We start from the raw sequence: 121,896 nt of genomic DNA on the forward strand, positions 1-121,896 counted from the left end.
TAAGGACCCAAGATCCGCGTTTCTCTAACAGGGCTGCAAAAGAGGGGTTTGAGCAGTATGAGGCATGGCTACAATGGGTGGTCTGTTTGGTATTTTGAATTTTTTTTTATATAAACACACATCTGGGGCTATATCTGTATATTGCGTGTTATTTGATTCTGCATACTTTATTCTACACATTACTGGGAACATTTCCTTTACTTCTGCACAACTACCACTTCCAACAACTGCACAGATCTTTTATTTTAATTCAAATGTATGGTTCAAGTATTTTCCTCTTTTTATTGTATTTACTTCTATTCTATATGAATGCTTCCTGTAGATATTCCTATAGTATTTTATTCATACTATTCTTGTATTTTTCTTCCATTCTATATTTATGTTTTCTAATCTCTGCAGTACTTGTTTTTCTTTACTAGGTTTATGTTACGCACCAACACACCAAAGCAATTCCCTATTTGTGAAAACCTACTTGGGAATAAACCTGATTCAGTTTTTCTGCTGAATAAAGAGTGAATGCACGGACACAATGTATACAGGCGATGGAGGAATAGGTACAGCATGTTCGTGAGAGGAAGGGGAAGGCAGGAAAGGGAAAGAAAATGAGAGAGAAGGACAGAGAGGAGCCAACTGGTTGCTCCCTGACTTGTTCGGACGTTGGAGCTGCAGCAGCTGTCATTTTTCCATCAGGGGGGAAGAAAGTCACCTTGGCCTTTGAGAGGACAGGTGACAGGAGGAGTGGGAGGCTGCAGCGCTGGTGCTGGCGCCGGCCCCTGCTGACGAGGGCCGCTGTTAGTAGAGGTGACAGGAGCGAGGAGCTGCTCACCGGGGGCCCCTGACACACACACACAGCACCTGCCCCGGGAGATGCAGCGTCAGCACATCTTTCCACAGGAAGTTGAAATGGAAAAGCAGGCAGGGCGAGAAGTTATCTGCTTCCTTCCTCCCACACTGTTCTGGTAGTTTATTTTGTTATTCCACTAACCCTTATGTGAAAGACAGGCAGGGGCATCAAATATTGATGCTAACTTGTGTATCTGATATTGCATTTTGCTGTAAGGGTGTAAATGCCAAGGAGTTTTTTTATCAATTGCCTTTGGAGAAACACAGGGAGACACCGCCTGGACTTGTAGAGGAGTGCTTTTGATCTCTTGTAGAAAAGTCGTATTGTATAACTCGCCGTCTTATTACTATGTGTGCTCAGTTTAATTCAAATACTACAGCCATCTGCCTCTGCTCTTTTTCAGAATCCTCTCCTCTCTTTTTGTCTTCTTTCTCCTTCTCTTCTTCCTCCCAGGTCGGCATCCATCACTGTGCGGGAGGCCACCTCTCCTCTGACAGCTCTGTCAATGTAAATTACTTCAGTCTGTCTGGAGTGTTCTCGGCCCGGGGAGAGCAGTACCTGCAGGCGGCCCTGCTCAGAAGGACCCGGAATAACAAACCTATAGGTCTGCTCTTCTCGTTCTACCTCATATTCTCCCTCTCAGATGCTCCAGGTTTTCTACCTGCTCCATCTTTTCCCAAGCACACTTAACTCTTTACCTGATCTCTATGTTGTTTTATTGATCCTAATCTTCTCTTTTAACTTTGCGAACAACTGCTGCGATGTGTTTCGGCCCCACGCAGGGAGAGTTGTTGCCTCCCTGTCTGACCAAAAACTGTGAGCAAGCATCCTCTGAGTAAACAAGGTTGTGTGCTGCTTTGATTTCCTCCATTACATGAGTGATTTGGTTACATATTCCCCCTATGGAACTTTGTTCACATGGTGGTGTCTCCACATATAAATATGGCCTATTTCCTGCGTCAAATGAGATCCCTTGGGATTTATTTACTAAATTGCAAAGGACGGAAGATAATTCATATCTCGGTAATTAGGCATAGAAATACATCAGAGAACCCAATACGCCTCGTTATTAAAAAAGGGGAAAAAAGCTACGGTTTGATATTATGTAGATTTAAAAAGCCCTCCCTGAGGGTTTTTAATTCATTAATTATTTCCGAATTTTTTTTAACATTTATTTTGTCTGTGTATGGAACACCATGTGAGCTGGTTTGCATCCACATTGCAAAGCAAATTAAGAACAAAGATGACAGAGAAAAGAGGTGAATCCATTACTCTTCTTATCCATGTTTCTTTTGAAGAAATACAATGCTCAAGGACTCATTTGCACTGTATTAGCACACAACAGGAGGGTGGTTATGTACATCTCAGCGGCCCCGGATGACCTGGTATGATGATGTGATGAAACATTTTTCATGCAGAGGGTTTTATCCGTCCGGATGGCTCAATCTCGCAGACGTCTGGAGATACTGTACCAAAGCAACCTGAATGCAGAGTCACACTGCTGTATGTCAGGAAAGAATGAAAGTCACTGCTGATACTGTTGTTTATGTTTGTGCGTTTGCCTTAGTACACACCCATGCGCACATGCCTATATAAGTGTGTCTGTGATAGCTCAGTGATGCGCAGCTCCATTTGGATGAATACCAAAGGACGGGACAAAAAGTGTCCCTGACATTCTTCAGAATGACTTCCCTGGCAACGGGGTACATTTCCTGCTTTGAAAGTTAAAGCACTATCAATACAAAAACTCTCTTGGATGTGAAACTTCAGGCAAACATTGTACGAGTACACAAAGTCAGTCTCCCATTCGTGGTCAATGAAGCAACTCCAAGCTGTATATCAGCATGTCATCACAGATTAGAGTCTCAGTTCTTTGGTTTTCTAACCAAAGAACAGCTCATGACTGCGCTGTGGAAGACCTTAGACATTACATTATGTACAAGCTTTCCTAAAAGTCAAAAGTTAATCCCTTTAAGCTTAATATGAGAAAGTGCAACTGACAAAACGTCAGAAGCTCCACAGTAACAGACACAATGTGAAATTACCAAGAAATAAACACATAAATAAACATAATGCCCGGAAGTGCAGCATCAGTGTCACTTGTAATTTAAATAAAGAACTGTCTCGAGGTTGCGTGGCCCATATGATTGCATTTTTATGAAATCAGGCTTGCAAATTAGAGTGGTCGAATGCATATGAAACATCTCAAATGTCCAGTGAGATTGAAATATAGCTCCATATCCAGTCATAAATAAGTGATGATGTTGTGAGATGTTTCCTGATCACAGCAGAGTTTGGCACACCAGTGGATGGCAGGAGTCCGGGACCAGATTGAGTAGACCGACTCTCCTTCAGGCTTGGGAGCACAGCCACCTGTCACTCCTCCTCAGCCCCTGCAAGAAATCATCCAATTTCATCCGCACGCTAGCAGAAGGTCACCAAGATGGTGGTCCATACTTTGAGAGAGCAAAGAGAATCGCTCTTACTTATAGCTCCGTCTCCCGAGACCCTTGTTCCTCTCAATCACCTCCCAGACTCCGGACACGCTCAGCCACTTGGCTGAGGCCTGGCCATTACACCATTTTACCCTTAAACTTTCCCTTAAGTGGCTTTGAAGATAAAAATAACTTGTGTGATATTCGGCCTCCATTTTTCTCCCAAAGCTTTAAGTGGATATTGAAACCCTGTCTTTAGTTGCACTATTTGAACTACAGCTTTTATTACACAGGATGCCTCATTGAGCCATACAGCTCAAATCCAGGGACATTGTAATTACTGTATTTAGATATGCTCAGAAGGCAGTCAGCCAGGCGAGCCTTGTGGATGAATAATGTACATTACAACCCCCTTCTGTTGCCTAAAGCCCATGTTGACATTAAGACGCAATGGAGGGTGAGGAACATACTGTAGCACCTGTGATAAAGCCCACTGTGAATGACATGTATACACACAATATAGCTATAAACCAGCACATAAATATTCGATAAAAATGAACTGTTTTTCTACCACTGTGTTCAATTTCTACTTCTGTTGCGTATATATGTGATCAATATCAATTTTGTTGCACTGAACAAAAATAAATATATATATCTTCTGCTGGTGGAATTTGGCAGAAATATTATTATTGCATAACAATAAATCTGCCAGGTTTATCTTTTATCCCAATGCAAACATCAGTCAATCTATTTTTACAACATTTTCTGTAAAGACTGACCGTTATTTGTCAGTGTTAGAGAAAGATGTCTGAAACCTTGTTCCAAAGTATTTTCTCCAACAGATAAAGAAAATGAAAAAAGTATGTTGTGTTCAAAGAGTTATTTTGCAGAGCTGGTGTCATTTAAATCCTCCTGTCTGACTCTCACTCTGATAAAATAGCTTTGTGAGAAAAACCTGCCTTATGGCTTAATTTGCTTGCGTGGAATCCTTCTTCTCTATTGGTCCATTGACTGGCTTCACAAATCAGAGTCTCAGTGTCAACATGAGCGCACCAGTGGGTCCTCTACAGCAGGGGTTCCCAAAGTTGGGGTTGCGAGATGATTACAAAATAAAAAAATAAAAAAATAATATTATTAAAAAAAATTGATTCATTTTTTTAATAATTATTATTATTTTATTATTATTAATACTAACGTTTGCATAGACATTTTCAGGTGCGGACTAGTGAGACAATAATGACACTCCCGCGAGAGTGCGGAAAACTGAAATTAATTCACTAGCCCCCCCAACCCCCCCGTCGACAGGGGGTCGCCAGTCTCTGGCACTGTTATTTTGGGGGTCGCGGGCTGAAAAGTTTGTGGACCCCTGCTCTACAGAGTGACACACAGCATGAAGAGGGCTACTGAATTAATTAATGAAGTCCACGCAGCAGCCTGAATTTTAAGAAGTCATCATTGTTGGAAGTACAACAGAACAAGGCTAATGTGAGTTCTAGGGAGAGTCTGTTCTGAAAACACATGTTGCTGTGTGCTTTGATGTAGGCTGACAGGGGAGCGGCAGAAGACAGGCAAGGCCGCCAGTGATCAAAGTCAACACCAACATACCCCCTGCTTTCAATATTTCATAGAGCAGCACTGGATTACTAAAACATGTCATCATAAAATATCTGACTCCTCATGATGGATATTTGTTGGATAGAAGTCATCCAAATCTCTCATGTGCTTTAAATCTTTGAAATCATATCTATACAAAATGGATTTCTTTTGTGCACTCGTCACAGACAAACTGAGGAGAGGGTGATGAGAAATGATGTTTGCTCTCACTCCAAAGTGATACAATGAACCCCGTGATCAGTACTTTACAGCAGGTGAACTCTCCACCTCGGAGTTTTATTTATCGCTGCCGTTTCACCTGACAGACAAAGCGGCAGTGACAGATGCACGGTAGGAAATGCTGAATACATGAATCAGAGAGAATCTGACACAATGACACAAGGGCAGTAAAGACAAGATGGTTTTTTTTTCCTCGGGAGGCATTTTGTAATGCCTTGTCAGTTCATCATGCATACTAACACTTGGAATATCACGACCTTGGTATGACAAATCTCAATAATATCAAATCTATGACAATAAGCATTAAAAAGAATATATGTAGATATGTTCCCAGGAGGATGAATTCTAATGACTTTGGTTATCAAATGAATTTTCCTAGCCCAACAGAGGTGGATATTTTAAAATTTGAGTTGAAATGTGAAATGTCTTGACAACTATTGGATGGATTTCAATAAAATGGGATCAGACCTTAACCTGTTAAGCCAGGAGCCTGTTTTTCAGGTCTCGAAAATGACATGCCCCGAGCAAATGATATCTTCACTTCTAAAAAGGGGTAAATGAATAATCTTTTTTCTCAAAGCAATGATACACCTGGGAGCTGGCTTTTGAAGTGTCAGAATCAATATAGATGTTTTTATTTTAAAGTCAATTCAGATTGAACATAAAAAATTATAGTTTCCGTCTAAAGAAAAAACATTACTTATAGTGAAAACCACCCTTGAATGATGGGATAGTAGCCAAAAACCTTTAGGAATCCAAACTATAACATATAATAAGTACCATGTATCAAGATTGATGCAAAACAAGTGACAAAACAAGTGACCTTTTTGGAGAGATTTACTACCCAGAAGTAAGTCCAGACGGACTCACTTAAGTAAGTCCAGACGGACTCACTTCTGGGTACATTTGGGTGTATTTGCCATATCTCTGGAACCCATTGATCGATTTGGGTGATTGACACCTCTTTGTAACCGATAGAGCCAATAGAATTGAGGCGAAGTTCCTAAATCCATCCATCCAGCCGTTGGTGATCTGGCAGATGGCGGTTGTGTCGTCAGTAGGGATGGGTATCGTTAGGATTGTATCGATACCGGTACCGGTACCGGTACTGCTTATCGGTATTTTTCGATACTCTTATCGATACTTTTCAATAATTTGGTGCTCAAAATTATAGACATGAATACAAGATGTGAAGATTAAACAGTAATTGTATTGTAATTTTCTTGCAGAAATAACTGTATAACTTATACATTAGCTTCTCAGAAGCAATGAAAGGCCAAATTATTATAGGTGTAGGAGCTCACATTAACACACTGTCAGTGTTAATAAACTAAAAAAAGACAAGGCGATGTGCCTGCAAGACTGCACTCAGGTAAATAAAACATATTACCCTTGCGCAGCAGCTAACCTGCCTGCGAGCCTTCGCTCAGGTCACATTTACACACGGCGCGGCTGAAGCCCGCTAGCACTAGCAGTATCGCTAGCACCGTTTTAGATTCAATGAGTGTCTCGTTTGCAAATGCTTCATTAAGTTGCTTGTGTTACCCCCTTTACACGCAACTAATTGAGTACATAGATTGCACCTTGCACTATCGCCACTACATTTTTTAAAAGTGCACCTTCGATCACTTCGCTCTCTCCGCAATGCCTGCGGGAGTCTCACAACAATAATAAGAGCGCTGTTGAGAGACATGACTAGTGCAGAGCTCTCAAGTCTCACGCATTTCACTCCATTCACACGCTCACACGCCACACCTTGTATTTCTCACGCTGAGATTTCTTTCCAGGGTACCGGCCACCAAGTTGCGCCGCAATTTTGTAAACAAACTAGGCTTGTTTGAGACGCGTGCACTCCACTAGCACCCCCCCATGACATTCGCGATACAAAGGGCTTAATTCTTCACTAGCACTGCATTATTGAAAGTCTTCTTCTCCCCATTGTTAGGCCCCCAAATGTCCAGAAACGTTATGGAAGACGTGACCTCAGTGTCCTCAATAGTAGCTTGAACCTGGTTTTGTGGCTCTGCAGGTCAAGTAATCGCATTGTTGTTTAAAAATGTGTATCTTTCAATGTTTTACTGACACTGAATATCAGAGTCAACAGCTATTTGTACTGCACCACATTGATGATGCTAGTCAGACAAACATACCTACGCAATGTTATTACGTTTTGAATCAACAGTGTACTAGAACTGTAAACTAATTTCATGGTAGGTTGTACTATTACCCATCGCGTTTCCAAGATAGAAAAAGGAATTGAAAAAGGAAAGAAATGTAAGTTGCCAAGTAATTTCCCTCCCCTCGGCCTATCTGTTCACCTGTTACGCTCTGCGGTGCATTTAATGACTATTACTTGTGTTTTTCACATTTCACCTGGTCTGACAGACTCGAGGTTGCATTAGTTTTATAATATTACTGCTTCCCTGACAGCTCGTGTCTTCATCTAAACCTCCCAGTCAAAACAGAAGTAGTTTTACAGCAAAACACTTGTGGCATTTTCTAGTTTTCTGTTGAAATTAAGCCCATGGGGAACACATATAGCTGTTTATGATGCTTTCTTCTGCAATTCTTGTTATTCATGCGTAATGTAGTGTTGGGTTTTGACCTCAGAAGATGTAAGTAAACAGAATGAGGTTGTAAACACCATAGCATCTAATTAACTTGAGTTTCTCCAAGCATGAATATCACTTCTCCAAAAAAGGAGATTTTCATTGCGATTCAATGCACTCCCTTGACTTTGAACAGTTTGTTACTGCAAGAGAATATATGTTTTTCTAACGCCTATGCAAAACGGAAGATAATGATATCCCTCTAAATGAAAAGTAGATGACAAGCAAAAAACAAAATATTTTGCAGTCCGTGTTATACCATTGGGCATTAGTTGTCAAAAGATCCACTAATTAACAGAAAAACAAAAAGGTCATACTTTCCTTTCACAATACAACAGTTGTACTAATTTACTTAAAGTTCATTTAAATTCACATCACAGTTTCCCTAAATTAACTTCCTTCTTTTTATCCATCTGAGATTTGACTTTGCTTCTGTGAAGACAATCAGCGAGGCAGTGAAATCTAATTTTACATCATCCACAACCTGTAATAGATTCGAATATAATACGCCGTTTGAATGTTTTAGATGGAGCCATAAGCAGTTTTATAGGTTTTAAATGCCAATCCGATACTTGATTCACCGTGTCATTTATTAAACGAAAACACACCAACAACGTTTAAAGTGGATTCTGACATAGTAAATTATCCGTCACATCTGTAGAGAGCAGCGACAAGCCATAACAAGCCGCGGCAATAAAAGACAATGGTGCGTCGTTGTCATAATAACCACTCACAGTCTCCCCTCCTTCTTTTACCTTCTATCCTGATTTACAGAGTCACCATGATGCTCACCAAAGGTCAGGTGAGGAACACGGCAGAGTCCACACCGGCAGTTTGTCACATGTACCCGCTATAATCTGCCCATTGTGTTAATGACGCTGTCAGCGGCCCCTAATGACCCGGCTCCGACGTCGCCTGCTGCACTGTATTAATTTGAGCGGGCCCCTTACTGGGAAGGTTATTTTTTATTGTGTCTGTCAGAGTCTGATAAACCCCTGCACGTCATCCATCCTTCAGAGAGAAAAGGGGAGGGAGGACGGAGAGACAGAAGCTTTTTACAATTCTCCTCTTCCCACTCTTGTTTTCTTCTTTCTCTCAGTCTCAATGCCTTTTATTTATTCTCCCTGTCTTTATTCCTTATTTCTCTCCCTTTCTGCCATGAGCTTACCTCCATTTTCACCCACCACTAAGTAACACCCATCATATTCTCTCCCCCCCTCCAACTCTCCACATGAGGCCCTTATATTTTCCCGCGGGGCGCCCACTTCTCTGAAACGGTGATGAATGACTCTGGCTCACATATTGATTTCCAAACTGAAACAATTTAGGGACAAAACAAGTACAGTTTATCATATTGATTTTCTCCTGAATTCAGTTTCTCCCTTTAAGGTGACGCTGTGCATCTGAACGAATACATGAGTGAAAGTGTACATGAATGCGTAACACTTCCTTGCTGAGTAGTGACTGGGATTTAAGGCCAGTTTCACATATGCCCTGCATGACTGAGCTCCCTCAAAGTGCTTTTAAAGCGAGAAGTCGATGTGGCAGCAGGAATATGTATAAAAACAGGGTTGAGAAAAATCAGGGGTGAAGGCTCCCGTGAATGTATGAATGGTCGACTGATTGGAGCATTTGTATTGCTCGATACATAATGGAGGAGTTAGTGTAAGTTGTGTTTTATTCACGTCTAACCGACAGTGGAAGGCATGAATCACCACTTCACACACACTGACTGCACTGTGCAGATCAAAGGACCGCTATGACTCATTCAAAAAGGTTGATTTTAGAGCGCAGGCAGTCCATATTATGTTTTATAAGGTGAGCCGCTGCAGGAAGATCATCGAGGACTCGTCTACAATACCATTACACACACTAACTTCCCCTGTTTTCCTTTGATGGAGTCAAGTGTCAAGATCGTCTTTTAATACCAGATTGGATTTGATTACAATCTGCTGACACCGCAGCCTGCGACACACCTGAAAAAGCATGTAGCTCTGCCCTGAATGCATTAGTGCTGACAGTGGAGTCACAGGCGGGCGGACGTGCCCTTGGCCACGCTGAACTCAGCCTCGCCCCGAACTGTGACCAGCCCCGACAGCACGGCAGAGACCGGGAGAGGGAATCAAAGGCCCATTTGAAAACTCCAAGCAAACAAAACAGCCGAGAAGCAACGGATGACAGTGGGTATTGCGAGCACATTATCTGCTTAACCTTGTGTCCTTTCCTCACGCTGGTTCTTTTACTCCAGCTGGTTAAATTAGCTTGACTCCTAGAATGCCTGAAATAGAAATTGCTTCCATACAAAACATCCAGAATGGCGACAACAGCAGGAAGCATATATGCATTCCGATAAGCATGTCGCTTTGGAAATTATTTTTTTCTCCAGAAACAATGCTAATGGGAAAACACATTAGAGCCCTTATGATAGAAATCACTGTGAAATCAATCAAGGAAACGAAGTGAGGATATTTCTAAAATAGCACCTCTTATAGCGGTATTTTTTTTAATGGAATATGCATTTTATCAACTTACTGCACATATAGATACATTTAAAATGTAGCCACATCCTTCTTATTTTAATATATAATGTAATATACAGTATGAAGGCTCGAAATTATAAAATCAAACGCACTTATAGTACTTTAACCAAATGTTCTACCCCCACCTCATTTCCATTATTACAAATGACTTACTGTGCCAAAATAATGTTTGTATGACCTTTAAATCATGCAGATGAATCCCATGCAGGTGTAATAGCAATACAAATCCAATGCCAGGAGGTAGCACGCCTAATGACTAAAAATAATACGCCCACTACTGTTATCAATAGGTGCATCATTTTCTCAGTGTACCAGAAGTTCAGCAGTGAGTGATGGAACAAGAATGAAACCATTTCACTTACTGACAGCTCTGTATCACAAAAGCCAAAAAACACATGTATATAAACAGGGTATATGCAGGAATCCTGAAGTCAAATGTAATACCTTTTAAGACCTTTTTTAAAGACCCTTTCCATACATTTTAAGACCTCATCACCACTTTGAGTTTTAACCGGTTACATTGACGACACACTTTACCTCACATTGACTATATACAGTATTGATTGTCCTTCCTCCTTATCTTCCAACCATTTGGACGCTAACTTGCATTTCCCCATAACGATGTTGTTTAACAACCGGCGTAAACGGACCTTCGCGCGCTATCAAGCAGTGAGCGTGCGATGTCCTGTTCTGGGGCTTCATTTATAACGCCGTGCGTAGGATTCACGTGGGAAGGTTGCTTACGTAGTAGAAATCCCCAAAATTAGGTACAGAAATTTTCCGATTCACCAAACATTGTGTACCGGCGAGGAAAGTGCGTACAGCACTTCTTACGGTTTCCCTTTATAAATCACAATCGACTCGAAATGCGGTGCAGCTTTTGCGGGCTTCACGTAACGCCCATATTTGCATATAAATAGTCAAGGAAACGCCCATTCATTCATTTATTTTGACTGACTTTATGAAGAAGATAGAAGGAAATGACGACAGAACAGCTAAAAAAGACATCTCACACCGTGTCAGATTTTGGTTATTTTGGGGAGGTCGAGATAAATCATATTGTTTGGTGGATGCAGTTTGAACCAGAGAAGCAGCATGGAAGTCGGATCGTCACCAACATAAATAAATAAGTGGTCCGAAAAAGGTTAATGTGTGGTGACACGTTATTGGACATAATTCACCTCTTGTATGGTGTTGCCACACGGACCCTTTAGTAGGGAACACCTGTAACTTCAGCTGCCATTCCTGCTCGCGCATCAAGCAGAGCAGTCATGTGTTAACCTCTCTGATATTAATGGCTAATAAAGATTGGAACTCCATTCTGAATACACCGCCTCCGACTCCCTTTTCACGGCACTACATTGGTGACCCTGATGTTTCCGAGAAAGTTTCCGGGAAATTAACGAGCATGGCTGAACGCGATCTGTTCGTAAAGCTGCCGGAATTCTGGGAGCACGCCGCGGAGGCATGGTTCGCACGTGTGGAGGCGCACTTCGCCTGCCGACAGGTCCGTGACGGGGACCTGAGATACTACCATGTGGTGGCAGCGCTGGGAAGCTCCGCGTCGTCCAGGTTGGTGGGATTTATCGCAGCCCCCCCGCACCATGGGAAATATGAGGCGATTAAGGCCCTTCTCCTTAAGACATTTAGCTTATCTGCTAAGGAGAGGGCCCGCCAGTTACTTGACATTCAAGGCCTAGGAGACAGCAAGCCATCTCAGCTGATGGAGAAAATGCTAAATCTACTAGGGGGGGAGGATCCCCGGATTTTATTCATGGAGATTGTCCTGCGTCACTTACCTTCCTAGGTCCAGACGGCGCTAGCGAACACACCTGTCACGGAGCCCCGTGCTTTGGCTGAGAAAGCGGATCGTTTTTTTCTGGCTACACAACAGCCAGGTGCAGAGACGTTAGCCGCGACGCTCAGCGGCCCATCTGCAGTCAAGAAAGCATGGCGGAGGCCGGACACGGCTGTGTCGAGCCGGCGTGGAGACACCGGAGAGTGCGTTTACCATGCACGTTTCGGGTCAAGGGCGAAGAGATGCGTCGCTCCGTGCAGCTACAAACCCCCGGGAAACGGAGGGGCCGACGGCTAACGGCGGTCCCATTCGCACGTACGGCGTGAGGCCTATGTGTTTGTGCATCGGAAGACAGCGTTTCAGCTGGGATTTCGTGACAGCGGACATTTCTTTTCCCCTCCTCGGAGCGGATTTTTTGTGTGCTCATGGACTCTTGGTGGACGTTAAGAATAGACGTTTGGTTGATGCCTTAACGTTTTCTTCCCTCGTGTGCACACTTGGCAGCGCAGCGTACGACGGGCTGTCAGGCTCGCTATCGGGGGAAGACACGTTTCTCAGACTGTTGGCCGAGTTTCCGGACCTGTCGCTACCCACCTTCTCTGCGTTTACCACTAAGCATGGCGTGGAACACCACGTCACTACCGAGGGGTCTCCTATCTACGCCAGGGCCCGGCGGTTGAACCCTTCTAAGCTGGCGGTAGCAAGGGCGGAGTTCGCAACCATGGAACGCCTGGGCATTGTCCGCCGCTCCGACAGTCCTTGGGCTTCCCCCCTGCACGTCGTCCCCAAGCCGAACGGCGGGTTCCGCCCGTGCGGGGATTACCGCCGACTCAACGACGCCACTACGCCTGACCGCTATCCGGTGCCGCACATTCAGGACTTTTCGGCGCATCTGGCCGGTACTGGGGTGTTTTCCAAGGTGGACCTGGTGCGTGGATACCACCAGGTGCCCATGCACCCCCTGGACATTCCCAAGACAGCAGTGATAACGCCTTTTGGACTTTTTGAGTTCCTACGGATGCCTTTTGGACTCAAGAATGCCGCTCAGACGTTCCAGCGCCTGATGGATTCGGTGCTGCGGGACCTGCCGTTTGTGTTTGTCCAGCGCTTCAGTACGGGAGCACCTGTTCCACCTCCGAGCCCTTTTCACGTGGCTCAACGAACATGGATTGATCATCAATCCTGCAAAGTGCCAGTTCGGGGTGTCTGACATCGATTTCCTGGGGCACCACGTCACCAAGGGCGGTGCGACTCCTCTGCCAGTGAAGGTGGAGGCTGTTGCGGCTTTTCCTCGCCCGCTCACAGCACGGTCGCTACGTGAGTTTCTGGGGATGGTGACCTTCTACCAACTTTTCATCGCCCGGGCCGCGCACATCATGTGGCCGCTGTATGGAGCGTTGAAAGGCAAGACCGGACAGCAGAGGCGGACGTCGCTTTTGCTGAGGTCAAGACTGCGTTGGCTCAGGCGGCTTTGCTGGCACACCCATCATCTACGGCTCCCATCTTCATCACCACGGATGCGTCGGACTACGCGGTCGGCGCAGTGCACGAGCAGTGGGTGGAGGGCGCTTGGCAGCCGCTCGCCTTTTTCAGCCGCCAGTTAACGCCTAGGGAACGCAAGTACAGCGACTTTGACCGGGAACTCCTCTGGCTTTATCTGGCCGTGCGGCACTTCCGTTTCATGCTGGAAGGCCGTGAATTTACGGCGTTTGTCGACCACAAGCCGCTCACCTTCGCCATGTCAAAAGTGGCGGAGCCTTGCTCGGCACTCCAGCAGCGGCAGCTCTCCTACATATCGGAGTTCACTACGGACGTTAAGCACGTGGCTGGCAAGTCGAACCTGGTTGCTGATTGCCTCTCCAGGGTCGTCATCGGGGCCGTCCAGTTGGGCTTGGACTATGCTCGCATGGCGGCGGACCAGGTCACGGATCCCGGCGTCCAGGCTCTGGAGGTGGAGGGCGCGGGGCTGCGCTTGGAGGACGTGGTGTTCTGCGACGCGGGCATTACTCTCCTTTGTGACGTCTCTACGGGCCTGGCGCGCCCTGTCGTCCCTGCCAGCTGGAGGCGTCCGGTGTTCGAGGCTGTGCAGGGCCTGTCACACCCCGGCGTTAAACCTTCGGTACGTTTGGTAGCGGCGAAGTTCGTTTGGAAAGGGCTGAAAAGGGATGTGAGGACTTGGGCCAGGGAGTGCGTGGCTTGTCAACACGCTAAGGTGCATCGTCACACGAAGGCCCCGTTGGAGCGTTTCCTGGTGCCTGAGAGGAGGTTTGATCACGTCAACATTGACCTAGTTGGTCCATTGCCTTCCTCTCAGGGGTTTTCCGACCTCCTCACCATAGTGGACAGAACGACCCGTTGGCCGGAGGCGGTTCCGCTCGTTTCGACATCGGCCGCAGACGTTGCCCGGGCCTTCATTGCAACGTGGGTGTGTCGTTTTGGCACCTCGTCAGACATTTCCTCAGACAGGGGCTCTCAGTTCACGTCCGAGCTATGGAACGCTGTGGCAGGTGGTTTGGGGGTTAAGCTGCACAGGACTACCGCTTACCACCCTCAGGCTAACGGCCTCTGTGAGCGCTTCCATCGCTCCATGAAGGCGTCCCTCAAGGCCGGCCTTACGGACGGCAACTGGGTCGACAAGCTGCCCTGGGTGATGCTGGGCCTGAGGACAGCACCTAAGGAGGATCTGCAGTGTTCTACAGCGGAGATGGTCTACGGTCAGCCGCTGAGGGTTCCGGGGGATTTCCTCCCAAATGCATCAGCTCCCTGGTCTGCCACGGCTCAGCAAGTTTTTCTGCGAGACGCAGCGGAGGCTTTCGCTCCAGTCCCGACTGCTCAGCACGGTGCGCCGGGGTCTCAAGTTCCCGCGGAGCTACGCTCGGCTGGGCACGTTTTCATACGGCACGACGCACACAGAGGCCCCCTGCAGCCCCCTTACGACGGACCTTTCCGGGTTTTGGAACACGGTGACAAACACCTGGTGGTCGACATGGGCGGCAAAGCTGAGCACGTCTCGGTTGACCGGGTGAAGGCTGCTCACTTGGACGTGGACCGGCCGGTGGTGCTGGCTCGGCCGCCGAGACGGGGCCGACCCCCGGCTTCGATTCCTGTCAGGGTGTGTGGGCCTGTTGTTCCGGTCCCTCATCTGTCGGGGGCCGCACAGGCGGAGGTCGCTGCAGCGACTCCGGTGCGCAGGTCTCGTGGGGGCAGGCGGGTTGTTCCTCCCCGCCATACGGATTTTGTTTACACGTGCATTCTGGGGGGGCTTGTGTGGTGACACGTTATTGGACATAATTCACCTCTTGTATTTTGTTGCCACACGGACCCTTTAGTAGGGAACACCTGTAACTTCAGCTGCGTGTTTGTACCGGGGACAGGAGACACCCAATTGATGAGAAACTGTAAGAAATGATCGGGGAATCCCTCCGGAGTGGAGTCATGGCGACTGGATCTGAATTATGTTTTCGTATTTGGTGGTTTGTGTCCCAGCTGTCGATCAGCTGTGCGCAGCGTCTCCACTGCAGCAACTCTATATCCACCAGTTAAAGGAAATACAACTAATGTGTTGTGTTATATTAGCTGTACGATTTACCACACAGTGTTCTTAGTTTCCATGCCTCCTGTGTTTTATGAGCGACTTATCAAGTCTTAGCAAACGGCATAAAACACGATTAATCATGATAGTATATAAAACCATGCTCGTATCTACAACCTATAGAAATGCAAAACGGCGTCAGTTTAGACGTAATTCTGTCCTCCTGCTTACCGCATCATTTATGAGAAAACATTTCATAACATTAACACAACATATTCGAGGTGGTTTTAAATAACATTTCCGTATTTATTTATTTCTCCCAGTTATGTTTTTGTGTGCACTGAGGAGTCGCAAACAGGCGTTTGTTAAATCATTTTAAGATTGGCTTTAAATCAATGTTTGAAAATGAATTCTTCACATATGATAAATGAGAGGTAACATTTTATTTATGGTATTATTTCCACATATTTCTTTCCATTCTTCCTTCTGCCAACGGTGTCGCAGTTTCTCGTCTCTCCCGTTTTTGTACTTAGTGCGTACGCATGGGTTAGAGTTTGCGTGGAGGATCGCACCTTTTCCCGTCAAGTTAGTATTTTATAAATCGCAAACATTGCGTAGAAACTGGCGTACGCCATTTTTTGAGCCTATATCCCTTTATAAATGAGGCCCCAGATGACGTCAAATCCAACGGGATGCCATAAATAAACTACACAGAATCAAACTACACACCTACGCAATGATTACATTCAGGCAGACTGTAGAATACAACCTCTTTGGACAATTTATATACTTATTGAAAACAAGCTACAAAATGTAATACCTTGGAAAATACCGTTTAATACTTTTTAAAAGCCTTAATTTTCGCTAAATGGATTTATCAACTTTTAATACTTTTTAAGACCCCGCGGACACCCTGATAAAGAGTAAGGAGTTCATTCTCACAATGAAAGGAACAACAGGCCCCACCCCCGAAGGACTCTGCTGTCTGCCAGATTCAATATATTCAAGGTCCCCTAAGAATGATTTCTGTTCATACGAAATGCTATACAATAAGTCAAAACCTATCCTTGACAAATACTCTGGTACATTATAAAGCAACTTGAAATAAGTGAATATCTATTGAATTAATGGATTGACATGATACATAATGAATTCAGGGCTTAGCCTCTGTGATGACACCCATTGGGTTTGAGGACAAGCGCTTCAAGACCTTGAGTTGAACTGAAGAGTTTCACGTTAGAATCATTGCATCTCTACTGTATAGCAACAAAATGACAATACGTTTTCAGTTTAGTTTTTTCTGTTATAACGTATTTCAGATATGCATAGTTCATACATAAAATAAGATGAGAAAAATATACTTTGTACATTTTTGATTGAGTTCTCCTTCCATCTTTAATCTCTCTTTAAAAACACCTGAGTGATAGCATAGTGATAGTTTCATGTATTGAGTTGTGAGTGAATAATTTACTTTACAGTCTGACTTATTTTTGCAACAAGTTGCGTTGCTCTCTGCTGGCCATTATGAAAAATGTAGGTTTGGGCACTTCTGGCTTCACTTCTCATACTCGGAGGTTGCAATTGGTGAGAAACACATTTGAGCTCTGTATAGGATAAAGTTGTGAATGTTGCGTTTAGCTGGTTGGTTTTCCAATCTGGGTACTTTTTTTCTTGGCTTTTTCAATGCCATCCAGTCTTCCAAAATCTGTCATTTTTCCCAACTATGGGACTATTGGTGCTAATAATATAATTTGTAACATCAAACGTCTGCATCTAATGGAGGGTCATGTACTTTAGGTCTTATTAATAGAGAACAATACCAGAAGAGAAAACTAGTCTGCCTTCCATTACAGTGACTGTTCATCTGAGACTATGATCTTGAGACATGGGACAGCCAGATCCGTCAATTACATTGTTTTTGCAAAAATAGGCGCTCTCTGTTGAATTTACGACTAGGGCTGCAACGATTAGTCGACATAATCGACGACGTCGATCATAAAAATTCGTCGACGCGGAATTTTAGTGTCGACGCGTCGTATAAAAACAATCAGAGAGCCGGTAACGTTAATTCAAAACTGCGCAAATGTTCATTTGTAACTGCAATGCATTACAGGAAGTGCTGGGGGCAGTATACTCTCCATTGTCTGCCATGACTGTATTCTGTAGTAACAACAAAGAAGAAAGAATACGAACGATGGCGGAAAGGAGAGAGAATGAGGGTGATGAAGAGCTCAAAAAAGCGAGACCGAGAGTTTCGAAAGTGTGGGAGTATTTCACAGACGAGAAGCCAAAGAAGTCAGTGAAATGCAGAATTTGTAAAGGGGAATTGGCATTCCACGGCAGCACTACAGTGATGCACGAGCATTTAAAACGCAAGCACCCTGGAACCGTGAGGACTGCTACTTTGGATCATGGGTAAGTTTGAGCAAGTTAGCCATAGTCATGTTTACGTTAGCTTACATGTTGGAAAACAGAACGTCTCATGGTTAATGCTTGCTAAGCAAACGCTATTTCAGTTATGTTGAGGCTGCGTGTCCACCAACGAGCTGCTAAACAGCGCCAAGCTTACAACGTAGTAGAGCACACTAGAGCTTTATGGACGCTGTAATTAATTCCAAACTTAAAATAATAATTAACAAGGGTCTGCGAAATGACAAGAATAAAATGCGATTGAATTGATCCTGGGACTGGACAACAGGGTGACATTCACAGGTGTGCAGACTTGAGGTAAAACATGCACTGGAGCCCGGAAAAGGAGCCGTGCCCACAGGAAGCAGAGATGGAGGGTGTGACAGAAATAATCGTTAGATTAGTCGACTAATCGAAAAAATAATCGACCGATTAGTCGACTACCAAAATAATCGTTAGTTGCAGCCCTATTTACGACTATTTGGTTTGTTGTGCATCATCAGCACTAAATCAACCATACAGACAGAGAGTGAAGCCTCATTTCCTCAGAAGTTCTGCATACCTTGTGGTCATGCTAGCCTTACTGCTACAGTGTGTCATAGCGATGAGTCCTATAGTTGGAAAGCTAATCTATAGAGGACCCAGTGTTCCCTACACACCATAGGACATTATTAATCTGAAATGTGTTCTGCTCTCTGTAGTCATTTAGTGTTGTTTTGCTTTCCCTTTGAGCCCTTTTCCGCCATCATCTGCAGGTACTTTTAACTACTTGTGTTCCCAAAATGCTTTTTGACAACGCTCAGGGAGCAGCTGAAAGAGGAATAGAAATAGCTTGGTTTATAACAGTAATTTGTCCACTCAAGAAAAGTGTGTGGAGGAAGAATAAAGCTCTGATGCTGTGCTCTGTTGTACAAATAGCATAGGCCACAGATGGAAGTGCGGACGGTGCTAGATGTGGAAGTGTTTTGAAGAAAACACGAGACAAATGAAAGCATTTCATGGTTAGAGATAACAGCTATAGAGGTTGATTTAAAGCAACATCACAAGTGAGTTTGTGGGAGAAGTCTTCAGTGATGGTGGTCAGGCCAGGATGACCTTTAGAGGAGTGCCTACAGCTGTGCCCACAGGCTGTTGTCAGGCTACTGTTGGCCCAGCCTGACCTCTGAGTGCTCTGCGCCACCTTCCCACACCAATATCTCCAGGCTGTCACACCTTTTTGTAGTTTTAGACCCAAATAGACATTACTGTCGCCAAGAAATCGAACTGCACAGCATGCATGAGGCATGTAAGTGAAGTAAAATGGAACAGCGTGTGCTCTTTGACGGTGAAAGGATAGAGTGACACATAGTGGGTAGACTTCCTGTTTTAGCTGCGTTTTTTTAGCATAACACTAAAGAGAAAAAGATGCAAAAATGTATTGGGGGCAAAAGGACACATTAAGCCTTTCCAAATGAAATTACGCCTGCTGATTGATTGACCAAAGACTGTTATTATGTTCAAATTTGGCAAGCAGATGAAGAACCAGCATGCAAATCAGACCAGAGAGGCTCCCTACTGCTTGCAGAGTGAAATTGCTGTGGGTAGGTGGGCTGAAATGTGGTAGAGCCCACCTGCTGAAAACGCACAACATGTTTTGTTTGTGATCAACTCGTTGTATTTAATGAATCCACTTGACTCTGCCATTTCTCTGTTTTTGTTAAAAGGTAGATTATGCTTACTAAAAGCAACCTTAGAGTTTGAGATACAAAACAAATAAATAGATATCATGGCCGCCATCAGACAAAGAAAATGTGTAGTATGTGTTCATCCACAGTACAGTATGGTGTAATGATCTCAGGCTTAGCCCTGGTGGCTAACTAGCTGCTTCACTGGTCTACTTGATGTCAGTCCATTGACCAGTTGGGATCGATCCGTAGTCCCACAGTAACTCAGCTGAAAACAACTCTGCTACTTTATTTTTAAAAACATTTATTGGCTTTTATTCACCTCTCTTTTCACGGTTTGCTACAGAGTGCTTGGGTTTAAAACTAAACAAACTTTCTGATGAACACAGGGTAGTGATGGTTGAAATGTATTATGCCTGATTAGATGGATTGCCTTTTAACACAAGTCCCATCTGTAAAGGTTTTCACACAATGTTATACTTGAAACATTAGTAAAAACTTTTCCAGTTAGCAGATATTCCTTTGAACTCAGAAGTATGAAATTGGTCTACAACAAGCTGTGTTCAGTTTTAAATTACTAGAAGATGATTCTGTGTTTATGGCACATGAGTTTCATTTCCAGTCCCAAAGAACCTTTTGATAAAACTAAATTGGACAAAAATGATAATCCAACCAAACAGACACCTCGGGGAGTATTCAAAAGCTTGAAACGTGAACAATTAAAAGTGCAGCGAAAAAAAGAAATGATGCATTTAAAGGTTTCTGTCAAACAGTTTTCAATTTAGAACCATGCTCCCAAAACATCTGAAAGCACAGTGGAGTGGAGAATCCCTTTTCATCTAATGCAATGTATTTATCAGAGGATTTACTCTCTGAATTTCTCTCTCTCCTGTTTGTTATAATCCATTCAGACACTATAAATCCAGGTATTTTAGGCAGCTTAAGTTCAGCAGCATATTGATGATACAGTGTGTATACCCCTCACAAAGACAAGGATGGATTCCCTATGTTGCTGAGTTCGACCCTTATGTGTCAGCCACTGCTCCTTCCCCTCCCCCTTCCTCCCTGCAGGCAGCACATACATCCGGCTGTGCGTGGCCATGGGTCTGAGGCGCAGCACCCAGCTCTAAACTGAAACAATAGATTATTGTCACCTCGGCCATGTAAGCCAACAGTGAAGAGAGCCTTCTCAAAAGGACAATAGGGTATGACTTGATTTATGACGGTTCAGGGGGCCATAATGTGCAGTAGTAACAAGGAATCAATGGGCTAGAAAAATGCTAACAGCAGCCCTTTATGTCCTAAGCCTTTGTCTCATCCAGAATTTAATTAATTTCACTCCTTTTTGGGAGCAGAGAGGGTGATTGAGAGGTGCATCAGTCTTCCCTCGTGCTGCTGCTTATAAACCAGCTCAAGCTCGCCCTCATGAAAAGTGAATTTGAGGGATATAAAGCATTCTTTTGAAAATAGCTCATCCCTTAAGGGCCGCATAGATTTCTTTTTAACTATAAGAAAAAGTATAAAAGTGAGAAGAACTTCTTCTACATTTGTTAACATGAGTCGAGGGACTAAGAAAGACAATCCCTTCAGATAACACCTTAAGCTTATTTACTGATTCTTTACCTAAAACGGTGATTCACATAGTCTTTTATTTTTAATGTAGGTCACTACATCAATGCGTCAATATGATGAGCCCTGTTTAATGTTTCATCAGATACTGGGGAAAGAAAAAGGCATTTTAACCACAATGGTATATGCAACAGTTTATCTCTGACAACATACTAACAGCCTTTTGACAGCCAAGATTCAAAACTATCATATAACTGCTACATTTCTCAAAGAATGATTTTCCTTTCGGTCAATAACAACCAGAGGAAATACAAAACACAATTATTTATTGTCATGATCACATTATAGAATTTGGCTACCATTTATCCATGAGGCATAAACTTTGGCAGCAGATCATATTTTTTAACCCAAAAGCCTAAAGCAAGACTCCTGTATAAATCATCATAGAGCTGGTGCTTTGTTTCTGGAGTAAAGAGTTGTTGTGGTAGCACACCGTTACAACTGTAACTGCAGTGCTCTTACCTGCTTCAATGTTACAGCAGTTGGTAAGATCATGTAACATGAGAAGATGAAGCACTACATGGTTTTACAACCAACTGACATCTATTTTATATAGCATATCTCTTTTTGGTGCAGTGTGTTTAGCTTGATTAGCATGTATGCTTTGTGAGAACTACAGCTACATTTGGTCAGATAAATGTCTCTCCTTGTGCCTAACACAAAAGTGTGGCTGATGTATTGACTTTCCGTCTGGGAGTGTTAGAGTGAGGATGATGTGCTGTACATTAGATGATGTGCAGTATATTGAATTAGTCTCTGAGCTGTCTCGGAATATTACATTCAAACACATTAAAGTTCAGCCCCTGGGAAGCCGTGTGATTTTGTGACTAAAGGCTCTGGATCTGACATCTATATACAGTAAGTGTTGGTGGCATGACAATTAATGACTTGTGAGTTGGACCCGCCGTCATTACGACTTCACAAAACACTCCCAGTGCATGCAGATCAAATACTCCCCCGACCCGCATTCAGATAGATCATTAAACCATTAGGGATTACAAAATAGATTTTACTTTGACGTAGTTGAACTTTCTGTATAGTAAAACTCAAAAGACAGAAAGATTTACTAATTACTGGTCAACAATCGAATTAATTGCCATCGCTTTTTATAATTACTTGATTCATTTAAGTCAATCTTTAAGAAAAACTCAAAATTCTCTGATTCCAGCTTTTCAAACTTGAATATCGTCTAGTTTTTTTACTCCTCAGAAAACTAAATATCTTTGTTATCTGTACATTGGGAAAATGTACTATTTCTGCCATTGTATAGACTAAACAACTAATACATGAATATATTCAAAGATATTTGATATGGCTCCTACTGCCTGTGCCATTATCTAGCCTCACTGAAAACATCTGCTATGCTACACCACATGAAATACATGAGCAATGTTACCCGCCGTGTCCCAATGCAATAGTACTGTAAATGCTCATTTGAGGTAGATTTGGATATGGTAGTGTGTCAAAACTGGAAAAACAACACAATTATGTAACGAAATATTAGCATACATACTAAAAATGTTTGATGTCCTGTAGATGTACACATTTGAGCTCAAATGCAAATTGCAAAACAAATTGAGCAGCTGCTTGAATATTAAAGACGTTTGATATATTATATTACGAATGGTGGTGAGAATGCTCAAGGAAGGAAACCAAAAGGAAAGTGCTAAATCTTTTGAAAGCAATTTGGCTTTCTTCTATTGTACCGACACACTAAGTATATTAAAATGCCCTGGTAATGCTAGTCCTGGGTTGATTCATAGTTTTATAATGGCAAAAACGTGCTTTCATTTCCTGTATACAGACTGCAAAAACAGTGTTTTATAAAAACTGTAGGACATAGTGTATTCTATTTTCTCCATTTCAGAAAACAGAACTCCACCCTCTGCACATTACCTGAAACAGAAAACAGTGCCCTCCTGCTGTACCGCTGTTGTGTGTGTGTTGTAAGTTGCTTTGAAAGAAAAAAGTCAGCTAAACTAAATGTAATGTAAATGACCAACTCAGTGCTGATGTGGGCATGCCTTACAAATATTCCCTCGCAGAGAAAAGAGTCAGTGAGTAAGGGTCTTTTATCTTTGTTTCCATTTTTGGCAGTTCTTCCAGAAATCATTACAGTCTTCTGGCTCATCTGCTATAATCAACTACAATGCTCAATTATTAGGTGATATGACACATTTGAAGCACAACATATTTTCCAAAATTAAAAAAAATAATAACTTGAGCTATTACCGCTCCAACATGTGGAAGAGAAAATATGTGAGAGTATGAATGTATTTTTAGTTTAGTTGCCAAGGACTCTGTACCGTAGTTACAGATACTGCAAGAACCCAGCTTGTGGAGAGTGCACCTGGCATAGCTATTCAATTGAATAAGAAAGCCAATGATTATTTGAGGACACATGCATGCTTTACTTTTGTTCAGGGGAAACTGACATTACTGCCCGAGTGATTGACATCATCAAATATAATTTCCCATCTACAAAAAAAGCCTCTGTAGAACAGCAACCCCATTCAAAAATGGATATTTTTGACATTTTAATTGTTTTCCATTACAGCAAGCACAGTTCCCATGGAAATATATTATAGAGCATTCTTTTATTCAAATGCTATAAAAAGGAGGCATAAAGAAAGCATCCTCTAAGATCATACCCTTAATATATGAGGTCACATTTGCATTTAATGCTCTCAGGTTTTAAATCAGCAATACATGCTGAGAAAATACTTGTCATGTTACATTTTGATCCAACTCATGGAGACCAGTAAAAACATTAAATAAACAAATGATGAAGTGTTACTGTTTTTCATTTTATCTCTTTGGATATGCCTGCATCACTCATATCTCACCATGTGTTATTTATATGATCACTGCCTGCCAACACTTTGTCACACACAAGCTGAGGTGACGGATGATGTGGCAGCTGCATTGTAAAAAGTATACGAGCGGTTAAAGAAAGTAAATAAATATAAACAGTAACTTACAGTCTCTCTATGTGTATCCCTCCCTTTCTTCTTGTTTTAACTCAAGCTTCTCTGTAATTGAACATCGGCCGTCCTGGGACATTCTCTCTATGGCTCTCCTATCTGTGCCTCATATTGGGCCATGACCTTCATCCTCTCCTCCTCCTCAGATTCTCAGGGTAAATTATCATATTCTTACTGAACTTACTTTTTTGTATATTCTGTAGATAATTTTTTTATTTCTTGTAAACAATTTTTTTTATAAACACATTTTTAAATAGCTGCTTAGTTCTTCTTATTGAGTTTGTTTATGCAGCATTTTACACCAGCAAATTCCTTGTATGTGCAAACCTATAGGCAAATACCCTTGTTCTGATTCTCTTGTCTCTCCCTCTTCCTATGTGTACATTTCATTCTTCTATCTGTGATAATAAGGTGCTTAGTTTGCTTTGTGTGTGTTTTAGTGTAGCCTGTCCTCGCATGGTGGATTTTGTGTGGCAGTGACTCTAGTCGTTTGGAAGCACCTGAAAGCTGCTCAACATCCTCCTGGATCCATCTTTCTCATTTTATGTTCACAATCTACGCATCATTTTGCCATATGGATTGACCGGATTGTATTATTTTTTTATGTTGGTCTATTCGGTACAGGCTCATTCTTTTCCCATTGTTTTCAAACCTTAAAAGGTTTTTGTTTCTTTGTGCGAATAAAGGGTCGAGCAAGACAGAGGGTGTCTCATGCTGTACTGATTGCAAAGCCTGAGGCAAATGTATGATTTGTGATATTGGGCTATATAAATAAAATTGACTTGCTGTTATCAAGAAGTCCCTCAATGTGACTCAAGTGTATGTGTTGTAGAGAGTGATTCTCTCAAGAGTGCAATAAACTGATGTAGGCATACTATGAATCATTTGACACATAACTGAGTGATGTGAATTGAAAATATATTGACTACTTGCTGTCTGATAGCAGGTATGTCAGTGTGTCTATCCATGTTATATGAACATTGATTGCCTGGTTTTTTGTGTGTGTGCTGATGCGCACCACCTGGCCTCAGTGTTGCCAGGGGCGTTACCCCAAACAGTTTTTAGATATTACTGAAAGACTGTCTGTGACCGTCAGAATAACTACTGTACTGGGAAGCCATTATTGCTCTGGCTAACAAAATGATAGCTGTACTTTAATGAGGCAAATGGCTGGATAGGGACCCATGGTATAATAAAATGCACTAATTCAATTAGTTTGCTGATATAAATGAGTTTAAAAACTGTAATCTGTTCCAACAATCAGTTCTGGGCAACATTTTAGTTTCCTTCCACTGAACTGAATGACTGAAACATTGCTTTTCAAACAAGAATTGATGACATGTGATGAAGTGGAACAACTACAGCACAAAGTAGTGGCGCTGAAAATATCAAATCGAGAGCTGAGGATGAATACAAATAAATAACAACTATGCTATAACTAAGCTAAACAGATAGAAAAGCAAGAGTGCAGAGCTTCTAAACTTCCAGGGTTTGTTGTGGTGGTTCAGCAGAGAGGCAAAGTGTGTGCCGCTGACTTTCCCTTCAGCTCCCCTGCGCTCACCCTGCCTCGGGGAAATCCCAGTAGGTGCCTCGAATCAAAACATGTGTAGGTAAACAACACAACCACACCTTGCTGTAAGACGTGACTGAGATGTGCCCCAATTTAATTCTCGCAAACACACACAGCGGCTCACACACAGCGGCACACACACAGCTACGTAAACCCTGCGCTCTAGGTACCAGGTAACTCTGTGCCAGGAAGCCAGCTGAATCAGCCAGGCGTGTGGAGAGGGAAGTGGTGCAGTGAGACTGGAGATATTTCTCCTCTATTTTAGGCAGCTTCCTAACAAGCGTCCTCAGACAGGGCTGTAGGGGAGCGGGCTAACTGCTGAGCCTGGCACCACTCAAAGCCCAGAACAGAGCAGCCAGCAGGGCTAACAACCATCAGCAGCCCAACCAGCTGCTGCTGAGTGCCCCAGCCCAGGCACAAACACTCCGGGGAGGACAGCGATCAATAAAATCCACAGCTCTGGAAGATATGCGGGAAGAAATGTGTTGAGGCAAAACAGGCTCATTTAAAGCTAAACTGTCCTATCAGTGTGGTCGGAGGAGCATGCTGAATATCCCTCCAGAGAGCACGGAAGGAGGGGATGTTACATTCGCAGTAAGAGGCTTTTGGATGGTCTCTGCAATTTGGAAGGTCAGATTAATTGGCCGAATGAGAGTTCAGGCTAAACCCCGAGTGTTTCTGCTTTTCTCTGAGTGAGCGCACATGTGTCTGTATCAGAGAGAGACAGAGAGGCAGAGAGGGTAAAGCGATGAAGAATTGAAGTGGGTGCAAACATCTGTTCAGTCACACGGGTTGTTTGACAGCAAGAATGATAAGATTCACTCCCTGATGCAAAACATGTTGGGGGGTTTTAAATGTTTTAACATGAATTGGTAATTTAATGAGCAGACTTTAATGTTTAACACCAATTTAGGCATTTATTCATCATGTGCTTTTTTTGTTTTGGAAATTATACCTATTGTTTGCAACATTAGTTTTCCCCGCTCAGTTAATCTCCTCTGCACCAAAAAGTGTTATAGTAGTACAATTTTGCAAATAATTAGCTAATTTATATATATATCATAGCCAATGTGATTTATTCTTAAAGGGTACAATCACCTCAACTTAAAGGAGCATCATTTAAAACTGGTGCCTACCATACAGATACTTTGGATTATGTAAAACAATTTAAGGAATACATCTCTAAAGTTTATGCAATATTATGAAGGAGAATACAATTGTATTTGTTGTGTTTACAGCATTAAAATATTGTTATTTGTAAAATTCCAATGCAACAGGTCTTTCTTCAAAAAGGTTCCCATTTTCCAGATAATACAACAATCTCACACAGGGTGATTTTGTTTTCCAATAATGTATACTAAAAACTGTGGACGGTGTGTTCTGTGGAACATACATTTAAGAGTAATGGGAAAAAAGAATTCTAGAAATAGATCCTGCTATCATTTTTCAATCACATCAAGAAGCAGGGCTATCAATATTATATGATTCCAGGTGACCACAGACCAGGCTGAATTCGATTTGTTTACACCCTATTGCCAAAAATGGCATAAATGTGCACTCTTTATATGGCACCTACAGTATGTTTAGAGCTAAAGGAGATATCATGGCTTTGGAAGATATAAACACAAAAGTGAATTTTGATCTTGTGCATGAAAGTCAGTTATTGTCTCTCCTTTGCAACATGAAGGGGACACTACTTCCTGTATTGGCACACAACATTGGCTCTAGATGTATATTTTGAGGTGCGGAATCATCCAACATGTCGAATAATTTTCTTGGGATAATTGAGCTGAACCATCGCAATCGCAATCGTATGGTTGGTTGGGGGCAGAATTATCATGACAAATATCCTAAAATCTGAAACTAAATCAAATGTGCATCACAAGAGTGCTAAGTGAACAGATCCTTTGTTTCTATACAATCCTTTTATTTTTGACACATAGCTTATCCTTAATAACGATGAAGAAAAGCTGAGCAGTCTGCTGGAACAAAGCCAAAAGGAGACAAGCATCCCATGTGTTGCGAGCGGAATAAGAGGACACATACAGTATGGTTCACTTTGGGTAAAATTATTTTTGTTTGCGAGTGTGTCGAGGGACCCAGAGTGTGTGTGTGTGAGAGATGCAACACACTCATGGCCCGTCTGGCATACCACAGGCCTTGTGCTGTCACCCTCTGTCGAAGAGGCGTGACTGAGGTGACATTCACGTCCCCGGTAATTATCAGGACTATGATGTGGGAACATTAATGATGTATGAGGGCCCAGTGAGGGGTGAGAGCAGTGGCTTCACAGGGCCTCATTACTAAGAGATACCACCAGCGAGAGAGACTGCACCGCCACGCCCAGCCCAGACTCCACTGAGCATTTAAACTCCAACACTTCACTCTCACTTTGTTTTTTTCCGATTTTTCCGATTTGACACTTTCACACAATAAATAAGCTTCCACTTACAGCCTTTCAATTATTCGGTAAAAACATCCCGTTCTTCCTGTCCAAGGGTAATCATGTATCGTTTTTCGATACTGATTAATCTGCTCCGCACATGGAAAAAATCTCGGATTAACAATGTTGTCAAATGAACGAAATTGGAGTCAGAATGTCAAATTGAGAACTTTGATCCCAGCAGTCCTCGATTTTGCCCTCTTGTAACAAGAATGGACAAGATGTCTGATTATCTCTAATTAAAAATGATTAAGCACCTACTTGCAGCAGTCAATGACCATTGATTGAGGGGAATGCTGATGTGGTGAGTGTGGCCCCCTTTTGGGCTAATTCCAATTGGCCTTCACATTTCTCATTTCAAATCAGAGAAGGTGCTCATTGACAAGATTTAAATCATTAAAGCCATCCACTCCTCTCCTGTAGGGGATTATGGATCTCTGGGCTCCCTGTGCTGTCCGCTTCATGCATGCTGAGCAGAGGGAATAGGGAATGGAGCCAGTGAATGTGAAAAACGAATAAAGGATTTAAATAGAGAATAAAGAAAAAGGGGGTAAAAGTCGATTACATCTCTAGATTGTCAAACATTTGGTCATGAACCGAAGTGGGATATCAGAAGGAAAGTCAACATCTTCCTGCATCACTGGGTGGTTTGGAGGATTAAAAGGATAAAAAGGAGATTACATGTTTGCAGGCTGGCAAACAGCACCATTGTGTTGGTTTCCGTCCTCCTGTTGTTTTGTTGTGAGTGGTTCAGGTTCTTGGGGATATGTCATCCGGCTCGTCTTGCTGTCACAATCCAGAGGGCACGTGCATGACTTCATGTCTAATCAGGTGTGGTATCCATGGAAACTGAGGTAGCGGAATGTCATGCACAGCATCTCGTCTCAGATCGCTCTTGGCACACAGCGAGGCTGCGGGGCTCGTGGCCCACATAATGCATGTTAGCTGTGTTCAGAAGTACACATCCCGTCACAAACACACCAGAAACCCTGCTTCTCAAACCCTTGAGGCTTCCACATCACAATTTGGCTGCATCTGTTCTTTTTGGTGTCTGTCTATGCCGGGATCCTGAGCCATGGCTGAACCTGTGACTGTGGTCCTGCCTGACTCTCACCCTACTACTTCTCCGATGGCTCCAACAGGATTGTTGCCATCCACCTGGATTGATCTCCTTATTATAGACATATGCATTACCAAACATTTGGACTAACAATGTTGTTAGGGTTGGGTACGGTTCTGAAATGTCTCTCGCCGCTCTCCGTAGCCTACTGTATGACTGCGGCGGGGCGGAAAATGTAGCGTTGTACCTACACTTCCTACAGCGTAACCTGGGACCAGGGCCGGCCCATCGCACTGGCGTTATAGATGTTCGTCTAGGGCGCCAGTTCTGTGGAGGCGCTGCGCTGACAGCTCTGGGAGGGAAAAAAACTTTTTTGACCGTTGGTGCTCATCCTAATTTTCGGCCTTGATGTAACAACATTCATAATTAAGTAAATGTAACACCCTTTTCACCCCGGTTACACTTTTCATTTGCCCTGTACGATGGGCGCTGTAAGTGATGAAAATGGGGGATGTTGGCTTATCTGGCATCCGCAGCTCACAGCCAAAGTGAGAGCGTGGGAGCGAGCGTGGGAGCGAGGGAGAGAGAGAGGGAGAGAGAGAGAGGGCGCACCGGTACCAGCGCTGTTGTTATTAGACTCTGGTGCTAGCTGCTCTAACGGATATAAGAAGAAGATGTTTCTACAATAATGTGGAGGGAGAGTCCTCTCCAGTCAGACTGAGAGGCTGATAACTACAGCTCAGTGAGGTAAAGGACTCTGAGTGTTTAGATAGTTCACTTTAGTCTAAGTTATCTCAGTGGGTCTCAAACGTTTTGATCACAATTTATGCTTCCAAGGCACTCCTTTATAATTATTGGGATAAAACAGGTTTGAAATCATTCCAATGTATACTATAGGACAGTAAACCAGACATATCGTTTTAAACTGGAGAGATAAAAAAATATGCATAAATAAAAAAGTAAAATAAGATATGAATGAACAACAAAAATGAAATACGTTACATGTATTTGTTATTGGCTATGGTAGGTTATTGGTTATGTTCACATACTTATTTGATTATTAAAATGTAAACCGATCTTTTTCATAATGGGTGTTTAGAGTTGTACCCCCTAGATCTAGTCTCTAGTAATTATGCTTAAAGTGCACCAGATTGAAGCATTTTACTTTAAAATGTTCAGACATTTCTTCCCAGGCAGGCATACCCCCCCGGGTATGTCTGTCCGTCCTGGGGGAGGGATCCCTCCTCGGTTTCTCCCATTTTCCCCTTTAAACTGTGGGTTTTCTCTGGAAGTTTTTCCTTGTACGATGTGAGGCATACCCCCCCGGGTATGGCTGAGAAGGCAGATATGCTTGTTTTTTTCTCAACAAGAACTGTTTTTAAATGGGGGGGGGTTTCCTTTATAAGTTGAACTGTTGCACTGTTATAGCTTCAGTGGTTCTCAGGTTACAGTTACATAGCAGTGAATATAAACAGACTGATTAATGTGAATATTACTGCAAACTAACCTGTGTAAAGGTTTTTCGAATATATGTAATTTTTTGGGTGGAAGAAGCATGTATCATTTTTTTACCCTGCCCCTCAAAGAATCGGAATTGAGAACCGTTAAGAACCGGAATCGAAAAGTAGAATCGGAATTGTGGAAATTCAAATGATACCCAATCATAGTTGTAAATGTATAATCTTTTCAATTTACACACGGCATCTATTGCACGTCTGTCCGTCCTGGGAGAGGGATCCCTCCTCGGTTTCTCCCATTTTCCCCTTTAAACTGTGGGTTTTCTCTGGAAGTTTTTCCTTGTACGATGTGAGGGTCTAAGGACACAGGGTGTTATACTGATATTCTGTACAAACTGTGAAGTCCACTGAGACTACAGCCAGGCGTGTGGAGAGGGGAAGTGGTGCAGTGATATCGGGCTATATTTGTGATATCGGGCTATATAAATAAACATTGATTGATTGATTAACATTGATCTGTCTGTTTGTCTGAATATTATTTAAAATGTGATAAAAAACATATAGAGGCAATAACTAAGTGGAAGGTTAAATAATTCAGAACTTAAATAACCTTTTAGGCAATGGTGTCCCCTCGGTCTGCCACTTTTAACATTTTATTTTCAATAAAGGCACTCTTACAACAAAAAACACATCTTAATAACACTAAAAAAGATAATATTTGCTCAATAGCATAATACACCAAGTACAGTTGACTGATGATGGAAATATCATGAGTTTTGTAGATATAGTATTTTTTCATAAACTAAACTATTAGACTATTAGATAAGAGAAATAAAAGTAAGGGGATCAGTCAAATTGATCCTCTGGGGACCATGACCATTGTTATTTCAGTTTGGGACAAACTTGTTGACTGACTGTCTGATTATATGACTATTTAATTATATATTTTACTCACATTGGCTAATGCATGCAAATGATACGTAGACAAGTGCCAGCTAATCCCCACAGGAGTTATGAAATAGATAACATGGATGAAATGGATTATAGAGTTAATACGTTTTCAAACTTGTTCGCCTTTGCTTCCATCTCCAAATGACTTCCTCTAAAAGCTCGATAAGGAATAAACTGTTTAAAAGCTTTAAGGGTCATACTTTCTTGACAATATTATTATATATCCATTTCCACTAGAGTGCTTGTGGCCACAAACTTCACAATGACAATTAGGTAGGTGTAGCATTCAGGATTGGCCGAAACTTTGTTAATTCTAAAAAAAGGGTTATTTGCATATTCATAGCAAGAAAACACTTGTGAGGAATTGGCCATTGTGCAATAAACATGTTATATACTCTAAGTGGTAAGAATCTGTCGAAATAGCTCCAATCTGAATGTGAACAATACCCACACCAAATTCTCGAAGCATGGTCCAATTGTTTGTTCCACAGCGGAGTACGATTGCTTTCTCATTGTTCTTATGTGCCCAAATGAGCCAGGCGGAAACCACTGCAGGGCGTCTTCCGAACGCTGACTAATTCACTCCAAACACAAAAAGCACTTCACAGTTTTTCCAGACGTAGCTAACAGAGATCCACTGAGCGACGCAAAGACTGCAATAACAAAAGAGAAAACTTTGTAATCAAGGTTATAGCCATTTCACTCTCTGACACACGAAAACACCAACTTCACACTGAGAAAAACGTTACACTTTACAATGGAGAGCAGAGGAGTTTTTAGTTTAGAGAATGTAATAAAGGTTTTTAATGTCAGCTGCCAACGTAAAAGGACAGAAGTGTCGACACATTTTCATCATAATTACAATTTGCATCAGTAATGGATCTTTGCTTTACTCTGCAAACATACAGAATACTTTTTCATCCGATGACGCATGGCACACTATGATAAGTAAACAATTCTGGAGAGTTAATTCAAATGCACTGCATGCTGGGAAGTACGCCTGCAAAAATAATTAAGATGTTCTTTTAACTTATGAGATGAACTCACAGGAGTTGTGAAGCTGATAACTAGCAAGGTGAAAAGGACAAAAGCATGAATAAGAATCGAGTTCCTGATTAAGCAGTAATCAGTTTCTATAGTGGCTTTTAGTAACAAATTAGTAGTTGTAAGAGATTAAACATATACATTCAGTAGTTGAATACCAGTAATTGTTAGTTCAATTGGAGAAGTTTGTTGAATTCTGTTGTGTATTTCTTGCTTTTGTTCTTTATTTTATAAAAAAAAGATGGAAAGAAACAGCTTGACTGTGTTTCTCATATTGCTTCGTGCATGACGCATATCATCTCCTTTATGTTTCAGTGTGTGGAAATGGCATACAGTATCTATGAGTGTCATAAGACTTTATCAATCAATCACATGCTATTTGTAGCACCTTTTGTACAGGTTAGTGTAATTTAAAAATCCCTATGCAGAGTGACTATCGATAGAAAGAGTCAAACATTTTTTCTACTGTTTTTTTTTGGAATGTATAAATGTTTGTGCTCTGTATATGTTGTTGTTATTATTGTTGTTACACCTTGACCTCAGAGAAAAAGCTACTCTTTCTGCCAAGCGAAAAGCTGTAGCGATCCCTTCTTATTCTATCTAAACTTTTCCCTAGACAGACGGCATTGGATGCACACTAACAAAGCAAAGCTGCTATAAATTAAAATGTTCATAATCATTTCCTGCAGTTATTATTTTTAATTATTTATGATGCTCACAGTTTCTTCCACTCTTTCCCCTGCTCACTGCTAGCAGGCTAACAGCCTCTCCTCCTCTCTCTGCAGGTAAAGATGTTGTGGTTAAATGCCCTGCGCTGGAGCTTCTGAATATTAAACCAAATCACAGAGGCAAAACCGTGGAGGGGAAGGAAGATTTAACTAAATGAGTCTTAGCCCACAGCTTCTCTTAATTGTATCTGTGTGGACAGTATGAAAGGCCTAAGGCTGGTAATGTGCCAAGGCTAATATCAATTAGCATGCAATATCAATTAGCTACCAATCTCACAGCACATTAGTAGGGATAATGGGTTGACCCCTGATATGACCCTTCCACTGCACTTCAGTGGGTCCTTCCAGACCATTCTCTATAAACACTGTATGCTTGAAAAGCTAAGACTGCATGAAAAAAACAATGCGTTAAAGGAATTTAAATATTGAAATCGTCTTCACCTGAGGTGAGAATTTAAAGATTCTGTACCACAATGAGTAGTGTTGGTTTCTATTATCCGCTGCTTACTGCAGGAGCAGGTCTTAGCCAGTATAGCGACTGAAGGGTCTATAAATGTTCAATACTCTGCGTCCCGTGAGTTACAATGCTCAGGGCAGCCAATAACTCACACCATTAAACATAACGAGGGCTTAGACAGGGCTTAGGCATCGGCAACAACGAAAAATAATGTCTAATCCTGTGATGATGTGCTATAACATTCCTTTCCTTAGTGTTGTTAACCATGACAAATCCAGACAAACCAATAAGATGGTTCTGACATGCACATTCCGACAGGCACTCTGTGAGGAAGATCCTTCTTGCAAAGTCAATGCATCGGATTTGTATTGACAGCAAATAATATTACCCTAATCGATCTGCATTAGTTAGGGACAATATGGTGCCTATTGTGTAAAGTGAGTTCTCGAAAAATGTAAATATGCATCACTGACGTAAAACAATAAAACCTGCTAATTAGATTTTATTTTGATATGCCTTAGACAGAAGCAAACCTCATAAACCAGAGAGTGAACCCGATCGACCGTCGTGATGGAGACTAATAAAGACTAAGACTTCAGCAAATTATAACAGAAAAAGTTTAAATTTGATTTGAAGGGGAAGCCATACGACACATTTCTTCTTCCTAAAGCACAAATTCTTTGATTTTGTTGCATACAGTATGACTGAGGTTTTAATCTCGAGTCATATTTCAGAGTGGGCGCTTTAAATCCAACCAGCTGCGGGATATGAGAGCTGGTTTAAATTTAACATAATGAGACGAGCATGATGCACTTCATTGACAGAAACAGTACATGCAGAGTATTTGTTCAGCTGGAAGGAGTTCATCTATTCTTTTCACTCACCCATGATATGTAGATGTCTGTCATTACATACCTCTGTGATTAAAAAGTCTTCACTCCGACGCTGTTATGCTACAGCAGACTGCTGAGAGCGAGATATAGCAATCTGTTATCTGTCTGTTAACGCCATACTTTCTCCTCCACATTCATCTGTTACAGCATGACAATCAAAATGCAGCAATTAACCTGCTCCGTCACCCCACACTGAGAGGGACTGCTGGACTGGAGCTGAACTTCAGAGGTGGCAAATGAATTTAAAAGAGACGAGGGGGTGGCGGTAAGATGGTGAATGAAAGCAGACATGCTGTGCTCAACAGACACAGCAAATATTTTATCAGTAAGTGAACGATATTTCAAAGATGCCGTGAACTAACAAACGGCACTTTTGTTTCTTATGCAAAACAATCCCCATGTGTCAACATTTTACATAATCTGAATTATCATGTGCAAACAAGGCATTTGTTGATTAGCAACTAATTAAATGGGGTATTTATTAATTTGATCAGTAATTAAAGTTGGTTAGTGTTATTAATCACAAAGTAGGACAGATTTTAGATCACTGCTTTTATCTAATTGTGTTAATACAATACAAAATATGGATACATTTAAGCATTGCAATGTTATGTGAAACTGTATTGATTCTCAAGAACATACTGCTTTTATATTAATAGTTTACATGCACAGATGTGTGAAAGAAAGTAGGTCAGATTGCACAAAAAGTAGTGCCATGATGTTGGATGTTACAGGGACTGTGATGAATGCAGAAGAAGATCTCACTGTTTTTGATTGAAAATATAAAGTACACTTTTGTTTATTCAAAGATTGTATGCAAATGGTTTCCTTAATGACAGCTCACAGTTATTTTAGTAATATAAAGTAGCATTTACTACGAAGAAGGTAGAAACATAACATACTAAAAGCCCTTAATTGTAAGTCTCCACCTCATATGAAAAAATGGTAAGTATTGAGTTCAAGGACCACTGTTTCAAAGAAGAAGGGCTACTGTGTCCTGCTTGATTGAAATTAACGACTTTAGAATACAACCTGTTGAGTTTGTGTTACGTTCGATTCGAGTATGAATGAAGATTAAGCCCGCTGTTAGTGGCTGTCAGTGCGTTTCTGTCCAGTTGAAAAGGGGCTACAGTCATTTTATCTAGTGTTATTATAAAATATCGATTAGTGTGTTGCATAATGTATTTATAGTAGTGCATTTAACTTTATTTTTAAAGGTTTAATGTTATAATTAAAGCTCTCATCAGTCCTGATTGTTATTAGCAGCAGAGGTTATTGCAGACATTGTCGCCATGGTGTTGAAGCAGCTTCGGTTTCTGGCACAGCAGGGTTTTGTTTGGCCTCCTCATGATGCCGGGTGGAGCGAAGTCAAGGAGGAACCTGAGACTCTGGTTCTCCAAGCAGCAATTGAATTACATAATGTGGGTGAAATCCAATTGTCTCCAATCATCTTAGGCTCCCATGTTATCCATCATTTTTATTAGTGCGGCAGTGAGATAAGACTTTGTTATGTTTCTCTGGGAATCTATTTTCACATGACAAAGAGTGACGATTAATATGTTTTAGCTTTGAGGTTACTGAATCACAGAGCTAGTGTACAACTGTTCAGGTTGGGTCTTCCAAAGCAGAACATTTACAGGGAAGAATAAGATGCTGATTGTGTTTTCAAGTAACAAATCCCGCTGCAGAAGAGGAATTGGGATGACATAAAGTGTAGAGCAGGCCTGGCAAAGGGGCTGTTGTACAGCACAGGGATTCATGAAATTGAATTTCAATGGCACATTGAGCAGTTCATTGTGAGCGTGCCAAAAGTGAGAATCCTATGACGGATTGAGACAAATCACTGCCCAAATGAGCTGACAACAAGATGCCTGAGGCATTGCATTACTATTCAATTAGCATTTAAGAAGGCTTTGGGGAGGATTGTTTTGTTCTATTTTGCAGATAAAATATGAGCATCTCCCACAGATCTCTCATTAGGGCCACTTTGAGGGTAACTTTCACCCCATTTATCTTCTCCATCGTGGACCCCTGGTGTATTGCAAGCTTCAAATAGAAAAGAGAGGAGACACACCATCGAGTTATCCTCATTTAACTGCCGTGTGATGAGTAGTTAACTACTTTGCCTTCAGTTCCTATTAGCTGATGCTGAATGTGTTGTGGACTTCTGTAAACATGATAGTGATAAAAACATTCCATAGTAAATTAGTTTAGGTTTTGACGAGTAATCACTCTGGTGTCTGTTTCTCCTCTGGATCCCTCTCTTTGACAGCCCAGGTTCCACAGCACCATCACTTTTAATTCTAAATGCTGTCCATCTTTTGTAATTTAATAGTGTTTTACAGTGCTGCTTGAAAATAGAAACTCCAACCACAAAAATACCCACTTTTACATGTTAAGTCCTGTCTTATCACAGTCGTCAGCTCATGCAACTTTCATTTTGTTTTTCATAAAGCCATTGCAGAGACTAATATGCATGAGAAACCTTTCCCTCGTGGTGCATTAATCACTGGGCCTATAATACACTTTTGTTCTGATTATGGCAATGTTCAGCCCAAAGCTGATAAACACTTGTGATGTCAAGTAAGTGGGCTTCTGTGTGACCATGAAAGACAAATAACAAAAGAAAATCAACACAGAAAAGGCCAGGTAAAGCCCACGACAAAAAACAAGGCAACAAAGAACACACACCTCTATTCAATCTCTACCTGCAAGCACCGTATTCTTCCCACAATCAATTTGATTTTCTCTTTTTAATTATGGCAGGATGATGATGTATGCTCCACTAATAAGACATGAATGGGAAATGAAAGGTCGGTGAGACCTAGATAAATGACTCCCATTATTTCACCAATCGGATAGAAGCCCCTCTATATGTTCTAATTTGAATGATAATAAAATTCTGAATTGCTTTGTCCTAGCAGGCCACTTTGTCCATGATAAGCAGCCTGGCAAGGTAACCTTGTCCTGTAACCCAGACTCCCCTCGCCTTCGCACAGTGTAATTGCTTTAAATTAAGGCACCGAGTTTAAGGCGGCATCTGATCAAGAGATGATGCAACTTAACCCTTTCTTGATTTCAAATGTGTGTGTCCATTGGTAGCCAGTTTTATGCAAACATGTGCATTTTACTGCATGTATCGAAAGAGGAATAGATCAACAGTACTCAAAGTCAATATAGAATATTCGGTTTGGTTTATTATTTAATTATAATATACAAGTACACTACAATGCACTTTATGTCAAAGATGACAATGTCAGACTGCATAAAGCACTAAGCATCCGTTATATGTGCTTAGAAGTCCTAAATGAATTGTTTATTTTTAGCCTGCCCATTGGCAGAGGAGGATAAGGTGGCTTTGGGAGTATAAATAATAAATCACATTGTCCTTGTCTTGGAATACGTTTGAAAAGCAATGAAACATGATAAAGTGTCTCATCCGGATTGTCTGATATTTGTGGCAGTCACTTGTGATCTGACATGCGCTGCTGTATAGGTTACTTATGGCGCAGCAGAGCAAGTATCAGCGGGTCTATAGCACAGGAAAGGCAAAGGCAAAACAAGTCGATCTCAGTCTGTGACTGTGGAGCAGAGCTGCAGCTGTCTGCATTTAGCACATCAATCACCAAGAGCACACTTCATCGTCTGAACAAACAGCATTAGAATAAGGGTAGACTAAGACTGTATAATTAACAGCATTGTGGATAGAACGATTGGACTTTGCACTCGATGTATTGGACAGCTATACTTACAGTTACGGACTGTAGGAAAGTTATTGGGGTAATATTTTGTTTTCCTTGCTTATGTATTTAAAAGGAAAGCCCTCAAGAGCATTATTTACTTGTGATTTATGACCCTTCCTTTTTTTTTTTAAACATCTGCATCACCCTACCCCAAATATAAACAAAACAAATTCCAACATTTGAGTTTGTTCCACTCAGTCATCATAAGCATACAAGTTTAGGGTTTTGTACCAAAGGCTAAACAATCTTATTTTATAATAATGAATATGAATGATATCAGACGGTTATTTAGCCTGATAAGTATATACATAAGACATAAGATATCTGGCTTTTCTCTATGTTAAGAGTATGCTCACATTAAATATAGTGATAATCACCCTCCCTTATCAAAAACAAGGGAGGGCTGCCTTTATTTCATTAATAATAATAATCTATTTTACAGTTGCTTATGTCCTGTGCAAATACAAATTTGAACTCCAAAACATGATGCATTGTTAAAAAATGTGTTGACGTTGTTGTTTTTCCTTCCTATCCTGTGATACTTGTATCAGTCTGTAACGTCCTTTTGCGATCTTTTTTTGATAAGACCCATAAACCGCAGGTAAGTGAACTGAAACATAACTGAGTCAGCATGACCTTCTACTATATGGAGGCTGAAGTAAGGCATAAGTGCAGCCAGTCTTGAGTCATGCCTATTTAACTTCCTGTAGGAGCTGCTTTGGCTGCAATATGTCTTTTAATTACAGGGAAGAACAGGTCAGCCCCTGGATATTGGAAAGCAACGTATCGAAATGGAGAATTGCGTTTTTGTAATAAATAGCAATGTGTGGATTCATTTATTTTAATTAGGCCCCTATTGTTCCATTTTATGAAATTAATTGAATTTATCAAGCACTTTAGTAAATGGACAAACAAATTAATCAAGAACTGGCAAATGGGTCTCTATTAAGCAGTGTAAGGTATTCAGCCACCATGCGTGTTTGTGCAATTGCGTACAGTAATGCCTCTTGTTAGCGTGTGTGCGTGTGTTAGCGTGTGTGTTAGCGTGTGTGTGTGTGTGTGTGTGTGTGTGTGTGTGTGTGTGTGTGTGTGTGTGTGTGTGTGTGTGTGTGTGTGTGTGTGTGTGTTTTGTCAATGTTCAGAGCATGTTGGTTCTATAATGATGTGGCTGAATGCATCTGATATCTTGAAGAGCTGAAATGAGTTCACTGACCGTAACATCAGAGAGATTATCACACAGCACAATATTTTGTTTCACACATACCATATGTTCAACGCTTTGCTATCAGCTCGCTATCCGCAGACTGTTAATTGCTGACAATAAACAGTAATTGACTTGTTTTATATAACCCCTACCATTTCAATTACAGCCATATTTAGTAATAATTATTTTTGAACAGCAGTTGGCAACTTGTTTACAATAAAATACAAGTACAACAATACAATACAACAAGTAAAGTATATTAACCATGATGAACCTTTTTTTCTTAGGGTTTGTGTAACACCGCTGAGCACGGTGGCCCTGAGAATTCAACAAACTCAAACTAAAGAAAAACACGTGAAAAAGAAATATACACAGGAAACTAAAGAAAACAACCTCGCATATTTTTTGAGAAAAATGTATCTTAACACAATGTGCTGTCGGCAGCTAGAAAACCTGAACCACAATGAGAAAAAAAACAAGAAAAGAAGAAAATTACCTAATTTAGAAAAACAACTAAAGAAAAATACTGCAAATGCAAATCAAACAAACCAATTAAAAAAGAACTGAAGAAACTGTTTTCGTTTTAGTAAAATTATCTAGAAATAATGAGGTTATACCTTTCTTCTTTTTAATTGTGTGTTTTTAAAGAGCAATGATCACACTCTCAAAATGAATTATTAGATGAAATATAACTAGTATTTGTTAAGCGTTAAAGTTGCATAACATCTAACCCAAACTCAGTGGATTGTTGAACTTGCAGAATCTGAACTAAAACAAGCTGATTTAACATTCACAGAGCACCAAACACTGTCATTACAGGGGAAGGAGAAATGGGGAAAGTGCTGTCAGAGACATCAATGGATTTTTTAGAACATATCAAAGCACAGTTACTCTGAGGACATGATAGGGTGGTATACCTGTTTTCTCTTATCTCTGAATGCTGCCCTGATGTTTTCTGAAGCCTGCCTACGACTGACACAGCCTTCAAACTATTATCTCTGCACTTCCTTCCCCCTCCTCCTTCTCCACTCCACGGAACATTAAAAACACTCTCCGCAAGTTCCTGTCTCAGCAGAAAATATTGTGAGATGTAATGATGATGCGACACAGGGAGTAGAAACTGGTGTTAAAAGAAAACACTTCGTACTTCACTGCGTGCAATCTCTTTTAAAAGAAGCGATTTGAAGAAAAACAGTTGTTTCTCAAAAACACATGAGACAATACAACCATCTCTGTCAAAGTGAAGAGGAAGGGAGGTACGTTTTAATGGAGGCAAATTTAATCGAAGTAAAATAGCGATTATGTAAATTCCTCCACACAACAATGGGATCATCAATAAGGGCGGGATGTTCATTAGGCTCAGCCAGCTTTAATATATGGATGTGTTAGTGAATACACAGAGCAGATTGGTTAGGAAGCTCACTCATGCATGATTTCTCTGCTAATCGCTCGACTCTGTATTCAAATGTCTCTGAGATGTTACCATTTCTGCTCTTTTTACAAATCATATTGGCAGCCAAGCAAAGTTTTATACAAAGCTTCTTGTTGCCCCTTTAACTCCAGAAGTGATTAAGATTGATTTTTGTATACATGATCTCAAGGACAAAAATAAGAAAACCTACCTACGGAGAAAAACAAAGCACCTGCTAAGCACTGTGGAATTCAAGAAGTAATAAATCCTAAATATTTTTTATTGGTGACTACGTGATGAGACAAAAGCTACTTAGAGGTCAAAGAACATTCAAATTACGGAAAAGTATTCAAACAGGTTTGGTTCAGGTTTTTCGCCCCGAGATAAATGAGCAGACAGGCATTCTGTTGAAATAGATGTAATACATTTTTTTTTTAAATCAGAGCAAGTTGAAGGTTTGACTAAAAGGAAGCAAAGGACATAATGAATAGGTTCTTCAAACTTAAAAAGTTATATATTTATTTAGTTGGTTCAATGGAAAAGTGCTGCTTTATTTGAAATAATGTTGTATTTCCATCTGTACTGCAGAGATTCCCATTCTTCATCTTTGTTTGGTGTTCAATCATTTCAATTCAGAGTAATATTGGTAAGTAAAATAATTATTTCAACATGTACAAAATCCAGAAGACATTAACTCAGCCCCGAGTACTGTCTGCAGGCACTTTACAGAATGACCCTCGACCTACATGCAGGCTAGATTAAATGTAGCCTGAGAAGTGAAACCAGGGGCCAAAAAGTTCACAGCACTGCTCATCTCCAATGTTTAATGTCTGACTTTGTCTTTTTTGATAAATATAAATATAGTAGTTGTGTTTTTTATGTTAAATAACAGGTGCATCCCTGTCAGACTTTAAGGGTAGTAAATAAATAAAAAGGCTTATGACAGTGTGTTTTATCTGTGTATATTTTCAAAGTGACATGACTTATGGTTATATCGTCTTATCTCACCAACTTGCAGCTTAATAAAAAAAGAAGTCCTCGTACAAGCAGAGCAAATGAGGAACGCTCAAGAGAAGTGGGTACACCACAAAGGAAACTACAACACTTTCAAACTGTAGCAGTGAGAGTGTCTGCAGTGGACTTCTTCTCTATTGTATTGGCTTCACTTACTAAGTCGATAATGTTTTTTAGTTGTGTGAAGTTTAAGCTTTCATATATATATATATACTGCAATTATCGGGTGTGCTTTGAAAACACAATAAGCCATTAAATCAGGGACGTGCAGAGGTACGGGCTAATGTTGCCCGGGCAACAGCACGTTTGCCATTTTTGTCTGCCCTGCCCCTCTGGAGAGAGGGGCAGGATCAACATGATAAGCCCACAATTAGTATTGTAGCGTCTCGCTGCGGGAAACACACCTTGTCAGCGCTGTCATCTGCCCCCAGTCACATGACTTTGTTTACAATCTGGCAGCTGGAAGCAAAGGAAAGCCCTCCGGCCTCATATGGCTATGGTGATCACACCAAATGCCTGCCTGGCGTTAGAGTATAGGGGACAAACCAGGGGACTTTACTTCCTCTTGACATCGTCGGTTATTTACAAAAAAAACACTTACATATACTTGTTATTGTGATTCTGTCTTTCTGTGTCTTTTACTCTGCTCCGTAAACTCCCTCAACGGGGCTGCTCACTCTCTTCTCTTGATCGCCTTCTCACAGGAGAACACTTCACTGTCCCGCTTCATTGTAGGATTTCTGTCATGTCTCTGCTTTAGTTTGACCATCTCTGTTATGAAGTTATGAAATACTAAATAAATAAGTAATTAGATACCTTACCGTTACTACGCTCAAAAAGAATGATAAGAATAAGAATAATGTGTATTGAACTGGTTTAATTAATTAGTGATTTTATTTAAGGTCATTAGTTAGAAGCCCTATTTTATCAGTAGCCTATGTCTGCACAGCAGTTACAATGGGCAAGCTACATTAAAAAAGGATTGTCCCCATTTTTTCTTTAATAGTTATAATATAAGATATTTTAATGAGATATGTACCAGACAACAAAAAATGTGCCTGAATAACAAATGTAGCAGTGGACATAAAAGTCAACTGAGTGTCACTTGCAATGACAGTGTTGTGTTTCTATTTTATGAACCTTTTACATTAAAAACAAGTTAGAATTTTCAAAAGGTGTTATGGTTTTTTTCGGGGGGAGGGGGGGGTTTCCAGTTTAGAGCAATAGCCCCTCCAAATGTCTGTGCACGTCCCTGCATTAAATCATGTTGAAAGTGTGAAATACTACTGAAAGAGAGATTATGTGGACTATCTATAAATCTTCTGATATTTTATAGATTAACTGGTGTAAAGAATGACCGAAAATATTGAAAAATCCATCCAAAACCCAAGGATATTCAATTTCATATGATAAAAGCCAGAGAAGAATGATCTGTAGTAGACTCAGAATAACCACTGTCAATAATAACTTATCAGAAGTCATCTACACTGAGTCTGTCGATACACGTCAGCCCCATCTCACTAACTGCGGTCTAACGAGACAGGGCCCCCGCCCGCTGAGGCAGTCCACTCAGCAGAGCACACAGTTATTCAGAACTGAGACAGTAATCGGTTAATGGAAGAAAAAAAATCAATATGGACAATTTAGAACGCTTAAAGAAACAAGAGTATGAAGGAAACATATTTCTCCTTCTTGAGTCCCTCCTCTGGGTTTGATAGCTGTGGGGGCAGTTTTATTTTTTCACTGGTGGATTGATCAGCAGTGTCATTGCAAAATGACCCCTGTGCATTGTCTCACACCCTGCAGCGTCTGACCTCGCTTTCTATTCTCAAAGCACGTCATTTACGTATTTATTGTCACAAACTGCAACAGATCCCTCTCCAGGAACATTTTAGATGCATATCTGAAGGAAAAAAGGGATAAGAAAGACAAGTGAATTCAACCAAAGGCCTGCAGCATCCGACAGCATCACTGCTGCCGTCTCATTTCTGACCGGAGTCTGACGCCCGTGAGTGCAATAGGCACTGAGGCAAAGACGGGTACAGCGCAAGGTTGTGAGCTTTCCCTCTCCATTTTTGAGTGGCAGAATGTTCCCCCTCCCATGAATAACAAGGGCAGTCTGCCTACATTATTCATAACCCAGCTGTTCTAAGGTGCCCATATTTACACTTATATTGCAGAACCAGCAAGTGGTTTTCCCTCTTTAATATTGTGGCTGCCAGCCCTCTCCGACTCCTGCATCTGTAGGACCAGCCAGAGCTGCTCCGAGGCAAAAAGTGCTCACTGATGGGTGGCAGGCTGGGGGATTTATAAACAAGGCCTGGTAATATCATATTTACTCTTTGAATTATTGAGCAGAGTTTTATGATGCTTTTTAAACTCTGAAAGAATTTGATTATAATTTGATTATAAGCCAGCAATAGTTCTGCAGGATGTCTGCTTGATTAGGTTATTCATATGGTTTAAACCGCAGCTCGATGCCTCGCTCACGCTCAGGGGTGTCGGAGGAATAATGAACAGCAGAGTTTAACAGGGCCAAAATCTCAATCCAGTACACAACTGCACTGATCAACAGTCATTACATGGCCACCAGCAAGCCGCCCGGGCAAATGAATAACACATGAATCCCTGTTGATGAAACATTGGAGAGTAGTTACTAGAACCCAGCTGTCTCATTGAGATAGTATCTATCGCCAAGTGGAGCATATCTGCTTTGGAGCACAAGCCAAGCAGGTGTTAAGCAAGCCTCATGACACCGCGGGGGCGACTGCTAACAGGTTCGAAAACGACCTGGTCCGGCAACCGCAGGCAGATGTTGCAGTGTCTCCATTTCCCTAATAATCCCTCACAAGGACAGAGGCAGTTTGCTGGTGTCTCTTACACAGATATGAGTCAGATATGTACTCACTGGACGGCTCTAGTAGATACTGTTGCAGAGCTGTCCCTGGTGGCTAAAAAGAAAAATCCATGGCCAGCTTCTGCAGTTTGAGCTAGTTTATCCTCTGCACCGGTCAGCTTGCCGCTGACTTGGGTTATACGCCTCATCCTGTTCACTCCCTGCCTACAAACCCCCGGGATTAAAGATGAGAGCACGGAGGAGAGCGGTGACCGGATAGAGTTATAGAACGAGACTCATATCTTATTTATTGTATGTGGTCAGACTGCACGGGAGGTTTGGGCTGAGCTGGAAATAGCCATTTGTTGCTGTTGTTTTTCATCATTTTCCACCAGGAACACCTTCAGCTGACACCATGTGAGACACTGTAAACACATTTTGAATTGAATTATACACCTTCAACACAAAGGGTGTCAGAGCATGTAGTGCTCCTCATTACAGTCGATCTATAGGTAATGTGGAAATGATATTTTCAGCACAAAGTGCAACGTGACAATGTCTAGTGAGCAGCATGCAGGTACACATTTCCAATTAAGCCTCCTTTAATGGTTTGTATAGTGAGGTGTACCTAATGAATGCATATACAGTTAATAAATAATTTAATGATATTTTTGTTAATTTATATATCACTAATAACAAATCATCTGGAATGTGAAAACTCATTTTGACTGGTTAGTTAAAGAACTATTTTGGCTCAAAATCTATTTATTAGCCTCAGACTTAATCAGTTTTTATCAAAGATATATATATATATTTTTAAATGAGTCATATAAATGAATGCAGTATGGGGATTTTCTTAAACTTAGAAGGAAAACTTAATCCTTTAGTTAACTAAAACATTTAAAATCACTACATGGTTTTCATTCAAAGTGCTGATTTATAACTGCATCATTGCAATATATAACCCAAATCTTTCCTTATTACATTCTCAAAAAAGCAGTAATTATAACTATTTAATGAAGCCATTCATTAAAAGCCATAATAGAAGGGAGCCTTGTTATTAAGTTGTGCCATAATATAAAGGTTATATTAAATACTCCAAGTCAGTTCCCTTACATACCATGATGCCAAGCATCTATTACTTATATAAAAAGAAGAGACTTCAGTGCTAATGGAGTTGCAATGTGAGACTGAGGAAAATATGGTTGTGCACCAACATGTCTGCTCAGGTAAAACCAAGACGCGGATACATCAGAGATAAATGGGTCATGACTGCTCGCGGGGGGACGGAGATGCAGACAAAGCTGCAGAGGTGGGGGTGAAGTCAAAGGGGGTGGGGGCGTTGCAGACAGGTGCAGTGCATCATTTGCATGGCTGTGGCTGAGGTTATGTTGTTGTAATTGTTGTTGTCAGTGCTGTTGAGTCACAGGAGGGCAGCGGGGGTGATGATGTCACAGAGACTGTCTGGCATGTAGGGCAGCAGCTGCCTCATTTCTGAGCCGTTCCACATTTTTGCGCATCGTTGTGAAGGAGATGTCATCTGAGCAGAAACCTATCCGACAGCTGAGAGTGAAATGAGGTGAGAAATCAAAGTCACATTCTATTTGGGAACGTCTCCGCGGTGCCTATCTGTAGGCTGAGATCACCCCCCGTTCCCTCCCCCTCTCTCCGCCTCTTTCCCTGTGGTTCCAGCAGCATGGGCCCCAGGCCCTGCTCTTTGAAACATAGTGATATTATTGAGTGCACAGGAGCCCATGTTAACCAACATCATTCACACATACATAGACGCTTATATCGGATGGAAATACATATACATTATCCAATTCCTGAAATGTTGTGGTTACTGTGCAGAAATCGCATGAAAAAAAATTACATCTGGATAGAAAATCAGTGCAGGACATGTACAGTTAGACATTACAATTTCCTGATCCTGAGGCATATTTGCAACAATATGTCATATAGATAGTAAGCCCCAATGTGCACATTTCCCTGTTCTGAGACGCCCCTGGGCAGTTCATAGACAAAAATCTAACGGACCCAAAGGACCGTGCAGCACAATAGACCGATTCCTCTAAGCCTTGGAGGAATCCGTCTGTAGTGACTTAGAGTCTAAGGGCTAAGTGAAGCTCTAAACAGGTTGTTGGTGAATCATAGTAGTTAAAAAAAAATCTTTACCGTTTGTTAATTGGATGTGTATGTATACTGGATAAAGAGCTTAATGTAAACATCTGCCTTTACTCGTGTGGCACACTAATGTATTATAAATGATTGATGCAGACGTTTAGACAGAAGACTTAAGGCAGGCTTGAGTAGGCCAGCATTTCAATGTATATTTCCCACCCATTTTGAACACATGCTGTGATGTGTATCTATCTTTAAGTTACATTAATAGTTAACGAATCCTCGTTTTGAGCTTGTTTACTTTCAACATGACTTCCCCCCCCGGAGAAACTTGTGTGTAAACACTTAGTTTTAGTTCAGCGCCAACAGGAGAGTAACCCGTTATTGGGCAGTAAAGTAGCAGGATGGATGAATCCTTTCATAGTGTGTCTATTAGTTATTGGAGATTTATAGGGGGCATTTACTTTAAATTCAGCCCTGCAGGGTTTCACCCGATTGCTGCATGGGCCAGACAATGATCAGCTCCCATCTGTCTCAACACTCCACCCCCATTTCCATAAATTCTAACTGTCTGTGGAAGAACAGGAGCCTGTCATAGTCTACAATGTCACAGCCGAGACATCCACCCCGGCTGGACTTCTACTTGCTCCAATCCCCAGCTTATTCTGCCAGGGCTTAGCGCGGCTCACTGCTGACAGATCCGCACCTCGAGTAGTTGCGTCTGAGGACATGTCAATCACGACCGCTCAGGGACACTTCCTCATGAAACAAAAATCACTTTCTTTTCTCCCTCCTTTAGTTAGAGATGATATCCGGGAGATTTTATATCATAAATGTTGCAAGCCATTGATTATCTGGCTGACCCAGCAGAGCCGGCAGGTCAATCAAAGATGTTTGTCAGGGAGAGCGAAAAGGATAATTTTCTCAGAATGAAAATAATCAAGCCACTCACTGCATTCACGGGAACATATTATTCCAGCCGCCATTGACGCAGTTCGGTCGCTACTCACCGGAAAAATTGTGGGATGAAACTTTTGTAACTATTTGATTTAATGTCTCTTTGAAATGACCGGCTAACATATTTTCATCTCTTTCTGCAGCACTTGTTTTCTGACAATGAGTGATCGTTCTCTGATCGTTATTCCAAACTTCTCTCAGAAAGGGTGTGATCGCTTCCATTATGCAAAGCAATGCCATACAGCTCGTCCAATGATTCATCTGAACTGGCATGGTGATATAGGATTTCCTCCTCACAGCGGGATCGATAGCCTCTTCCTTAGCGGGGTAAAGTCTGAGATTTCATTAACCCATTTAGAAAGACTTGACCATCTTTTGTGAGTTATTATAAAAAGGGTAAGAAGGCCAAATGCATTCTTTAGCCGAGAAGAAGTCCTCTCGGGTTGGCGTTTTTACCATATTGGCTCTTAGCCTACAGAAAATAAATGATGATGATGATGATTTATATGCATTTCATTCAATGGCAGATAAATCTCTGTGTTTAACCGATCAATAATGCTGTGATCCATCAATTGTATTTCACTATACCTGTCAGAGCCGCTCTCCTCCTTCAAACAATATTTTGCATTCACCGTGCTGGTCATGAATAAATGTTTTGCTTAGAAATTCCAAACCTCCCATTTGGTTGGCAGCCATGTTACTTCAGACCCAATGTTTTATTCATTTTCTTCCGTCCGGGCGGCCCAACTTAAAAGCAGCAGACCTGACTATATTTCATCCCTCTGATGTTTTCATGAGATCACTCACATGTTTTCCACGTCTCTGTCTACTGTTTCATTCAACCCTGATGACTGAGCTCCATCTGTTTCCACAACATTAGGCTACAACACATTAGCGTCCGAGGAGTCAATCCGCTTGAGCCCAGCAGCCTGGTGTGGTTGTGAGAGAGACAGGCAGCAGCAGCCATCGTGATGTGTGTCTGAATGCCCTGTCTGTGAGTCATTCTGCCCAGTGAGCTGCTCCTTACCGCCTGTTCTGGGTTGAGCAGCTCTTCTTCGTCTGATTTTTGCTCCCGCGGAGCTGAACCGCCTGCTGTTCCCAGGCCTGAGGGACAGCCTGCCTTGTTCACACACAAAAAAAAAAAAAAGGAGCGGGGCTAAAAAATCTATTCCTCATTAAACACATTTGTAAAGGCTGCATCAAAAGGTGTTCAACATTTGCTTTGGCAGAGCTGTCGGTTTGATGCGACCTTGAGGAATGCGATGCGTCGCCTGACAAATAGCGTGCACGCCTTTTGAGGATGAAGGTGTTGCTTTCGTCTTCCTCTTGATTGATAGTTGGGTCATCGCTCCCTTCACTTTCTAACAGGGGGAAACAATGGCTCGGCGGCACACAAATCAGTAGTGCCAATCAATAGGAAGGTGCGTGACCGTGTGTGTATCTGTCTGACTGGCTGGTTGTCTAGGGCTAATTCCTGGATACTTCGGGAACATGATTGAAACGGAGTCCCTTAATCTTGATATTTCCCCCCCAGAGTACATTTTTGTTGTTTGACATTACAAAAAGTCTGTTTAGATGTCTAAATATATCACACTATGTAATTAGAACAAATTTTCCAGTATAGCAAAACAATATTTATTATCACTAAGGTAAATCTGCAGGGAAGTAAAGAAGAGAAAAAAATTACGTATTCAAATCAAATTTCACAAAAAAATATAATAAATGGTTTCTGTTTAAAGTTGCAACTAGGCACCAGGTTATTCTAGGTCATCCAAAAAGTGACGACATATTGCCAACCCATGAGTTCATAGGCACACTACAAAAGAATGCAGATAATTAGGCACTACCCACAGATTAAACACTAAATGAAATACCTTGTGCATAAAAAATAGAGCAAATAAGAAGTGGGAGGGAAAGAAAGAGATTGGAAGTCTCAAAAAGGCGGAGTAAGACTAGGAAAAACTCTGAAGACCCGTCACAGACCAGAGGAGAGAATGTCATCTTGTCCATGTCCTCTCTTGGCAGAGGAGTGGAATTACCCATCCTTATGGGCTCGTACATCTTTTCTTTTACAGATGACCAGCTTTCCTCTTTGGAATTGACACCAACAATTTATACTCATTTCACTTCTCTCCAAAGGCCACACAAGGGCTCCATGCTGAGGTCGGTGTACCTGCGACAGCTATCAATAGAGTGAGTCGTCATGGGCTAGCTAAGGCAGCCCACTCTCACTGAGGTAATCCTTCAGAGGCGTCCCGCGGCCTGAGAGAAATGTCAGAGCGCTGCTGCGAGGATCAGTCTATCCAGGATACGGAGATGGAGATGGAGATATATCTTATTTAAGCCTGATTTAATTTAGGCTGCTTGGCACTGGTTAGAGGAAGTGTTGTGTTTAGAACAGAGGGTGGGAGCTGGGGATGCAGAAAGTCTGTCTTTATTTAGAGGAACTGGCTTCGGTACAACACAGGCCAGATGCAGAGCAAACTGAACTGACAGATGTAACGGTCACAGATATTTCTCTGCTCAGATTACCACCTGCACGGCCATATGAATATTTACTGCATGCTCGAGAGCCTGCTCCAATGCGGATCCACGATGGACCATATTCTGCCATGTTGTATATCGGGAATGCTGGCAGTGTTTGAAAGCGTAACATAGATAATTCATTTGGCTCAGGGGGGGATTGGCTCAAAACTTATGAATAAAACTTTGTGAAACATCTAGTTTCACCAGGTTTTCACCTGCGCTTTTGGTTCCCTGCAGTGAAAGGGTTCCACTGGGATCTAATGGTAATTCACATTAGTCTTCTCTTGGTTGAACAGGCTCACAAACTCCCGGTAGAACAAACGCCAATCAGTTTTAAAGGACACCAAAGATTTACATGCTTTACCTCATTAAAAAAAAATTGTAAAAGCACTTTATTATTGATGGTGTTATTATCACTGACCATTCCAAAGCAAGAATACGCTTGATTTATTTCAACCTGCCCTTATGTTTTGCTCGCTTCTCCCATGACCCGTTTCAAGTTAAAATTATATAATAACTACGCACTAGTTTTTTTTATCGGAACAAGGCCTCATGATACCCTCCACAACAGCAAAAAAGTATTTAGTCAGCCACCAATAGTGCAAGTTCTCCCACTTAAAAAGATGAGAGAGGCCTGTAATTTTCATCCTAGGTATAACTCAACTATGAGAGGCAAAATGAGAAGAAAAAAAAATCCAGAAAATCGCATTGTCCGATTTTTAAAGAATTTATTTGCAAATTATGGTGGAAAATAAGTATTTGGTCACCTACAAACAAACAAGATTTCTGGCTCTCACAGACCTGTAACTTCTTCTTTAAGAGCCTCCTCTGTCCTCCACTTGTTAACTGTATTAATGGCACCTGTTTGAACTCGTTATCAGTATAAAAGACACCTGTCCACAACCTCAAACAGTCACACTCCAAACTCCACTATGGCCAAGACCAAAGAGCTGTCAAAGGACACCAGAAACAAAATTGCAGACCTGCACCAGGCTGGGAAGACTGAATCTGCAATAGGTAAGCAGCTTGGTGTGAAGAAATCAACTGTGGGAGCAACTATTAGAAAATGGAAGACATACAAGCCCACTGATAATCTCCCTCGATCTGGGGCTCCACGCAAGATCTCACCCCGTGGGGTCAAAATGATCACAAGAACGGTGAGCAAAAATCCCAGAACCACACAAGGGGACCTAGTCAATGACCTGCAGAGAGCTGGGACCAAAGTAACAAAGGCTACCATCAGTAACACACTACGCCGCCAGGGACTCAAATCCTGCAGTGCCAGACGTGTCCCCCTGCTTAAGCCAGTACATGTCCAGGCCCGTCTGAAGTTTGCTAGAGAGCATTTAGATGATCCAGAAGAGGATTGAGAGAATGTCATATGGTCAGATGAAACCAAAATAGAACTTTTTGATAAAAACTTAACTAGACGTGTTTGGAGGAGAAAGAATGCTGAGTTGCATCCAAAGAACATCATACCTACTGTGAAACATGGGGGTGGAAACATCATGCTTTGGGGCTGTTTTTCTGCAAAGGGACCAGGACGACTGATCCGTGTAAAGGAAAGAATGAATGGGGCCATGTATCGTGAGATTTTGAGTGACAACCTCCTTCCATCAGCAAGGGCATTGAAGATGAAACGTGGCTGGGTCTTTCAGCATGACAATGATCCCAAACACACCGCCTGGGCAACGAAGGAGTGGCTTCGTAAGAAGCATTTCAAGGTCCTGGAGTGGCCTAGCCAGTCTCCAGATCTCAACCCCATAGAAAATCTTTGGAGGGAGTTGAAAGTCCGTGTTGCCCAGCGACAGCCCCAAAACATCACTGCTCTAGAGGAGATCTGCATGGAGGAATGGGCCAAAATACCAGCAACAGTGTGTGAAAACCTTGTGAAGACTTACAGAAAACGTTTGACCTCTGTCATTGCCAACAAAGGGTATATAACAAAGTATTGAGATGAACTTATTATTGACCAAATACTTATTTTCCACCATAATTTGCAAATAAATTCTTTAAAAATCAGACAATGTGATTTTCTGGATTTTTTTTTCTCATTTTGTCTCTCGTAGTTGAGGTATACCTAGGACGAAAATTACAGGCCTCTCATCTTTTTAAGTGGGAGAACTTGCACAATTGGTGGCTGACTAAATACTTTTTTGCCCCACTGTATATAAACACTACAAAACTGATTTTGACAATTTTGACAATTTTAGCCAAGTCTGAAGGTCTCTAAAAAACAAAGTGTATAATTTGGTGTTCGGGTCTGGGAAGACCCAGCAGAATTGTTGTGGGTGACTCAGGTTCAAATGTGGCCGAATCAAGATTCATCTTTTATTTTAGACACCCCACCCCCACCGTCCACTGTAACAATAATTTTTCGCAATATGCACCTGGTCTCCCATCCCTCTGGCCCCCTCCCCCCACGGGAACCCAACCTTTCACAAAGAATATGTACACTAACACTTGAACCTGAACACACAAAGGCATGTGTGCAATATGTGGTGTAATGTTTTTTGGGGCCATATAATTAAATTACAACAGAATTATATGGTTATAAATTAATTATAAGTTAGTTATGATGTAGTTAAAACAATATTGGATGATAGTCATTATTTTTGAGTGTTTTGGACTGAGATTAATCATGGGTCAAAATTGACCCATGAACACCATGAACGGTAACAGCTTTCGAACACAACACAAGGGTTAAGCAGCCATACGGTTTATATTTATTTACATTTTGCAAATGTACCTGCCGAAATTTGAAACCTGTTGTCATTAAAAAAATATATCACCTTTTTTTTCACAGTTATCTTAAAGTGGTCAGAAATTGTGAGCTGGCGCCATTTTGACAATTCTATCTGGCAATGCATTCAAAGAAGAAAAATCAATGATTGGCTGTCAAAAACTACAAAGTAGCTATAGCATTTGATATGTTGAATCAAATCAATACGAGAAAACACGTAAACATAGACATAGTCAATAAGATCATGTGTATTTGGTTATTTTCACTGAAGAGCACTGCTGCTCAGCAGCTGACTCAATATATCAGATGCAGCTGAATCTTCACAGTAAATGCACCAACAGGGGGTTTAGCAGTCGAAGTCGCTGCTTATAACAACATGTCACAATGACTATGACAAATTTGAGCTTGAGGGGTAAAACACCTTTTTTTCTATTTAGCAAGGGGAAAACATTTTATCATTCATTATTACTCAGACGTTTAAAAATGTTTTCATATAACCAGGGCAGGAATTTCACGAGGGCCACGAGGGCCATGGCCCTCCCACTTTGGCCTTGTGCCCTTAAAAATGATATCTGCCATAAGGCCACAGTGGCCTTGATGCCCTCTCTGACTAAGTTTTGTGGTTTAGCAGTCTGCCTCTTTTCTGACACGGCTTCAACACCAGCATATTTTGAAGGAGGAAAAAAAAATCAGCGGTGCGCTTGATTTGAGCCTGGAATGCACCGCTCGGACGGTCTATGATGACAGTTGACATCAGTCTAGGACCTATCTCCGCCCACCCCCTCACGCGTCCGTGTGCGTAGGACGGTCTAGGACCTATCTAGCTGATTCTCCGCTCAAGAAAAGGCTGAGGTGAGCTATGGTTTTGTGATGATCCTGTTTGCCGTTAAGTTTTTCATTTGTCCAGCTTTAAGTGTAATTTTATGGATAACATTACTATTTCTTGCTCGTATGGTAATGCATAATTATAATATTTTGAAGTGTTTTTGTTACTACTTGGATAAGTTATGTTGCAGTTGTGTTCTTTTTTTATTATTATCTAGTGCTAGGCAGTTAGCGCTGTGTTGTTAGCTGTCAAAGACCTCTGTGCAGACTTATTTGACCACCGGCGATCGCAGACGGAAGTTCAAAGTTTGCTGCTCGTTTATATCGCCCAATTTTCAAAACGGTAATGAAGAGAATGCAGGGCGATTGGCGTTCAAGCCTGCACACTTCAACAATTGAAGATCTACTCCTCATCAAATCCCAGGGTTGTGCTCCTGCTGAATATCAAAGTGATGAAGCTGTGGCAAGATGGTGGGCAGCTGGCATCAACAAAAGGAGACCCAATATTCATCCCTATGGTCAAAGGAACCCCAAAAGTCCAAATCTCCCTGACTCCTCATCATCTCCATCTTCAAGTGACTCAGAATAAGGACGCACCTTGACGTAGGCCCACTACCACAGTCTCACAGTGAGTCAAACATGTCTGTGCTATAAGAATCCTTTGTAGTTTTAATAAATAATTTGTTTAATTGCAATTTGGTGTCCATTGAATGCTTAATAAATAAATATAAAAGTATTGTAAATGCATATACAATCGTAGTCACTTCATATCGTATGTTAAATCATTGTTTTAACTTATGGCCTTGGTGCCCTGGCTTTTGGCCTTTGTGCCCTTAAAAAATTGACAACTCAAAAGGCCAAGTGGCCTTGCCCCTAAAATGACGAAATTCCAGCCCTGCATATAACATACATTTGCTTTAGAATTCATTATTTAGTTTAGCACTGTATTGTTCACCATATGGCAGATTGACAGGGTGAAAACCTAACCCAGTCAGAAAAATACTTTGCTCCTAAACAGCATAAAAAACACACCTAAACTGTAATTAAAGGACAACTGGATAAATCATGAATACGAGATGGGTGCAAGTTTTCCTTTTGTATCAAGCAGCAAACAGTAGTAGCATGAAATGTTTGAGTTAGTATGCTAACACCGGGGACGGATTTATTTGCACACACCGCAATGTCAATACTGAAATGATATATCATGCAGTCCTTACAAATCAACAGCTTCACTCTGTGTTCATATGCACACAACAAGTATTTGACTTCTTACTTATTACAATTAAAAAAGATGTGTCATGGTCATGTACTCCAATTAAGTCAAATGGAGATCTTTAAAAACAGTGTGCCTCCGAATGCACACCTTGGCCATCATTAAATATGTATACCAATATCGAAAATAACCCTCTATCTTTTATATGCATGGCTGCACACATTTCATGAGTTTGGGGCGGCATCTGGAGGTGTTGTTATGTTTCTGAAGTTTTCCAGCTCGCTACTCTCTAATCCATACTGACAGAGGAAGCTCTACAGGAAGGAAGTACAACCGAGGCTCAGCTTCCACGGGTATGTACTCTGCTGGGAGAGCAAGGTTCTTCCTTTGTACCTGGAATGTATTTATTATGCCTCAATAAAGAATGCAGTTATGTCTCTCTGAATGAATAAATCAATAAAATACATTCTGTTGACAAAGGGAGCGCTTTCCTCAATAATACCAAGATCCGCACTGATTCGATTATCTCCATCCGTTTCTTTTGTTACATTTTGATGCTGTGGTAGATTAAGTGTTAATGCTCCCACCATCTTAATGAAAGTGCAAAGGCATGCACCCTCTGTATTGACCTCTCTGTCTGGCAGATGGCTTCATAGCCTCACATTCGAGTCTGTTGATTACTGCCTCAATGCAAACAACGCTAACAATCAGCCCTCTAATAGCTTTTCTTCCACCGACACAGCCATAGTAACAATCCCTTGTAATAACTACTGATACAGTAGAGTGGGCAGGGGGAGATGAAGAAATCTCAGGCAAAACAACTACTGATGCAGCCATCTACAGGAGTGAGTACGGGTCAATAACATACCGAGGGATGAATTTTCGGCCCCGTTAGCAGTGAGTGGATCTGAGATGGGGAGAGTATTCTCGGTGAGGGCTGCATAATCCAGTTTATATCTAGCAAAAATACTATTTGTTTTCCAAAGCGTATTGCGTTTGGGGGAAAAAAAGGGTCTTGCTGGCATGCTTTGGCATTTTCCTCTACTTGGAAATGGTCAAGGCTAACAGTTCACAGTAAGGCCTTCTCTAAACAGTAATCCTATTATTCTATTACATCTCCATCATTGCAGAGTTTTTGTACGGTGACTAGATCAATCAACACATGAGTCTGCTGGAAAACGCAACTGGAATAACATGCCATGCACACAACACAACAATCCTTTCCTCCTTTTCTCTCACATCCTTTGTCACACACACTCACACATACACACACTGAGATATTTGCGATATTTTTCAGACCTGTTGTCTGGGAGACCATTCCTTGTTTAGACGTGTTGTCAAGGAAACAAAGATGGGAGGTAAAGCTGTTTGCTGAAATGTTTAGAAACTCCATCTGCTAGTTTGGAACAAGGGAAAAAGTAACGCTGGAGCCTGGTTGGATGAGTGCTTCCAATAAAATATATCTTCCAAAGGGAAAAGGGGTTCTATTGATTTTGCTACTCTGTTATTTATATAAAAATGGAGCTTGGTTGTTGTAATAAGCCCAGTGATTTATTTTTATTGCAGTCCAGCAGAACCTTTTACCTATCGAGCTGACCATTATGTGGGACAAAACTCTACCATATAAGTCAGGCAACCCTCTGCAGTATAATAACTGCCTATCTGGCCACCCCCCGTCATAATTCTGAACAACAGGACGTCCAAAGGCTCATAATCACCTATGATTACTGGTGAAAGGTTAAACCGATCTAATCCTTCAGACCAATTTGCAACAAAGCCCAGGAAAATATTACAACAACTTGGGGATTTGTGAGCTGCTCGTTAGGGACGCTGAATGATCAGATTGTTTCTTTGGGAGAATAATAACATGTTCTGCATAAGGAGTCACAGCAGCCTTTTATTGTAGATGCGTCACCCAGGAGAACAGAAGCAGCTGGACCTATGAGGAAGCAAACAAGCCGCATATTGTGCAAGCGATTAAAAAAGCCCAGTGTGGCCTCAATATCTTCCCACAGCCTGGTTCCCTCCCTTTTCACACATCCCCTGATTCTGTCACATCTGTACTGTTTTACTCCGCTGCATCCCCCTTACCTTGCTTCATATCTCCACCCTTTCATTGTATGTTCCGAAATGTAGTCATTCAATAATCATATCCTCCCGTTACACACATGCTGATAAACCTAGCAAACACAATTTCCCCCGTCTTGCTATGACAATCACACGTTTTTACAGAGGATGAATCTTTCATTCAGCATGGGAATTGCCTCTGATGTGCCCTGGCTGCACGTTTGGGATTTGGGGCTCTGACTTGTCCACCTGGTGTGACAACCTGCAACTGAGGATGCTGCGACACAAACACATCACAGCTCATCAACGCGGCAACAATAATTGTTCAGGAATTCTTTGGGCAGCCGCCATGCCCTTTTTATTTGTTCCCCTCTTCCACTTCCAGCACTCCTGTGGATTCTGTTAAGAGCAGAGGCTGAGGTGCCATCACATGCCGTGATGCTTCTGCGCGGCCGGGGACACATCAGCTTCCCTCTGGTTGCATCCGAGTGCGAAAGCCCTGTCAACACGCCCAACACAAGGGGCTCGTCTTAAGGAGTAAAAGGGAGACAGAGGAGAGAGGTGGAGGATGACAGAGGAAAGGAGGAGGCGCTATATGGGGAGCTAGGAAGCAGGAGACATAGAGGTCATTGAGGGATCTGACAACGGAGGGCAATGCCAAGCCTCATTTAGAATTCACTCCCTGAGAAGCAGCTGTTACATCTTTTATTGGAGGAACAAAAGAATGGCGTGCCATTTTCATACGAGAGCAATTTTCTTAGTAGTAGCATCTAAAAAAGGGACAAGAGGAAAACAGCAGTGTGTGAGAAAAAACTAAATTCCTCCATCAGGAATAGAAAGACAGCAAACATGCAGCTCATTACTGGCTGCTCTGTGCTTGTTTCTTTGCAGTGCAGGTTCTCACCCTGTCGTTGTTCGGGTCAAAAGCCATCACAGACGGATAGCCAGGAGTGTTGTCTCCAACACTTCCAGACAAATCAATACCTGAGATCCTGTTTTATTTTCTGCAGAAGCCTTGTTCCCATGAAAATACACTTTTGCTCCGTTTGAATTTCATTTAATTAAAACAAGGAATCGCTCAAGCATAAAGTCTAATTACTGTAAAACAATATCTTAGATGCGCACCGAAAGGAAAAAAAATTCACATTGCATATTAGCACATAGCAGAGAAGGCATTTCTCTGTCAGAAAATGAAAATGGAAATTGCAGTTGCAGCATCCCATTTTTGGTCAGCAACCGTGATTCAAAAACTCATTATGATTTCCTTGCTTGGCATTTTAATACTGTGGGGGTAAATAACAGGCTGGTCCACCGATGTTTGGAAGGCTGGTGGGCAAATTCATGTTGTTAACGTTGGACAGATGCACAGAGACGGAAGTTTTCAAATGACAAGAGAGCAGAAGAAAGCAAATGAAGGGGCTGCGTGTTTTTAAATCTGGCAACAAGCTGTAATATATTACTATGTTGATTTCAGTAATAATACAGATACAAACATTTAAAAGTCCCTTCATTCAGAGATAATTCAAGTCAACTAGAAACTGGCCAGTCTTGTGGCCTACTTCTTTGGCTGGATGCAGGCCAGCAGCTGAAGCATGTCCGTTAGATGTTATATTGTTCTGTGCCTGAGCCATCTAATACGGGATTTTTAATCTTGTCGCTTTGTCTTGGCGAGACACTTTCCTTGGCTCACATCTCTCGGTTAACTGTGATTGTTTCATCCCATCACCAAAGAGCACTTGTGTGATTACACACCACCATGCTTGCCACATATGTTTCAATTATTTTAAAACTGTTTTAATATGTAGCCTATTCTACCCAGAGTATGAGGGAGATATATTTAATGAGTGCTGTGCCGATAAAGCATTACACTCTTTAAACATTGTCAGACAGTAGATAGTTTCAGAAAAATAAACAAAATCAATGCGGTAATACTGGAACAAGTCATATTAATTATATTCCTCCTTGTCAAAACCTGACGACTATATTACCCACAATGCTACTTCACCACCAACAGTTTTGGTCAGAGATTGGAGAGTGTCATATCAGTTGTGTTTAATGTAGAAAAGGCCCTTCCATGGGCCCTTCAGGACCGCACAGAGTGAATATCAGCATTCAGCAGGTATCTGTTAATAAAGATTAATACAAAGCTAAATCATTCAAATATTTTATGAGGCCAATGCGTTCCACCTGTTTTGTTCACCCAACAAACCTTTGACATGATTAGTCAATACTACAATAGAAACCAGGAAAAAAGAAATGTTACAGTTGCCAAAATCTGCAGATATCCGTTTAGAGATGATTTTTCTCTCAAAGTCATATTACGACTGGTACTGTGAGAAGTGTAACTGACTCCAGTGACATCACTTGAGGCAGTTTATCAGACTTTTGATAGTTCCCTCTGGGGGGTATATTTTCAATAATACTAGAATACTTTACTCAAGTAAAAGTACTGTTGGCTACTCATGGAAACATGTACTTTAAAAAATAGGTCGAGTGGAATCAACAGTTGATCAAAACTAGCAAAAACACAAAGGCCATAAAGTAAAATCATATGTAGGCCTAGCCATACATGATACTTTTACAAAATCCACACATTAACATGTCATGATGCACTCCAGCGTCCTCATGTCCAAACCAAACCAACAATACTGTCATTTTTAAACTATGGCCCTTTTATCAGCATGTACACAACTGATTATTAATTATACAACATCCTCTTTTTAGTTAGCCCCATTAGAACTGACCAGAAAACAGAACAAAAAAAAGACAATTAAACACAAATGACCACGCCGGGTGTAACGAAGAAGTAACCCGCCTGTCATTTCTAATCAACAGCAGGATACAAACAACCATGGAGCTGTACAAACAGTATAAAGACCGCAGCAGTTGTAGTCATAAGCACACATTAAAGCAAACAGAACACTCAGAGGAACGCCGAGAACCATTGAGGGTTTGCTCTGGAGATTTGGAACATCCCAATGTGTGTGTTTTTGAACTCACCTGTCTGAACGCGAGGTCCTGCTCCAGGTTCAACTTCTCTGCTGTTAAAGTCCACAACGCGTCTCTGTCCTGCTGCACTCCTCAAAGTTTTCAGATACTCCAAAAGTCTCTCCTGTGACAGGTATTCAGTCACAACAAGCAAAAAGTGCTGACCACACCGCAATGTAAAAATCCTGAGTTTACGCAGAAGCCACCTATAGCATGTTAGCTAACGTCAGACCCAGCATGCACCAGCAGTGGTGCGTTTGAGTTGGTGCATTACGCCATTGATTAATTAAGATGGACGCAGTACAAAAGGCATATTCTAATCTATATAAATGTAAAATGGCACAATAAAAACGATTTTGTTAAAGTAAACAACAAATATAATCCCTTACTTCCACTCCTGCTATCAGGTTAATCTTCCCCTTTAAGAATGAGTTTCTCAGCCACTATGGCCATTAATGGTTTGTGGATTGTATAAAGAGCCATTTCATTGAACAAATACATTTCCTTTATGTCAAAGATGCAAATGTTTTGTTTTTGGAAGAGGTATTTTTGATTAATCATGGCTGTCTATAACCTTGGTGTTGATTCATTGGCAACATTTTAACTGATGCTGTAAAAACGTTGTCTTCCAGATTGAACACTTTGAATGTGAAATATAATTATTTTTTCCTTGGGTGCTTGGAACATAGTGCTAAGCTTTAACCCTTTAACTACCAGACCAAGAAAAAAGCTATGGAAAAATTATTTGTTTACATTTTTTATCAAATGGGACACAAATAACCACAAACTATTTTTCTTTTTTTTTGACTGACACAGACACATGTCTGACACATTGCCAAACTGGCACAGTTTTGTTTTTATGAGCCTCTACCAACTGGTCGAGCTGGCCTTTTATGGTAAATGTGCATTTTCAACAATCATCATATACAGTATTTGTATGCCTCAAACTCAAATAAAACACAAAAAACAAAACAAAACAAAAAATCTGAATGTGCCTGAAACGTGGTGATGCTAATGAGCATGCGCAGATACAATAAACGGTCCGTACTCCAGGCCAAACTCTGAGCGATGTGGTCGTGTGTTTTTTCTGTCCGTTAGCATACTTACAAACTACTTTGGTTGAAAGCAAACGTGGAGACTTCTGCTGAATATAATGTCTCACGCAACAATTACCTGATTTCGTCAGCAGTGATTTTTAGCATGCCAACTTTCTCAGTGGAAGCTAGCTGAAGGGCATTCTGTTTGAACCCCAGTGAAATCTATAGGTTGTTTTGTACATAACATGTCAACCAAATGGTAGAGCTGGCTGAATCAGATGGAGTTAAACTTTTTTTTTTTCAACAAGATATCAAGACACAAAATGTGCTCTACCAAATGGTTGTGCTGGCTGTTAAAGGGTGCAAAGGCATATCACTTTAGTCTTAATGATGGCCAGGTGTCACTCTATGTGTACAGTGTGTTTTAGGCGTAAAGTGGTCCACTCTTCCTCAGCAGCGTTCATATGGCATTGTCACAGTTAGCTACATAATAATGCTTGTGGAATACCATAAAATACATTGTATTTTCGTACATGAATCATGATATAGATCTAACATTTTGTGTATGTTTAAGTCTTTATTTTGAGGTATAAAATATGTAATAATGTGTATAAATTAATAGTACAAATATTCTGTTCTATCTGCCAGTATGCAAATAGCGTGAAGTCTTGAGCTTTCTAGATTTGTCAGAGGTTTATTAATATAATACACCTCTGATACAGCTGTAGTTAAGTGAGGCTGAAAATGGTTATGCCAGATTACAAACAGAATAATTTCCCGTGAATCCCTTGTGCATAGGCAGGTTATTAAAATGATCAATGATGCTATATAAATGATATAATGAACACTACATAGACAAATAGGAATGTAAATGCAGAAAGAATACCAACCAGGGTCAACGATGGGGTTTGATTTCATTTAAATGTAAAGGCTGACTTTAAAGTCAGAATAATTTTACTCTTCAGCATTGATTAGGACTATTGTTTTGAATCTGTCTCTGTTAGAAACTTTTCATATCCAATCTTGAAAGGGTATCAGAAGAGTAAAATGCACCCATGGAGCAATGAACTGTATTGACACAAGCAATAAGTGTTTCATAACTGTTTTGAGATTAAAACAAATAGCGCCTATGTCTGGCATGCTATATCGCACATCAAACACACAGTTAATGAGTTGTTTTCTTGTCAGCTTGTTCTTTGCTGAAAGGCAAAGCCTGTGGATGTCCACAGGTTCAAAGGCAAAGTCTTTCTCAGTTGCCGCTCACAGTAGGATGGGCAAGATCAATCAGAAGTAATCTAAGAAATGTCAACCTTCCATTTTAGATGTGCCTCAATAAATGCTGAGGAGAGCGGAGAGGAATCATCACTTTTAATTATGAAGCCAATTAAGTTTAGATTTTTTGGAAGTCACGTCAATAAAAAGGTGCTTTCATCACCCGCCACCAATAGCCTGTTTTCCTGGAATTAATTCATTGTTGTCCGTTGTTAAATATCACAAAACCATGTGAATAACAACAACAAGGATTTTCACAATGAAGGGTTATCGCAGCACATATTGCAGAAAAACATTAATAAATATATTCAGCGGACACTTTGGACAGTTGTCATTGTTTATGTTGTGGCTGATAGTATAATAGAAATAGCTGCTTGTCATTCTGTGTGATTACAATGGGCTTTCGGTGAGAACATTTCCACAGGGCATATTTTAGACATGTTTCATGTTTCAATTCAACACTAAATCATAATTTAGTGGTAAGCAGCATCACTGATATGATATAGTTTGCTTCAGTTGTGCTGAACGATGAAATATGTTCCTGAAAACGGAACAGAAAAGAAATTATTCATGGGAAAATGGAAATCTACTGTTAATGTGATAATATTTCTCTGCCTCTCACAACTAAAAGACTTAGCGATGCATCATCTTCATCCGCACAGCACCTTGAATCTTCTGCTGGGTCAGAAAGAAAAAAAAAGAGACTGATTATTTTCTTTGTTTGTGAGGCCCGTTAGAAGGATTTACATCTGTCACCTACCAGGATAACAAGATTATGTTTCATGATTAGATTTTCATCAATAGGTGTCAACCGCTTCCATGATCATGATGAGGAATAAGTGGATTTGTAAGCTGGGACTCCGGAGAGGTGGTGAGTTGGCAGAGAGGTAAAGAGGCCACCCAATTACCAGTGTTGTCGGTTTGATCCCTGCCACTCGGAGCTGCGTGTGCTCCAGCTGCCAGTTACTGGAGGTTCGCTGGAGTCACATCTGTTGCTACAGTTCACTCTCAACATCACAATGTGCAGAAAGGCCCTTTAGCAAATGTAGCTTGGTTACTATAAATGCATTAAATGTGGTAAGAGAGAGGTAAACAAGCCTGGAACTCAAATGACCTGTGTGAGCTGTTACTTAGCCAACAAGATTACTTAAATAATGTAGTTTGTATTTGTGTGACAAACAGGTTGATGTACAGTATGTCTTAAAGACAGCCTGCATCCTGGAAAGACCAAGTCCCTGAGATGCAGATGTTTGTTTTGCATTTTAAGTTGTTAACATACAGCTAGGTTACTCTAGGATGTCATCATCGTTCAGACCGACATCGTTCAAACACTTTGGTTCAGACTGAAATATCTAAATGATTGGATAGGTTGCTAAGACATTTTGTAGAGTAATCCTATTCTCCTCAGAGAGCAGTGTTTTCATTGTATTTTTACCTGCAAAGCTAATGATGTTCAGCCTCAGTCTTACTAAACAAGCCACTTAACAAGTAGCTGCTGAAATTTGCTTTTAAAATTGTGTTGCACAATGGCTTAAACTTTACCCCAAAATAAACAAACAAGAGAATTTTCCAAATATTTACGCAAAAGGTCAAAAAGTAAAACAATGATGGTCAAAAAGTTAGATGGTTTAAGATGCTGCTTTTGGGTTAAATAAGCACATCAATAAGATGAGTCATGCACTGAAATATATACTCTCTTCAAAGATATAAGAAACTCCCCGACTACAGAAGCATTCTCAAATACTCTACATTTCAAGCTGGTCTACATGACAACATTAAAACTAATATCATCACTTTACAAACAAGCCTTGAATATTTTGAAAATGATTAACATTGCAACATATTTAATACATATAACATGTGGAACTCTGAGTTATATAATGTTATATTCAGATAATGTTTGTTTTTTACAGTAATGCACCTCTACTACTGCTAAAAAGCTATGCGCACCTGCGACCTTGCTCAGGGCAAACGATCACAAATAGAGGTCAGCTAATAGTGCAAAGTGTAAGAACCCTCAACGAAGCTCTGCCTTTTCTAAAGATCTTTAAGAATTGAAATAACTCCCTGAACGTTTTTACTGTAAAGTCAAAAAGTATTTAGAAAGAAACCACCTTTAACACAATTTGCAAATTGTGTGTATTTTATAAGAAGTTGATGTCTGTACTCCATCTTGTGCAGGTAGGGGAGCGGGGCTGGGGGATTTACAAAATAGTGCATAGTGTTTATTAAATGATAGATATTTTGAGGATTTTGGCCCATGACTGATTTCAGTATTTATAATGTTTTTGCAACTTGTATTTTAATAAATTGCATGTGTTTTTATCTTCCTATTGAGGCACTGCAGATACAAATGCCGTGTGAAACTTTATTATAAATGCCTCATTGTTTCCAGCATGTCTTATTTGTCAGCATGGGGAAACTTTTTTCTTTCGGGATTGTTCATCTTGGTTACACACACCTGTTTTATCATCTTGTGTGTTGTCCAGCCATTGATTTACAACTGTAACGGTAATTTAAAAGGTCATCTGAGTAAATTATTAATTAAAATAAGATAAGTATTTTAAGTAGCCAGTAAACATAATTCAGCCCTTTTCCCCATCATATACAGGCTGATTCTTAAGCTTCTGCAGCCTCGTCAGGCAGGAAAGGAGCATTGCTGATTGTGGAAGGCCTTGTCATAACTTTGCAGATAATTACATGCCTTTAGTTGAAAATGTGTAAACTCATGGGCATGTAACCAAGCTTTATTTTTGTTCCAATCGGGTTGTCGAGGGCCTCGCTCACACCTGACTGCTCAGTCTCCCAAATGAGCAGACGGTAACATCTGGAGTCTCACGGAAAGGAAAAGCTCTGAGGACAGAGAGAAAGGCAGAACAAACCCTCCTACGCAGATGTGCCCTTGCCTACATGAGTAAAACATGTGTGAGGTAATTAAAAGGTAAAGACTTCTCTGTCTGATATAATGCACAGATCACTTCACATCTCTGTCGCTGTCTGATGGAAAAATTATTTGTGCCGCCTCCATCTTAAACCGACGATCAGTGCTCAAAATAAAAGTGAAATGCTTTAAAAATAATCACTTTGTGTCAGAGAGACAGGATATTATGCTGCATGACTACTCAGACAGTATTATGCAAAGGCAGAGGGTCGGAATGACACTCCATTATTCTTTCAGTCTGGGCAAACTGTTGAAAACACAAACGTTGTTTATGGTTCAAAGCACAGGCAAATAGAAAAGGAGGCAGAGCTCTTTGTCTTTTAAGTGCATTACAATTGGAATGCAAAGCTGTTCAAATGACAGGGTCTTTAAAAGGTTATCTGTTCATTGTGCAGTATTCAAAAAAAGGTTGACAATGTTTATCATAGCATCTATATCTGTCTCAACTGCATTCCACGAGGCATCAGGTAAAATGTGTTTAGGATGATTCTAATGTCATGTGGTTTTGTCGTCTAATTTGTGAACAAGTCATTAGGAAAAGTTGAAGGAATAATTCAACATTTTGAGAGTTGTTATATAAGTATCAGGAATTTCCTGACTCCCACAATTCACTCTGATAAACTTCCATGTACGAATGGTATGAAAGTAAGATCTAAATATAATCTCATTTGGAAAAAACTAAATTAATTCAGCTTATTTTTAAGTGAATTTATTGGGTTTGACTGTTTGTCTATCTGTTAGCGGCTGATCACACTGAGCACATCAGCCTAATATTTTTGTTGTGCTCATTTGTGACTGTATGCTGAAGAACCTCTTGTTACTGTGGTGATTCATAGTTTTTCAAAAGACTATTGTTTTGACATTTATTTTACCGTCATTGACTCCTGACTCCACACTCCACTTAACAAACTAGTTTTGGCTGCAAGCGATCAACAGCTGCTTCAATAGCAAAAAGCATTTCCAGCAATTCACTCCTTTAACTAGTCTGTTGCTCATCATTTACAGAATGATATGCAGTTCATAGTCATGTTTGACCACTCAACCTGGGTAAGAGGTCCGCTTGAATAATTCAGTGGTAACTATCAAAAATTCTAAACCAGAAGCCAGTTTACTTTATTAAGATTCAAGGAAAACAGACATCATTTTCTAATTTTAACCAAAGTACATTCTGTTACCCTGCATCTTGTGACCTAACCCTTGCACACATTACCAAAAATGATGCAATCCCTAGACTGGAAACAACATTGCGGCTGAATAAAATCCAGGAAGCAATTACATTCCCTTAAAATTCAGGAAACCTTCAGGCAAAACACATCAGTAGTATATATAGTGATAGAAACTTGTGAGATGGAGAGCGGTATTGATTGCCTCATCCAACCTTTGCTTAGAAAGCATATTCCCCCAAAATGTCAAATGATTCCTGCTGCACTAGCACTTGATGGTTGTGCTAATGTGCATTTCATGGACGGGACCCATATGTTTGATGGGAGTCCCAAAGTAAGAGCCTGCCATTGAATGTTGCACAAAGTGTTTATGGTTGCCTGTCACTTAAATGCCATCTTGACTCGGTTTATTTATATCTTGATCATTCCATGTGTGTGTGTGAGAGTGAGCGTGGCCGTGATGACAGCCAATTAATTCAGCTTTCGGGGACTCGGCGAGGAGAAACAGTGACTCGCGGGCTGCATTAGTCATGCAGTATGGCAGAAATGGCATCAGGGAGCTCTCATACACTTTAAAGGTGACTCTGTATATGTGTGTGTGTGTGTGTGTGTGTGTGTGTGTGTGTGTGTGTGTGTGTGTGTGTGTGTGTGTGTGTGTGTGTGTGTGTGTGTGTGTGTGTGTGTGTGTGTGTGTGTGTGTGTGTGTGTGTGTGTGTATGTGCCCATATTTGTTGTTTGCTTCTTCTGCTATGCTGTCATTCCTCCCTCACCCATGGGGGCCCAGCATGAAACAGCCTCATGACTTAAGGATACCGTCGGCAGCGTTGAGTGCAGCCTGAGAAGCTGAGTGTCAAACTTCCAACAAAGCATTTAACAAGCACAACAGTGCACAGTGCTAACAGCTCGTTGGAAGACATAGCAGAGTTTACCCCCTGCAAGCACACAAACAAAACAACTTTATTATGGTTGATGTAATGCTGGGTCGAAGGGATGCGACGGAAGTTTTTAGTTTTATTTAAAGTAGCATTGTGGTGATAATATGATGAACGCGAAGTGGGTCACAGGGCTGTTTATAAAAAGTGAAATGCTCAACTGTAGGCCTGCTGTTATGGAATGTGACTATGCAGAATGGCAAGGAGGTTCAATAAAGGAATTTGCACAAGAAGTGTAAATGTGAAGGACACACACAAACTCATATTACTCTGTTCATTGAATACATCTTTTATTCATTTACCATCAGTGCTGACCATGAACAGCCTGTGCAATGTCTTAAAGAGTATTACTTTATTTCAATGCCACAACCATTGGCAGGTTTTATGTATTAGCCATTCGGTTATTTCTTGGAACCTCAGTGTGTGATAGTCATCAAACTGCGAGCGTCTGCTTTCATTTCAAATGTCAAGACGGAGGACATGCTGTAGATGTCTTTCTTTTTTAACCACTTCTGCAGATGAACAGTTACACAGAATAAGTGAGACATATTTTGCTAAGTTAATACTTTCTTGAGGGTTAAGATGGAGACTGTATTTCATCAATGTTGCTGAAATGCTGTAGTTGTTAGGTTAAGTTTGACATATTAATTTATGTTGTGTATTTAAGTATACTATATTAAATATTAATCAAAATATATTGGGCTGTTGCAGACTTAAAGGTGGGGTAGGTAATTTTGGAGAAACCAGCTTGAGTGCCACTTCCTTATAGAGCCCCTCCTCCAACACACACGAACGCGCACATGACCAATGAGGGCACGAGATAAGTTTGTGCACAGATGGAAGGCTGACAGGCAGGTCGACCATCCAGTTATTTTAGCTGGACCGGATTGGTCTTACTTTTTAAAGTACTACGGCTTCCACAGATGAATTTTTTTTATGTATTTATTGTCAAAGCACTTAAGATATTTATTGCTATCGGGATGTTAAGAGCATTCCATGGAATATAACAAAAAGTGCATCTCGAACCGGTTTCTCAAACGTACCTACCCCACCTTTAAGTTGTGTCATCATTACTCAAGAAGTTATTAATAAATTATCATATTAGTATGATATATGTCAATGATATCAATAATATGGTTAAAATGACATCCTTGCTAAACAATTTGATCATGTTGTTTTACAGGGGACAGTTGTGAATGTAAAAAATGCAACAAATGTTTGTTTTACTTAAATATGAAGTCTTGGAGCAACTGCAGTCTGTTTATAAGCCAGAGAGGCAGAATGCTATCCATCAAGAATTCAGGGATTTATAAGTAAGGCCAACTGAATGAATGGTTGTGATTTTGTTATTCATCGATACAGTTTTTACTCATGTTTTTACTGTTTAATCAGCAAAAATACATTTGGCTGCTTATCCTCATCTTGTGAAACTTGCTTTGTCTTATTACAGTATGTAAGCCGCTTAATTGGATAGTTTGACGACTTCTGGAAAAGATTTGGAGAGCATCTGGACCAAAATAATTAAAGACTTTTGCAATATCCACAGCTGCAGACAGCTTAAGAGAGCAACAAGCTACTAACCCTTTAAATATGATTTATTAACATAACTGCAGATGAGATACCTTATTAGAAAGTAGGTCGATAATAAAGAGTCATGGGTTTTTCATAAGATATCAGGTCCGAAAAAATAAATGTTTTTTTTAAAGAAAATAAAAAAGAGTTCCTCCACCATGATAATCCATCAAGTTTAGTGTTGCTTTGCTAATAAATTAGATAAATTAGATCGGGATAAAGATGATTTGCTATCTTACTTAACTGATTTAAAAAAAACAAGATAGGTCATGCTAGAGGAGGATATGCACCTCCCAAAGTGATTGAACTGGCAACCCAAATGTTATTCTCATCAATGTCTTATTACAGAGCTACAGTGTGAACCATTATTAAATGATGTATTAGCCATTCATAAAGCCAACATCTTATAATGTATGCCTCACTAACACATGGTGCTCAGCAAAGTAAAGATATGGATTTTAAGGATGATCATTTTGGATGTGTAAAACTGCTGTCTTCTTGCTTGCGGCTTGATGATCCCCCACTATGCTGTTGGAGGCGGGATGTCTTCATGAGAAAGAAATGATGAGGAGGACCGGTAGGTGGCTGGTGTGTTGCCTCAGCCAATACTCTGCTTACAAAGGGCCATTAGCCAAGGTCTGAGGCTGACAGATGAAGCCCCCCTAATGGTACAGGATCATGCTGTGATTTACAATCTTTATATTTAACCAGAGAGAGATTAATTATTGCAGGCAAATTGACAGGTCCAAGGAGGTGAGGGAGGGTTCTGACTGACATTGCCATTCCTCACAGCACTTCCTGCCAGAGGGCACTGCTCCTGACCTTGGTTGTCAGGCATATTTGGCACCCCGCCTCCTCTCAGCAACACCTCCCTGGTCTTTCTCTTTAATAACCGTCCTTTATTCTTTGCAGGGATGCCGATCAGTACCTATTTGAGCTCTCACAATGGCTGTCAAAGTCAAGCGAAAATTCACTGTCAAGCAGAATTCACTTATGTTCTGACCGTAGACGCTTATTGTAGACTTGTGTTCAAGCATGTGTGTGAGAGAGTGAATGAGTGTGAGGGAAAACAAGTCTCGCCCAAAGCTAGAAAATAAAAGAGCCATGATTTTTTTATTTCCACCCTCCTGGTTTACTGATGCCCTGCAGATGTCCTCGGCCACGTTTTTATATCTGGAGTATTTTCTTGTTGTGTTCTGTACTGTGTTTGGCTTGCTATCTTTTAAAAGATCCATCATGTGGCTGACAGGCTTGGTCAGGTCTTTTCTTTGTAGTGTACATTTAACAAAAGGATGCTAAATCAATCCTCTGTGAGGACAATACAAAGCCATGATATCATGAGCTTAGATTGTAAAGTCACAAAAGCCTATCATGGGGTCCGCCAACTGGGACAAATTCTGATAAAGGAATAGTACGACATTTGGGTGAAGTACAATCATCATCAACAATCATTCTTGCGAAGAGTTAATGAACAGATCAATACCACTATCAGGGTATAGTTGGTTTTGCCTAACTTAGCATAAAGACTGTAAACAGGGGTTAAACAGCTAGCCTGGTTTATGTTCAATGATTAACATGCATATAGCTTAGCTCATTTGTTTAATACCTTATTATTCATATGTTTTACCTTCAGACAAAGTCAGGCTAGCTGAATCCCCTGTTTTCCCTTCTCGTGTTCAGCAAACCAGCTGCTGCCTCAAGCTACATACTTAGCATACAAACATGTAGTGGTTTAATATTCTTATGTATCTCTTGGCAAGAAAGCTACAATTAGGGTGGTCCTTAAAATTGAAAGTCCTGGTGAATTTTTTTCTCAATCTGACAGGGAGGGGTAAAAGTTGTCAGATTGAGAACAAAAATTCACCAGGAGAGTTTTCTTGACTAATAGAATTAATTATGGGGGTTGGAGCTTAGACTTTCCGACTTTCAATTTTAAGGACCACCCTACTGAGGCTAAACTTCAAGGTTGATCAGGGAGGGGTAAATGTTGTTGGAATTTGAATAAAATTCACCAGGAGAGTTTTCTTGACTATCATAACAAATTCCGGTGGTTGGAGCTTAAAATAAATGAATTCGAAAATGTACATGGCACTACGGACCACCCTAAAAAAGCATATTTCCCCCAACTGATAAAGTGTTTTATAGAGCAACGCCAACATATTTATTCTATGGAATGGTAACTGGAAGAAGAAGAAATGTAACATAAGTCAGGACAATTCAAATATTCTCACAATATGTAAAGCTTGTATGTGCAATTATTCTGCATTTTTTTCCACATCTGGTTGGTTTTTAAACTATTCAGAAAGGAAGTTTGATTACATTCAACTCACAGGCATGTGAGTCAGAACTTGACACTGGCGTTACCTGTCTGTCAGTTTACCCTCTGTCTCCCCGAATGCATCACACAAACACAATTTGGTCTATTATGTCCAAACATTTAAATAAAGCAGTACTGACACAGAAACTCTCTGTGTGAATAAAAAATAAGCGTTGTGGTCTCTCTGCGGCTACGGCAGAATGAAAGCACAGGAAACTGATCTGATTCACCACTGCTGTCGGGCTGTCATTCCAACTGGAGAGTTGTTCAAATGATTGAGCTGTCTCAGAGAGTACACACACTTTAAACCTCTCATCCTATACAACAGCTTCTACCTCCCTTTACACACTCCAGCTCCTACCTGTCTCTCCCTCTTTCTTCCTTTTTAACCCCTCACCTTGGCCTCACTGGTCTCATCCATCTCTGTTCCCTGTTCCCGTAGCCAAGAAGCTCACCGGGCCTTTTCCCCGGCACCTTCACTTGCTCTTTGCTATCTGAGAATAACAATAAAGGACAAGGCGCTCATAATTTCCATTCAGTTCAGCCTCAGGGTTTGCGAATTTGCGTCCTAGATGAAGATTTATGACATCAACATTTTATCTTCTTCTGTGTGCCGGATGACCGCGAAGAGGAAAGTGGGGATGGACAGGGAGTGTCATGCCGGAACCATGACTACCTTCACTAATCCTCCGGCACACATTACAGATGGAAATCACTGAAGGATTATAACAGAGAATCAGCTCCGCTCAGTTTAAGATGCCGTTCACCACCAGCAGTCTCACCCTCTACACTTCTCTCTCCTTCTTACCACCCCTATATTACCCCCACCCCCTGTCTCTCTGTCTGTCTGTCTGAAGTTAGTGCCTTAAAAGGAGCGATCACACCAATTCAAAGTGTCAGCATGAGAACATTTAGCAGGCAGGTGCAGAAAATTGATCTTTTCACAATAAGGGTTATTTATACATGCCCACTTATTGAAACGGACTTACTGCATTATTGTCACGTAAAAGCCCTTTCTCTTTCTTTATTTCTCGCGTTTTCTTCCTACACACACAAATGCTCATATTAAGCTCATAACTCTAAGCAACAGTATGAAGACAAAGCCTGTTGCTGCAAAATATGACATCAGCTCAGATGTCAGATCAGACTGAGACATCAGTGATTCTCAATCCAATTACATTAATCGACCATACAAAATCCATACTGAAGGTTGATGAACAATCTTTAGTGCCGAATTACAGGGATGGCACCATTATAATTGAAGTTGGTTGTGGCTGTCACTATCTGTCTAATGAAATAATCTTGTTGAGCTAACCCTTGTGACCGCGATCATCACAGACATAATTATAAATCTAAACACATTTTCTTTCAATCTTGTGCCTTGCTCCTAGCATCAACCCAATATCGGTAGGGAAATGGTTAAACTTCCTTAGGTTCAAAATGTGAGTAGGAAAGGGTAGGAGTCATGAAGTCAAACAAGATGACAAGAGGAATATGTGAGTTGTCCACAATCACATCCAAGGCAGTTCACCAACTTTACCGCCACTGAAGACATTGAAGGTCGTGCACTTTCAAGGGATCAGTTACTGAAAACAGCCCTGCGTGATTCGGCCATGCCCACATGACTTCATAACAGCCCTCACTTTGGGAAGCACGTTTAATTCAGTCTGCAAGGTCACAGAGGTCAGTGGACAAAGTGTTGCTCATCTTACTAACAGCCGCATGCTGCTCTGGGCCTCTAAACACAGAGCGCTACTGCTCTCTACTGACAGCTGCGTGACACTTGCTGGCTGAAATGTGCTCTTTTATCAAGGTTTATATTATTAACGATAATGAGAATGACCTTCCTTGTGTTTGGCTAGGGAAAGCTTTTGGAGGATGTTCTCCTTTTTTTGCAACGAAGGGCAGTTTGAGTTGCAGCTGCTGTGCTGAGGATGCGATCACATCTTGTCACGGCCCGTATCATGAGGGATGTAATTCCCGGTGAACTGAGCAAGGCCTTATTATGATAAGATATACATCTTAATCCTCACAATAAATAGCTTTCTGATTGTTGACCATCGCTGAAGCCTCCTGAGAGATCCCCTTCTCAGACGGTTGTCCACCTCCTGCAGGATTTCTGTCTGATACACAGTTGGTAAATAACCTTGCCAGCCCTTAAACGCTTGATAAGTTGTTGGAGTGTGTTATTATATTTTTATAATCATTATGAAGGATTTCCTTTTTTGATTGAAGAATAAACCAGCTTTTGGTACTTATTTGAACCCCATGACTTTCTGTAAAAAAGTATGCTGTGTTGTCTCCACCTAGTGGTTTATGGTAGAATTACATAATTTAATTTATGTGGCCTTTTTATGACGTCTCAACTAGTTACTCACTCATAAATAGTGTATATTATATTCACATTTAATGTTTGCTACTACCTGTTTGTTAACCTTATGTTCTAAGTTGTTGAAGAGCATTATGTTCATGTTTCCAACGAAAGAGTGAATACATTCATACATTTGTTTTACTCAACTTCCATAAAATAAACATTATAAGCATTAGAGGGGCTATTACCTTATAAACTGCACATTAAAATAAATGAATTTAAAATGTTATATTGAACAATTAAAGTTCATGGGGCCAAAGATCGCTCATTAAGAATGAGACTTTTTTGATAGAATTACTAATTTTGTTGTTTGTTTGTGGAATCAGTTTGGTGGTACATTTTAAAGGTTTTTCTTGTAAGAGTTTATACTTGATGTAGCTGTATTGTTTATATAATTAAATGAGATACAGCAAAACCACACTCTACACCTTCAATCCCCAAATGTAATCATCACCACTTTGACGCATTGTAAACAACATTTAGAAACTTACATTTTTACCATGGCCTTATAGTGTTGTTATACAATGTGTACATGGATCTTCTCTCTGGTTCTTCCGTGTATATATGATCTGATCTTGATTATATTTGAAATTGTTTTAAGTCAAATCAACCACTTCCATAAGGACCATATATCTGTGCGTTTTTGACAACAATCGTCCCTTATGGTAAAGATGATGGGACTGTAGATATTTTTTGTTTTATTATATCCTTGTCTCTGCATCACAAGATAATGTAAAGATGTTATTATGTGCACAAAAGCCAGAGCATCCATTACACATTGTAAGTGTTTATCCACCGCTGACAGCCCCCAGAGTCCCCGACGCTCAAGTGCCTGGAAGCCTTTCTTTTCTTTTGATGGACTGGGTCTTTAGAGCCTACTCCATGCTTGCCTATCTGCCATATGGTGTGCTGGTACAAGAAAAGAGCTCACTTCAAACTGCATTTTCAGCATGCCATACATGAAGTTAAATTAAATGCAACCTTCTTCTCTTTCAAGATTGATTAAGCGCTTTGAAAGATGAGCGATACATTTATCTCAAGGTGACAAAAATAGAAAATAGTGCATTATGCATTTATGTTTGTGCCTGTTTGTTTATATTTATAAATGTATTTGATGATAAGAAAGAAAATACACATTTAATTGGACATATTGCTACTTTATTTACTGTAGGGAATTATTCTGTTTGCATAATATCAATATAATTTGTCTTTCATCATATTTAGAGGGCATTATCTTTTTTATATGATTTCATGCATGGTTATGACTGTTGCTTTAAGTTGGATGCAGTATAGTCAAGAGAATATAACATTTTAGTGAGGTATACGAAGTTGTTTAGAGTAACTGTACTGCAAAATTGTACTCCAGTACAGTCATTGAGTAAATAGTGGTCTTCTCCACTATCAGGAAATGTAAGAATTGCAATACTGAAAATACACTTTTAGTTGGCTATTTAGAGTGCTTACGTTTGAACAAACAGGCCTTGATGTCTACCAATATAAGAAAGATATCCAATATTTTGGGGGGTTAAATTCAGTTGAACTATAGATGTATTCATCAAAGCACAGTTTGAAATAGCATGCTAAGTTAACATAACTTAAATAGTGGTTATTGTAAGACACGTGTCGTATAGTACAGAAGGGATCTGTTAACACCTGTGATCATTGGTGCAGGTCTGCCTTTGAAGACGGTCTTTGTTGTCGGTCATGCTGGTGCACCGCTGACCCCGCGGGGCCCGTCTATCCTCTGCAACACTTGCAAGAAGAGGGCACCCCGCAGAGAGGCTTGATTCGGGAATCGCGACATTTCCTCCAGTGCAGCCGTCCACTGTGACAGTATATTCGCGATGAAACAAGCGCTGTGTTTACAACAAAAAGTGTGAATTAACCTGCCCCAAACTGCAGTCATTTCAGGCCTGAAGACTCCACAAAGTCCGTCAGAGTATCACTTATTGTCCTTCACTCAAGAGTTCATCAATTAGCCTCCTACCATAGATAACTTAACGAAGCGTTACTTTAACAAGAATATTACTTCCCTTCTCCCGAATTAATGAGGCTGCTAATTGTCCTAAATTGCGTTTTACACCCGGGCATTAAGATTTGTCTCTTTGCTCAGTGGAGCCACCTCCGTAGCTTCGGGTGTGTGTGTGTGTGTGTGTGTGTGTGTGTGTGTGTGTGTGTGTGTGTGTGTGTGTGTGTGTGTGTGTGTGTGTGTGTGTGTGTGTGTGTGTGTGTGTGTGTGTGTGTGTGTGTGTGAAATTAAGCAGTCTTTAATTAAAACATTAAAGACATAGGGCAAAACGGAGGCTAAGGTCAACTGTATGGACCAGTAAGACCCAGTGAGAGGGAGGAAACTCAGTGAGTCACTGTAGATAAACAGATAAACTCATGTTGACCTGCGTGTGCGTCATTATATAATTATCCATCATTAAAAGTAAGTACAACTTTAGAAGTCAGGTGATGGTTGGACAAGGAAATAATATAAATATATATGAAAGTAAAGATATATTTGAAATTATTACAGGTAAAAGCCTATGCTAAATTATAATAAATTAACACTTTTATTAAATTAGTATTATTATTTAATACTTTAAATGCCTTTGAGAGTACCATTTATCCTAATCTTCACATTATAATTTTTTGAATGGAATTGTATGATCCAACATTGGCAATCATGATGCATGGTTTATGTGTCGATCTTTCGCCAAATTATATATAAGCAATGAAATGCTGCTGTGACATAACTGAAGACAGTGTTCAATTGGTAAACTTCAAACTTGTTCAAATGTTCAGTGAAGATTTAAACAGATCAGCATGCGATTCAACATATTAATTATCAATGAATAACATTATCAATGTAGGATTATTGAGTTTGAATTGAGAAATGAGTTGGATACATTTCCCTTATAATTAGAACCAAATTACAATAATTGTTATCCCCTGCAAATGATTACAAAATGCCATTTGCATTACCTTAACTCCTGAACCCTATATGGTTATCTGGATGTATTATACTGTGTTGTAATGTCTTGAACACGTGGACTAAGAAACAGAGACACTTCAAACGGAATCCAGAGACTGCTCGGGGCCAAGGTTCCCCCACGGTGGTTCCCAGGGGAGAATTGAGGAGCTTTTAAAGCCTGCAATGAAATTAGAACTGTTTCAATTTCACTATCAGACCTGCTCCATTTACTAGAAATTAAAACAATGAGACAATGTATTATGATAGAAACTATACACTTTCTCCATGATCAGATTGAGTCATTTTTACTCACCAGTTACAACCACCATATGTGTGTGCTGTAATCACTTTAGATGGTTATTAATGACAGTTAAACAGCAGCCATAGAGTGTGTGTTGACACAAGAGGGTGCTGCTGTGGTTGTGTTTAGGGTCTGAATAGTTATAGTTGAGTGTAAACTGTTGGGACTGCTGCCAGGCTCTGTCATCAACGTCACACAGCAGCAGGTGTCCTGGATGCCAAGTTGTATTGTGAAACCATTATTGTCTATACACTGAGTTGTGAGGTTTTTATGGGCAAGTTGGGCAATGCGTGATGTTATATCAGGCAATATTGGGCACCTAAAAGTGTTTCAAAGACTTTTCAAGGAGCACCTAAGGTCAAAGAACACACAGGATGCCACTGTAAACAAATTGATTCAACTTGTTTACATTCTGCTACAGTCAGCAGTATTGTATCATCCTGAGACAAAGAGTGCACAAGCTATATATTAATTTTGAGAGTGTAATATTGTATTTATGGCTCGATAACCTGCCTCCTCAACAGAGCAGTTACTTCAATGTTTACTCCTGGTTTGATTTTAGAGCCAATAGTTCAAGTTACTTTGCAAATGAAACATACAGTTAGTGGAATATGACACAATGTTACAAATAAAAGGCCTCATACACATTAGGTCCAAATCAAGCAAACATAACATTAAAAAGATGTTTGAATAAAAATAATAATCTTTATTGGTTGCTTAATCTTTTTTTCAAACTCATTTTAACAGTGTGCAAACCAATCTGTGATGCTCAACATGCCCTTAAATTACATTTTTATCTTTCTGCACATTTAAACATATGTAGGCTTACCTTTAATATGCTGCAGGTTAGAATACTCTACAGAGATACCCCTACAACTTTTAATAATTATGGAAATCCTTCAAAGTGTAACTCTTTCAGTTGTTAGGGAAGTGGACGTTTTGCATATATGGCCCACCATCTAAAACCAGCTCTGGAAGTTGCCATAGCTCCCCAGTTGACAGTCATGTTGTCTACAGCCCCCCTCCCTGGCTGGTGGGACCCATCAGTCTCTTTCTTACAGGAGGTCGGTTTAAAGTTGACCTTAGAAATGTTCCTCACGCCTCCTCGGCCTCCGCTGCCACTCCCCCGCTCACGCCCCGCAGCAGATGGGAAGTGTAGCCGCATTTTTAAACCAGCACGCAGGGTTGCAGGCTGTTGCGCTGGCAGTGTGGCTGAAGGAATGAAATATTCATGTTGCCCAAAAAATGAATGGACACCCCAGGACGGAGAGCGTGCCGATTTATTCAACTAAGACCAGGCCTCATTAAACTGCTGGCGGCGAGGCAGGTCACGGTGATTTTCTTTAGCAGTGCTCGACCCCGACTGTCACACATACACAAACAGAGAAGAAGAAGAAGCAGAAGAAGAAGTAGAGAGGGGCGATGAATGCTAAATGTGTCCAAGTTGCCATCATCACAACATCTTAGACGCGATGCTGAGGTGGTTTCTTGTGTAATTGATGACATAATGAGTGATTAGCTCCTGTGTCAGTACTGGTGTCAGTGGGTAGGAAGAGTTGTCGCTGTGCGCGGCATATGGGAGACGTGGGGGGACTCTGGTTGTCACAGAGGTGTGTAGCTTGTGCGAGGTGCCAGGGGACACCAGCTGATAGGCACAGGGGCCACGTGACCGATCCAAATGAATGCATCTGACTTGATTTGGTCTTATTAAGAAAAATAAAACTCCAATCTTAATGCTAATGCAAATTGTATTAATCATAATAATCAGAGGGGGGAGAAGTAGGCTACTCAGATCTTGAGAAAAAGTAGAAGTAGCCTACCAGAGTGTAGGAATAGGCTACTCTGTTACAAGTCAAAGTTAATGTAATCAAAATGTTACTCGAGTAAAGGTACAACAGTATAAGTATCAAAACATACTTAAAGTACCAAAAGTAAAGTAATCACTATGCAGAATAATAAATATTATAGATTTTGATAATAGTTATTGTGCATTCATGAGTTTATCAAAACTGGTTAAGGTGCAGCAAATGTAATTACGTTGTATACAGGTCAAACTAAAGTCTTATTTAAGTGTTTATTATATATTCACATCATAAATCCAAATGAACAAAGTAACTAAAGATATTAAATAAATGTAAAAAAAAGTACACATTTTAGCTCTGAATTTTAGTGAGGCAGAAATAGGCCTACAAAGTAGCAAACATTTGAAATACTCAAGTAAAGAACACGTCTCTTAAACTTGTACTTAGCTAATTGAGTCAATCTACTTTACACCCCTTATAATAATAATAATAATAATAATAATAATAATAATAACTGCGCTTTTTGCTTCATGACGTGTGCATGTTTTGATGCTGGCATCCTGCTAAATGATTCATAAATCGCCTTTAGACAACTTATCGGTTATCATGGTCCTGCTAACAGGTGTGTCTCATGTCTTGCCTTCCACCTGTTCGTTTTATTATTCTTCTGCAAATAATCCGCGAAAGATTGTTCAGCTTTTACTGCTTGTTTGAGAACAAACCTCAACACTGCAGGTCCATCAAGGGACATAACTAAAATAAAGAAGTACGTTTTTAGTTTTAGTAGAAACTGCGCAACACACTGAATGGGGCTGCTCAATATCTGATGCCATTTAAAATAGCCTCGGTGGTGTAATTATAAACAGTACATAAACGTGTTATTTATTTTAACAACACCTAAAAGCCAACAGACATGCAGCGCAGACTTCACTACTATACACAAACGTAATTAGATCACCTTTAACCGAGCTTTTGAAACATATAAACCACGCTCTTAAATGATTAATACTTTTGGCTCCCCTCTGTGTGAGGATAATAACAAGGTCGTGATTGAGTTACAATGCACAATAGGAGAGAAAAAGTAGAGCTTTGTCTAATTGTTCGTTGACAGGGTCAGGGGGGATTGCGATTGGCTGCAGCCTCCTGAGGCTACAGGGCTGTCGGAGGGCCGGGACTGACACAAGGTGACTGAGGGGAGGCAGTATAAAATGCTGGCGCAGTGCAGACTCATTCAGAGCCCAAAGCATCAGCCAGAGTCTTCTGTGTGACCTTTCACTGCAGTGTGCGACCACAGGCCAGAGAAGGGATGACTGCAAAATCAGAACTATCAAGCTGGCCGGAGTTCCCAGAGGATTTCAGCATGGCTCACATCAACTCCAAAACGTGGATTTCTTCTAACTCACTTCATGCGTTCTCCAGGAGGGACGGTTCTGCAGCCGCGGGCCTCTCGCTGGAAGACCGTGTGCCAATGGGCCTCACAGAGACTGACTCTGACCGAGCAGATGAGGGGGGGCAGGTGAGCCACTTTGGCCCGCAGAAACACAGGCGCGTCGCAGCCAACGCCAGGGAGAGGAGGAGGATGAACGGCCTGAACCAAGCGTTTGACGAGCTGAGGAGCGTCATCCCCTCAATGGAGAACGAGAGAAAGTTGTCCAAGTATGATACCCTCCAATTGGCGCAGATTTACATCAATGAGTTGTCGGAGCTGCTGACCGGTGTGGTTAACCCTGAGTGCAGGAGTCCTGCGGAAAAGAGGATGAGTCTGATCCACTCTCTCACTGCGCAAAGCCAGAGCCCTCTGAGCGGGGAACAGAGGGACCCCTCAGTAGGCCACATTATTATATTTGGATCTGACTCTAATCAATCAATGACTTCTTCCAACGGCAGTGATGGGGAATCTTTGCACCTCAGTGACATGGAGGAAAGTCTGAGTGGAAGACAGTGACAGAAAGCTTCTTACTGTTTATTCTGCAGTGTGTTATTGGACCAAATATTACAGTTTGTAGAAATGTTGGTCATATCAGATGGACTAATATTCTCCTGTCATCTTAGTGTAGATGATGCACTGCCAATGAAGAAACACTGACTGATTGTTGTACTTCCTAAGGCCATGGTGAGCTCCCAGAGGCCTTCTTGCACTTTATGGCCTGAACCATCACCATTTGTCTAAATTATAAAATAATTATTTTGATATTTATGTATAGCTATGGGGTATTTTATGAGAGTTGTTTTGATACAATAAAGATATACTGAAAACATGACTGTGCATTTTAAGTTGTATTTTTGATGTTTCATTGTCAGTAGGACATTTTACTCAGTGTCAATATTTCTACCAGTCCAAAGCAGACTGATTCATCCATATGCAAAATGTAGTAGTGCTGCCAAAATGTTGATTAATATGTGAGAAAACTATCATTCCCTAAGAAATGGAATTTTTTTTTAATTGAAACTCTGAATATAACAATGAAACATATTTTCTTTAAAGCTATTTCCTTAATGAAACAGTTCAAGGGTTCATTAAGCTAATCAGCTATAATGGCAATGTCACATTAAAATACAGCAGAACATATAGCTTCAGTGAAGCGCAACACTAGATCCTCTTTTTGCAAAACAATCCACAGAATGAAATGTGTTCCAGAGGCGTTTTCATACAGGCTACAGATAAATATAGATTTGTAAGCCAAAGTCTGATGCCAAATGTTCCCAGCAGAGAGGATTGCAAAGAAATAAGGAAACTAATACTGCTTCATGACAGTCTATCATATTAAATGCTCTCCTCCTGGTCTTTCTCTTAATAGCCTAATGAGAAAACGTGGGGCTGCCTGCTCCAGAGGGAATAGGTGGCTGGAACTTTGCCAGGTCCTTAGAAAGGATTTCTGCCAGCCTGTGTTTAAAACTGCCACGGGCCTCTGTGGGGGTAACAAGGGTGGAGGAGCTCATGTCCTCCTCCGTCTCCTTCATGTCATCCACCGCCTGTGCCTGTGCATTGTGCCCCGGCTGGAAGAAGTCATTTGCAGAGGGCTGATGCTGGTATTGATAATGGGCTGGGGCGTAGGGGACAGACTGGGGAAAGGTGCAGGGAGGAGGCTGTGGGTAGGGTGACGACAAGAGCTGCAGCTGGGGCTCTGAAGGAAGATCCACTTTTTTCACATGGGCATAGATGCACTCTGGGGTTTGTCTGATCATTGGAAGTGTGGCTCTCCTTACGTTGTAATAAATGTCGTCCTCCATGACATTACCTTGGTTTACAGCATCCAGGGATTGACAACGTTCCTCCTCACCTTCCTCTCCAAACATCTCATTGCTATGAGGTTCAACAAGAGATAGCGGCCTTACATTTAATACAGGGTTGTAATTAATAGTAGAGTATTGGGTGGCAGACTCGTCCTCCGTGTCAACATCTGCATGGTTGTAGACTGGAGGAGCAGGGCACCAGTTGGTTGTGGTTGGGAGGAAACCAGTAGACAGCTCACACATCGATGATCTGTGTGGCTTGCTAGATGACCTCCTCTCCATGGAGCACTGATCTGATATAGCCTGGAATATCTGGGAACCATGTTCGGACAGGAAGGTGAACACGCCTTCTCCTGACTCACAGCGGCGGCCTGCTTCAATGCTGAATCCGTCCTGAAATCACATGCATTAACACACATTTTTAAGGAATAGTTTGACATTTTGGGAAGTATGCTCAATCATGTTCACGCTGAGAGTTAGATGAGAAGATCAGGACCACTCTCATGTTAGTAGGGTACGTATGAAGCTACTATAAGCAGCCAATTAGCTTTACTTAGCATGAAAAATGGAAACTGGGAAACCGCGAAAACTAGCTTTTATTTTAAGTTAAACAAAGGTGTTTAACTAACATGTTACATGTCTGTATGGTGGCCGAACTATGTACCTGGAAACACCTGCATCTAAGCCTAGCTTAGCGTAACGACTGCAAACAGGGGAAATAGCTAGGATTTCTCTGTTTGAAAGTAAAACAAAAAAAAACACACTACGTTTTGAGAGATAATGGAGAAGTCGCATCTTAATAAGTGAGCTTTAGATGTGCTGTTAGGTAGGTTTTGGACAAGGCCATGCTAGTTGTAGCTCTCTGTTTCAAGATGTTATCTTAAAGGTGGAGTATGTAATTTTGGAGAAACCAGCTAGAGTGCGCCAGAATTTGAAAGTACACAACCGGAAAAAATCTGCCCCTTCCTTCAGACTTCCTTGCAGAGCCCCTCCTTCAACACACACAAACGCACACATGACCAATGAGGGCACGAGATAAGTTTGTGCACAGAGAAGGCTGACAGGCAGGTAGGCCATCCAGTTATTTTAGCCGGGCCGACTAAAATGATTGGTCGTGCTTTTTAGAGCGCCACGGCTTCCACAGATTAAATTGTTTTATGTATTTATTCTTGTCAAAGCATTTCATATATTCATTGCTATCGGGATGTTAAGAGCATTCCATGGAATATAACAAAAAGTGTTTCTGAAATAAATGACATACCCCACCTTTAAAATAGACTATCCAGCTGATAGCTGACGTGTCATATTATCGAACAGATATGAAAAGGGAATCCATTATCTCGTACTCTCTGCAAGAAAGCCAATTTGTTTGTTTTCCAAAATGTTGAATTAGTCCTTTAAAGACATGGGTGTTCTCTGAGCTGAACGTCTGGTTTATAATGACTATGGAATTCATAAGTAAGTATACTTTACCTCAACATGTCCAAATTTGCGCAAAAAATTGTATGGCCAGCGGTAGATTATGTGATCAGTATTGATCTTCCGAAGTATCAGAGCCTCTTTCTGTGGGGAGGCCAGATACTTCCCAGCCAACCGGCACCTCCTCGATGCCTCAGTGCTCTGGACAATCACTTGGTAATGGTTTGGAGGAAGGGTCACATCTAAACATGAGAGACATGAAAACATTTACTAAAACATTACAACACAGTGAGGTTAGCAAAGTGCATATAAAGTAAATAGACTTTTCAGGAAGTCTGAGCAAAAATAAATCAGCAAAAGGGAATTAATGTATAATATATTCTGATACAGAAACAGACTGATTTAAAACTGCTATAGCTAATCTCTGCCTGTGACTGGGCTCCATGGATTTTTCAGGACAAGTGTAATCCATTAGGAAATAAAAAAAGAAATAAATGTGTGTAAACCAGGGCTTGCTGGCGCTAATACATTTTGGCGTTCATGTTTGAATAAATTAGTGGCTTTAGTTGCTCATACTCACACATATTCTAGGTTTTGTCTGGTGTCCTGAATTTATGATGCGGTGAAGACAAAAACAAGCTAGCTTCTTCCTTCTTAAAATACTCTCAGCAGTTTACTAATATTACCCTATCAAAGGATGATTTGAGTTATTTATATTAGATCAAATTTTGTATTACTGATATGGGGTAAAAAAAAAGAATTCAAAATAACATTTATTTATTTGTATTTATTTTATCTATTTAGTCAGATATTCTTTTTGGAGGTAACATTTGAGCACCATGTCATATTGGGAATGACGTCTCTGCAAAAACCTTTAGCCCAAAAATATCACCATACCCTTCCTCTATTTGACCCTATAATATATTTTGTACAGTCCCTTTGCAAAGATAGCGTAATTCGGACCTCAACAACTACCTTGGTCAGTAGGCTACCATGTTTAATTTCATATAGGAAAAATGTGGAAAACTATGGATATAATCCTTTACATTCACCACCAGGTAGAGGATATGTTTTTGCTGGTTTCTGATGAGAAACAATTCAGCTGGCACTTACTAATCTGGCCCTCACTAATGATTATTTTTGATTCCTTGTTTTCTACAGTATGCAGAACAACAAGCATTACCGGTCTTCCAAGATGAGTAAATGTCATTGTCCTCCATGGTCAAACCATTTCCTCTTTCAAAAGTCCCTTCGTGTGATTCCCCTGGATCCTTCTGTAAACACAGTGGCATGGTAAACATTACATGGAGTGTACAGCACCCTCTTATCATTTTATGACTTTAAAGATGTAAGATGTAAGAAAGAACATAGCTTGTGTAAGCACAAGAATTAGAGAAGTGCAGAGACAGATGTAACAGATACTTTAGTAACTTCCTCATTGTGCTATCTAGCTCCAATTGTGAGTAAAGTTTATTCTCACCTTGACCAAATAATGAAATGACTGCTTCTTATTTAGAAAGAAGAGGGGAAAGTGATTTAATGGATATTTGTACCTGGAAGGCCAGAAGTGAGAGGGCACTAAGCCAGTCCTGGCTTGTGGTGGAGGCCAGGGTGAAGGAGCATTGAGCGGTGTGTAAGTAGAAGGCGGTGCAACCCGAAGGGCAGGACACCTTTGGAGCAGGGATGAAACTGAGGCAGTCCTGGAGACGCACCACTTTTCTTTCAGGTGTTTTCTGCCGACAGACCTTCCTCTGGTCAGCAGCGTCATTTTTGTCAAGTACAGAGAGCTCAAACCGACCGACCCCCGAGGAGCTGGGCTTAAAAAGCACCATCCATACTTTCCGCCATGATTTCTGTAGTAGATTACAGAGGGGGAAATAAAAAAGTAACTGTTAATCGATGTTAGTAATATAGAGTTAGCAGGCACAGTTTATGATTGGCTTAGATTGTTCACAACACACAGCTCTAGATTTCTGCCCCGCATGACGATCTACACCCTGCTGGGATTGTTGAAAGTTTCAACAGTCAATGCACCACACAGAGATCAGGGTTAATGGGGGTAAGGAGGTCAAAAGAGTGAAACCTTACTTTACGGAAAGTGTGTTGCAACAATACTGCCTGTAACTTACAGAATTGAATTAAAGATCATTCTAATTTGTTTAAGATGACCTATGAATGACCTTAGTCCTTGCCCCTCAGCCTCTTAAACAGCCACCCTGTAGAGTTAAACTACATTACACTAAACAGCTTTAATAAGTAGTGAAAATGTTTATGTTAACTTTATTTGTCTAACTTGCTTTTACCTATGGTCATTTACTGTATGTTTTGTAAATCATTTTTTTTTAATTATGTCTCTTGTAATGTTCCCGTCTTATTCTTCTATCTTTCTTTATCTGAAATGTAGTACTAAGATAATATGCTACTCTGCGCATAAAAATTGTCACACATTAGGTTTCTACATCAGCCGAGGTCCGCACTTTTTAAACCGCAGTAGCATCTTAGTGGAGTTTTTACATTGAATTCCCTAAATGTCACATATTGCTAAACTAGGTATTTAATGAAAAAAAAGAGCTAGAAATGCACTTCTGAACTTGAAACACATTTTAGAAAGATATATGCATTACGATAGTGGCTTATTTCAAATTTGGTCAAGCAGACCTACGTCCACATAGACCTGAACAATAGAATCAATATACATCAGTAAAGGATTGCATCTGCGATTGAAGTCAAAGAAAGTATACAGATTGTTTAGTTGCATGTGGTTACAGAGTTGCAAACCACATAGAACTTCCTAAGACACATCAGAAAAGACATTCTCATAACTCAGCAAAACCTGCTCTATTCTGCGCCATCTGATTGTAGGATAACTTAAGACTTTTAGTTAATAATGTAAACTTTTTTTGAAGTGAAACGTTTCAAATAATGCAACATTGTTTGAGAAGTATCACCTTACTAAACATTTGCATTCATTTACCCTCAATTATGTGTAAATGACTGAAAATGATGTGCCAATAACACAAAAACATTTTCATCGCCAACTGAGCCTTTGATCATTTTTAATACACACTTCATGAAAGCAGTCACATATTTTTGAACCGAGTTCAATTACCACAATGACTTCAGTCCTAAATGAGGAACCAATGTTCAGTATGCAAAATTCTTATAAAACTTACTTTTCCAAACTTGACGCTCTGAAGGTACAGCTTTCCTTCCTTGAAGACGACCTCCATGCTTTTAAGCTCCGTCTGTAAATCTTTCACTCTAGCTCTTGATGCTCTGTGGTCAAGATGTTACAAACCAGGAGGTTAAAATTAGGTTACAAAGCCACTAGAGTAAATGTTTCCACTACGTCAGCAGCAGCTTTCATTCTGTTGATAACTTGCATAAGTCTGCTAGTGCAGATATCTCTGATCTGCAACTTCACCGTTGCAAAAGAAAGTACCCACAAGTTGTGTGTTCCAGTTTTCTTGAGTCTACTTCCCTTTGCATAAATGTGCTAGTTTTGGCAACTTCCTCACGATACAAAACTGGTACCTCACCTTTAATTTTTTTTTAAATAAGAACATGAAAAATCATCAAAGGATAAAGTGGTTTTATTTACAGTTGGAGTATCAAAATGTATATTACAAATTCTACACATCCAGCAAAAAAATGTCAGATTTTAGGGCAACAAAGAAAATTCACTTGCAAACTATGTCAAGTGAAGATTAAAAATACACTTCCTTAGTTCAATGACACGACACAAAGGTGTAGTTTCCTCAAAAATGTTTTTCAGGTCCATTTCGCATTGGAGACTCTTCCCACGAATATGAAACTTTTAGAAGTCCATTGAGCTATGAGCCAGGTAGTCTTTGCGCCCGATGTTGGTGACCTGCTTGGTCTGCATGGCCTCCAGCTTGGGACAGTCTGTGATACGATGACCCAGACCACCGCAGAATGTGCAGCCTCTCTCTCCTGTGGAAACATGAGAATCAGATTGGTCAGAATGGGTTTGCAAACACTGCACACTTCGGTGGATTTCAAATAATCATATTAGGTTGATTCTTAAAAGGAGTATCCTGTTAGTGAAGAGCATGTAGTAGGCCTGTAGAAAGAGAAAAACTAGATTTAGTGTGAAAGACTTACCTCCGATGTCCAGCATGGTCTCGTCTCCTGTCTGGAGCACCTGCAACACTGGAGGAACTTTCTGCTTGGCTTCAACCAGCAGGGCTTTGAGATCCATCAACACCGACTCATCTATAGAGAAAGACACAAGTTAATGTCATTTAAAACCAAATTAAGATGACTACATTCACTTTAATCAATTGCACATATTCAGAAATCTATGCTCCTGTACAGTCTTTATTGGTCATCTTTCTTACCACAGCCCTTATTGATGAACGTAGTGGCAACACCAGTCTGGCCTGATCGTCCAGTTCTACCAATTCTGTGGACTGAAACAAGAAGATTCCAAAATGTAAGAAATGATGGAGAACTGATGATTACCATTTGAGGCCAGGGCTTATAAAAATATACACACATCCTCTTATCCTCTCTTACCATAGTTTTCTATCTCCTCAGGCATGTCATAATTCACTACATGCTGTATAGCTGGGAAATCCAGACCCTTGGAGGCAACGTCTGTGGCAACTAAGACATCCTTCTTTCCTTCTTTAAACGCCTCTATGGCTTTTGTTCTTTCCTCTTGATCTGGAAAATTAACACAAACATAACAAATATTGCATAAAGTGTATTTTGCAAGACAATGACAAATGGAAACTGTTAGAGAAGCTTCTGCAATAACTTCTCTTCTTTGGAAATGTCAAAAAAAAGTTAGCAGAAATTGTGACGTTTGCAGGCAGGCTGGCATCTGGTGGTGATGACGAGCAACTGCGAGAACATTGATGAGGAAAGCCGTGTACATATTGCTCTAAAGCTTGCTGCTGGGTTGGATATTCATTCAAGTACTTCCATTCTGTACAGGCTCTACAACTCTGTATTTATTGCTATGAATTAGATAAGTGCTGTGCAGACCTTTTCCTCCATGGATGGCCACTGCTTCCACTCCTTTGAGCAGCAGATACTCATGGATGGCATCTACATCGGCTTTCTTCTCAGCAAATATCAGCACCTGTTGATATGAACAGAGAGTTAGTGACTTTTCTCATGTGTCAGTTATACACTTTGCTTTGTCAATTGTGACAGTACTGACAGGAGGTGGTGTTTTCTGGAGACACTCGAGCAGGTACACCATCTTGGCCTCCTCCTTGACGTATTCCACTTCCTGCACACACACAAAGTATTTATTATTTAGTTTACACCAATTTGATATGAGTGGATTTAAAAAAGGCAATGAATTCCCCAACTTAGATGGAAAACATCTTTAAGAAACAAATAAACACACCTGGATGACATCCAAGCTGGCAGCTCCAGCTCTGCCCACGTTGATGGTGATGGGTTTCACCAGCGCGCTCTTGGCAAAGTTCTGGATCTTCTTGGGCATAGTGGCGCTGAAAAGAAGTGTTTGTCTTTGCCCCTGGGAAGAGAAATAATACATTATACAACTTTTCATATCTGGCTTTAAGGCTCAGTTTTCAGTCTTAAAAAGAGTCAACGGTCAATTTTTAAAGGGGCCCTATTATGCTTTTTGATATATTCCCCTTCCTTTATTGTATTATTTCGATTTATTTTGCATGTTAATGGTCTGAAAATCCCAAATGTACACCCCCACTCTCGCTTCAACACATTGTACGTGATTTGCTAAGGGGCGGGACATTCTGACACATCACTAAGCTATTGACAAATCACAAGAAAATCGGCCAGCTAACCAATCAGAGCAGACTGGGCTCTGGTTTCAGACAGAGGGTGAAAAGAGGTGCTGCAGCACAGTCAGTATGAGCAAATAAATTACTTTTTGAAAATTAAAGCGTGGTAACATGACACAGTAAAAGTGTGTAAAAGTAAGTAAAAATATGAACTCTGGAAATGGGAATAATAGGGCCCCTTTAACTGATTGAGCACAACAGCTGCCAGATGGACTAATCTTAGGAGGGCTTAGGAGGTGACGAAATGTGCTGCCTCTTAAAGCATCAGGAATGTGTGAATAACAATTTCAACTGGTGTTACAGATAGTTTTACAGTATCAGTAACAACATTTTCTTCTTTGTTCTAAAAGTATTGAGTACTCGATTTTATGGACACATTTTGTAGATTTGATTTATTAATGACAACTAACATCTAACCGAGATCTGAATTTGACCAAATAACAACCAACACAGGACAAATATCTTAACATAATCAATGTTATGGTGGCTGTCATTTGGCGCACACTGAAGCAGAAGATGACCTCACCTTGAAGTAAGAGAAGATGGTTCGGATGTCTTCCTCAAAACCCATGTCAATCATCCTATCAGCCTCATCCAGGATCAGGTAGCGGCAGATGTCCAGACTCACCATCTTCTTCTGCAGCAAGTCCATCAGTCGTCCAGGGGTAGCCACCATCATGTGGACACCACTACAATCAGTGGAATGGTAAATTCATTGGGCTTGTATTTTTGAAATGCAGTACTTTTGCTGCCTAGATCAGTGGTTCCCAACTGGGGATACAGGGCCCCCTAGGGGTACTGGAGGGGATTGCAGGGGTTCTGAGAAAGATTAGGGATTGCAATATATTTCCACACAAAAAAGCATTTTTAAATAAATGTTTATAAGCCTGGTTTCCTGCCTCCAGAACTATCAAAACGTATGAAAGATATGTAGGCTCAAGTGTCTCATTTAAAGCTTTAGTCTTAACATCAGATTTTGAAACTTGTTGTTTTTATTATTATTTTTCACTCACAATAAGGGTAAATGTCAAGTTTAAATGCATTTGTATTAAGGGGGAGTTATATACAAGTGATTTTCATCCAAGCAGCAGATGGGTGAAATACGAAAATAAAGGGTTTAACACAAGAAAAATGTAGACGAATCATCATTTGTAAAATGGCGACCAGCTCAAGGGGTACACAACAAAAAAAGGTTGGCAACCACTAACCTAGGTTAGGATATGATCATGTGATTGCATTATATCTGGAACATTTGGCTATTTTCATCCTCTCTGAATGATTTAATGTAGCGTTGAAATCCTGGATGACATACAGAAAGCCATTTTCCCCCCACACATTCCACTGTTACTTACTGGTTAACTACTTCCATCTGATCCTTGACAGACATTCCTCCGATGCAGAGAGCAGTTCGCAGCTGAGGAGCTCCTTCGTCCTCCAGCAGCTTGCAGTAGTACTCCAGGATGCCGTGAGTCTGCCTCGCCAACTCTCGCTGGATTGAAGGAGAAAGTATTCAAATCAGATACGCTCAGCTGATGCTCACAGTAACGGCAGGGGCGCGCGCAAGGGATTTTGGGCCCCATGAAAAGATAATCACATTGGTTACTTAAACATTTTTTTCTTAATGTTCTGAAATAGTTTGGGCCCCTGTCAGTCACGGGCCCTTAGAGTCGTCCTAACTTTTCACCCCCTTACGGCGCCCCTGAGTAAAGGCCATCTGTCTAAAGTGCAAGGAAATGCTGCATTTTTATTGTAAACATCAATCAGGGTTAATGCTGCAGTTCAAGCTGCAACGTCAATCAAGTAGGATGGTCTGGTGTTTCTTACAGAAGGACAGATGACAAGTCCATAAGGTCCTTCTCTCTTGACGAAAGGCAGCCTTTTCTCCTGCTCCAGGGCAAACATGATGATGGGCAGAGTGAAGACCAAAGTCTTTCCGGATCCAGTGAAGGCTATTCCAATCATGTCTCGACCTGCGAGACTACAGACGCACACCGTCAATACATGAACAGTTTATGGTTTCAACATTTCTTCCATATTTCACAGTCTGGTTGTTTTTGCACTTACACTGTAGGGATTCCTTGGATTTGAATTGGTGTGGGATGCACAATTCCCTTCTTTTTCAAACCTTTAAGAATTGCTGTAAAACAACACACAGATTTGTTGTCAGGTGGCTATCAGGTGGGCGCGCTAAATGCCTTGCACAGAAAGACAATTATTTTGTTCATGTGTGGAAGAAGGAGCGTGTTTGCACCTGGTGGAAGCTTCATCTCCCTGAAGCTTTTGATTGGAGGAGGGATGCCGTCTCCATCAGAAAGGATGTGAAACTTCTTCCTGACGCGTTCATTTCGAGTGTTTGGCATGTTCAGGATGTACCGTGGTGCCTTCCAGCTATAGAGAACATTCACGATTAATAATTCCTAAACTGTCAAACAATATTACTTTATAGAATTAACGTATCAAGAGCGTACCTTGTTTTTATGGGATCATCATATATGATACCTTTGGCCATTTCCTTCACAGACATCAAAGCTGATAAAGGAGGAATTAAAAAAGGACCCAGATTTAGTTTTCAAGTTAGAACAATTTTCACAAACTGTTGTTCAAAGTAAATGTGATTTTTATTGTAATATTTTAACTAGAAAGCAATTTTACCTCTGCCTTCTGCGACACTCTCAAGAATCTTTTCTTCCTCTTTCAGCTGCTTCTCCTTGGCTGATTCCTTACGGGCTGTAAATACAAAAACACACTGCTAGTGAGAATACAATCAGGTTATGTTTAATGAGCACTATGTTAATAACAGCAATATCCCATATCCAGTGGGTTGTGTATAAACTGAATACCTTCTGCTTTTTCTTTGAGGTGCTGATGCTGGTCGAGGAGACTGACATTAGAGCGCGGACCGAGACCCTCGTCCTCGTCCCTCTGCTCCTCCCCACTGTCCTTATGCTCCTCGTCCACCGCCTTTCCTCGCAGACGTAACATCTTCTGTAGCTGTGAGGTACGCGTTTATAATATATATTGTTTAAGTTGAATATGTGGCAATGGGATGTGATGTTGGTATACATCTGTAACATCTATATACAATTGTCTTTCAATGATACAACTTTTATAGAAATGTTAAGTTCCTTAAGAAAATTCTATCTAATCTGACCATGTAGGCTGCTACCGCTAATAAGGGATGAACCAACAACACTTTTTCTATCCTGATACTAGAACTAAGGGTATGAGCCAAGGCAGATTCCTAGAGCTATTTTTCTATAAAAAGGTTATATGTATTTAGTTCACTTTATGAGAATCAAGTTTTAGTTTGGCCAACATCACTGATCTGACAAATGAGATCTGTGCCCTGATACCGGGCCGGTGGATCAGATTAGGGTATCCTTTTTTTTTTTCAAGAGTCAAAACAGGACAATGCACAATAACTTACCATTTGATGTTTCCTAATTTTGACAGGAACATACGGAACATAGTCGTCCGCCTCCGCTTCCTCTAAGACAGACCTTTCCTCCTCCACATTGGGTCTCTGTACAAACACATCAACATTATCATCGATAGTATTATCTCTTCCTGTAGAAAGAGATGTTAAAGCCAGAATGATTAAATGGCTTTAGTACCACGATGTTATTAATGAATGAAAAACGCAATCAAGTAATATCACTCTTATACTTAGATAAGGGTTAAACAAAAGGTAAAGTATTTGTAGCAGACTTCAGAAAACTGAACGTCACCATCACGTATTGTTGTGGCGCTACATTATGGCTACCGTTAGCGGTAGTTTACCGAACACCGTTTACACACATACGACATCTAATAGAAAACTGCATATTGTTTAAACATGTTTGTGTAACGTTGTTTATTGACCAGTTATACTTGTTTGAACTGCTTAATGGATACATCGCCTATAAACAGAGGTGAGGATTAGCTAGCTAACTCAAGCTAGTGTTAGCTTGCCAGTGTAAACTCATACTATGCATGCTGAATGAATAAACGTACCTTTTTGGATCGATTTTCAGTCTCCATGTTGTTATTAATATAGTTACGTTCTCTATGAAGTTAAATTAATTAGTTGTTGAAAAAATAGTCGGCACCCTATTCAATAAAGAGTCCCAATCCAAATGTTTACACAACACAGGAAGCTAGGATGCTGCTGTACGGGACACAGGAAGGGTCTTCTTCTTCTCTGTTTTAATGGCGGATCGCAAACAGCTTTTAGTTGCATAGCTCCACCTACTGTACATGCGTGTGTATCATCATGTCATTCCATTTCAGCTCATGGACGTATCTATGATGTAATCAAAAATAAAATAAAAACATGAAATAAATAAAACTAAAATCCATGATCTATTCTAACCTAATGTTAGATTATTTTACATACCCCAGTTTCACTCAGAAAGGTAAACAGTGCCTTTCTGGTAGCTCTTGCTCCTTCTCCTTCTGTTCCCAGAATACCAAACAGTCCATTCCCTCTCTGCCTCCATAACTTTATCCTTTAGTTTTTCTCTTTCAGCTTTATAGAGGTCACAATGTGATAAGACACTCTGCCTTTCTGGTCTTTCTCCCACCTTTTCTGCCAGATCTCCTTTTTTCTTAATTACCGCTTTTCCTTCTCCTTTTCCAAGTTGAACTGGTCGCAGGAAGGGTCAAACCTCAGGGAACATTTTAAATCGCCTCAGTCAGCTCGTGCAAATGGTTTATCTTTTACACAGTTTATGGGCATTTATATCCATCATTGAAACCAAACTTCATAGATAAACTAAGAAAACAAAGGCCACACTTTATTTTTTGTCAAAACTGTATTGTTTTTAATCTTTCTGAACGAAAGATTTTTCACAGTATCAAAAGTGAATTAAAAAAAAAGAAACAAGCCAACATACACTTGGCTATTATTGATATAGTATAAATCTACATTCGAAACATTAAGATAATCTTCTCTAATTGAATATAACCTGGAAAGCATCAATGTTGTTATATGAAAACAAAATCTCAGCACAGATTCAGGAAATAACTTATCCGCCTCAATGAAAGCCGTCACCTAAAAACATGGGTTAATGGTGAAAATCTCAAGGCCCTTGTCTCAAAGGTATCAACTCTTCAGTGACGTTTATCATCAAAAGATTATCGAGACTTCAACTTAAGATAGGCTAGCTGAGGTACAGGATGCCACCAAGGTCACAGTAAAGGGAAAGAGTAGGATGGTTGAATATATGTCAAGCACAACCCCCAGAAACGCATGACAAAGGCTCAAAAGGGCCCAAAATAATCACTCAATATTTACAAGCATTGAAATTGACTGTGTCATACAATGTGTGATGGTTCCAACGTTAACATGAACATTACACACTGGTGTACCTGTCACTGAAGGGATAAAGGGGTTAAAATAACAGTTTAAGAGTTAGAAAACCGTGGAAAAGGACTTTCTTCTACAGATGGAGGAGTGTATAATGAAAATCACTATAAAATATGCAATTGTTCAAGATTAAAACCAGGGGAAGATTGACATTGAAGCAACAGACATTTGAACTTTGCCAAATACAGAAGTGTGGACCATTATTCAGATGTTTCTGTTGCACATGTCCCATGGGTTCTTCATTGGGTTTGTGTTAAATAAGATGCCTTCTGCGAGCCAAGTGTTACACACAGTACGTTCTCCAATAGGTTCTTTTAGCACTGTTGATCAACTAAACTCGCACACAATTCATGTCTTAAACATAGTTTCATGGGTAATCAAGCGTTTATCATTTTCAACCACTGATTATTAAATCATTTAATGATCATAATTAAATATTGAGAAAAGCAGTCGAATTGAAAATCATCAACAACCAAGGTCAAACTGTTGTCTTGTGCTCCTTATACAGTTACATTACTAGACAAATGGTCTGCAGTGTCTACTGAGACTGCTGAAGTGAGCGGGAAACTAGCTGTGCAGAAGGACATGTATAATGAGCACCAAATTGGAATTCAGAAGTTTAACAACGTTAAAATGTCTCAGATTTGTGATAAAAACATTTATTTCACGTAAGGTAATTGTTTACATACTACATACGTAAGCACATGGATGCAGTGGATTCAACAGACTTTTTTTTACCAATTTTGCATCTCGTTTAGTGAACATTGCAATAATAGCATCGGGTAAAGTTGGCCTGGAGAATGATCCCTGGCCTGTCAGCCACACGTTATGTTTCAGTCCTCTGAATGGAGTAGGATTTTGAACCAGGGTTCCTTGGCTTAAGAAGAAAGAGAAGAGACAGGGAATGAGAGAAGGCCTCAGGCCAAGTGGGCTCTACTGAAAGAGTTTGTGGTGTGGAGTTTTTCTGGCACTCGTCCAAGTTATTGAGCTGCATTGGAAGGAACCTTTTTGAGGGTGAAGTTGGACCAATTCACTGCTACCTTCTGGCGAGTTTGTTTTGCAGAATCAAGGCAAAACCTAAAAAACAAGCAAAGACAGACAAACAATAATAAGAAATGTTGCCCAGTTTTAGTAAAGTTAAAATCAATAAGCATAGTTTAGCTAATACATTTCTTTTTTTTAAAGCACCCTAAACTCTGCCACGTTAAGCCTACCTTTTGAAATATTCCACTTCGCGATCAATTTCATCCATTTCGGTTGGATCGCCTTCTTTAGGGAGAAAGACATCTTCTAAGGAAAAACAAAAACGATAAAACATTGGTTAGACGCATTACAAGCTGAGAAACAATTCAGATAGTGAGCACAGTCTCAAAGATAGTTTATTGTACCAGTAGCATTGCTGGATTTTTCACCCTTGTTCTTGTTCTTCTTGTTCTTCCCCTTGGCCTGCTGCTGCTGCTGCTGCTGCCCACTCGCTGGAATGCTGGGGTGCGTCTTGCTTTCTGAATCCAGCTCGGATCGACCTCCTCGTGTGTCCGGGTCGCCTTTCCCTCTGTGTGCATTCGAGACGCCACCGTTTGCTGCGTGTTTAGACGATCTGCCCTCCTCGGCTTTCTTTGGCCCGTTCCTCTGGTTCTCCGCAGAGTGCTGGGGCTGTCTGTTCCCACCTTTTGTGCCGTTAGAAGCCGATTCTTTGCACTCATTGCTTTTCTGTGTGTCATTCCCAGAGGCAGCTTTGGTTGGTTTGTTGGTGTTTTGCTCGGACACAGATTGCTCCTGTCTTTGCTGCTGCTGCTGCTGCTGCTGCTGCTGCTGCTTTTTATTCTTCTTTGACTTTGCACTCCCGTTCCCAACCGTCGTGTTCTTGGGATCGGGGGCGTCCTCATTCGATTTAGCTGTGGTTTGGGCTGGCACCTGCAGCAAACTGTCAGGTCCAGTGGAAGTGCATCTTTCTGGGGAGCGAACCCTTATGAGCTTCGAAAGACTGGGGGTAGTGTGCAACCGCTGGATGTCCTTGGACCCAGGAGGGACCCCTGAGGCCGTGGTGGTGTTGGGGGCTGTACTAGCGGATGAGACCGTAGTCGTGTCCTCCCATCCATTAACCAGGTCCAGGTGGCTCTTAAAGTTTCCCAGTGAGAGAGGTGCCAAGTCCAGGTCTATCTGCTGCAGGTCAGAGGAACCATTGAGATGGGACAGTAAATGGTTGCCCTCCAGCGTGGCGGCCTTCTTTGGGAAGTCATTAACATCCAGATTGAGGTCGTACATGCTAAATGAGGCCCGGATTGAGTCTTTGATGGTGTTCTTAATCTCCTCCAGCCGACTGGTGAGGAAACTGTTGACACGCTCGAGCTCCAGCTGAGGCCAATCCAGCAGCCGACTGGCTTCTGAGCCGTCAGCGAGGGGCTCGTCGTCGGCAGGATCAGAGGGGTCGGAGTTGGGGTCACTGCCTGCAGCACCCGTTCCCTGCTGAGCCTTTTCCTGAAACAGAAATAGATTACACGTCAGTAAGTATGAAGCATCGATGGTTTCTTTGCTGCAGACCAAAATGCATCTGCAGCACTTTGACATCAAACGGTCCGATTTGTTTCTTGTAGGGGTGTAACGGTTCACAAACATTTCGGTTCGGTACGTACCTCGGTTTTTAGGTCACGGTTCGGTTCGTTTTCGGTACAGCAGAACAAATTATCACAAAACATAAAATATATATATATATTTTTTTATTATTATTAAACTGTGAATAATGTATTCACTCAAATAAATACAAAATATAATAAAATAAACATTAAGGTGCAGCATTTCGATGAACTGAAATAATCTGTATTTGAACTTTACTACTTGAACTCACAAAACATAAACCATTAGTTTTGGGTTTTTAATTATTATTAAACTGTGAATATTCGCTCAAATAAATACAAAATATAATAAAATAAACATTAAGGTGCAGCATTTTGATGAACTGAAATAATCTGTATTTGAACTGTACTATTACCTAAGCAGCCAGTTTGACATCATGACTTGCTTGTCATTGTATTTTCATGTTTCTTTAAAGAAAAATGAACTTGTCCACATTGCTTGCCGAAAGGGCAGATGTGCTGGCACTAACAATGTCTCCTGCTGTGGAGAACACCCTTTCTAGGGACAGAGGTAGCAGATACAGCCAGGTAGCGCTTTGCTAACATGGCAACATAAGGATATTTGGCATTTGTAATAGCTTTGGCTCGGTCTGAACTTTTTGCGAGTGGTGGAGGCTTATTTGCTAGAGGGAGTTGGGTTTGCACTTCAGTCTTTTTTCTTTTGGTACCAGTGATATTCACGTTCGGGTGATGCCTTTTCAAATGAGTGTGCAAGTTTGATGTATTGCCAGCCGTGTAACCAATGTTAGATGAACAATGCCGACAAACAGCTTTGTTTCGGTCCACCTGTCTTTGTCCGTCATCCTTGTACGTAACTGCGAAACCAAAATGTTCCCAACCGGAGCCTTCAATGATGCTGGAGGATTTTCGAGCTCAACTTTATCTGCGTTCGCCATTTAGACAGTTCCTCAAATTACTGACTACATTTGAACGCATCCCTGTGACCAGCTCTCATAGTATGCCTCTCGTCCAATGAAATGACTTGCTCTATGACGCGTTGAACCCAATGTGAGCAAATTACTCTGAATGCTGCGACGCAGCACCTGAGATTACTTCCAAGAAGTTGTTCACGTTCTCAATTTTGTACGTTTAACGTTATATTCTTTCGTGTACCAAACCGGGGTACGTGTACCGTTACACCCCTAGTTTCTTGATTATTAGTTATCATTCAAAATATTTTTTATTAAATCAAAGCAACAGCCATTTACTTAATTTAAATCATGCAATACACGTTCTATAGAGCTGTTTTTATTAGTGATATGTGTGTTAAAATTAAAGTATGCCTCTTGTAATCGAACGCTACTGTTTGTCATTTTATCTCATTGATGTCACTCTCTCTTTAATCTCCTAGTGCCATATCAGAGCTGTATTCATTTAATTTGATAGTAACTCATTAATTTGAAATGTGTTGCTTGGAGTCATTGAAAGGATTATACTTTAAGTCTAATTTTAGCTTATAACTATTCTAGAGGTGTTTGTGTTTTGAAAAATGTATTATTAGTATTCCTTGTTTTAAAGAATATATATGACTTGGTAGCATTTGGAATACAGTAGTGTTCTTTATCAGTATGAGTATCCACATCTCAAAAACAATGCCCCATATTAGAGGATACAATTTAAAATAAAAATGAAAAAAGAATGTATCACATTTCTAAGTGACTCTACCTTCTTCTTTTGTTTGTGTCGGGCCCTTTTGGCAGCCTTGGCACTGTTGACAGGTTTGGGTTCAGAACTGTTTATGAAGTCCAGCAGCTCGTCTACATCCCGGTTGTCGATGGCGCCGGCCACTGTCAGCTCTGCATCCTGACGCTGAGGCGGCTCCTCTTTACGCCGGGTCAGACGTGAGCGGAGCTTCTCCCGGATCTCAGCGTAGTTACGGCTGGTTGGTGCAGCTGGAGGCTGTGACCAAACGATATATAGCAAAAATAATTTCATGTTAGATTCTTTTAAATGTTAAACAAGCAGGAAAAAGCAAGGGAAACTCTCATTTATTACTCGAGAGCAACAAAAAAACGTTTAAAGTACCGCATTGTGCCCAAAGAACTCGCAGTAGCAGCAGTCGCAGTACTTCCCGTCCTTCTGATTGGTGGAAGAGGAGGCACAAGAGCTCCTCTCAGAGCTGCTGTCTTCATCCTCGCCCTCCTCCAGCTCCGACGAAGGGTGGCATAACGTCCCATTAGTCATTTTGTGCCCCTTACACGCCTGGTCCCTACACAAATAGACATAATTGACATTGACCATCAAAAGGCATTTGTATTTTTTAAGCGGTTTTGTGGTGTCCCCTAAAGCTTGATGAAACACTTGAAAAACTACTGGAAGTCTGTAAAATATAAAATATAAATAACTACTCCTTAGATATTCCTATAATTTAACACTGCAGATGGATTAAAATATTTCAAAAAAGCAATGTTGATGAAGGAATCCCTACCTGCAGGCCCCGGCTGTCAGATGGCCCGCATTTGAAGGGGCCACGGTCCCCGCACTGTGTCCATTGCAAGGGTGGTTACAGCCCATGATGGACGTGCCCAGTTTGCTGTGCTGAGTGTTCACGGCAGGAATGTGGGAGTTTTTGCAGGGGCTGGGCTTATGGACAGGTGTGGGACTGTCTGGACTGGGAGAGTTGAGTTTGGCTGAGGGGCCGTGGAGGTTTGGTACCAGTGGGGAGAAGGGAGCGTGGGCTGCGACGCCAGCGCCGGACGAGGAGGTGACGTGGCCGTGCTGCCCAGAGTTCGGCTTTGGAGGCAGGAGGGAGGAATGCTGGGAGGACAGGCCGGTGGGACTGTTGGGGGGTACCGACAAGTCTGTGTGCTGATGGTGTTCACTGGGGTGGAAGGCTTCACCTGGACAACAGAAAACAAGAATATAAATGACTCAAAATCATAAATGCTGTATCAGTTTTTTTTCTGGTCTGCACAGTTTATTTTGAGGGGTTTATTACTACCTGAATAAGTTACGGGTACAGACAGAAATGTAACTTGGGAGGGGGGTCAAGTTTGCACAACTTGTCCCGTAAAGAACTCTTATGCTTTGGCTAATATTAATGCATTTACCACTCATATCTAAGGTGTACATCAAATATGTCCCCTTTGCGTATAAATTATCTAAGTTTACTTTGACAGTAAGTTTAAAATAAAATAGGCAAGCCATTTATTTTTAAGATCTTTGACTGTGCGATATAAAAATATTGTTTAAATAATGGTGTCTATTACAGGAAGTCATCATTAAATATGAATAACTAGTCCTTACATTTTCCTAAGGTTTAACATTGCGGGTTGATTAAGATATTTCAAATATTTAGTTAGATTTAGATTTTGTAAATGCTGTTAAACCTTTAAAGCAGTAGGCGATTTGGTATTTTTAAACCCTCTCTATTGCTACTGGAGGGACAAGGGGGATGGCAGGTTTGCTAACAAGGGGGATGGCCTCTAGCCTCAAATGGGCAAGTGCCTAAGAGTCACAGGAAGTGTTACCTGGCGGTGTTGGTCGACGGCACATGGTCTTGAAGTGCTTGGGCGTTGTCTTAAAAAGATCTGCTGAGGTAGACAGGGGGCTCCCAGCAGAAGATCCACTGGAGGTCTGGGATGACGGGTGACTGTAGGGACAGACTTTGGCCCCCGACGTTTTAGCAGATTTCCCCGGTGCTTCATGGAGTCCTCTTTTCTCATGACAAGCTGAACCTGCTGTTAAACCTGGAGATTAAAAATGTTCCATTAATTTGATGATGGGTTTAAAAGGAAATGTCCCTTTAAGACAATCTGACAAAAAGTTCCAACCAAAAATAATGGTATTTTGATTTGAGTACCATAACTTCCTGGATTGTTTGAGTGCTTCAATCAATGTCCTTGAATAATCCTGAAAAAATTACCTGGTGCTGAGATTTCAGTCATTCAACAGTCTTGTTTTAGACTGCGGTTTATGTCTCGTACAAATAATTTCCTTCTCTATGAAGGCATGTTTAAACATGTTCATCTGTCCAATGGTGATCATTTCTCAGTGCTATGATAAAGAAACCAGCATTGACAGACATTCTTAAGCTCTAAAAGGGGAGAGCCCCTTTCTGATAATCAAAACAAAAACAAGGAAGTAGTACTACAATGTATTAGCTATAGAATAAGGAGACTATCTGCATTTAAATTGGTTCCCTATCAGCCAGCCTTTCACTTTGCAATTCTGCCTGACACCGGCTATCAGTGCAGAAATTTCCCCTTTGATACCAGCTTAAACATCTGCAATGGCATCTAGAAGTACTATAGTTAGCTCGATTCTAATTCAACTTATAAAACAGGGATATTATTTCTAGTTGAAAACATTATTGTTATTATTGCAAACTTTTAAATGGAATAAAGTTAAACAAAGGCAGGCCTCTGGGATTAAATTGAGTCCATGCAGAAAGTGTACCGTTGCACTCACTGAGCACAAATGCCATCAAGAATGACTAATTTCCTTTACAAGAGTTAAATGCAATTTGGCAAGATGACCCATTTGAGAATAAGCTAAACTAGAGATAGAACCATAACTATGCATCCGGTAAACTCTACAGGTGGTCTGAATAAAGCCAAGAAACAGGAAGCAAACAGACAAAAGCTAAAATCATAGCTGTCTGAAATGTAATGCTTCCCGTATAAAACAACTGCCCGTCTCAGGCCCAGGACAAACCTGCCACACTTTCACATTCCATTCTCCTCTCGAGGCACTTCTCTCAGGTATCGCTGCAATGGCTAGACAATGTTATAGCGAAGTGATGCACCCGAGTAAATGTGTTATACAGTCCTATTGAACCAAGAAATGCTCAAATGATAAAATGATATATCTGTCCAATGATTTAGCTAGGATACAACATCATTCAACTATATCTTAAAATGCTTTGATGCATCTTGACCCAGGCACTTCGATGTCCACCATCATTCACTTCATTATACTAAACAATCCTTACTGGGAAAGCCATCATATCCATCACCAAACACAATTCCCTATTAGATCTAAGGAAGTTAAATATTTCAAGAAATAAATCACACTTTATGTAAGAGATGATCACTTTTCAACCACAGCCCTATAAAAGAGGGTTTTAAGGGTCCATTTTAAAGTATATTTATATTAAAAAGCTGAATTCAATAAGTGCTCAATAATTCTGAAGTTTATCTCAGAAGATATTCAAACAGATTGTGACCTTAATGTAATCCCTGAAATTTGACAAAGACTTAAATGTGGATTTTTAATCCAGTGTATTCTTTTAGCTTTTTTAGTCACAAGTCATATTCTCTGATTTAGTAAAATCATCTTCGATGGAAAGTGTGTTATTTTTAAAAGCATCTACCTCACCGAGTAAGCTTTTACAAGATGCCTCTTTATACTTCTAAGACCTAATAAACTAACACCTGAACAAAGTGGCCAAAAATAAATCACACATTTATTGGGAACTAAGAAGGCTAACAAGCCATCCTTAGAGACTGATTCTAACCACATTTGTGTATATTTTACAAAACTGTAACTTGCAACACAGCCTGAAATGTAGGTCTTTGATGTTTTCAGCAATTACTGTCAATGTCACTAGATGTTTTTTCTGGAGCTGTGTTTTACCCTGCAAAGACAGACCTGGTTGTGAGTGTGAAGAAGTGTTGTGGTTGCAGTGTTCCCCTCCGTTGGTGTGGGCAGAGTTCCAGAGCCCTGACAGTTTGTGGGCTGACAGGAAGGAACTTGGGTCCCAATCCACAGTACTTTGCTCCGGGTAACCGTTCCCACAGCTCTGGGACTTACAGGAGGAAGAGTGTGACAATGGTACCTGCATAATAATAAAAAAAACAAAGCCCACACTGGTTAATCACAGAGCTGTTTAAATACAGTAGGCTAACCTATTGGCACCAAGTAACAAACTAAATGTGCTTGTAATACATTGAAAGTAGATTGACAAGCGAAAAATCCATAAATCCATATTAAGTAAAAAAACAAACAAAACATAAAATAAATCACTGCAGGTAGCCGTCTCTCATTCTGTTCCTTATTCCTCACATTTGCATGTTTGAACCAAATATCAACAAAACCTCTGGGACACCAAGTTCATCTCAAGTGAAGCTTAAGTAAGATGAAAGAGAAGTCTGACATTTGCATTTCATGCAAAAAATTTGTGTTAAAAAAACCCTAAGAAAGCAGAGTTGATAGCTGCTGCCTTAGATATGCCAGAGACATAAATACAAAATAAGGTACTACTAAATATGCAGAAAGACTATACGTTTAAACTTACGACTACGATTTATTTAGTGAGTAAGCACATGCCTTGTATGATGAATAAAGAAGAGATTGCCTCCGTCGACAGAAACCAACACAGTTAAACTAAAACGTAATACAAAGAAGTTGTAAAAAAGGATCCAGACATATGACCCAAATTAGTCCTTTTTTATTTACCGGCGCTGGTTGCTCCTGGGTGCTTCGCCTCTCTTCCTCTTCCACACTCTTGCAGCAGCTCTGACATATCCACAGAGGCACCTCTCCCAGCAGGGACTGAGACAGCGAGGGCACGGCATCAGCAAGCTTACGCCCTGGTGCCTCCCGCAATAAGGCCTGGGAGAGCGCAGGCACGGCATCAGCCAGCTTGGTCCCATGGCCCCCAGGGAGTCCGTTCACAGAGTTTGCTCCCCAGTCCTTAAATTCTCGGTGGCACAGGAGGCAGCAGGTGTGCATAGGCTAGGTAGAGAGAGAGAGAGAGAGAGAGAGAGAGAGAGAGAGAGAAGAGAGAGAGAGGATAAAGAGGTTGAGTACACGCCTGTGATTGAAAAGAAAAATATGGTCTACTACGTCAGATGTCTGTCAGGATAGTTTCTGCATTATGACATTGTCACCAAAACATAGTAGGCAGTCCACAGACCTTTTAAAATATGGATTATGTGTGCATTTTACAGTCAGTTAGTTTGTTATTCAGTGCATCCAGCAAAAACGAATAATACAAAGGTGATTCAAAACTTAAAAGGTTAAATCAACAACTCTCTAAACAGTTATGGATATAGGAGATGTTTTCCAGTATTTTCTGGATATAATTGTATAGTTGCATAATACTATAAAAGCTTAGTGAATGTTGATAATTACAATAGCATAACACAATTCTGCCTAAAAATAAAATATGTTATCAGTAGCATTGGGACGCGTCGAAACTGGCCTCATACCGTTGTGGTGGTTTAACATGTGAAAACGTAAGGGTCTGAGGTCAGATGGTTGCCGAGGCAACAGTGGTCAAAACCTGCAGTAGCATCTTCTCTTTTTAAGGCTAAGGTTAGTGTTTACCCTCAACTTAGCTAACACACTGACTTCGACTTAGCTAGCCTACTAAGCCTAGGCATCACTGTCCGATAGCTTCATGCATTAAACTTTTTTTAACATGAGCTCCTGTCACACTCCGGTATTGCTACACAGCAAAAGAGGTAAACAGTATGATAGAGTCGAATACAAAAACTCGAACTAGTTAGCTAGCTTTATTGTGAACTCGTTATCTAGTACAGCTAACCAGATAATTAGCTTGCTAGCAGCTGTTTAGCTACTGCTGGCTGTGTGGTTCCTGTGTATTGGGTTCAACTGCAGGCACTAAGCACGTTTGCAACGCGCTAGCTGGAGATGATAGCCCAGCTAGCCTTCGGGCTAATGTAAGCTGTGCGGATGAATAGTTGTAAATGCTGGAAATGGTACGACCTGTCCGAGGCACAATGTCACCTGTCCGTCAGAGGAGCTGGGCTGCAAAGCTAGCCTCAACGCCGCCTGCTAGGGACGAGTCTGTTAGCTAAGTTGAGCCTATTATTTATTTATTAACATATCAATCGATGTGAGAGTATAACATCTACGACTACTACATAACGATACAAATAGCTTTCAACCAGACAGCGGATGCATATAACTTCGCATCTGCACAATCTAGCTAGAAGAAAATAGCACAATGAAAGATGCTTGGATTAGCAGAGTGATGCTAGCTCATATGCTAGCTAGCCTGTATTAAAAGCAGCAATTGGCTTGTTGCTAGCTACCTGGTTCGCCCTGGTATTGGCCAGCCTATCCAGCCCAGCATCTCCGCCGCCGCCACCGTCAGCTGCATCGCCGGGAGAGACTGGGCTCTTCGGTGCGGTCTGCTGTCCGGGCGCAAGCTCCTTCTGGGCGACTCCTGGCTGCTTGCTTTTCTTCCTTGCCATTACGGTGTTGTTTATAATACGCTTTGGCCAAGTTTGCACCAGTTTCGAGGATTTGGAGAGCACACTTTCGTTTCTTCTCGGACCTCAAAATGTTCTCTATCTCCTCCAGTCAAGACAACAGTCAATATGGCGGAGGACTGGCACACTCAGGAGTTCATAGGTTAAAGATACTGCTGGCAATCCGGCTTCACTCCTATAGGGAGACTACAACTGAAACCTAATGCAAGCACTGAAGCCAGACACCGCCATCTTTGGTAAGGGCAATCCTCCCCTCCCACTTTCTTATGTGAATGAAAATACAATTTGACATATCCTCCCGCCTACATTAACTACGCAAACGATTGTTTTGGCGTTTTCAACATAATAAGACCATGTTATTCTATGTTACTAAAAGTATGCAAGTTAAATGTACACCGTCTGGTAAATGAAAAATATTTGAATAGTAAGATAATCAGATGGATTTAGGCAAATACACATTTGTTTTTTATACATCGGAAGAGGGGGAGAGTACAATTATACTAAGTGTAACAAAAGCATATGTAGCTAACAATGCAACTTTACAAAACTACGTTAGCTCTCAGACGGCCATCTTATATCATGTTTTTCTTTAGGTTTTAATATAATAGTGGAAAGAAAGTATAAGTTCATGCAAATATCAGTCAAGCACAAGTCAATATAGTCCGCCAAAATAATGAATGTTTGAAAAATAAAGGTGTTGTCAAACAGGAGGGGAGGGAGCTTTGACATGACGTTTTACGTTGACTGTAGATGCCTTCAATTGCTTTCGGACATATTATAATTGTAACCTTAAAACTTTATACAATGAAAAAGTAAATAAAAAGTCACCAATAATAAACTTTTTTCTCTTTTCTAACGAAAATGAGGCACCAGATGCCAATACTTTAGTTAAATGTTCCTCCTTGTCTCTATTATAGATCAACGTTGTGCCCTCCGGATATTTTTTTGACGTCAGTTTTACATGTCTGAGTTTACGCCGAACACGTGAACGCAGCACCAGTGTTTAGGCTCTATGGTCTCAACTGAGGACGTAGCACAGACACAGCTTCATCTCCTGACTGCCGACGCTTACGCCACAGTTGCTTGTTTACCAGAGATTTTGTTCTTTTAACAACAATTATAATGGAAGGAACCATTTGCAACATCCAGGTGCTTCTCCGGGCTGCTGAGTTTCTTGAGAGAAGAGAGCGAGGTAAGGTTTTTATGATAACTGTCAGTCTACAGGGGAGGAAGTTGGTTATTGTTAACCCAACGAAATGCATTTGAAGCTAAATGAACTATGCATGTAATGCAACACACAATATAGATAAAGAACAGAATGTTAGTGTTGCATAGCGTATATTTTTTCTGCAACAGGGGTAACATTAGGCGATCCATCCCATTACTCAGTGACCTACATATCGGTCTCATCATTGTACTCAAAGGCGCCAATCTGCTCCAGTTTGAAAAGGAATTAGAGCGGCGGTGAACGCTCTCTACTGTCAATGAAAGTGAGAAAGGGACCACGCTAAACTCAACGTTTCATTTCCTATTAAAACAATGTAAAATCTTATTTTGCATTTCTGCCTGTGAGGCTACAAAGAGTCGTTTTATAAAAGTGAAAGAGCGGTGTGATGGCGCCAAAAACAAAACGCCCAGCTGATGATGCTGTTGACAGCAGCTTTTGTCCTCCTTTTCTGACGATTTAGGAAGAGATTAGATATTATATGATCATTTATAGCACTAGGTTTCATTACCGATGATAATGGGATCACTTTAAGTATTTATACTTAACATCGTTACTATTTAATTTCAGACAGTTTTCTTACACCGTTGTGATGTTTTTTTTCCTGCACAGAGGCAGAACATGGATATGCTTCACTCCTTCCTCTCAGTCCAGATGACTCTGACAAGAGGAGCAAACAGAAGAACAGAAAGATATCTGCTGCTGGTGGAGGCAATAGGTGAATACCTTGCATAACAGACAACTGACAAAAAAGGGTGTGGTTATGCATTTGTAAACATGAACATATTTCATAGCTTAACAAAACTGTATTTTTCTGTACCTGCAGGTCAGTTCACAACGAGCTGGAAAAAAACAGGTATGGACTATTTTGTCATGAACAATAGATTATATCACAAGTGTATCAAAAAACAAACATTTATATTTAGGCCAAATGCAGAGGACAATCTTGAAAGGCCTGTTTTCACTTCCATGAAATAACATCTGTTGTGCTTTTTAGACGGGCTCAGCTGAGGCACCACCTAGAGGAGCTGAAGAAGCAAGTCCCCCTGTCATCTGACTCGATGAGGAACACCACACTCAACCTGCTGAGACGAGCCCAGCTGCACATAAAGGTACACAACACCATGACTCATAGAAGTCCTAGTTAAGAACATGATAATGGGACAGTTATTGTCCTGATATCATGGTGCATTTGCTAACAGTATTTGATAGATGTTTATACCTTCTAAAGTTGGGTCTACATATTTAGTCCCCTGCTCACTTTTCCGTCTCTTCTTTTTCAATTTCAGAAGCTGCAGGAGCAGGATGAGCGTGCGGAGCAGATGAAGGGCCGTCTGCGCTGGGAGCAGAGAGAGCTGCGGGTGCGGCTGGAGCAGCTGCAGAGAGGCTCCGAGAGGATGAGGAACGACAGTCATGGGTCAACTATGTCGTCTGAGAGGTCGGACTCTGACAGAGGTACGTACCAAGCCTCTCAACCAGGCGTAGTCACAGTAATGTGTAGCCTTTTATAGCTTGAAGTACAATTAAAAGTTTGGTTATATTGGATCATTATTCTGTCACATTCAAACCCCTGTGATTCTGCTCTAATGGGAATTAGAAATTCCAGCAGAGGATTTATAAAAAAAAAAGACGAAGAGAAACCTTTAAAAAAATAATATGTCCACAAATAATTTGCTGTCAAAACGTATTTGTTAATCATACATTAGTGTAGTCTACTCATTAATAAGTGTTTAGGATTTGGACATTTTGCATATTATGAATGAAACTAAATCAAAGGTAATCAATATTACAGGTTATCAACCTCAAGGAAAAGTATTGTGACGTTATTATTTGTATTTTGTTATTAACTTACATAAATCTTTCATCCAAATGATTGAAGCAAGAACCACAAAAACACAAGTTAACAAAATATTTTTGCATGTTCTTTTCCCACATTTCCATCGTGTTTTTTCTCTTTCACTAATGGAGTTGATGTTTTGTCGGTCCCTTTACAGAGGACGTGGAGGTGGACGTGGAAGGCATAGTGTTCGACTGTGTGGACTCTGACGGACTGAGCATTACGCACACTGATGCAGACCACTGTTACTCCAGCATGGACAAAGCCTGGCTATGACAGTAGTAACTCGTTTGACGTCAAGAAGAGGAGAAAAACATTCCAAAAACAAGCCAACGGAGGAAAATGTTACTGTACAACTGAACACTTTTTTTAAATGGAGTAACTTGTGACATTGTCTTTTTAAAATATGTCAGACTACAAGCTAAACAATAATGGTGTGAATGAGCTGTGTCCATTTTGCACTGAAAAGCATTTAAAATCACTGGGCAGGGATGGATGTAACCTTGCGCATATATATTTTCTGGCATTTCTTACCTTAGCCAAGCTGTGTCTGTAACTTAATGAATCAAAAAGCTCATTCATCTCTTAAGGGCGTATTCCTTAGCCTGTAAGGGCTTTTTAAAATCCAAATGAGGGCTTTTTATTCTAATCTCTTAACTTATTCTTTACTACAGTATGTCAACTGAATTCTGCCTTAAATCAGATTTGATGTCGTATACCATACAGCTTTCCTTTAGCACTAAGTTCCTTTTCTGTTATGTCGTGTGTAGCCCGCACTTAAGCATTAACTGTGCTATGATTTGTATTATCGTCTTATTATATAAATTCAGTCATGTCTTTTTTCCGTTGCACAAAACGTACACATTGCACTTGTTTTCAAAAGATTATGGGTATATTAAAATGAAAACAGTAATCTGAAATAAACTGGTCATATTTGCAGTTATATCTGGCAACTGGGGCACATATAAATGTGTTGTATTTGTACACAATCCAGTCTGATCAAGTGCAAGAATGTTGTTGCCCGTGTGAAGATGCATTGTGAGAGAGGCATTACGACAGTTTGTTATATTCACTGCTAAGATGAGCTGGAAGTGATCACGACTGTGATTGTGCATTTGTCGAAATAAAATACAAATTCGCCAGGCAGGTAATGTCAACTTGTAGTAATTATGCAATTGATGCTGTACAAATATGTATCATATTCTTTGCTATATATTTAATAACTGAAGGGGCTTGTTCACATCACTTTTGTATATGCAAGATGCCTTATTACCTTTTGTAATAGTATGTATGAATTCATCTATCTCTCCGCCCAGTAATATAATGTAGCATTTTTGAACTGGTGTAAGCTTTTTTTAATGAATAAATATTTTTCTTATTTATGTGACGTTTCATTTTTTACCTGGACTGATTGGTTTACAGTTATGAAACTCAACAGTTTGTAACATTGTACTTATGACCCTATAAGACAGTAATGCTGTTTGAAATGATGCAAACAGGCATTATGACGAGTTTCCGGACCTATTTGTTTACAGTGATTCTCAGAAATGATTTCTAATTATGACAGAGCAGCAAACTGAGTTTCAATGGATGTTTCCTTCTGCACGTTCTTTCTTGAGACAACAGGGCATGTTTGGTTTTTTCTTTGAGGGGAGTTTTTTTGAAGCTGTTAGCCTGTGGAAAAATGTAATCATAAAAATGACTCCGGAAAAGCTGCAGATAGTGCCATGAGAAATGAATGCAACTGATTATTTAATGTTGTTTTTATATGCAATAATTTAAGCTTTGTTAGTTCCAGGTTTAATATGTGCAATAAGTTAATTTCAATAAACATTGAACCAGTCCGGCCCTCGACTAGTACCAATGTTTTTATTTTGGCCCACTGTGTATTTGAGTTTGACACCCCTGCTTTATAACAAAGTAATGGTCGTTGTCACCTTTTTGCATTCGTTAAGCCTTTTGAGTACAATCTGAGTGATTTTCCTTGTTCTCTATAAAAAATATGTATATATAGTAATTGACAAGAAGTAATATTACAGGAAAATAAACATGATCTTAGTTGGATATTGCAACCCGATTGTATATGTCAGTATATCGAGGCACCACTTATTCAAAGACATCACAGCATGATGGTTACAAAGGAACAGTCCATTTATTGACAAGCTGATATTGAATCAACACAGTAAGAGTAAGTAAGAGCACAGTGTTGCACGGGTTGTATCATCACACCTAAACTGAATGCACAAAACAAGGTAACATGTTTGCCTTTGTACACGCATTTGAAATTCAGGCGAAGACACTGATGTCCCCTGCAACCACATATTCCCACAAGGGAGTATTTCTTATCAAGCTATGAATGCAAGCAATAAGGACCTTTCTCCAGTTAATGCACTTCAACTTGAAGTAATCAGGTTTAAGATGATTAAGGTGTGGTTAGGTGAACTAAACTAAATGAATAGATAACATGATTGTGGAGAAACATAAAACGTAAATTATACACATGAATTAGATCTTGTGGTATGCTATCTTAGCATGAGAACAAAAGCTGTTAATAATAAAAAGCTCTTAGAAAACAACATGACGTACTAACAGGAACAGAACAAAAAAGTAAACGTTGATGAAGGGCACAGAGGTTGAGCAAAGGTCTGATGAACGGCATCAAGGTTGGCGAAGTGCTATTATTGTTTTATGGCACCTGGAGCCATATTCAGCCGTTCCTCTGAGATCTCTATCTACGGTAAATACTGAGATGATCTGGTATCAAAAGTACAATATATTTTAGAAGGCTGGAACAGGCTCTTGAACCCAGCTCAGGCCCTTTTATGGTCCAACCACCATTCACGATGCTTCCTCATAGAGGTCAGGTGTCTACCCAATGACCCGGGATCAGTTTGTCTTACCCCAATGCTCAACTAAACAAAAGGGTATAGATAAATCTGTCCTAGTATCAGTGGAAAAGAACCGGTGATCGACACATCACACATACTGTTTCTTCTGAGCCTGGGAGGCCAGATCTTTGGCTTTCTCCTTAGCTGCCAGGGCCGTCTCTCTCGCTCGCTCCGTAGCCGTCTCTGTTAAGGTTCTTGATGGAGTTTCACCTAAAAAATAGGACATATAATATAATAAGGCTAAGGTATAGATATTCATGTAGCGCAGGAAAACCTACGATAACACTTCATTGTTCTGAATTGTGTAATAAAGAACCTTAATTACTAATGTGCACCGACTTTTAGATTTGTTGTGTGTCAATCACAGGGTTTTTGTCAACAATACTCCACGAATGCCGATACATTTTAAATATCAAACTATAATGTAATCCTCATGTATTCAAGCCCTTAACTTTGGAATGACTAAACTGTCGCAGTAGAGACTGATATTGTGCATTTTTGTTATTTTAACACATAAAACTGTCTTCTTACAAATTGATCTTGACAAATATCCAATGAGTGAATAGCCTTGATTTGTTAACAGTTTTTAAATGAACAATTAGTTTGACAAGTATGGCCCCATTACATCCAAACTAAATATATACACTTTTTAATAAAAAGTTCTATGACATGGATTTAAAGAGCAGGAAAGCTATACCCAAATGGCCAGTTCTTAGACTTGACTGATAAGATTGCTTAAAGAGCATAATCCAGTTTTTATTTTACTCAAAGTTTCCATCTTTTACTTTACATCTGTTAAACTGAATCTTAACAAAATACCTAGCATCAGAGCACTTGTACCTCTTAATTATTCCTTTTCATTGCAGATATTGTGAATTGTCGTTGCAGGAAAATAACAGGTGTTTCCAAAAATAATTAGCGATGCTTTTATTCATGCGGCTAATGCATTGTATTATAACTGACAACTTACCATGCATTTTGGCCAACACGTATTCAAAGCCCTTCATGGTCTTTGTTACACTGTTCTTGAACCTTCTAAGACCAAATTCCTGGAAAGAGAACACAGTCAGCCAACACTTAAAAAGCACTTTGACATAAGTCTTGTGTCAACAACCTACACCTCATACCGGCACACGTACTACCATGTCTGAAAATAATTAAAGGTCCCATGTCATGGCCATTTCTACTGATCATAATTCCATTGTTGAGGTATACTAGAATAGATTTAATAATTAATTTAAAAAAAATGCAATTTTCCAAACTCACATTGGTTTCTCATATAGCATCTCTGTATAGTATGTGTATTCACTCTCTGTCCTACACGGCTTGTTGGAGCTCCTGCCCCCCCCCTCCCTCCCTGTGAGCCCACTGTGCTCTGATTGGTCAGCTCGCCCACTCCGTTCTGATGAGTCCACCACCGTTACAGCGGAACATCAGTGATTATGTGTTACAATGGCATTAGCAACCAGAAAGGGACACCAGTAAGGACAAACAGATGAGAATGCTGCGTGGGGTCTGGGTGCCGTGTTGGCGGGACGTTGCGCGGCTCGCTGCTGCGAGGAGCGGACAGTGTGAGCTGGGTTCATTTCCTGCTTGCTGCGTGGGGTCTGCGAGACAGCGAGACATCGCGAATGGGCGCGGGAAGGGGGGGATGCTGAGGGGGCTGCAGAACCCCCATCTGCGAGGCTCCACTACTTAACTCTGTGATAAATCAATCAGGAACCTAAGTAGTTTCAGACAGCTTCAGCTGCTCAACTTGTACATCTGAACACTATGTGTTATGTTACCTAATGAAAAGTTAGATGGGTTAGTCTTCCTTTCAGACCCCCTCAGCACTTTCCCTGATCTGTTTACTCTACTGACCTGAACAGCTCTTGAGAGCCCATAGATGGTGGTAGAGATCCAAGCTTCTCTCTTTATCTCAGTGCAGCTGCCATTTTCAGGGTTAATATAGTACTTGCACCGCTCTTCAACCGACTGTAACAGAGAGAAAAACAAAAACAAATGATCACGAGGCTGTTGTTACTTTGTGCCATGCTGAGTGAAAGCAAACATTGTGGTACCATGAGTCGAGCGTGGCTGATGTTCCATGTGAGGGTGGTCATGGTCCTTTTCTGAGGGTCCACAATAGAGTCCTCGATGATATATGCCGAGCTGGACATTTGCTTTGGAAGGTAGGGCTCCATCCAGCGAGGTGCTCGGCTTGTTTTGGTCAAGAGACGTCTGGAAACGAGGCAGTTTGTTGGAGTAACCTCTCGGAAAATAATGTCTTCAGTCAAAACATGGTTACTGTGGGAGAGAAGGAGAAGATAAGGATCACAACAATACAAAACCTCTGTGGGCTTATAATAAAGTATATTTTTCTTCAATTAAATAATATTGTTTAATCTATGCAAGCACATATATGAAAATAAGTAACCTAAAGGAATGCAAATATCATACACCAATCACTCAGTATTTTACTCACTGTAAAATAGCAACATCCTAATATAGAAATGCTCCATTACAGGTCAAAGTCTAAAATTAATCATCTTACTTTAGCAGAAGTTCTGAATTATGTGCATACAGAAGGACTTAACGTGTTAAAGATGACATTTCTCATCAGGTGACAGAATTATGTTATATCACATCACAGAATTACATATTTTATCTAATAATCAATGTGCAAAAACATAAGAAACAAGCATCTGAACTGTAGTGGATTCAAAGTGTTAAGTAATCTAAAATACTAGTGAAGTACCTAAATCCTATACCTAAGAACACTGCTAGATTAAATACACTTCAGTTACTTTTCACCACTTTGAGTATAGAAATGTAGACACATAATCCCAACCCTTCATGCTTTGCAATTTGGAGAGATCAGAGTATGCAAGGAGCAGAGGAAACACTGAATTCAGACTCTTATCACTCACCTGTAAGGGTTGGGATATCTTTGCCAGAAAGCAACACAGACTTGGTCCCAGCTGCTTTTGAGCATACCTGCGCAGCAGTAATACTTCACCATGGTGCCGTGTGTTTACTGTGGCCCCGCTGTGGAGACACAGAATACAGCCTGTGAGTTTCATACGTTTATGTAACTAGCTTTCCAACAACAGTGCAGGACGCAGCTCAGGTAAATACAACGGGAGGCCGGAATTCACTGGACAGCAGATTCGAAGATTCGGGAACATTTGTGTTTGTTTTAACCAATTGACCATTAATGTAGACAAGGTCATATTAAACTAAATAAAAAAGTGTTATTGTATTACATAGGTTTGTTTAAATGTTTTACATCTGTTATACATCCCACCGTTAGCAGAGACACACGTTTTCCAGAACTTTTCAGACTACATGACAGCTGTCTTTCAAATAATACTTCTTAAATACCACACTGAAACTGCTCAAAATAAGCCTTGGGCGACCATCATGAGCACAAACAAATGAATATGAAAACAGTGAGTAGCTAAAATCAGATATAAAGTATGTCACATTTGTCACGTCCGCACTGCAAAGCTTCCTAGTTAGCATGAGCTAGCCTAGCATGAAGCAGTCTCTATGAATGAATGGCAAAGACATTGATTTCATTAATCGACATTCAAAAAGTAAATTGTTGCTTTCATTCCTATAGTCAAAGGTGGGTTACCTGTAAGGCGACAACATTCAAAAGTTGGGTATTTTCATGTTATACTCCTGTCGGCATGGATTTCACCGTGCAGCCACCGACAAATCATGTGAAACTGGAGAGAAGGTCAAACGAAGACGACATATCCGGTAGGTGGTGACGATGCAATATCCAGTTTGAACACTAGAGGGAAGCAGGTAACCGTGCAAAATGCACTACAGCGTGAGAAAGGATTTGTTACCTGAAATGTAGATTTTGATCGGAATCTTGGGGTCAAATATCATGTAATTTTTCCCCAAAACTTAAAAGTGGCATCCGTACAATCTCCCTTCAACTCAAATATTTAATGCTATGGTTAAAAGGACAGTTCTCCCTTCAAACAAAAAAATGCATAGCTACATTAAAACAATCTAGATTGATAAATAACTCTACAGGGAAACGGAAACTGTGTATTTTGGGTGAACTATCTTTTTAATATGAACATGTCTTGCTATTTCTGGAGATATATGCTCTTCAGCATGCTATACTTTAGGACAGATGCATAATCTCTTACGCATATTAAAACCACCCCTGAATACATCTCCAGACTGCAGCCAAATCTTCACAACGGTTCTTCAACGGTTTGATGCCAAGGGTGTAAGCTCAGTATTTGTATTTGCAAGTAGTCTCGATTAAGGCTAAGAATTTCTATAATTATCTACAGTACATAAATAAAAAACATAGGCTAAACTAGGGCATTAGTAATGTGGGTGTCAAGAACCAGCAGTACAAAATCAATACATGTTTTCTTTAATGAAATGAATCACACTGCAGCTGGGTGTTAAATACTACAACAAATACTTTATTTGATGTTATTTGGACCCACTAATTCTTTTTATTTTTCAAAAGGAAGTCTGAATGTTTTGTGCAGGACTTTGATTCATTTAAATTATTTCTGCAAATGCTTATTTTTTCCCTCTCTGTGTGGACTGTCTTCCCACCTATATATGGATTTTCTTTGCTGTCGTTCATGGAAAGTTGATCCCTCCTATATTACCGTATGGAGGGTGTATACCCCACGGCACAGAACCCGAGAGTAATCCATGTATGGTAGCTGTGTTGAAAACATTTCAGAATATGCCACTATTTTGAGTTTTATATTCGACTTTCTTAACTTAATCCTCTCATCCAAACTTTTCTTAATTTAAACCCATATCATTTCTTCTCCTGATGAGTCATGTATACAGCGGGTGTTCATATCAGAGGCAGTGTGGTTGATTAATGTTCTTGTGTTTATTATTAACAGACCACCACAAAGGTCACTTGAGCAGCGTGTAGAATGTATAATTGCATGATTTTTCTTCATCCAAATCCCTTTTTCTACATATCCTCAAAGCAGCTGCACACATGTGACGAAAATACCAAAAAGTCCCACTTCACGCAGTTCAGTGGTTTTCGATCTTATTCCTTTGGAGACAGCTGGTTCGTCTAATCGAGAACAGCTGGTTGCCAGGTGAACACAATTAACTTCCTGGTTGGACAGATCAACACTTCCTCTGGATGGACATGGGCGGAAATTGAATGTTACTCTACAAGGACTTTTGAGTGAATCCATAATGCAGCATATGTGAAACTCAACAAATAGAAGAACGAGTGAGAAAAACAAACTTGTTCACAATATTAACCTTTTTCCCTTCAGTAGGTATGGACACAATAATAGCTTCAGGCAATGTTTGCAATGGAATGCATTATTAATTGGACATAACTTATCAACAACAGCTCTGCAGTTACAGGAGACACATATTATATTGTACGTAGTTTTCTAACAGCCTAGTAAACATCCGAATCACGTATTTGAACAGGTTAGACAGATGTGTTTGAACTAGTACCATTCACAAAGGAAAGAAAGGCCTTACATAAAGCAATTTGCATGCAAAGCTCCGAGCCCTCTCTAGTCCCAGATATACTCATAATCAATTCAAGTCAAAAGGCTGCTTTTCAACCACAAGCACCACAAACCGGAGGTGCGTTAAATGTGCTCAGTCACATCCTACAGGCATTTTAAATTGTGCTAATCTCAAACAGCAGTTGGAGGATGTCCACCATTACGGCCATTCAGAGTCAGCCTTCTTAAGGAGCGTGTCCTGAAGGAGCCTTCGGGGTGGAAAGCATCTGGCTTATCCTCACAACGAAACACCATTAGGAAGCCATTCCTGTAGTTTTTATTCATCCACCCGTACAGGACAGGATTGGCAAAAGTTGAACCCATAGCAATGATATGGAACACTGTGTATATGAGTTTGTACTCCTTAAACCTGAGCACCAGGTCTAGATCACTGGCCAGCTGAAACACGTGGAATGGCAGCCAGCAAATAGCAAACACCACCACCACCAGCGCCAACATCTTGGTGGTCTTTTTGCGGCGGTTGATGCTGTCACTACGGGTGGACGGGCTGATATGGTTCTTCAGTTTGACCCAGATGCAGATGTAAGCATAGCTGATGATGGCTAAGGGAAGGATGTACTGCAGGAGCAGCATTGAGAGGCTGTAGATGACCCCGTCCCTGCTGGTCCCGTGGGGCCACTTCTCAGAGCAGACGGAGATACGCAGGTTGATGGAAGGGATCTCTTCATGGCGGTACTCTCTGAAGATGGCCAGGGGCGCTGCCAGGATTGCTGACATAGTCCAGGTGAGTGTCATGATGAGAAAGCTGGAATGCCATGTAAGGCGCCGGCCAAGGTGGAAGACGATGCAGCGGTATCGCTCGAGAGCGATGACAGTGAGGGTCAGGATGGATACATGCACACTCAGGGCCTGGGCAAACGGCACCATGTGGCACAACACAGCCCCAAACTTCCACTCATCCAGCAGAGTGTAAACCAGAGTGAAGGGCAGGCAGAGGGTGTCCACCAGGAGGTCTGCTAGGGCCAGGTTTGCTATGAAGAAGTTGGTCACTGTTCGCATGTTTCTGTAGCGAATGATCATGTAGATGACAAGAGCATTTCCCATAAGCCCTAGCATAATGATTAGGGAATATGCTGCGATCAGGGTGATCTGGACTCCAATGTGCTTGGTGATGTCTGTGTGGAAACCTGGTGTGTGTAAACCCATGCTGTTGTTGAGAAGAAACCAGGGATCTGTTTCACCAGCCTCCCCTTCGCTCGTGCTGTTGGATGTGTCTGGAGGGCTCATTCTGTCGTCAGATGATAGATTTAGGCTGTGCAGACACCTGAGGAGAGGAAAACCCATTAAATGTAATTATTGACACAATCTAGCCTTTAATAATAAGCCTTTGAAAATAATATGTCAAATGTAAAAAAAGGCCTGAGCTATGAGGTAATTATTTTATTTCCAACATTTGCTCTCCAATTTAGAATTCCAAATGTTTTTTGTCACTGCAAATATCGCTTTAGGATACACATGTCTTCCTATGTGCCCCCCTCTGTGCAGATGTCCCAAACAACAAGTATGACTTTCTGAAGCAGTAACATGATCCCTCATTGGCTGCCACTTACCAAAAGACTAAGAGTTCCTCTCATTTTTGCCTGAAAAAGCCGGATGTACCTTGCTGTGAAATGCTCCCAGGGTTTCTACGGTGCTGCCGTGCTGTTTTTGTTATCTACTTAATGACTCCTCGAATATTCTCTTCTTCTCTTTATGTTGTACGATACTTCCAGTCATTCAAATGTATTTTCAGGGTCTACATCTCACCTGCTAGAGCTTTGACAAACCCCAACCTCTAATGTTGATAAGTATGTAAATGTAGCTTGTAAATATGTTGTATGATGTCCTTTATTGTTTTATGTTTCATGTGGAACCTAATTGCTGCAGGTCTCCCTTGAAAAAGAGATCTATGATCTCAAGGGACAATCTGGATAAATAAAGGTTTGAAATGAAATGAAATGCAACCTGACAAAAAGATCACATACCGAACCGTTTCATTATTATTTTCATATTACCTGGAAAGGGTATGCATTGTAAATGTCTCACGGTTATTAAAACCGTTTTGTAATTAAATAAAAAACAATTAAATGCCAAAATAGGAGATATGATAATTCTCTAATGCATGCAGCCTAATAGAACAATTAAACAGCTTTTCATTAGGAAGTGGACATTCTGAATAAGCTAAGAAAAATAGAAGGAAATGGCTCTCTTTGTACACATGTGTGCCTCCCATAATAATGCTAACTAGATCTATTGCATCCACCATGGCCTGGGTACAAGTATTGTTTTTTTTACAGCTCACTGTTTCTCCAAGGGAGAGACACCTGTGCCATGATAAAGGCTAAAGGAAGATGATGAAGGAAGCAATGTGATCAGAAGATGTCAGTCAAAGCTACATCATTAGAGCTGCCGACTGCCTTCAGACTCAGTCGGCAGCTCATAAAGGGAATACTGTGTGGTAATTACTTGCATAGAGGTCCTTGCTGACCCATGTTAGACAGCCGTATTTTAGTATAAAAGATATTCTTTCTCTTCAGTACTTTCTATAGTTGATTATGTTGTCATTACTGTCCATTTACCTGCAAGAGACTTGAGAGCTCCATGCTGAATACAGACAGAACATTTTGTGATGGCATGTGTTAAAACTAGTCTCAATTTTGACTCTTGACTGCTAAATTGCTGCATCCTCATTAACCAAATAAAGGCTTTTTACATTTAGTGACATTAGAATTGGCCAGAGGCTTTCAACAAATCTAAATGACTTTGATATAACTGTTCAAAACGGAACACTTTTTAAGATTGTGAGTGCTCATATGCCTAATTCAACACATTTAGAAGCTAACAGTTTTCAAGTTATTTCTAATGGAAACACAGAGACAAACAGAACAACAGTGAGAGGTTTCTTTGGTGACAGACATTTTTTTGTTGCTCTGGAGATTTTGTAGCATATTGTTTGACACACTTTTAGACACATTTTGCCTTTTCAGTATTGTATTCACAAATAAGAATTTCATCAAGGACAATAGAGAGTAAATCCTTTTTGGCTGTATTGTTGGGTTAATCTATTGTCATATTTGAGGTAAAGCACTTGATAAATACAATGTATTATTATTATTATTATTATTATTTTAGAAGCTACATTAATCAAATGGTCCTCTCTGCAATTGTCTTCAAGGTGAATATACACACACACACACACACACACACACACACACACACACACACACACACACACACACACACACACACACACACACACACACACTAATGTGTGTAATGAGTCTCAATCTATTAGGGACCACGTATATTTAATGACAACTAGGCCTACAGTGTGCAGTGCCAATGAGCCTAAAATCATACACCTGTCTTCTATCCGCGGAGCAGACAGTCACACACCAGCCGGCAGCAGGGATTTAACATAGAGACTGCAGGCGACATGTGCACTTCACAATTCATCGGGAATCTGTCAAACCACCCTTTCTGATCAGCGAAGGTTATACATGACTTTAACAAAGCTCGTGGCACTGAGTAACGTTTTATGATACACCTGCTGGAGCAATTCAACTGAATGTTATATTATACTGAATTATACGCACTGCCATGACATTCTAATGAGATATTTAATGTCCCAATCAAATATAATTGATGTCGTGCGTAATTTGTCGCCATTTGTTTAACTTACTGAATAGTGCGCATTCAAATATCTCCAAGTGAGCTCTCGAAGCTTTTTCCACCGACTGGACAGCTGCAAATCGTTTGCCTTCAACACCAATGATCACCTGTGGTACGCAATTTGGACACTTGTTCCTTTTGAAATGTTCCTCTCATATCCAAATTACGCACATATAACAGTTTTAGCAACTAACGCTGAGCAGAATAACAGAGAATGTAATATCTATTTCCTCAGGGATACATTTTTTTCAATAAAGCAACCACGGAACACACATTTAAAGTCAAAATAAGCGCTATCCACGTAGTTATGCACTCACCTTTTCTCCTATATCTCCCTTAACAGACGAGTCTTCACTCCAAAGTGGCGTGAAACAAGGGGGAAAATCCCGAAGCTCCTCCCAAACTGTAGCTCCTAGTGCGCATCTTGTGGCTCGACAGTGCGTTCCTGAGGCAGGTCTACAGGACACAGACAGTGTCAGCGTCCACATCAGTGCCAGGGACTGTCACCGGAGACCTGCACTTTGCAGATCACATATTTAAACGAGGGCTCTTTGTGATTTCATTTCCAGTGCACAGTAGAATATACAGAATAAATGTAATTCAATATCACAGAATGTCCTTTAAAGAGCCAACTCACAAGAGTAACGTCACTGATTTATTGCACTTTCCTGTTTTATCTGCATTTATCATTCACTTTATTTCCAGGCAGGCTTAACACTTGTTGTATTCGTATTCATACAACTTTGAATGAACTTTGGAACAATTCACGATTGTAAAGCAAATCCTCATATATTGCTTTATTTGGCATCATGTCACAACTGATGTAATTTCAGCAATAACATGAGCATATAACTGAGGTGTTGTGTTGTTGTGCAACATGCCCTACTTGCATGCTTTATTTGATTCCCTGGAAAAACACACATCTCTCAAAAAA

General features: G+C 40.7%; 7 protein-coding genes across 12 annotated transcripts; 2 read left to right on the forward strand and 5 right to left on the reverse strand.

Moving 5' to 3' along the window:
• Positions 1–78,117: 78,117 nt before the first annotated feature.
• Positions 78,118–81,456, forward strand: atoh1b (atonal bHLH transcription factor 1b). The gene has a single exon (XM_079669121.1). The coding sequence runs from the start codon at positions 80,502–80,504 to the stop codon at positions 81,138–81,140; it is 639 nt and encodes a 212-aa protein (XP_079525247.1). The 5' UTR covers positions 78,118–80,501; the 3' UTR covers positions 81,141–81,456.
• A 132-nt stretch (positions 81,457–81,588) lies between these two features.
• On the reverse strand, positions 81,589–87,340 carry dok3 (docking protein 3). The gene is made up of 5 exons (XM_079669104.1): positions 87,022–87,340; positions 85,402–85,701; positions 85,032–85,122; positions 83,903–84,090; positions 81,589–82,822 (listed from the first exon to the last, which is right to left on the reverse strand). The coding sequence occupies exons 1-5, from the start codon at positions 87,076–87,078 to the stop codon at positions 81,995–81,997; spliced, it is 1,464 nt and encodes a 487-aa protein (XP_079525230.1). The 5' UTR covers positions 87,079–87,340; the 3' UTR covers positions 81,589–81,994.
• Positions 87,341–87,425: 85 nt separating this feature from the next.
• Positions 87,426–93,835, reverse strand: ddx41 (DEAD (Asp-Glu-Ala-Asp) box polypeptide 41). The gene is made up of 17 exons (XM_079669102.1): positions 93,646–93,835; positions 93,080–93,175; positions 92,493–92,643; positions 92,305–92,379; positions 92,121–92,181; positions 91,904–92,040; positions 91,717–91,789; positions 91,477–91,630; positions 91,005–91,141; positions 90,179–90,341; positions 89,232–89,363; positions 89,040–89,111; positions 88,862–88,958; positions 88,388–88,537; positions 88,210–88,281; positions 87,974–88,084; positions 87,426–87,802 (listed from the first exon to the last, which is right to left on the reverse strand). Exons 1-17 carry the CDS (start codon positions 93,670–93,672, stop codon positions 87,666–87,668), a joined length of 1,845 nt encoding a protein of 614 aa, XP_079525228.1. The 5' UTR covers positions 93,673–93,835; the 3' UTR covers positions 87,426–87,665.
• A 579-nt stretch (positions 93,836–94,414) lies between these two features.
• Positions 94,415–105,811, reverse strand: fam193b (family with sequence similarity 193 member B). Of its 4 annotated transcripts, none has more exons than XM_079669094.1 (11): positions 105,636–105,811; positions 104,032–104,310; positions 103,225–103,411; positions 101,103–101,321; positions 100,061–100,472; positions 99,658–99,841; positions 99,298–99,531; positions 96,412–97,477; positions 96,214–96,286; positions 96,004–96,076; positions 94,415–95,876 (listed from the first exon to the last, which is right to left on the reverse strand). In XM_079669094.1, exons 1-11 carry the CDS (start codon positions 105,795–105,797, stop codon positions 95,826–95,828), a joined length of 2,940 nt encoding a protein of 979 aa, XP_079525220.1. In that variant the 5' UTR covers positions 105,798–105,811; the 3' UTR covers positions 94,415–95,825. The 4 variants fall into 4 exon arrangements, with proteins under 4 accessions (XP_079525220.1, XP_079525219.1, XP_079525218.1 ...); XM_079669093.1 differs by having other exon boundaries at positions 96,214–96,289; XM_079669092.1 differs by having other exon boundaries at positions 96,388–97,477.
• Positions 105,812–105,910: 99 nt separating this feature from the next.
• Positions 105,911–110,259, forward strand: mxd3 (MAX dimerization protein 3). Of its 2 annotated transcripts, XM_079669123.1 has the most exons (7): positions 105,911–106,051; positions 106,733–107,007; positions 107,653–107,758; positions 107,867–107,896; positions 108,038–108,152; positions 108,330–108,495; positions 109,035–110,259. In XM_079669123.1, the coding sequence occupies exons 2-7, from the start codon at positions 106,938–106,940 to the stop codon at positions 109,151–109,153; spliced, it is 606 nt and encodes a 201-aa protein (XP_079525249.1). In that variant the 5' UTR covers positions 105,911–106,051; positions 106,733–106,937; the 3' UTR covers positions 109,154–110,259. The 2 variants fall into 2 exon arrangements, with proteins under 2 accessions (XP_079525249.1, XP_079525250.1); XM_079669124.1 differs by lacking the exon at positions 106,733–107,007 and having other exon boundaries at positions 105,913–106,051.
• A 747-nt stretch (positions 110,260–111,006) lies between these two features.
• On the reverse strand, positions 111,007–115,547 carry prelid1a (PRELI domain containing 1a). Its single transcript, XM_079669122.1, has 6 exons — positions 115,388–115,547; positions 114,678–114,795; positions 113,829–114,054; positions 113,629–113,742; positions 112,736–112,814; positions 111,007–111,975 (listed from the first exon to the last, which is right to left on the reverse strand). Exons 2-6 carry the CDS (start codon positions 114,767–114,769, stop codon positions 111,854–111,856), a joined length of 633 nt encoding a protein of 210 aa, XP_079525248.1. The 5' UTR covers positions 114,770–114,795; positions 115,388–115,547; the 3' UTR covers positions 111,007–111,853.
• Positions 115,548–116,138: 591 nt separating this feature from the next.
• npy7r (neuropeptide Y receptor Y7) lies at positions 116,139–121,667 on the reverse strand. 2 transcript variants are annotated; one of them, XM_079669110.1, is made up of 2 exons: positions 121,280–121,667; positions 116,139–118,575 (listed from the first exon to the last, which is right to left on the reverse strand). In XM_079669110.1, the coding sequence occupies exon 2, from the start codon at positions 118,536–118,538 to the stop codon at positions 117,423–117,425; it is 1,116 nt and encodes a 371-aa protein (XP_079525236.1). In that variant the 5' UTR covers positions 118,539–118,575; positions 121,280–121,667; the 3' UTR covers positions 116,139–117,422. The 2 variants fall into 2 exon arrangements, with proteins under 2 accessions (XP_079525236.1, XP_079525235.1); XM_079669109.1 differs by lacking the exon at positions 121,280–121,667 and adding an exon at positions 120,973–121,222.
• Between the last annotated feature and the right edge of the window lie 229 nt (positions 121,668–121,896).

This window comes from Notothenia rossii, assembly GCF_949606895.1.
Source record: "Notothenia rossii genome assembly, chromosome: 3".
NCBI classification, from domain to species: domain Eukaryota; kingdom Metazoa; phylum Chordata; class Actinopteri; order Perciformes; family Nototheniidae; genus Notothenia; species Notothenia rossii.

Bases quoted from the DNA above. Each gene is read 5' to 3' on its own strand.
- atoh1b (XM_079669121.1), top strand. From the start codon at position 80,502: ATGACTGCAAAATCAGAACTATCAAGCTGGCCGGAGTTCCCAGAGGAT.
- dok3 (XM_079669104.1), bottom strand. From the start codon at position 87,078: ATGGAGGTCGTCTTCAAGGAAGGAAAGCTGTACCTTCAGAGCGTCAAG. The intron at 85,702-87,021 runs GTAAGTTTTATA...AATCTACTACAG, and splicing joins AGAGCGTCAAGTTTGGAAAA to AAATCATGGCGGAAAGTATG. The intron at 82,823-83,902 runs GTAAAGTATACT...ATGTGATTTCAG, and splicing joins GCAAATTTGGACATGTTGAG to GACGGATTCAGCATTGAAGC.
- ddx41 (XM_079669102.1), bottom strand. From the start codon at position 93,672: ATGGAGACTGAAAATCGATCCAAAAAG. The intron at 91,790-91,903 runs GTGCAAACACGC...GTTGTTTTACAG, and splicing joins GGAGATGAAGCTTCCACCAG to CAATTCTTAAAGGTTTGAAA. The intron at 89,364-90,178 runs GTGAGGTCATCT...TTCTCTTCCCAG, and splicing joins CCATCTTCTCTTACTTCAAG to GGGCAAAGACAAACACTTCT.
- fam193b (XM_079669091.1), bottom strand. From the start codon at position 105,797: ATGGCAAGGAAGAAAAGCAAGCAGCCAGGAGTCGCCCAGAAGGAGCTT. The intron at 99,532-99,657 runs GTACTTTAAACG...GTTTGGTCACAG, and splicing joins AGTTCTTTGGGCACAATGCG to CCTCCAGCTGCACCAACCAG. The intron at 95,877-96,003 runs GTTCCTTCCAAT...TTTCTTCTTAAG, and splicing joins CCAACTTCACCCTCAAAAAG to CCAAGGAACCCTGGTTCAAA.
- mxd3 (XM_079669123.1), top strand. From the start codon at position 106,938: ATGGAAGGAACCATTTGCAACATCCAGGTGCTTCTCCGGGCTGCTGAG. The intron at 107,008-107,652 runs GTAAGGTTTTTA...TTTCCTGCACAG, and splicing joins TCTTGAGAGAAGAGAGCGAG to AGGCAGAACATGGATATGCT. The intron at 107,759-107,866 runs GTGAATACCTTG...CTGTACCTGCAG, and splicing joins GCTGCTGGTGGAGGCAATAG to GTCAGTTCACAACGAGCTGG.
- prelid1a (XM_079669122.1), bottom strand. From the start codon at position 114,769: ATGGTGAAGTATTACTGCTGCGCAGGTATGCTCAAAAGCAGCTGGGAC. The intron at 113,743-113,828 runs GTACCACAATGT...TCTCTGTTACAG, and splicing joins TCAGCCACGCTCGACTCATG to TCGGTTGAAGAGCGGTGCAA. The intron at 112,815-113,628 runs GTCAGTAGAGTA...TTCTCTTTCCAG, and splicing joins GGCTCTCAAGAGCTGTTCAG to GAATTTGGTCTTAGAAGGTT.